This window comes from Elgaria multicarinata, chromosome 2 (genome assembly GCF_023053635.1).
Source record: "Elgaria multicarinata webbii isolate HBS135686 ecotype San Diego chromosome 2, rElgMul1.1.pri, whole genome shotgun sequence".
In the NCBI taxonomy this organism is placed as follows: Eukaryota; Metazoa; Chordata; class Lepidosauria; order Squamata; family Anguidae; genus Elgaria; species Elgaria multicarinata.
The window spans coordinates 109,711,632-109,842,444 of NC_086172.1; the positions used below are offsets into that span (position 1 = coordinate 109,711,632).

The following is a 130,813-nucleotide window of genomic DNA, read 5'->3' on the forward strand; positions in this document are numbered from 1 at the left end:
GGGGCCTAGTAGCCCTTCTTCACTTATCCAGTGGGTCTTGTGGTTTTTCAAGACCTAAAATGATATCCATTGCTCAACCCCCAGCTAGACATTGCTGTGCTCTCTCTCTCTCTCTCCCTTTCTGTCTCAGAGAGCCTGAGACCTCCAAGCCTAGCTCCAGCACTGGACCTACAAGAGCCCCACATCTCATGGAGCCGACGCTCCAATGCCAACAGTGCACCACCCATGAGCTCTTGGAGCGACAGTGGAGTGTGATGCTATAGGCCAGTCACCTGTCCCTTTATGGCTTCCATTTGTAGGGAAGGGTGGCATCTGGGACTGTGGCATAAAAATCTTCAATTTAGTTTCAGATCCTGTTCGAGCAAGTTGCTCACTTTTCTAGGTGCTGCAACTTCTGGTCTACATTGCACTGAGCCCTACGGGTTCCTGCTCTGACGACAAGTATTCCCTCTTGCCTAATATGAGGCATTAGGCAAAACAAGGGGTAATAATGGGCTCCAAGATTCCTGTAGAAGATGAATGAAAAATGGAATTAAGCCCACTGCTAAAGGACTGTCAACCAGCACAACGGGAAGAGTTGGCAACAATAGCTCACATAATGACTCTGTTCAAACGACTCGCTAAACCACAGTGGTTAAGAATTTTAAGCTAAACATTATGGTTTAGCGTGTCATGTGAACCATTCCTAACCATGGTGAGTATATAACCATGGTTTAAACATGCTCACTAACCATTTGCTGCAAAAGGGTTAGCATCCTAAGCATGGCTTAGTGTGCTGTCTGAACAGGGCCATTCAGTCCTGTAGTACTGGCTATTAAAAAAGAGAAGGGTGTCTGGTTAGCATGCTGCCACCTGTTTATACACAAATAGTAGTCTGGGAGGAACCAGGGAGAAGCTTGTACTTCCATGGGCAACTGCTTGTGCTGTAGAGAAATACTATGGTTAGGGACTATCTGTCTATAGTTCAGTATTTTGGAAGCATTTAGCTGCCTGTTTATCACCTATAGCAGAATAAATACTTCTAAACAAAGTGTACACCTCAGATTGTTTTGTGGGTTACAATCCAGCTTCTGTACTAACAAGAATTAGTACAAGAGAATCTTTTTCAATCCATTTATTATTTTTATTAGCATATAGCATCACATCAAAATATAGCATATAATGCTAGTATAGGCTATTCAGCTGATAGGTACATAGGCCTGGTAAGCTTCTAAGAAGAAATTACCACATTCTAAAATCAGTACCTTTTTAATGTAGAAATTACTTCATATTATCTAGTGTCTCATAAATTAGGGCTAAAAGTCTTAATTATCTCATTGTTTTTAAAAACAATGATCTTTAAAAACTGGATCGTAAATATGAAGTTTATATGTACATCTTTCAGGCTAGGTAAGATCTATTATTATTATTATTATTATTATTATTATTATTATTATTATTATTTCAATTTATATCCTGCCTATCTACAAAAGACCATACTGTAGACAGCAATTTTGAATTATACCTTTGAGAAGATAGCTCCTTGTTCAAAATTTGCCAATTAAATTTGAGTCTATAAATTTTTCTAGACATCTGCATATCAAACTTTTTGATGTGTATACTTTACACAATATGTTTTGCTCATTAATTGATAAGTGAAAACTTTAAGTACACTTTTGACCTGGAATAATGCAATCTCGCACATGTTTATTACTCAAATAACTTTTTGCCCCAAGTGACAGACCTCTGAATCGGCATTTTGGGGTGGGGGGAGTGATATCATCAAGGTCATCTTGACCATTGTTTTTATACCAGTTACCCAGAATTCATTGTGAGCCTGCTTGTGACTTTGTGTTGTCTTTTCTTTAAAATGATTTAATACAATGCTTCTTACTTATTTACATTTTAAAATTCTTAATTATTCATAATTAATATTTAGCATTTGCATTTCACAATAAGACATATTGTTTTAAGAGAGGTGAGTGAGCATCTTTTCAATAGCCTTCCCAGCATGTCCAATAAGGCAAAATCAGCGATTTCCTAAAATCCAGAACAGAGAACTTTCACCCACTTTAAGAACATTGGCTTTAGAATTAATCACTGCCCTGCAATATGCTTTGGAAATGACAAGCGATTCCTTTATTCATCTAAACATCCCTTGCCAATTCATGACCTAGATGAAGCACCATTTAAGATTGGTTGTTCCCCTCTATATCAGATTGCTGTGTTTTAAATCTAAGTTAATAGTACATCTTTTATAGTCCTTGTTTTCAAGCAGCTATCTGTATCACTCAGTCACTAACACTGCGGGTATCTGGCTCCAGAGCCTTAGGAACAATAGTAACATAAGAATCTTATACTGAATCAGACTATTGGTCCATTTAGTTTAGTATTGTCATAACTGGCTAGCAGCAGCTCTCTAAGGTTTCAGGCAGGATTCTTTCCTAGCCCTACCTGGAGAAGCTGGGGATCAGACCTGACACCTTCTACATGCAAAGCATGTGCTCTACCACTGAGCTAAGGCCCCTCCCCATAAGTCTCTGGGAGCTCTGATCAGAGGAGTGTCTATACTTATGGGCTATACCTATGGGGGGAGGATTGCAGACTTACCTGCTGCCACAATCCTCCCCCAGCATCTATACGATCGCACGACTTCCCAAAAGAGAAGAGGGATGTTGTGGCTGCCATTTATTTTTTATTGAAGAAGAGCCAGTCACGCAATTGTGTTCAAGCGCCTGTAAGTTTTTTTAAAAACAACAACAACAACACACCTTTGAACTGTTCCACCCCCCCACCCCCAATAGGTATGGACTGCCCCCATGCAGCTTGCTATGGTCCCAGGACTGCAGGCAAAATCAGGATAACCGAGGTCTTGGTTATCCCGGGAAAATGGAAGGGTCATCCCTGCATGCCCCTGGGATCCCCTGTGCGTCATTTGGACACATGGGAGGAACGATCTAGGGATGACCCCGAGATAAAAGTATGGTGTAGACATGCCCCAAATCACAGGTACTTCCTTTGCCCTTTTAAAGTCCAGATACAAAGACCTCAGTGTTCACACTGACTGAGGCCTTAGCTAGACTTCAGGTTTATCCCGGGGTTGTCCCTGCCTGCTCCTGGGATCCCCTGTGTGTCATTCACATGAGCAGGGATGACTACCACCCTAAATTTTGTACTTGCTATCACAAATGCAGACAGAATCTCACAGAACTGGCTCAGCCCATTGGCACCCAGAAGTTTTCATAGACTCTTGCTGAGTTTCAGCCAATTGATCACCCAGTGAAAGGACAGCTCTAGCATGGGAAATAACCAGAGTAACTAGGAGACCACATAAGCTGTGCTCGTATGTTGTACTATGACTTGTATCTCAACAATTTCCTTTTCCCCCTCCTCCTCCTCCTCCTCCCTCCCAATCCCCTTTCCTTTTGTGTCATGTCTTTTAGATTGTAAGCCTGTGGGCAGGGACTGTCAAGAAATACTTTTGTAAGCCGCCGTGAGAGCCTTTTTTGGCTGAATGGCAGCATAAAAATCCTTACATAAATAAATAAATAAATAAATAACAATGTGAGAAGGACTTCTTCAGATCAGCCATAGCAAATGAAATATGGATGGGCCCTCTGATTCTTCATCTATGCCAAGAATATAGGACCTTTTCAGTCTAAGGGCCAAATTCAATTTTGGAGGCACTATCGAGGGCTGCGTTCCAATAGTGGATGGGGCTCAAAGTAAAAGAGGTGGGACCAAAATATCCCAAATTCCATCAACATAGATCTCAGTTGCAGGCCACAAAATTATAGACTGGCGCTAAGAATATGGGCCATCTCCTTTTCCCCTCCCCTCTCTCTCTCACATACCCCCTCACACACACCTTAATCCAAAGAAAAGCAAAATGCTGACTATCTTTCCAAACCACTGAAGTTCACTCCACATTTTCTATAATTAATCCTGCTGAGAAACTCATTTTGAAGGGAGGATTTCTCCCTCCCTGCTTCTTCTTGTAAGAGACAGGAAAACAGATTAATTCCTTGGCAACAAAATTCTAATTAATTGAAAAAGCGGCCCTATACTTTGCAGCTGAAATTATTTTACTGATGCCATGTAGAAAATCAGGTGGTTCTTCCTCTTTAATTATGGAAGTAAGAATTAGGTTATTATTGACTCCACACAAGTGTTTATCTTGCTCCGTGGCTCACTGATTACTAGACTAAATGATTTGGAAAGAGCAGGAGGAGTTTCTGTAAACACTGCACACAAGCAGTGTGATTATCTCCAAAGTGATAGGCTGCCAATCATCTAATAAAGCAGCCCAGTTTTAATTTGCCATCAGACATCTTTCCTTAGCTTTGTTCCTCTGCAGCCTCAATAACGTAGAAAGAAAGGGATAAAAACACCCTTTCAAACGTATCTGATCTTCCTGGAAAACATTTCCAGCCCAAATCCTGTGTTTATAGAAATCAGTGCCAACATGGACTTGTTATCTAAAAACGGTAGGCCCTCATTCCTTAGCACCTGTGTCTCGTTTAAATTTACATATCCAGAAATCATAACTGCACCTTCATTCTCAACTCTGTTTACTTTCTAATATTAATTCTTGGATTGTAACACTTTGGCCCATTCTGTTGAAAGATGTGTGTGCTCCCTCCCATTAAAATCATCCTGACCCTCTGTGGCTTGAGTTTCCCTTTATTTTTATTTATTTTTTTTTGGTTAATATTTTTATTTTCTACATTAATTAAACATACAGCATTACAATAATAAAGAAAAGAAACATCAAACAACTGCTACATACATATTGAATAAACGTTGAGTACATATATGTTGAATAGATATTGCCTATAATTTATATACTACAACATAATCGTTCTTAACATAAAAGTGCACCCCCCACCTCGGGATCTATTCCTGATTCCAAAATCTTATCGTTTCTTCTGCTGGCGGTTTCCCACTTCCCTTAGTAAACACAAATATTAGGAACTGTTTCCAGATTCCTTCAAACTCATTTATTTTAGTTATGCCTTTTCTCCACTTAATATAAGTCAGTTTATCATTAATAGCTATATCCCATACTTCTTTATACCATTCTTCAATAAAATATTCCCCTTGAATCTTCCAGTTCCTAGCTACCATCAATCGTGCTGCAGTCAGCAAACTCGATATCAGCTCTTTAATTTCTTTTCCACATTTTAAATCTTCAAATAGTGATAGTAATGCAATCTTTGGTGTTTGTTCTATTTTCATTCCCACTATTTCTTCGATTTCTAAAAACACCATCTTCCAAAGTCTTTGTACATATTTGCATTCCCACCACATATGTGAATACGTTCCTTTTTCCCCACAACCTCTCCAACAATTTGCAGAATGCTGATCATTTATCTTATTCAATCTTATCGGGGTTAGGTACCACCTAACAGAATTATGTTTATTATACCTTAATGTGAAAGTCTGAAATTAGGTGAACAAGTTAACTTTAACATGTGAATACTGACAACGCCTGATGAATGTTGCGAATACCTGGAAATATGTATATATTTCCCATTGGACAGGGGGGAGATTTAAGAGATATACTGCTGACAGTTACAATCAGGGGACTGTCAACATTCACCAAGGTATCTCTAAATTTTTCAGACTTTCACAAAATTACTCTAGAACTCTCACTACTCACTTCTGAATGCTGACATATTACCAACTCTTAAGATCAAACTAGATTTGACACGAGAGGTGTGTGAGTAGAGCTCCCAACTTTTCTTTCTTTCTGAACCAGCAGCCACAGGGTGGGATGGGACATTTGGATTGGAATGACAGGTTTAGCCCTTTGCCCCTGCACTGTGGTCTCAATCTAGATCTTTCCCCTCATCCCAGATGCAGAACTTAAGCTAGTAAGTTTTTTCTCTGTGTCTAAAAGCAGTCTTAGGGTGGGGAAGGGATTTGGATTTGAGCCATCCTGCTGAAACTCCTGGGTTATATCAAAATCTAGCTTGGTGATTTCATTGGAATCCAATGGAACCAGTTTTTCTGTTTTAATACATGCACAACAAAACAAAAATTGCATGGGAAGGGGGGAGACCTTAAAATCTCTTCCCCTGAAATGCCACAGTCCTGATCCAAATTGGAGGTAAAGAGATCTAACACACATAGTTCCATAATGTGTGCTAGAGAGAACATCTAGTTTGGCCTTATGGCATGTGGTACCATAGCCAGGTCTGATCTCCTCGGGAACTTTCCCTGCTCTTCTAAGGGCTTTGCTAGACCTGCCGGGATAAGCCAGCAGGGAGGCGGGGCGACGGTGCGCTAACTTTAAAGCGCGCTGCCCAGCCTCCTAGACGGCCGACGCGTAGGGACGATGCAAGCCCTGCAGCGTCAGCCATTTTTTTATTTTTATTTTGGTTAAAGGGGCCACATGCAGCCCGAAGCCGAAGGCAAGGTAAGGGTGTTTTTTACAAAAAATTAAGGCCCCCTGCCCGCCCCATCTCCCCCTCCCAATGCCTGATGACCCCCTCCCCCCTCGCTCACCCATCCTCCCCCCGTGCCCGATGCGTGGCCTCCCCTCACCCCTGTGCCACCCCGTGTGCCCGGCTGCCTTTCCCTCGCCCCCTGTGCTGTGCCCAGCTGCCTTTCCCTCGCCCTCTGTGCCAGCCCCGTATGCCTGGCTGCTTTTCCCTTGCCCCCTGTGCCGTGCCCGGCAGCCTTTCCCTTGCCCCCTGTGCCAGCCCTCCACCCTCCTCCGTCGTCACCCTGTGCCAGCCCCCGTCATCTCCCATGCCACCCTCCTCCGTCATCACCCTGTGCCAGCCCCCGTCGTCTCCCCCAGGATCCTCCCTCCTGGCCCGATGGGCACAGCACTCAGCGCTGTGGCCAGTCCGCTGCTTTTTGCGGCTACTTGCGAGTAAGTGAGTAGCTGCAAAAAGCCACGGGAGTCTCTAGACGTTCCGCAGCTCCGGCCTCAGGCCGGAGCTGCGGAAAAGGCGCACCATAAGCCTTAGAGGAGGCTTCAGTGCGGCCTGTAGCCGGATTCCCCTGTGCGTCATGTGGAAGCACAGCAGGGAAAACGGCTCTCAAGGTGCGCTAAGGCCTCGTCTAGGAACGCCCTAAGAGAACTGTGATGGGTGCCTCCACCCCAGGTTCCTGGTCTGGTAGATTCAGGGGCTCTGAAACCTCTGCAGGTGGCAGCTGCTGGCGGTCAAAGTCCAATGAGTTGCTAAAGGTGTGTCATGGGTCACAGCAGAAAGGGCTACATGGAAAATGCATATTTTATGTAAGTTTGGAACATAAAGGCTGTGCAATTTCCCTCTTCACCATTTGCTCACATTAGCAGGCAAGAGATAAAAGGAGCTACCAGATCCACTTGGGTTTTCATTCTTTATTTTATTTATTACGTTTTATATTGCCCAATAACCAAAGCTCTATGGGGATTCACAAAAATTAAACAAGACAAAAACTATTCCTGGTTTGCTTCCCTCAAGTTCAAGATAGTAATTTGAATAGACCTAGGCATCTGACAGTCATGACAACTAAGCACATTAGTGGGATGTGCTCTCAAATTTCCCATGGGACAGTGAGAAGCTCAGTGATTAACATACTGTTTGAAGTCATTTCATGCTCCTAGAAGATCTGTTGGGCAGGTTTGTAAAACAAACCAGTTATTTATAGGGATCAGACCAAGGCAAATTTATGAATGCTAGAAGAAGCTGCTACATTCCAGATCTGGATTTGAGGGATAAATGTTATATCTGGCTATATCTTGAAAAAGATTGAGCCAGAACATGGAGTGCAAATGTATTTAAGCCAGATTTTGAGAGACTTTTATCCATACCCAAGGCCATAAAGTTTAACACTTGCATCTGGCATTCAGTTGTTTCTCCAACATGGCCTTCGGCTCTAAACCTGTGAAGTATTTTTTAACTTCCACAGGGATTGACAGCAGGGTTGATTTTGGAAAGAACAATATTGCTATGCAGACAGAACTAAGACTATTTCTCCCCAAAGATTACAGATTGGCTTAAGCAACAGCAATACATCGAGCAACATGCACTGCTTCAACTGAAACATGATCCTCAGCTTGGGAAGTCCTTTCTCTCCCTGCTTATTTAGTTATGCTTCAGGGTGGAACTACAAATTGCAACAGCTACTGCCAAATATGGCGGGTCTGTGTCAGGTTCTCCCCACCTTCCTAGTAATGGGTAAAACAAGTTATTCTCTGTGCCTTGCTGAGCAGCACCAGCAAATGAAGTGGAGATAAGGGAAGGAGGGAAGGCTAAGCCAGGGTGCTTAAGAGAGGAGAAGGACAGGAAACAAAGCTAGGCATGGTTGGGCACCTGCTGAGGGTTCTCATCCCAGCTGGGGTCCACTGACAAGGGCTCCCTGGACTTGCCCCTTTTCTCTTCCATTGCAACCCGCTTGTTCACCTGCTTGTCGCTCTGGCCCAGAAAACGGTAGCAGTAAGGAGGAGTAGATGTCACTATCTACTTTCTCACTGGTTCTCTGCCTATCAAGCAAGCAAGTGGTATCAGTGATGAGAAAGAGGATGGGGAGCAATAGCAGCTGGTGAGGAGAATTAGTAGTAGTAGTAGTATCCTGTCTTTTGCCCAATGCTGGGCCTCAAAACGGCTTTACAAAATTAAAACATATACAGTTAAAACCTATAAATAGAAATAAACAAAAGTTAAATATATATATAATTAAATACACCTCAATATTAAAACATTTAAAATACATAACAATTTAAATACAGAATGACAGTAAGAAGGTTGACTCACTCAGGGAGAGGGCCTATTGAGGTAATTTGCTCAAGGACCCTAAGAAACCTGGAACCAGCACTGTTGACAGTGGTCAAGATTTCACCCCTTTCCTTTAGATCCGGCAATATATGACGGTGATGTGTTTCCTCTCTATCCCCGCGCAGCCCCATATTGTAATGAAAAGCTGCTTTTTACTTGAAAGGACACCGTGAGCTGTTCTCAGAACAAATGGCCCTTGAAAAGGTGCCAGCATGATTGTTAGCACTATCTATTATACCTCATATTGTGAGCATAGTATGCTGAGTGTCTCCCCACCTCCTGTCATTTTAATGGACAACTCTCTATTGTAGCTAAACAAATGTCAGTGCCTTTAGGGGGAACTGTAGCAATCTTTTCAGAATGCCATACACCTGACTGACAGGCCGGGTTTGGGGAAAAAGCCAGATGATGTAAATCCATATTTAAAAGCTAGACATGCCCATAATTTTCAGTAAATGCAATTTCTTTTTTTACTCTGCAAAGATTATTTTAAAAAGAGAATAAAATGGATTTTTTGATGACACTGAAATAGATATCACAGACATTTGTTCTCCTGCCCCCACTTTTTTATTATATTGCAGCATGGCAATATCCTCAAGAAATCCATTGTTTCTAGGCAAAATTACTGTAGTTGCAAACATACAGCAATTCATCTTGAAGGGCTAATGCGTAATCATTGAGAGTAGCAGGCTGTTTCTCATTAAACAGTCATTCTATGTGGAGCAATCCTTGGAGTGTATCTGGAAATTGTAACTGGTGACAGCGTGGCTGCTGCACTGGCTGGGTTCACACATCACACTAACCCATGGTGGATGGCAAGCTATGCTGGGTAGGTGGATATGCAAATAACCTACTGTGCTCCCATGAAACAGTCAGGCAAACAAGCTACACAGAGTAGTTTATTTCAGTCCCCCTCACCCCTCCTCCTCCTGTAGTCCTCCTGCCAAGCTGGGCAGATATCTCAGCTTCTTTTGTGGCAGGAATAGAGATCATTTGAGAGGAGCAGAACAGCATCATTTTGGGCCATTCCTGCCAAGCAGCTCTGTAGGCAATCTCCGTTAACCCATGCTGCATGACAGACATCATTCTAACCCAACATAGGTAAAATAATCCATACTGTGGAACATGGGTTCTAAGTAGGGGTGTGCACGGACCCCCCCCGCTCCGCCCCGCGGGCCGATCCGAAAATTTCGGATCGGCCCACTCCGCGCCGCTCCGCCCATACTCCGCTCCTCTTCGCCGTGGAGCTCCCGCTCCGAATTGGAGCTCCGTAGTGGAGGGGAGTGGTGCCAGGTAAGGCCGGGAGAGGAGGGGGGCTACCGGGCCCTGCTGCCGTCCCCGCCCGTGCAGCGATGGCGGCAGAGCCCGGTAAGGGACCAAGGGGGAGGGGGGCCTTACCTGCCTCTGTCCGCGGTCCGTCAGCTTCTTCAATTGAGCCCGCGGTTCAAACAGGAAGTCTGGGCCACAGGTAAGGGAGAGGAGGGCGGGAGGGTTACCGGGCCCTGCCGGCGGCAGAGCCCGGTAAGGGACCAAGGGGAGGGGGGCCTTACCTGCCTCCATCCGCGGTCCATCGGCTTCTTCAATTGAGCCCGCGGTTCAGCCAGGAAGTCTGGGCTGCAAGTGCGGCCTAGACTTCCTGGTTGAACCGCGGGCTCAATTGAAGAAGCCGAGGGACCGCGGATGGAGGCAGGTAAGGGAGAGGAGGGGGGGTTTACCGGGCCCTGCCGCTGTCGCCGCATGGGCAACAGCGACAGCGGCAGGGCCCGGTAAACCCCATTTACCTTTCCGGCAGAGCTCCGGATCGAGGCGAAGGATCCGCCTTCACCTCGATCCTCTTCACCACGCTCCGCCGGCCCCCCAATCCTCTTCGCCTCCACCTTAAGGGGAGGCGAAGCACCCCGCTCCGCTTCTAATTCGCAGGTCCAATTAGAAGCGGAGCACATCCCTAGTTCTAAGGGTGGCTTATATGGGAGAAATAACACACCATGGATAGGGGGACATCCCAGAGACAACACGCTAACCCATCACAGACTGTTGCAGAAAATATTGGGCTTTTCCACATGGGCCTTTTATCCTACGGTGATTGGTTATTTATGGAAGTTTGCTGGTCTTTTATGACATCATCAACCTCCAGTGCCTCTCCTGTGCTTTCTGACCATTTCCGCAGCTTAATTTGAAATGGAAATAATTAGCTAATAAAAAGAAGTGATTTGAATAATTTTGAATTTGTCTATGTAAAGAGGAAGTGGTGCTATAACAATAACACCAACTAGTGGCTATATAATAAAACATAAAGGGCTGATCTTAATCAGGCAAAGGATTCATAAGCAGAAGCCCCAGTAAAACAGATAAAAAGCCTCTGTGTGGAGAAGCCCTCCGTGAGGACATTGGGACTGCTGGCGACAGTATTGTATTCTGCAAATGAATACAATAAGTACAGTTAAAAATGTAGTGGGAAATATGCATCCAAATTTACTTGGGGGTGGGGGGGAATTCTTGAGCAAACATAACTGTAAACTGTAAATGTAAATTGATGCCAGGATTTAACAGTGGCCTGACTTACTAAAGAAATATTGCTGTAAATCTAGTTTTCTAATATTAGAAAGATGAATGGTTTTAGCTGACTAATTCCACTGAAATGTAAGAATACTTCAAAGCAAAGGTGCTATAGGATTTACTGTAGAGAGAAACAAATATCCTACCTACAATTGTAATCCCCCTAGACATTGTCTGAGGGGCCATAAGGTTGTAGAGAGGCCTCCATTCCAGTAGGTCTTCTATTCGGTGGGGAAGGGAGAAGTCTGGAGAGGCCAGGATACGAGCTAACCTGAGCCTCTTCCAGCCTCCTTCCTTCCCCCATCTGAAGCTATGGGGAGATGACGATTGCCTTTGCTGCTGCTCCCAATCTGCTGACTTCAGCCCGGTTGGATATATGGAAGCCTCTGAGTTCAGAGGCCTCTGTCTCATGAGGGCGCAGCCCATGGCATTGCACCCTAAATTGCTGCAGTTATGTGATGCTTGTGACTCTACTGAGAACTATTTCATTGTACAGAGCAGGGCTGGCATCAAGGGTGACCATGGCTGGACACCTGCCAACAGCCCACACTTCAGAGGACCACTGACAGTAGCCCTCTGGAGTTGCTCCTTTTCGTCGTTGCAATCTGCTTGATCGCTTGCCTCTCATTCCGGCCCAGATAATGGTGGTGGTGAAAAGAAGGCGCAGTGGATGCCAGTGTTTGCTTGCTCACTGGCTCCCACAAAGAGCAACAGCAGCTGGGGACAATGATAGTGATAAGGTAGACATACTGCGGGAGGGACCCATTGAGGTTGTCTTGCCCAAAGGCCCGCAAAAACTTGTAGCTAGCTTTGTTACAGAGAATGCTCAATCATGCCTGAAGAAGCTATCATGTATATTTCATGATGCATGTGTATAATGCTATGTTGTATAAATGTGCTGGAAAGTCACAACCAATAGGGGAATATATTCTGCAGATGGACCTCTCTTACTGAAAGCAATCTTACTATTTTAGAGATCCCCTAAAATCTTCTATGTGACAGCAGTTCAGGTATCTAGAGAGGCTATTATGCTCTGCCTCAGGCTTCTCCAGGCTAAACATACTTTGTTCTTCCAGCTTTTCTTAGGACCATATTACTTATTAACATTGACACCACATTCTAATAGCAGATAGACTACAAGGCATAATTTCAAACTGGATCCATGCTTGCTGTTTTATTGGTTGAAGTAAAACTAGACTACACTGTGTTACTGGCAAAATAAATGGCTATCAATTGAAACTGGCAATAGGTGGCAGCATTGGCATATGGGTAACAGGGAGAAGAAGGAATGTATAACAATGTTCCGCAAACTGGCTCCCTCCAGATGTGTTGGATTACAACCCCCATCACTCCCAACCAGGATTGGCCATAATTACCTGGGAATTATGGGAGTTGCAGTCCAACAAATCAGGTGCTGTTTTACTCTGTACAGCACCATGTACATAGATGGTGCTATATAAATAAATAAATAAATTAAATAATAATAATAATAATAATAATAATAATAATAATAATGTGGGGTGGGGTGGAGCTGGGGGCACCAGGAAGGCTATTTTAAAAGAATGTGTGTGAAACAAATGAATTGTCAAACATTAAGGAAAAAAGAACTCAAGAAAGAGGAAAAAGAGCAGATTCAAAAGATGAAAGGGTGGTTCAAGATAAAAGGAAAATCTGGTCAAAATGTATAAAGCCTGATATGCTAAGAACAAAGAAAAAGAAAAAGAATGTCTGCTTTCAAAAATAAGAAGTGGTAAGAGAGAACGAAAACAGAAGAAAAGAAGCAGATAGTATTTTAACTATTGTAATTGTACACTAAGAAATGCTTTCTAGAAGAATATTGTCTGGAATCAGAAACATTTCCTAGGCTACATAATTCTGCAGCATAATTCATCAAAAACCAGATGAGTTACACAAAGGATAATATGGTCATTCGTATGGTAACAAGTGACATTCTTTACTATAAACCAAGAGGGAGGAATCCAACCTGCAAATCAGCCCTTAATATTCTTAATAAATGTATTCAGTGTTCAGAAATAAGAAAAAAATCTCTGTTCATGTTCATTTTAGTTCTTAGCCCCTTGTTTTGTTAATCCTTTTATAGGAATGGAGGTATTGTAATCATGCTTCTTAATGCCAGAAGTGAATTATTAGACTAAGGTAGCTTGTATTAGAAGTGGTTATTGAAATATGGATGAATGTGTTACAGATGTTCAGAAGACATTGCAGGTACTTAGGGCTTTATTGGTCTGTGTGATAGCTTGCACAAAAGCCTCCAGATTAGATTCCACTGAAAGACTCCTAGCATAAGTTGTACTTTGGGTTTCTCCATATAACAGCTTTGAAGAAGACAAATGTGGAAATCCATTTTGTAACAACTTTTTCCTTGCCTGTCCCCATATCTTTATGTTGCTTTAGAATTGGCACTGTCTGCTGGACTCCTTCTGAGGAAAGGCAGGATATAAATCAAATAAATAAATAAAATATGTGACTGTTTTCTACCAGATCATCCTATATATTTGTAAATAAATATTACGAAAACAGCACAAGCCTCCAATATCCTTTCTTCATAAAGAAGTTAATCCTGAAAGTAGTGTGCAGCACAGAACAACTCAAAGGCAATGAAGTAATTCTGCACTGTAAGAAAAGGTATTCTGTAGTCTTCAGATACATAAAAGATGAAATTTTCTGGCACCTTGATGACAAAGAGGTTACTATAACTCCAGCTATCATAAATAAATAAATAAATAAATAAATAAATAAATAAATAAATAGGCCGGCAGGCACCAACTTTGTATTCCTTTCGGCGCCTCCTGAAAACATCATTATTCCAGGAAGCCTTTCTTTAATGACCAGCCATGGTTCACTGTACATTTTGCTTCTATTAAAATCTATGTGTTTTATTCTGCTTTTATTTTATTTTATCTTGTACACCGCTCCAAAATTTTCAATGGGGAGCAGTATATAAATATTGTAAGTAAATAAATAAATAAATAAATATCATCATCTGATACCAGCAGACACACCAGTTCTGCCACTTTAATTACTCCTCTCTGGTCAAATAATGTGGGAATATAAATGGTATACTGACTACAATAGTGAAATGGTTGGCAGTACCGGTTTTCTTGCTTTCTTGTTTGTGTCTCCTCCTTAGCATTCTCTTGGCATCTTTCCAGCTGTACGCATTCACTTTTAATTAGCATCCCCGCCCCCACACAAACAAAGCCAGAATCCTATTATTAACCACTGGAGGTGTTAATTTGTTTAGGAATCTGGATTGCCAGGATCTATCAATCGCCTTCCTCTCCACCTCCATCCTTCTTGCATAAGTAAAGCTCTGAGCAAAATTGATTTGACTGTGTTCCCCGTCCCCCCTCCCCCGCTTACAGGATCATGTAACAATTAAAAGCAAATAATTGAAATTAAAGGAAAATTGAAATCCGCCCTTTCGACAATACGACTTCTGATTTAATTTTATCCATGCTCATGAATAAAACATGAAATTCTTTCCCAAACCTTGGCTGAATGAAATAGGTTGTCCTGTGCATCAGACAGCACCACCTGCTGGCTACTAATCTCTCCAGTGTTTGCTTTTGGTGTTTTCTACCTTGGAGACTTTCAATGGCATTAATCACTGTTTACTTACCATTACTGAAGTACCTTGAAGCATGTCAGAATTTGTTTTCCCAGGAGAACAAGATAAAATAAGACTCTATAAAATGCAAACTTTATAATCCGAGTTAAGATGAAAAACACAGTAAGTGGTGATAAGGGTGGTATATGCTGAAGTGGAGTGAGATGCACAGAGATAAATGAAGATTACAGCAAGAAATCCTGCAGTTATTAAGCTCAACCTATAGCTGGAAAATGCACACCTTCCAATAATTGAAGTGATAAAGTAGGTGAATAGTGATGCACAGTCCTTAGACCCTTTTATAGATTGTTATCTGTGAATAATTTCATAGGATTGACAAATAATCTGTAGCAGCATCAAAGGTTTTACGTGGCTTGGAAGCCAATGGTATGGCATTTGTTCAAGAAGAACTTCATTGCTCATTAATCTTCTTTTCAGCCTGATCTTCAAATAAGCTAACATGGGAAAGTCTTACAATGCTGCATGGCGTTGCTCTATTTGTCTTTGAGGAGTTTGCAAGAGAGGTAGTTAAAGCTAGGAAGATCCTACTGTAGTCCTTTGAGATTCCACAAAAAAATGGCAATGAGAATTGTTTAAGGAAACAAACAACCACTTGTTCTTACAGAGGAACTTCCCATCACAAAAGTATTCTATCGTTCCTATTTTTGGTAGAAAATATAGCATGTCTATCATTCTAGTGAAAAAAGTCTACATGGTAGAACAAAGAGCAAGAGTCTGAAACAGCGCATATTTAAAATTGCAGCACATATTTAAGGACTATGTCTGGTCTCCTTTGATTATGGGTAGATAATCAAAGGAGGCCCAGGATTCCAACCACCCCAAAATGGTACCATTCACGCACAAGAGAGAGGGCATCAGGAGACTTGGGGGAACCCTAAAGTTTAGAGAAGTACAAAAAATAATTAGGAGAAAAAGACTCTGAAAGACCCTAACTCCCCAAAACAGCCCAGTAAAGACTAGCATGTCAGTGGGCATGGAATGCTGACCATTGGGCAAGAAATGAAAACCTAAGGGATGGGATGGGAATGGAATGGAGCATCTTTGAAGAGGACCTGGCTGGCTAGATGGAACTTAAACAGGTCCATTCCACACTGCACACTTGTAAGTCCTTATTATTTAACTTGACTACAGGCAAAGAACTCTTTACACATTTCAAGTGTGAAAGAGCAAGAGGTTTGTGCAGAGCCCCTCCCTAATTATGCATCTCAGTCTTTGTCACACAGGCAAAGGGTTCTCCTATTTAACTCATTGTGTTTGGTTCCATTTGCTTTGCTTTGGCTTGTGCATGGGAATCAGAAGGTGAAATGCTTAGGAATTCTGCTGCTGCCTTTTTTTTTGCTCTTAATCAAAGAACAAGAAGGTCAAACAAACAACCTATTGCCTTTGTCTCTTGTGAGACAATGAGTCTGGTGGTGAGACCAATCTTTCTGGTGCTTTAACTCTTGCTCATTTCAAAATATGCATGTTAAACTTGATGCAGTGTATAGGGTTACTACCTCCAGTAGCAGAAGAGAACATAAGCAGGAGGGTCCCTGGCTGATGGCTGGTTGGCCACTGTGTGAACAGAGTGCTGGATTAGATGGACCCTTGGTCTGATCCAGCATCAGGGCTCTTCTTATGCTCTTATGTTGTGTTTTTATGCATGTTAAATGATGTGTTCAACTAATCAGTACCTGAAAAATAAATAAAATAAAGCAGGCTGCAAAAACCAAGAAAGAAAAGGGAGTCAAATTTTCAGAGAGAGAAAATACATGACCTAAAATACATCCTGGGCTAAGCACGTAGGTACAATCCAAGTTTCTTTATTACCAAATAATATAGGTGTGTTGGTTTGCATCAAACCAGCTGTCTCTGACATATCTCAGAAGATTGTAAACTGACATGTGGTAAATCATCCCCAAAGCCACACCTATCCTGCCTTCTCTTTCCATAATGCTACAGTGCTGTCTTTGCAGTGCTGTTCCCTGCATAATGGTGTTCACCCAAGCTACTGCTTTGGCATGAATTCCTATGTCAACTCACAACACAGGCACAACTTAATGGGATGCATGCCAGCTCAGCTTGTGCATTATTGTGCAATATCCTGTCTGTTACTTATGCTGGCCCAACAGATAGGATCAGTTTTTAAATTAAATTTCTCCTTCCTCTCCAAAGTAGGTGTGTGTGTGTATATATATATGCACAAATGCTGCTGTAGAGTCCAGTTTATATTTGTTTCTTGGTCAATTGCTACTGCTATTAAGATTCCTATATAAGATCAGACAGTGTGAAATATTCCCTGAAACCAAGAATGCGGAGGTGGCACTTAGCTTTTAAAAAAAAATAGTTTTAGCAAGGACGGACGTGAGGACTGCTTCTTCACTGGCCCTGCAGTCAGGAACAAACTGAGCAGAGGAGCAAAATGTCTTCTACTGGCAAGTTGCTATAATTGCAGGTACCGCCAAAGCAGAACATGACCACAATCACCAGTGGCAAAGGACACTGCCTGAGATTACTCCGGAGAGTCTCCTGCATACTTACCACAACTACCTTTAAAAAATCCAAGGTACGGTTGATGGAGGAAATTTCTGCGCTGTCTGAGTTCTGCCACCTTTTCCCATTGAGAAAGTGGCTGTCCAAGCACTATTGGACCACTTTGTAAACCTAAGATCTGTAAGCAGTTGCACAACTGGTTGTGCAAGTAGAATTTTAGCTGAATTTCCCTCTTCACACAGTTCAGAATTTGGTTTCCACTGACACAATGTCATTTAACCATTTAAATCTGTTTTGACCAATCAAATGTCAAACCCTATATGTAATTCAGATATCTGATTACTTTTAATGGTATAATGACTTTAACATTGTCGCTTCCCAGTAAATAAACAATTTACTTGCAAGTATATATATTTTGAATACAGTGGGATATCTGAGTAAATATGCACAAGAGCAGATGATAAACCACATAGATTAGGGGTGCAGAACCTCTTTTGGCCAAATCCCATTTTAGAGAAATTTTCTCAGGCTACTTTCCTGAGAAATGTAGGCAGAAGGGACAGAGCCAAAAAATACCAAAATTAAAATAAAATAAATGCCACCATTAACTAAGCTAAGGAGAAGGATTTCAGCTTTTTAGAATGGTGGGGGGATGTATAACAATCAGGAAATCACCAAATGATCAGTAGTTGGGAGAAAGGGGGCTTGGCCATCTGCGGAACCCTGGAGGCCTGGATTGGGACCCCCAGAGGGCCAGGTTGGCACCCCTCCAGAGGAACAGATTTGGCCCCCAGGGGTGAGGGGCTGCACCCTTTACATAGATAGACACAATCTAACCTCAAGTAGACTATTTTATGTTTATACTAAAAAAATCACCTTTACTATTTTTTAGCAAGTTTGAAGTATTACAGAAAGTCTGGTTTCCTAATAGTACATAATCTGTCTCCACAAAAGACAAACCTAAGTTATCTTCATAAAGAGCTTACAAACATGAATTATCTCTTAAGTAAATAGTTATTACCTGACTTCAGCAATAAAAGCACCCATTTGCTGAAATATTAAAAACATTCCTATGGACAATAAGCCCCTTCAAGGAAAAGAAAAAAACATCAGTCTGAGCAGAGTCCACCTTAAAATATTGTTCAGCTTATTCAAGATCAACAGATTTTCTGGTGAAACTTTCCAATAACTTTTTTGTGTGCCTGTGGTTATGCAAGCCAACCTGTTTTAAGAAAATTCCACAGCACAGTGTCCTTAGAACTACACTCAGAGAAATCAAGGCTGTGGTCCTAGGCTTGGAAGCAAGGTCCATTGAAATAATACAGAAGTGTGTTTATAGGATTTGGTTGCCCAGTTGTGATTTCCAAGTCAATTAATTTGCAGCCCCCAAACCAGCTACATACGGAAAATTCCACCATGCTATTTGAAACTAATGGACTCCATGCATCTGACCTAGAGTAAGCTTCATTGAACACAGTGGAACTTAATTCTGAATAAACATGCATAGGATTGCTCTGCTAGGCTGCAGGACTTTGCACATTTATTACAGAGGTAAGTCCCATTGAATTCAATGGCTCCTACTTTTTGGGAAACATGTTTAGAACTGGTAGACTGTCTGGTTGTGATTTTCTACTGTTTCAGACAGGAGTCTTGAACAGTGCTCTCTGACAATGCCACCAATTAAGCCTGGAACCTTCTGCATGCACAGCATGTGCTTTAGTATTGATGTACAGTCCCAATTACTTATTTAAAGGATTTCCTCCCTGTTCTTCATCTGAAAACTCTCCCAGTGTGGCTTCCATAAGACCAATAAGAATAAGATGTAAATGTAAAAGACACAGCACAAAAAGAAAAGTGGATAAGGAGGGAAGAGGAAAACAAGCAAATTCAGGCACGAATTTAAATGCTTGCCAATGGGGAAAAATATCCTGCACATGAAAAACACCATGTCATGAACAAGACAATGGTGAACTGTTTCCCCTGACATGTTTTCCTTTTCACAAGGAAGAGCATATTCCAATATACTTTAAAACTGTGCAGCACTTTTCAGGAAACACAACTAAAATTGATGTCACGGTGGGGAATACACAAGAATCAATGCAGTGTATTCTCTCAAATGTTGCAGAAGTTGTGGGCAAGTGTATTTGTACTATCATATCTGGTGTGGTGAGAATCGCAAGATTTTGGACACCGAAGCCTTTAAAATTATGGGAATATATTGAAATCTGCAATATGACAGGTTTGTATCCAATACTGGCCCGTGCTTCAGCAGGAGACACCTCCCCTCTGCAGTCCCCACTTGCCCCCTCCCCCGATCTACTCTGGAAGGTTGCAGGACCCTTAGGAGCCGATTGGGGGTGGGGAACATGTAAAGAGATAAAGGCGAAGGCCTACTGGTGAGTGGAAAAATTTCTCATATGCTGTTGGTTCTTTTGCATATCTTGGTAACCTGGAACCAGATAGTCCACTATATTTCCATAAGGTTTTGTTGTGCAATTGTTTCCAGAAGGGCAAGTAAATGCGCAAGCAAATAACAATTAAAAAAATCAGTTTCACCCATAGCCTGAGTAAATAGAATTAGGGAATTTATGACTATACCCAAACTTTCACTTCTGAGTTTTGTGAGAAGAGAAATCATGAGGGTTGAGATAACTTCTCATTGTCTGGTTCCCCTTCTGAATATTGGGGGTGGACGGGATGAAGCCTTCCCAATACAAATGCATCTCTTTGTATTAAATATCAGAGAATGTTTTTATTTATATATGTGGATGTATATATTCTGTATGCAATTGATGTTTTGCATTTTTTCCAATAAACATGTTTTGAAAAAATGAAAGTGACTCATCACACTGCAATGTTTTAAAATTGCAGGATTGGGGTTCAAGGAGAACTGTTTGCAGATGGACAGCTGCCCTATTACCTCCCCCCACTTTTTTTTTTTTTACATCCCTTCCTCCAGAGGTCAGGACATAGTGGGGGTTAATTCACTCTATCCTCAAAACAAACCTGAGGTAGGTTTAGAGTATGATTAGCTCAAGGTTAGGAATTTGGAACCAAGTGTCCCTCATCTCAATCAGACATTCTGTCCTCCAACTAGCATGTAAGCCGAGCTATAAAAAAGTTAAAGGTTGGTTTGTATACATTACTCAGCAATTTCATGCAACTAGTGTTGCTATCTTTTGTTTCATTCCATTTGAAAAACTTTTCTTTTTGAAAGTTGCATGACAGTACAACTCTGTGAATCCAATGTATGAGATTTAGATAAATGATAAGAAAAAAACTGAATTTGATTGATATATAAATGGTAATTAAGAAATTAGTGGGTATTTTTGGCATGAAGAGGGGCTAAAAGATGTACCTTAACCTCACCCTTAAATGTTTTTAGTGCAATTGTAGTTGTTTCATGTATACCTTTGTATGTATTATATGTGATGTATGCATAGGTGCTGTTGGAAAAAATAATTAAAAAACTTAAAATAATAATAAAAAAGGAATTGCATGACACAAGTGCAGTTTCCTCACTTTGGAAATAAGAGAAGGAAAAGGAAAGCTTCACCCGTTGAGCTTGTTTGTAATGCAAACCAGCAGTGTCTGGGAAGGAGTAACAACCCTATCAACACTGATGTACTTTAAAAACAAAAACAGAAGATGCTTATTCTGTTTCTCCCCCCACCCCTTGCTTTTTGTACCACTTAGCCTGATGAAGAGCTTCAGAATTGAAAGCTTACGCATCTTTGCCGAATTTCGGTTGGCCCTAATGAAATGTTGTGAAATTTTGGTTTATCCCAACTCAAGGGCATAACGACTTGCTTCTTAATCCCATACGTGAGAGTAGTGGACGCTCTCTGCGCAAACCAGGACTTCGCCCTGGTATAAGATCCAGGGCCTGAGCCCTGCCATAAATGAAGCCCTGAACCTCCCCCAGGGAAACATCAGCACACGACCGGGGAGGACACGTCCCGTGCAGCGCTGAGGGGGCGGCTAGGCAGCCTCCGCTTCCCCCTTCGTCGCGCCCAGCACGCGCGCAAAACTCCTCCGGGCGAACGCTAAACTCCCCTCCCGCCCAGAAGTTTCCCACCCCGCCGAGGAAAAGGGGGCGGGGAGGAGAAAGGCGAGCAATGATTGGCTGAGGCGCGGAAGCCTCTGGGGTCTGATTGGCTCCTTGCCACGCCCTACTCCTCTGCCTGCCAAATTCAAAACGTTGACGCGGACGGAGAGATTCGCGAAGCGAGCGGCTTCTGCTCCGGGAGAGGAAGGAAAAAAGAAGGTAGCGGGGGCGTGATGGCGCGCGGCTCGTCTAAACGGCGACGGCCGCCCCTGAAGGTTCCCCTCAGCCGGGGCGAGCGGGAAAAATCGGAGGGAGGGGAGGGAATCAGCTGGCGGGACGGGTGGCGCCAAACGTTTTAAAACTGGATCCCGGAAAGGCCCCGCCCCCTCCGCTCAGGAGCCTATCAGAGGCGCCGTGTGCCAAGGACGGGGAGGAGCCTAGCCCAACCCAAACGAATCCCGGGGCTGGCACTGGCAGGAGCGGGGAGCTTGGCGGCTTGAGGGATGGGAGCGAGGCTGGTCGCTGGGTAGAAGGAGAAGATGGGTCGCTGGGGCGTGGGCTAGAGGAGGAAAAACGCCTGCCGAAGCGGTCGAGAAACTGGATGGGGGTGTTGGAGAAGGTGAGGCTGAAGGGTTGGATTTTGGAGCAGAATGCATTTGGTGACCAGCGGCGGGGTCCTTTCCTTCTGCGAAAAAGACTGATTTTATTAACTAAAGGTGCAACCCTATGCACTTATTCAACTGGAAGTTGTAGGACCATTTTTCCCCACGCCTTGATTAATTCCCAATAAACTTTCATCATATTTCTGTGATGTTATGAAGTTGTGGTCAAGAACCTGATTTATCAAGGGTAATAATATCCCAGCTGTTGCATCTGATGGAGAAGTCTCCTGCCTGGGTGTGGGTGTTTGTGCACTGATGAGCTTTGTAGTCTCGGCTGAAGCCACCCGAAGAGTTTAACATGAGCACTTGGGGTATCCCCAGGTGAGGCTTTTATGATGCCGTCGCCCTGCTACCTTTGCTCATGGCCCTCCTGTCTTTTATGCAAAATTTGTTAAATAAGAAAAGACAGACTTAACTTCACAGCACCTTCTGATGGTTAGCACTAGAGCCCCACTGTCTGGATGCATCCTCTGTTGTTTTTGTTGCAGCAGACTTAACACAGCTTCTCTTTCCCGTTAACAGAGCACTGAAATGGATCTCAGAGGTAGCGCAGGGCACATTCACCAAGTCTAGTTCATCCTACAACATACTTGCACCCCATAGCATATATACTGGTAGGGTGATATATTTTACACGCATAATCTTCCAGGAAAGATGAAATGATGCCACATCCCTTTTCAAGAGACAAAATTGGGAAAAAGGCTTTTCTTTAAAGTATTGGTGCTTGGTGTTGTATTCCACAGTATCAGAGCCCCATGGGTTAAATAATTGGACCACATTTATTTCACGGCACAAGAACTCCATGGAATATGCACCTTTGCTCTTTAAAAGGAAAAAAAAAGTTTCGCTACCATCTTCATGAAGGCTGCTCAGCTTGATAAACAAGTTGCTTTGTTTGGTATGCCCCAGAGAAGGAATGATCACCTTTGGACTGGATTGCTGGTACATAGGCTGCTGCTCTCAAAACTGTAAGGATGCTTGCGGTTTTTGGTTCAGTTTGCTGCTGCTATCTCAACGTAAAGGTGGCACTAAATTGGGAGGGGGTAAGAAGCAAATGTACCTTGCGAGCAAGAGATAAATGTTTCTACAACTGGTTAAGACAGAAGTTGTATGTTGCCCTTCCCTGCCATTGTCCAATCTTCCTCCTTTTTATTTTCATTTTGTTTAATACTGATGTGGGAGCATCACAATCTCAATTAAGTGGGGGAAAATGAAATAGAGTTAAATGAGTCAATAATGCTTATCTAGATTTATTCTTAATGTTGTCTCCCTTCTGCAGCAGACTGCATTAATATCCTTCATTAAAGGACATATCTCTACAATTCAGTAGTATTTAAGAAAGGGGAAAGCTGAGCCATCAATTTCAGGAGAAAGATAGTATGAGAAATTAGTACTGGGAAATTGTGGGATGAAAACTGAAATAGAATTAAATGAAGACAATAGTGCTCATGTAGACACACTTATCAATAGAGGGCTTCCTTTTGCTGCATTGGGTAAGTATTTCGCAAATTTTGCAGTCCTAAGCACACTTACTAGAGAGTAAGTCCTTGTAAACTCAATGGGATTTACTTCTGAGTAAACATTATTGTAGCTGTCCACCATATGCTTTCATTCCAGGGGTAACAAAGCCTATGTTTCTCAGTCAAATTCATTTCAGCACCTGTATTACAGTTATGTCTAAATTTCTTTTTCATTCTATTCTCAAGGCACATGTGTCAACTAATTTCACTTTGTTTTCTCCTGTCTCAGAGTACTAAACATGCTTCTCAACCAGAATGCTAAATGTGTTGCCCTTTTAATATTTAAGTGAAGTAAATATGAATAACAGAAAAGTGAACAGTGACGAAATGAGTTCTGAAGACAAGGTAACTTATTTGAGACTTTTTGAAGTCCCATTTATTCTATATTGCAAATATAGACTACAGATATCTGCACATAAGATGCAGTTGCCAGTAATGGTTGAAGCCATTTCAGAGTATATGACTGATGACTTCTGGTTATGTTGCATAATAGCCATTGTTATGCTCTAGATTTGCTGTTTTTGTTTTTTGTTTGGTTTAGCCTAGCATTCAGATTTTATGTCACTCTTGACATAAAACAAGTCAATTGAAGAAGAGCTCTCTAGGGATTAAACCATTTTGCCCTCCATGTCTATATAGTGCCATTTGTAGAGATAGTGGAGAAGGAGGCAATAAGTAGAAACAAAGCCCCATCTATCTTGCCACAGCTCTAATCCCACCCATAAAGGGGTACAGTGGTCCATGTAATAAAAAATGACGAGGAAGAAAGGTAAATTCAATTCAGAAATCTACTGTATACAAATGTACTTAATTAGTGGACAGAGCCAAAGAAATTGTGATAGTCTAATAAATATAAATATATACAAATACAATACAGGTTGTAGCCAAATGTATACAATTGGCAGCATTCAGAATACACATTCAGGGTAAAGGCAGATCTAACTTAAGAAGAGAAGTGACAGTGGACTTTTCACACACATTGTGAGTCCAGCTTTTCAATTTGTAAGGTAGATACTTACCAACCTATCAAACACTAGTTCAACTGTCAGTCTTATCTCTTCAGCTGGGCTTCCTTTTTTTAATGTATTGCATACATGTTTATCCCTTTTTTTTAAGTGGAACAGGGTAGGGGTGAGTTGGTGACCTTGCAGCTCACTTCTGCAAATTTGTCTAATTGTCTAAACTGGATACAGTCCGTTGCTTCCAAATGTGCCCAGCCACTCTGCAAATGTTGTCTCAATCTTCACATAAACACACAAGCACATACATAGTCAATAGGCAGTATCTAACAATGTCCATCTACAAGCAGAGCGCACTGGCGCTTCCATTCCATGAGCAACCACCCCTGCTGATTCTGTTGCGCAAGCTGTGCCTACCGCTTATGCAATGGAAATTTAGTGCTTCCGGGGACAAGGCCCAAAATGAGCAGAAAAACTCTTTTCTGGAATGGGGCAAGTTGGCAGAGCTTCCTTTATGTGAGCAGTCACCATTGGATACTGTTCATAGTACATAAATATACTGATCTTATCTATTGTGGGTTCTAAAAAGCTTTACATCCCAATAGTAGTTCCCACAGGAGGTCAGTTGTTTCCTCCTTTAGACTGTTTGCCTATAAATTTGTACTTGGGAGTAAGTCCAATTGTACACAATGGGGCCTATGTCTGAGTAGACATGTGTAGAATTCCTGTAAAACTGTGTGGCTTTTCCCTGGTGGTTTTGTAATGTGGTGTGCTGACAGTTGGGAGCTAATTCTTTACTTGTAAGAAGTTCACATGGATTGATGATCTATAGTGTATTTTTTATAAACTATAATTTGGTAAACACTTTTTTGCAATCCAAGAAAGTTATTTATATAATCATATTTCCTTTCATTCTGTTTGCTTATTGGGTACCGTCCATGTGCTTCTTTGCCAGTCATACTGAGAAACGTCTTGTTAGCCGTATATGATTAATAATCCCACAGCTGGTCGTGACCATAATGTAGGGATAGCCATTTTGGCTGAGGAAGGGTATGACACTTATAGATACTTGTCTCCATCATGTAATGTGTCACGCTCCAACAATAAGAGAGACTTGGCATTAAGCTCTGGGGCACTGGTATTACAACCATCCAAACTATACCATAATATGGTCTCTTTGAACCCTGGTGCACAGGGATATACTGTATTTCATCGATTTTAAGACACACTTTTTTCCCCCATATAAACATCTCTAAAAACGGGGTGCTTCTTAGAATCACAGGTCCGTTTATTATTTCTTAGAATCAAAGCTTTTTTTCTGTTGGTGGTACTGAAATTCGTGTGCGTCTTAGAATCGAAGAAATACAGTAGTGCAGACTCAACTGGCTCAACTCTAGACTGACATGCAAAACCCAAACATTATACCCAGAAATAAGTTCTGTTAAAAGGTCCTTAGAGGGTAATCCTTTGATACATAAGAGTGAATCCTGAGATAGACTGTTAGCTAAAGAAAGTAGGGCTCAAATGAGGAAGGATAGCAATTTGACCATGAATCCTGTGGTTTTTGAAGTGGGGATATCATTGATCCCATTCAGGGAAGTTACTTCTTTGAATGCCCCTAAAGTTAAGTCAAGTAACACTTGGAAACTGCTGCTTTCTGAGAATTGACAAAGTGTTAATAGAAGCATAGTTAATACAGAATATCATTTGCCACAGTTAGTCATATATGTTTCTTACACTCTGGCATTGCATTCTGGCATGACTAAGAACTAGAATCCAAGGTAGGATTATGTAGATTAAGGGTGGGATAGATGAAAGTAGGTTCAGTGCTTAATCATTGGGTTGTGGGCTATGTGGAGCAAAGCAAGCAAACTGCAATTTGGTGCGCACTTGACATGTGCAAAACCTGCTCCCTTTTTTATGATACCTGTAAAATTTGATTTCACTCGCATCCTATACATGATTAGTCTGAAAAAAGTCCAGCAGCTTCTACCTGTAGTTGTAGGACTTACTTACATAGAACATATTTGTGTTCTGATGATAAGACATAGTGCATTTCCATGTCTATTACACAGCTAAAAACGGCAACCCTGCATTAAGTCATTTGAACTGCTTTTGTTGAAGCCTATGTATAATTGCTAATAAGTTGTATTTTCATAAATATGCATTTCATATGTATTCATTGCTATGGATATATACAAATGTATGTGTGTGTATTTTAAAAACTCAAAATAATAAAAAGAAGGGGCAAATAACCTGTGCTAAGTCCCCTCCATCCCCATAAGAATGCTTTTAGGATGTTTTTAAGGATGTTTTAACAATGTGTACTATGTTTTTAATCAGTATTTATACTTCTCTTTCGTGGTCTCTGTGCATCACACATATGGGCTCTGCGCCTGCGCTGAGCTAACAATCGGAACTTCTAAAGCTGAGAACGTTAAATTGGGCGGGAACCCCTCCCCCACCGTCATGCGCATGTACCGTAGGTTCCCGCCCATCTCCTCAGTTTTTCTTCAACCGCCTTGCTGGCAACACGCTCCGGACTTCGCTCCTGCATTAGACCTCTTGTAGTCTTCGAGAACATTCGTTTTTTCCTTCCTATCTAGTTCTTTCTTCTCCTTTTTCTTTGTTCTTCCTATAAATATATATATATATATATATATATATATATATATATAGTAGTCATAGTATACAGTTCTTCTATCCTTTCTGAATACCCGCGGCTTATGGCACTAAAGGCCCCTTTCAGAAAGTGTGTGAAGTGTCACAGCAAACTTCCTCCTGCTGATGGTCACTCACTCTGCCTTGTTTGCTTGGGCGAGTCTCACATAACAGAGTCTTGTGCCCACTGCATGAGTTTTTCTAAACAAACTCGCAAAAACCGCTCTGACCGTCTCAAGGCAATACTCTGGAAAAACGCCTTATTAGTGGTTGATAAACCAAAGACCATGACCACCAAAAGTGCTACCACTTCAACCATGCAGCAAACCGAAACCACTGAACCGCGTGCAACTATGCACGACAAACCTCATAAAAAACTCAAGGATAAACACCTCATGGAGAAGACTCGGGCAAAAAAGAGGAAGCCTGAGCTACCCAGGCATGATTCAAAAAAGGCGAAAAGATCGGGGGTCGCTCATACATCCGCAACGCCTATTTTTTCTCCGCAACGCCCGTCGACTCCAAACTTGCCGCTCCACATTAACGAACCCTCGACACCATCCACATCGAGGCCCCGGCAGGATACCATGCAGAGCTCTCGACACGGAAACACCTCACGACGAGAGGCTGGATCCACATCGACTCATAGTCATCACTCGGTCTCTGCACATGGTACCATCCCGTCAACATCGAGACACAACTGCCCGAACACAGCTTCCCTCTCGGAAGGTTAAATTCAAGATTCCTCATCACCACGGCCTATTATAGTAATAGACCTCCCACAGCAACCGTCTCCTAGACGCTTAATCTATAGCCCGAACCCTTCTTCGGTATTGAACAGATCCAAACATGGTTCCTTTAATTCCAGCCCCAGATCCCCCATTAGGGAGAGAAGCTGGAACCGATCCTCGGCATGGTCTCTGCCGTCTAATCAACAACAAGGCCTCCAGGGCTCTTACCATGAAACCGAATATGCTAGAGACAACAACTCACGCTTCTCTACGCCTCGCCGACCTCCGTCCGCCACTCTGTCAATTCCACCAGAGCAACCACTGCCAGTACCACGCCACGGTATCTCGCTAGTAAACTACCGCCTTACAACAATGGCACAAGCCTGCAGCCATAGCTTCTATTGCACCATCCTTCGAAGATCGCCCCTTACCACTTCCACCAGTAACTCACACCCGAAACGTCGGCGATCGTACCTCCTCCTATTCAAGATCCGATGACGATTACATGTCCGATGCAACATCGGTATCATCTATACAACCATCCATTCCATCTCCTACTGATGTCGTTGAAACACCAGAAGGTTCCTCGCCATCACAAGATACTTTTCATTTCACTGACCAAATCTTAAGGATGGCACAATCATTAGGAATTCAGACACACCAACCTACTGAAAGGATCAAGGACCCGGTGTTCGACGCCATCTATACCGAGACTACGGCACCAGTGGCGATCCCTTTTTTGCCCACTCTACTGCAAACAGCTAAGGTATCATGGAAGACACCTGCAACCATGGCACCCACATCGAGGAAATTGGAATCCTTATATCGTATACAAGACAAGTCTGACGTGGGGTTTCTGTTTACACACCCAAAACCAAATTCTATTATAGTTGAGTCCTCTCAGGGAAAATCCCAGAGAACACATGCATCACCTGCTGACAAAGAAGGAAGACGCCTGGACCTTATGGGTCGTAGAATCTATTCCTCCGCAGCCTTGGGTTTCAAAGTAGCGAATTATCAAGCCACCATGGCTCGCTATCAGCTTTTTCTTTAGGAGAAAATTGGTTCTTTGTGCGACTATCTTCCAGAAGAAAAAAGGGAACTCGCCCACGTATTCCAAGACGAAGCTACTCGTCTTTCAAAGTTGCAAATTAGTACCACTCGACACCAAGTGGACTGTGATGCCAAGGCCATGGTAGCAGCAATAGCCCTCCGTCGACACGCCTGGCTTAGGTCTGCATCAATCATACCTGAGGCTAGGTCTCGTATCGAAGACCTACCCTTCGATGGACAGGGACTATTTAACTCAGACACAGACGACACGATGGACTCCATACAAAAAGCGAAAGCGACAGCAAAAAAGATGGGCATGATCCAATATCAACCCTCCAATTTCAGAACTAAACGTTGGAATAGACCCTTCGCTCAGAACAGACAATACTTAGACAAATATCAGCGTCCACAGCCGCAACAACGCCAAAAAAGAAAAACATCGTACCCACAGTACAAACAGTCCTGCGGAAAACCAGACACCGCCTCCAAGTGGAGACATTGACTACAACCTACTCACCCACCATTACGACTCCTCATATGACTTCAATCATCGCCTTCGACCATTCCTTGCCAGTTGGGAAAACATAACGTCAGACACTCGGGTTCTCAAGATCATTCGACAAGGTTACCAAATAGAATTCGAAGCACTCCCTCGCGTTGGTACCGTAAGAAGGCCATCACCCTCCCTACCCCTCGCAATGTTAAAGGTTTGGGGGCAGTCGTGAAAAGGAGGAGAATAGAACAAATGTTTAATAAAGAAGGATCTGATATCATAATGGTTCAAGAAACACACCTGTCGACGCCAATAACGGCACATTCCACTAGAGGAATATCTACATCGACAGCTTTTGCTAGGGGAATTCCCATCCCAGAAATCTGTCGAACAGCGACATGGTCGAAACCAACCACGTTTGTCACTCATTATAAACTCGATACCAGAGCTAGGAGTGACTCCAGTTTCGGGAGAGCCGTCTTATTGGCCATCTTGCAGTGACGACACCGACACCGACCCACCTCCGGTAAGTCAGCTTGCTACTCGCCCATATGTGTGATGCACAGAGACCACGAAAGAGAAAGACAGGTTGCTTACCTGTAACCGTAGTTCTCTGAGTGGTCATCTGTGCATTCACACAACCCCCCCCCCCCGTCCCCTCTTCGGTGTCGATGTTTACTTCAGCATCGATAGAGATACTATCTCCTAGGATCTGAGACCAGCAATTCGGTTTCAGTACCTGAGGAGATGGGCAGGAACCTACGGTACATGCGCATGACGGTGGGGGAGGGGTTCCCGCCCAATTTAATGTTCTCAGCTTTAGAAGTTCCGATTGTTAGCTCAGCGCAGGCGCAGAGCCCATATGTGTGAATGCACAGATGACCACTCAGAGAACTACGGTTACAGGTAAGCAACCTGTCTTTACTGTTGTTCACCGCCTTGATCAAAATGGAGAGGTGGGTGAGAAATAAAATGATGATGATGATGATGATGATGATGATGATGCATAGAACATTTTTTCTCATTATAAGACATTGTGCATTCCCCTGTTTCTGTTGTAGCCTAAATATATGTATCTTTTGGCAACAGTTACTGTGTTGCCTTAAACATTTATTATAATTGATTGTTGATTAATTACAGCTTGCTTCAGCATTGTTTCTATGCCTGTGATGTTGAGTCACACTGTTTCTTTCTTTGGCCCAGGAAAATCAGTCTTTCGAAGCACATGAAAGCACAGTGAAAACGCCTCTGAAACAGACAGCTACCTCCAATCAGCTCTTGGCAGAGATCCAGCCTGCTGCTTTTGGCCATCTAACAACACCACCAAAGCCTAATGATATTTCTCCTGGAGACCCATGGACGCCGACAGCTAACCTTAAAATGCTGATCAGCGCAGCAAGTCCTGAGATTAGGAATCGAGAACAGGAGAAAAGATTGTCAGACAGCAGAAGTGAAAACCTTGAGGCAAAACATTTTGTTATTGTTTGTGTTATCAGTGTTCTTGGGATATATACTTGAGTTTTAAATAGACACTTAAAAAGTACCTAGGTACTTCTTGGCTTATTCTGATCTCCTGTGTTAGACCTGAAATCTGGAATGCTGGTTATTTTTAGGGTTTATAGCCATATGCACAGAAGATCCTGCATGGTATCTCTATTATTTTGAAGCTTCCCACTGTCACAAAAATGGGCACCTGGCATTATTCATTAATCACAGATGGTGGTACTAAAGCTGCCAAATCTTAATATTTTCGTATCGAGCTAATTTGTGTTTTCTGTCTTTTTGCAGGATCGTTTATCAGGAGATGAATATGAGAAATCCCAACCAAGCCGTAAAGAGAAAAGCCTAGGATTGCTTTGTCACAAATTTTTAGCTTGCTATCCTAGTTACCCTAATACTTCTAAAAACAATGACATTTGCCTTGATGAAGTGGCTGAAGAACTTAGTAAGTTTGGGGCTTGGCTCTGGTGTTTTTTTGCTGGAGAAGAAAGAACTTAGTTCACCCTGCTAAAAATGATTAGCAATGCATTAACAGAGCTTATTACACCAACAGCTCTTGTTCTAGCCAAAACAGTGATGGCCAGGGTCCAAAACTGATGAGCCTACTTATAAGAGATGGACAATTTGTGGCCCTCCAGATGTTTTGACCTACAACTCATACCAGCCCTAGCCAGCATAGTCAGTGGTGAGGGGATATGGGAAACTAAAACATCTGGTGAGCCATAAGTTGCCTACCCCTAATTTATATGATGCCTTTGGATATCCAAAATGGTTTGTGTGCATTCACTCAGTAATCCTTATAAAAACAATCTTAGAATGTCAGTCAGTATTAGTGTCCCCTCATTGCAGGTGGGGAGCCGTGGCTGGTGTGAGATTGCAGAAATTTGGTAATGCTCTAGTCCTTTACCTTCTATGGGCATCATGGCAGCAGCATGCTAAATAGGCATTCCGACCTCCCAGTTGTGTGCTACATTAGCACTATCAGAGGTGTTCACATATTGCACAAGCAGCCCCTGTCACACCTGCATAGCCCCCAGTATTGTCATTGTTAGCATCTGAACACAGAATTTTGATTCTGTAATACAGGGCTGGTGAACCTTTGGCCCTTGAAATATAATTGGACTTGCAACTACTATCAGGTCTAACACGGCTAGTGGTCAGCACAGCATCTGGAGGGCCACAGGTTCCTCATCCTGCTGTAAGAGTTGGTGCCTGCATACAGGCCAGTCTCATCACAAGTAACTAATGCCATATCAGCAGTTATAAGGAATTTGGAGCAGTAGCATGGTTGCTGATGACGTGGTGAGGTAACCCATGTGATAAGAGCCTCTGAAGGTTACAGTGAGTTCTCATAGAATAGTAGAGTTGGAAGGGGCCTATAAGGCCATCAAATCCACCCCCCTGCTCAATGCAGCAATCCTATATGCAGCATCCCCCTTATTCTGACAATGGGGCTCCAGGATAGATCAAGGGAATGACCAACAGGGTATTTGGTTTTTTTAGTTAGTTGAAGGATTAGGTGGGTCTTAAATGCTGCCTAAGGGTTAGAGGATCTCAAATGTCAGTCTTGGGCATTGGGATGTAGTGGCTTATGTGAAGTTGCAGAAATCGGTTTACATTAAAGGTATCCATTCACCAATTGTGATTTGTGAAACCCTACCCAGGCTGTCAAATCATAACTGGAGAGTAATCTAATTGTCCTTAGTCCCTTAGAGCTCTTAGGAAGGAAGGAACTTTTCTGTTTATTTTTTCCTCTAGTCTTTCTTTTTCACACCCATGCCAAAAGGATCAAAGAGACATGAGCCTGGAATGCTCGCATGCATCTACATAGTTATTACATGGATTGGCTTCTCCCCATAAACTAGATATCTAGATTGACAATCTTTTCTCACAAATAACAAGATTGAGCTCCGTGTGTGTATATATGTATATGCATATACATCAAGTTTTCAAAATATTTTCTGATCGTTTTCCTTCTACAGATGTTGAGCGGAGGCGTATCTATGACATAATGAATGTTCTAGAGAGCCTCCACATGGTGAGCCGACTTGCCAAAAACAGGTATTCGTGGCACGGGCGTCATAATCTTAAAAAAACGCTACAGGTTTTGAAAAAAGTGGCCGAGGAAAGCAAATACACAGAGCAACTTGAATTGATTAAAAAAAGAGAATTTGAACAAGAGCCTGAGGAGGATGGCAAGAAGATTAGGTTAATGGCGAAGGATGCTGGGCCAGACATTCAAACCGACATATGCTTTGTGGAACTTCCAGGGATGGAGTTTCGAGCAGGTACGGCTTTGTTCTGTTTTTAGGATTAGCATGCCGTTATCTGCCCCTCTTCCATAGTTTGAATTTATTTTGTTGCAAATGTTTTTAAGTGGGGGCTACAAAGTCTAATTGATTAATTATATCGGCCTTCCCCGACTTGATGTCTTCCAGATGTTTTGGTCCCATCAACCCCAGCCAGCATGGCCAATAGTTAGGAATGCTGGGAGTTGTCATCCAAAATACCTGGACAGCATCAAGTTGAGGAAGTCTGAATTAGATTAATTTTTTTTTAAAAAAGAAATAAGACATGCATCACTTTTAATATAAGTATTTATAAAAACTGGAGATAGCAAGTACTATCTTAGAAGACATTTCCCCTTCTCCTTCCAGCAGGGGCAAATCCCTTTTCTAAGATCATTCCTAGTATGATACACATGACCTTAAGTAGAAACGAAGTATGATTTTACATTTACTCATATGCAAGTGTAATCAATTAAGGGATTACTAAATTAAAATTCAAACTATTAATTAATGAAGGGTGCAGTCCTATGCATGTTGAGACAGAAAAAAGTCCTACAACTCCTACCTGGACTTAGAGGAGTTGTAAGACTTTTTTCTGTCTAAACACACATAGGATTGCGCCCTAAGGTTTCTTCAGTCAATGCCAGTCCTACTTAAGATGCATAGAAGTTAATGGTTGCAGATCAACCAAGCGCTGCTTTTGCACAATATCAGTTCGGGCCTTATTGAATTGAATGGAGGTTACCCAACAGCAGTATTTGCTGGCCTGCATGCTAGGTGACTTAGGAACAGTGCTTTAATTTCACAGTTGCTGTAGCTCGGACTAGCTTCTACCTTTGGCCATTATTATCTCTTTCTTTTCTTTGCATAGCTTCAGTAAACAGTCGTAAGGACAAGTCTTTAAGAGTGATGAGTCAGAAATTTGTGATGCTGTTTCTTGTATCAAGCCCCCAAGTTGTGAGCCTTGAGGTTGCTGCTAAAATTTTGATTGGGGAAGATCATGTTGAGTACTTGGATAAAAGCAAATTTAAAAGTAAGTGACTGTGTATGTGTTTAAATGAGACTGCTAGCTTTGTGGCTTTATTACTTTCTCTGTAACATATTAATACAAGAGTATAAAATATGGAAAAAAAATCAAGATAGCTTATTGCTCTTTCAGCTATTCTTGGCTCAAATGTCTTCCCAGATGGGCTAAGTTCTCATTATGAGAACAAGTTGCAATATGCCTCCACATGCCCCCTCCCACAACTGCAAGGATCAGTTTGGGAGCTTTTGCTTCAATTTTTGATAAACTGTAGGTTGTTCTTTCTTTCAGGGTGTTCACGTTGGGTAATCTTAACTATGGTTTGTTGAAATAAGCCAGTTTCATATCCCATGGGTTAATCAGAAACAAAACAAAAGCATCTGATCTTTTCCAGCATAGCCCCAAGAAAGAGAGAAGTAGTGAAGCACACAAGCCCATCACGACAAACCACAGCTTAATGTGACATCTGAATCCAGTCAATGGCCGGGTTCGCATGAACATAGGGGTAAAAGAAGCCATTGTGGCTTCTAACCCTTCCTGTGCTGTGTGTTCTCCAGTTGTTTACATAATTACCCATGCTGCAGTGCCTCCATGTGGTGGGGATGGCTTGTTACCAACCTGACAAACCTACTGCTACTGCATGTCATGGGTTTTCGGGTGGATACAAAGTCATGCCTGCCCCACCGCATGCTGTGTTTGGATGACACGCCAACTTGCCGCACTACGGCACGGATAATTATATAAATAACCAGTGCGCATGCATAGAGGCAGAAAGAGAAGCCACAATAGCTTCTTTTGTCCCCATGATCGTGCAAACCCAGTCAATTGCTGTAAATGCCTGGTGCTGATGTCACAGACCATGAATAAGTCACGTGCTCACTCGGCCCTTTCCCTCATCCTCTTGCACGTCCAACTTCTGCAAAGAGATCCTGGGTTTCTTAAATCTGTTTTCCATGATGTTCAAACTGGAAAGTGGGTTAAAAAACCAGATGAATTGACAGGAGCTAGGCAAGCAAGGGTAGAAGTGAGCATGCAGGTGCGTGCCTTGTTCTTGGCCCAATAAACCATAGTTTCATAGACTTGGATGGTGACACCCAGATCATGTCTGTATGTGATGTTGGCCTTTCTAAAGATTCATAATAGGCTTGCCATTCTTTGGAATGGCAAGCCTACTATGAATAGAGATTGTTTGGCCTCTATTCTCAATCATTGTGACGGAGATGGCTGCGGGCAGAGAGGGAAGAGATGATTCCTTTTTATTTAATCAATGAAGTTATGGACTATGAGAAACCTTTTCTCAGCAGAGAAGATGGCACCTTAATTGAAATGTTGACAGTGGCCATTATAATGTTGTCATGTCCTTATTGTGGCCCAGTTTTCTGCATTCACCTGTTCCCCTCTCTCTACTCTTCCCCACCATGCTCTCTTCCCAAGTAGAAACAATGATGCCAAGGTATCGCCTCTCCCTCTGTGGCTGACAACTAGAGCAGAGCTTTCCAAACTTTTCATGTTGTTGACACACTTTTGAGATATGCATCATTTCTCGACACAGTAATTCAGTTTTACTAGAAAACCAGAGGTTAAGAGATACGGACACATACTGTACATAAATTGTAATAACGAAATGTATGGGGACACAACATATCTCATGAAAACCTTTCATTTATATTTTTAAAAATATATGATTTGTAAGATAATAACATATATTTCAAGATTGTTGTCATTTATGAGTAACAATATATAAATATGTGCAAGAATTTAAAAAAATTGATTAACACCAATAACTACTTACCATTTTAATGAAACGTATGAGATTGATGGGATGAACACAGCTTTTGAATATTTGGTAGAATATTAGATAAAGACACTCGCATTTCATCATCAAGCATTTTTAAGCTTCGATGTTTCAGTGTCTTTAAGTTTGTCATCGTTGAAAAGGATACTTCACAAATGTATGTAGTAGAAAACTGCAGAAGAATTTTTAACGCTTTTTTACCTGTTTGGATGCATTTTTGAGACGCGAATCCAAAAGCTGTCTAAGTCACCCTCTTCATACATCATTAACAGACTTCATTACATTCGCGTGACACACCTACACACTGCAGCCGACACACTAACGTGTCGCGACACACAGTTTGGAAAGCTCTGGACTAGAGTATTGACCAGAGCTTTATAGTGGAGGAAAAGAACTGCAAAGCTATTGCTTCCCTTTAGGTGTCCTGGACTCTATACTGGGCACTGGGCAGTTATTGGAGATGAATCCCTCAGGAAGCTTAGCCCTACCGCATTCTTTCTGACTCTGGGGAATAGCAATCCCAGCTTGCCACATTCAAATATCAAGTGCATCTTGTGCTCGTTACAGCTCCCATCTAATAAAGCAAGGAGTTCTATGTTCTACAGTTGGCATGACCTTAGGAAGGAATCCAAATGACGGCAACCTGAATTGAGAATGACCTTCCAAAGGGGCATTCTTGGGATGCATGTTCTACAGGCTTCAAAGGACTAGTTGTCATGAATCTCAGAAAAGAAATGAGATCCCAGTTGCTGAAAACTGAAGTGAGAACAGTTTTGGGATGTGTTTCTCCCCCCACCCCCCATCACAATTTCAGTCTCAGTTCTCTATACAGACACTACCACCCCCAAACTCCTCCATGACCTGAAAAACAAGCCAAAAAAATACTTTTGAAAATATTGAGCTCTCTGAGGGACCCAAAACTGAAATACGCACAGGAGCCCATTCATGTGCTCCTTTTTTCATGGGCCCCTGAAACATAAATGATCCTGCTGCTTTTATCTTATGCGTTTTAAGCGTCATTTGGAAGACAGGAGGGAGAGACTGATCTAGGCTGTCTGACCTTTAAAGAACTGTACCGCTGTTCAATAATGACCTAGTCTTTTAACATTTCAGCTAAAATTCGGCGGCTGTATGATATTGCTAATGTTCTCAGTAGCCTTGAGCTGATCAAGAAGGTTCATGTTACAGAAGAGAAGGGCCGCAAGCCAGCATTTAAATGGACAGGACCAGCTGTTTTTTCAGATATTCAGGGTAGGTGGACTACTGCTCTTGCACTCTAGATTCGAATTAGTTTTAATGGTAAAGTTTTCTTGCCCACTTCTCTTGCTCCCTGCCCCTAAAATCAAAAGAAACCATTTATATTTACGTGATAATTTACTAATTATTTATTTAAAGGCTTTTCCGTGGTACCCCATAACTGAAGCTTTTGGGTCTGCATGCATAAAAATAGTTAAATTGCAAAGTGAGTAATAAAGATACGATTTCAATTTAAAGCGCATCGTGGTGCAAATTAAGTAGTAAAATTAAGCATGGATAGATCCGCAAACTTTAAAAAGCCAAAACCTCAAAATCCATTAAAAAGACACAAAAGACTAGGAGAAAGAAAGAAGTCTTCAACACCCAGGGTGGGAAAAAATACAAAGTAGTTGCCAGGTGAACTTGTCTGAGAAGGTTGTCCCACAGCTATCATAGAGAAGACACTTTCTCTCTTACCAACCTGCCTGATCTTGCTTGGTGATGGCACTCACAGAAGGGCCTCCAATAATGACCTCAAATTCCAGGTAGGCTTATATTGGAGAAGGCGATCGTTCAGGTAACCTGTCCAAGACATTTGGGGCTTTAAAAGTTGAAAACAGCGCATTGAATTGGGCCTGGAAATGGACTGGAAGCCACCTGAACTGACAAAGCACTGGCATAATACATTCAAAGCAACCAGTCCCAGTTAACAAACTTGCAGCCCTATTTTGGACTAACTGAAGTTTCTGGAGCATTTTCAAGGGCACCCCACATACAGTGCAATCGACTTATGTAAGCAGAAGGTTACCCCAGCAAGGATAAACTGTAGCCAGGTTATCTTTGTCCTGATAGGGTTGCAGGTTTATCAGCTGAAGCTAATAAAAGGCCTTCTGAGCCAATGAGGCTGCTTGCACCTCCAGTGACAATGCTGGATTGATGACTATCCCCAAACTCTAAACCTGATCCTTTGGGGTGGGGTGCAACCTCTTCCAGAACAGGTTAAATACCATTCAGTTTGACAGATTAATTGCCACGGACAGTACCTCTTTCTTGTCAGGATTGAGACTCAGTTTATTAGTCTTCATCCAGTACTGCATCCAAACACTGATTCAGATGAATTCAGGACACCCACATCCTCTCCTGGATTTGATGAAAGGCAGCTGAGTGTCATCTGCAGATTGATGGCATCTGAGTCCAAATATCCAGATGACCTTTCCCAATGGTTTCATGTAGATATTAAGCAGCGTGGAAGATAAGATGGAACCCCCACGGTACTGCAAAATATTGTTTCCAAGGGTTGAGCCTAAATCTCCCAGCACCACTTTCTGGATTTGACCATCTAAATAGAAGCAGAACCATTGTGAAGCCGTGCCTTCATCCTCCAAATCAGAAGGCCAATCCAGACAAATACCATAGTCAGTTGCATCAAACATGTCTGATACGTCTAAGAGAATTAACAGGGCTGCACTCCCAGGGTCCCATTCTTTCGACTTAAACTGCCCAGAGAGCTTTGGCTATGGGGCAGTATATAAATGTAAATAATAATTATAACAACAACAGTAATATTAATACAAACCAGGTCGGCCACCTAATCTATGATTCTATCATGAATTATAGGGATTCTGTTTTGGAGTGACTTGGCTTTTTATAACAGCATCAACAGCACTGTGGCCAGACTGATAAGGTAACCCAGAACCTTCTGGGTGGAGGTCAAGCCAGGAGAGGGAACAGATGGGAGATGACTAATTGTTCTAATCCCCAACTGGCTTCTCAGTCTCCCAATGACATAACTCACCCTGCCCATAATCACTTTTAAATATCTCTTTGTTTATAGAAAGGATTAATAACCTAGTTAAAGTTTTACTTAAGTTACAATGTTGTGCATGGTTGATTTTTAGGTACACAGTCCGCTCTTACGCCTGCCATGATTAGTACATCTCATCCTCTGGAAGGGAAACCTTCCAAAGAGAATTGTTCCAAGAACCTCTTCCCTACTAGAAGCAAGCAAGGCTTCACACGGCATCCATCCTTAATCAAACTGGCAAAGAGTATACAAAATGATCAGAGAAAGATTCGTTCTGCTCCAAGCAGTCCCATCAAGAAGAATACAAGTATGTAGTTAAGATGTAAACGCTGTTTGACGACTTTCTGGAGACCCTATTGAAATATTGAGCAGTAGTGTTTGTGTTTCATCTTTTAGCTCAGGAAAGAAAAGCATATGGATTTGGCTACAATCTCCAAGTTCCTTGCTTCCAAACAGTCTTACTATGTTTGGCTTACTTTTTGTGTTACTCCAATTTACACAAAGTCCCCGGGGGCACTGGAAAGGCCACAATGTTGGTTATGTGCTTACACGGCCTTAGTTTCGAATCTTTCTGCTTTCTTATGTCCAAAAGACATTCAAATGAAGTACAGCAGGCCTCTCCAGTTGAGGATATTGTGTGGCAAGAAAAAACCATGAGCCCTTGAAGATCAGTGCCAGATGCCTGAAGTGGGATCAATAGTCTTAATATGACAGATTCATGTGGTCTTGTCTCTTTGTGGCAATGGCTATGTCGATGACCCAGGCCATGAGACTAGGCCATAGGCTGTACCATATGACTGCTACCAGTTGTGGACTCAGGAAGACGGTTCCGCTGGCCATGAGTTACTCAAGCTTAAACTATAAAAACAGTATGGTTTCAGTAAAATCCCTTTATGTTTATCTTTACTCCAAAAGGTCACATTCCATCAAGCTTTCCAAACAAGATGGCTCAACTTGCAGCAATCTGCAAACAGCAATTAGATGAGCAGACCAGGTATGTTTGTGCAATGGTGCCTAATTGATGTATATTAAGTTACCTCTTGAAATTGGGAACTCACGCATACCTGTTCGTGCCAGTAGTTAAGATCAGTTTATCAGTTAATATCGTCTTACTTAATAAGGCCACCCATGCACAATGGGAGTTGCATAACACCTTTTGTTTGCTGTACTTTCTTTTCCAAATAAGCACACTCAATTCCACCGTGTTCTGTTTTCCTTGAGCAGAGAAATTTTGGGTGGAAGCATTTTAATACTGATTTTTTTCCCCCATAGGGGATTCAAAAAGATAAACATGAGACTGGACCATCCTCCTATGCCTTGCACTCTGGCTTCGCCTCCTGAATCTTGTTTGAAAACCAAACCATTCTTGTTGCCTTCTCAGACTGAGATCCCACCTCTGATACCCAACTCAGTATCTCCAGCAATACTACCTCCAATCCATTCCAATGTGCCGTATGCAGTGTATTTGCATCCTTCCCAAACGCAGGTTGTGACTGCATACAATCCAGGTTTCCCAGTACAGCCTGTTCCCTGTGCTAACACAGTGAGAATGAAGTTTCTGGTGGAGGCTAGTTCACGTGTAGTCCCGGGTCAACGGCTTACTGAAGATAATGGCAGTAGTTTAGAAGACGGTGATAAAGGTGCTGATGCTAAAGACTGGAAAATCTGGCTGCCTAAGGAGCAGGAAAAAACAAAAGATGTCTTGATGCCTGATAAATGTTTTAAGAGATGTAAAACATTACTGGAGGATAGTCCAACTAAAAAATGTAAAAGTGATGAGGCGGACCTTCAAGATGTGCTTCTGGTAAGCTGTGCTAACATATAAACTCCTTCCAAATAATTAATTTAGCTCTCCTTCCAGAGAGCTAAAGTGCATGGGATCTCACTAGACCAATAATTGTTAAATTGTGCACTATGGGAAATAAAATAATTCAGCAGTGAGCTGGGTTTGGGAGCCCCCAATAGTAAAAAAAACTAAGTAAAATTAAAAGAAGCCACTACCAAAGGTAAGCTTCCCACATGAATCTGGTGGTCAACTTGCCCCCTTAGCAAAATAGCCACTTGGTGGGGTGGGGTGACGTGAGACTCGATTCATTCCCCTACCCCCTGCAGGACAATCACCAATGATTTGGGTAGTTTTCATCTTGGTCCTCCTGCGAGTATTCCCATGGATTTTATATAGGTTTCTAAGTTAGCCATTTGTGTTGTTACATTTATTTTTCAGGGAGAATCTGTTAAGATTAAAAAAGCCCAGTCTTCCATAGGTTTCCATCTAGACCAGGAAGACTTAGCTTAATTGTGACAGTACAGCAAAGAAAATTGGGGGGAAATGACAAACGCTTGGAATGTCAATATAAGCAGCAGAAGCAGGAAGGTCGTTCAAAACACGATAGAATCCCCACAACACAGGGGAAGCCTGAAGCACTTGCAGCCCATAAGTACAAGGTATACGTTCCATGGTTGGATCTCCCAATTTCCTTTTATTTGTTTAAAGGCAACTCCTGGGGTCCTGGATCAGGATAGGGGTAATCTTATCTCTCTCCCCAAAAGCTGTGAAGGGAAGGAAAAAGACAGGTACAATATAGCTACCTGCCCTTTCTCCCCATCTTCCACCGTGATAGCAGCTTGGAAAATCTGGGAAATGGCAAAGGGGGAAGGTCTATCCCCTCCCCCAGTGACACAGCACTTTTCCCCAGGTCCCCAGTGGCTGCTTTTAAACATTAAATAAGACATTGGAAGATTCAATCATGTATCTGCCAGGTTGCATTTAGCTTAGCCCTTCGTTGTATGGGGAGAGTGAAAAATGAAACTCGATCCATATTTGTCAGATGTATTTATTATTCCTGTGGAAATTAATAGCATGTTCTTCCTGTTTTTTAGACTTGGCTTCCTTCAGGTTACCTTATACCTCTTCCTCAGTGTACCAAGCTTGTCAGTGAGACCACTCTCTTGAGCAAGGGGAAAGCTGAGGGATCTGTAGGAGAACATAAATCCTCCAGTTCCCCCACTGCCGGTGCGTATTCCTTGGCTATGTCACTGGGAATATTCCAGAATTAGTTAATATTAGTTAATTAGTCAATTAATATTGACATCTCCTGTCAGCTCTTAGTGATGCAGGACTTTAGATTGGAAAGTGAGGTGCACTCACTATAAACATGAGGACTTGCCAGTCCTTAAGGTGGCATTAACATGTGGGGCCCTTAGCTCTTGCTAACTGTGCTCCTGCCCAATTTTTGCATTGGAGGTTTGTTCAGCATGGCTGTAGCATCAATGATCCAAGGAAGACGGAGTTAATCAGTTCTTGCAGAGCTGCCTGTAAGCAAATCTTCAAATACAAACCAGTTTGCTTGCAGAGAAATCAGGTTGATCAATCCTAGTCAATATCCACTCTCTTGAAACCAGCTACTCATTGATGCTTAATTGCCTAAAGCCCATCATAACCAAACCTTTGATTTTTGGCTGGATTGCATGAGAGTCTTTCTTTCCATGCATACCAGGTATTGGAGGCAGCCCCATGATATAGAACTATTGTAATTATTAATATTTCTTTCTCTTCCTTATTCTAGGTGGTATTCCAGTGACATCTGACTTAACAGCAGTCAACTTCCCTGCTTTTCATATAGCACCTCTGAACCTAATGCTACCACCATCTTCTGTAGCTGCCATACCTGTGGTGAATAGCACTACCATTGCTTCAGCCCAGACTAGTCCTATCCAAGCTCCAAGCTCTTCTGTTCTGAACTTTACACTACAAAACTTAGGACTGATACCAGCCAGTATACAAATGCCTGCAAATCAAGTACTTGGATCTGCCCTGATTTTCCATGGAGCAGAGCAGGCTAGTTCCGTCCCCAAAAGTGTAGGCTTGAAACAAGGGGAAGCACTTCAGAATGTCCTGCCAAAGTACAGCTGTGATTTAAATGGAAAGCCGGTTCTGGCAATTCCTTTGCAGCAGGTAAGAGAGGTTTTTAAAGAAGAGTGATGTGTTAATACATATAATTGCATGTGTTCTTTGGTGCTGCTATATAGAATTGGCAGCCACACATGATTTTATTCCTCCATTATATTATTTCAGATTGCAGATACAAAACTAACTAGTTTATACTAGAACCTTGAGATGCTAGTACTGTTTCTTTTTTCCCTGTTAAGGAGCATTCAAGTGGGTACAATCCAGCAGACATTTCATCATGCAAGGTTGCTAATAATGTGTTTTGCCTCTTAGAATGTGCAGTCCTTGCCTCAATAGATTTTTTCTGATAAAAGCTGTACCAGATACGTGAAACTACTAGGATAGGGAGAGGCAGCAAGAAGTTGATAGGATATATTGAAGACTTATTTTACTGTAATGGCAATTTGCTTGTTATTGTGTAGAAACCTAGACAGGCTGGATACATCCCATGTGCCTTGCATTGTTTATATCTATATTAAGCAGTAGCATAAAAAATTATACTGTGGTTTGAACTGTGGATACATAATTTCTATGACATCAAAATTGACAGCAGATCCTTCAGGGATCCTCGGGGGGAAAAAGAAAGAGCCGAGAGCTCACATTCAATGAACAAAGGAAGTGGGTTGTAAGTAGCAGTAAAACAATTCAGTATAATATATTTGCATCTTCGTACACCAGCTGTTTGCTGTAGTTTAGTTTTAAAAGGATTAACACACTTTCATTGAAGTGGCTGTTGCCCTGCTAAAAGGGCAGCATCTGTGACTATATGAAAGAGCTTAAGAATTACAAAAGTGATTCCTTACAGCATTGCCAAATCTGATGTATTATTAGCTGAATAACTAGGCATCCTTGAGAAGGTTTGTAAGATGTGTCTATTTGGTCTTGTTTGGTTAGGATTAAGTTGGCCGAAGAATGGGAATTTTAATGGTGTTGTAAATCGGACTGAACTTTATTTTGTGTAATAATTTCTAATTGTTACCGAGCCAAGGTTCAGAATATATCAAGCTGCAAACTTTTAGACAAGAGTAAACTTGAAGAGATAGCATTGGTTTATTTTTCCTTAAAGCCTACAAAAACAGTTGAAAAGAAGACTCCTGTGTTATCTTAAAGACTAATACATTTTGTCATGAGCTTTGGTAAGGCAAGCACCTATTTCATCATTTGAAAGAAAGGTTGAGAGACAGAGATTTGCCGCTAGACTAAAGGCATTAATAGGTTATGTTGAAGGGGAACTATAACAAATACACCCCATGCTGTGGTGATCATCAGTATGACAACCACATGGTCCTATTCAGGTGCTTCATTCTTCCCCTCTCTTTCATTTTTCATGTTTGTTCTTCGTTTAGCTTCGGTGTGGAAAGCCCTACAAGTTATTCCAAAACAGTACTAACTTTATTTTAAGATTTCTAGCCTGCCATTTAGAGTAAAGCCTCCTCAAGGCAACTTACATAAAAAACATAATTACAATAAAGTGCAATCACAGGTAAAACAATTCAAAAAGTAGAAACAGCTAAAAAGAGCCATTTAAAATCAGCAAAGTTTTTTTTTATTTATTACTTTGCCTTTCTACCCAAAATATGGCACTCAAGGTGGCTTTAGAAGCTTGAAATTCAGTATCTTAATAAATTTAAAAAATTAAAAAGCGAAGAATTGGTACATTTCATTGCCCATTTTAAAGCCAGCACTGAAGTGGCCAAACACATGTCCTTTGAGGAAGGAGTTCCACAGATATGTGGCCAATGTTGAAAAGGTCCTGTCTCTGGTGTCCTCCAATCGTACAGATCTTAAAGGTGAGCCTGTGAGCAGAGCCTCTGAGGCCAGTCTCAGCCTGGGCAAGTTCATTTGGTGCAAGTGGTCCTTCAGATAACCTGTGCCCTGACCTTTAGGGGAGGGAATCCCAGCAGCAGAAAATCTGATGTGACGAAATGGAAGGTCCCTCCATGGCACAGTGGTGGGGAGGAGAACTTCAAGGGATGTTTAGGTGAGTCGGTGTATTACAGAAGAACACCCCACCACCCCAGGGCTGCATTTGGTTTGTGAGGTGCTCACGTGTGGTTTAATGTTGAATGATCGATGCCAGCACTTAAACTGGGCATGGAAATGGACTGGTAACCAGTGCAGCTGGTTCAGATTGCCTGATGCATTCCGAACTAACTGAAGTTTCCAGATTGGCTTTAATGCAGCTCCATGTAGAATACATTAAAGTAGTCTAATCTGGATGCCACTAGTGCATGAGTAACTGAAGTCTTGTCCACCCTTTCCAGATAGTGCCAAAGCTGGCAAAAGGCAGTCCTAGCCATCAATGCAACCTGTACTTCCACATATAGCGCCAAGTCCAGAAGAACCCTCAAGCTGTGAACTTAGTCCCTCAAGGCGAGTGTAAGCCCATCCAAGACAGGTTGTAACTTTCCATGTGGACTGGTTGATTTCTCTACCCACAAGAGTTCCACAGCCTCCCTGAGATTAGTAGGTGGGAAAGAGAGGTAGAGTTGTGTGTCATCCACATATAGATCAACATACTTTAATAGTAATAATGCAACTAGATGCACCTTTGGTTTGTTAATATTGCATTTAAGCATTTTTAGTTTGAACACTTGCAAAATAACTTTGGTTCTTCTTCGTGGTCTCCGTGCATCACACATATGGGCTCTGCACATGCGCCGAGCCTCAGATCTGGAAACTTCCATAGCTGAGAGATTTTGGCAGGGCCCCCTCCCCCACCATCCTACTGTGCATGCACAGTGGGTTCCCGCCGCTTCTCAGTTCTCTTTCGACCGTGCTACTAGTAGCCTCATTAGGAACTTCCCACTGTTGTGAACTAAGATCTTTTCACTGAGAGTCTCTCTTCTCCATTCTCCTCCTTTCAATCTTTTCAACCTTTCCACTCCCTCTGCTTATTTTGCCTCAGCAAGGCACAAGTTGTCGAAAGCTGTGTGCACTGCCAGGGCCAAACAAACCCGCCACCACTGATTGGACCGTCCCAAAGTGGTCCTCTGGAAGAAAGTGCTGGAAGCTGTTGATGCCCCCAAAACACGGGCCACAGGGAGAAGGCGGATAAACATCTACCAATGCCTCCACCGCAGTGTCCTGGGCCGGCGGTCCAACTTATGGGTCAAACATATCCCGCTGCTTCAGCAAAACCTTCATCTGCTCATCTGACTTGAAAAGCCCACAAAACAGGCTAAGGAGCATAACGCCCTAGCTGAAAAACACAAAAAGAAGAGGAGGAACCCGTCTACCTCCGAGCATGGCCCCTTTCCGGCTTTGCCACCATCCCTGCCAAATTTGCCTTTGACGCAGCCCACGTCGACGACTCCTTCGGGGCAAACAAAACCGCCTTTGATGACAAAGTCGGCACTGACACACCCATCCTCATTGCCAAGGTTGACACCAAGACTGGCAATCTATAGATCTGAGGGTGAGATAAGAGACTCCTCATCCAAAGAGGCCCTTTATCCTATGCAACCATCTACTTGTCTCTCTCCTCATCTCTCCCACCAATCGCAGCGATTGCCAGACTTGGTCCACTCAGTAGTCTCTGCTAGAGAAAGGGATCAAGATAGGGGTCACCATGCTAGGTCCCGTTCCCCTCTCTGAGATTGGGACACCGCTTCTAACTGGTCACTCCCACCCCATTAGCAATACCGGTATTGGCCTCATGGCAGCATCTGTACATGTTGTCAAATGGGCCCGACTTCACATGAGAACAAAATTGGTTCCTCTGCTCCGTAGACACCATGAATGTGTGCAGAGTCCTGCTCTCACTACTGCGGACCATCACTCAGTTCCTACTCTGGTGGGCAAACCAAGTCAATCTCACCAAAGGGCTACCATTCTTCCAGCCAGAGTCCTCTTGGATTATAACCACGGATGCCTCCATCTCGGGATGGGGAAGCACACCTGGCTACCTCAACAGCACAAGGGTGATGGTCTATCACCGAATCCCATCGTCACATAAATTATCTGGAGCTCCTAGCCGTCAAAAAAACCCCTCCAATCCTTAGAACCTGAACTTCAAGGCCATCATACCCTGATCCTAACAGGCGATACATAGGTACTATGGCACATAAACAAACAAGGTGGAACCCACTCTACTGATCGCGTCTCTCTCACCCTACAGATCTTCAACTGGGCAATCAGGCAACACATCACACTTTCAGCAGCCCACATCATGGGCAAAGACAATCACCTGGCCAACATGCCAAGTCATTTCCTACCCAACACACACGAATGGCAGATCTCCCATAAAATACATCTTAGTCTATGGGGGATGCCAACCATTGATCTCTTTGCATCACCAGACTGCAATTCTACCCAGGTTTTGTTCTAGGTCCGGCCGCAGCAAGAACTCCATAGGAGATGCCTTTCTCCAACCATGGATGGGAGAACTAGTATACCTCTTTCACCCGTTCCCTCTCCTTTCCAAAGTGATCTCCAAGATCAGGACAAAACAAGCAGATTGCATCCTCATCGCTGCGTGGTGGCCCCGCCAACCATGGTTTGCAGTGCTACTCAGGTTAGCCCACAAGACCTTTCTCCCTCTCTGAAGGGACCTACTATCCAGGGATGCAGGTCAAACACTGCACCCAGACTTCCAGACACTGCAACTGACAGCATGGAGAATTCACAAAGCACCACTCTATCTGCAATGTCAGAAGATATACATCTCATCCTGACAGCTGCACATCGACCATCGATACAAAAGTCTTACACCTCTAAATGGCAGATCTTTGTCTCATTTTCAAAGGACAATAGTTTTGACCCTATCAACAGTTCGGTTTCCAACGTCTTGTGGTTCCTCCACCACCTTTTCAAAAAAGGCCTTAAATTCTCCTCAATAAGGGTCTATTTAGCAGCAATCCCTGCCCACCATACTCCAGTTAAAGGTTTCTCTCTTTTCATGCACCCGTTGGTGAGAGTTTATGCAAGGTCTTAAGAACCTCATTCCTCCTATTCGGAACTTCACTCCATAATGGAGTCTCTCGGTGATGTTGACCACCTTAATGACCAAACCATTTGAACCTTTGGCCACCATCGATATTAGGCTCCTGACTTTGAAAGTAGCCTTCTTAGTGACAATCATGACAGCAAGACCTCGGAAATTTACACCCTCCACATCAATCCTCCATTCCTCATCTTCCATAACAATAAAGTGGTACTCCACACCAACCCTTCGTTCCTACATAAGGTCATTTCAGACTTTCACATCAATCAGGATATTGTTTTACCAGCTTTCTTTCAGGATCCTGCAATGCCCCTCAAGCGATCCCTCCATACTTTGGACACCAGGAGAGCACTCTTATTCTATAAGTCTTGAACTCAAAATTTCAGTCAATCACCTTTATTTGCTATGGCAGAGAGAGAAAAGGCCTCCCTGTTTCCTCGCAGCGCCTTGCCTCTTGGATAGTGGATACAATTAAATTAGCTTACACACTCGCAAGATTGAGCTTCCTGCCTCAATTCGGGCTCATTTGACACGGAGCATCTCTACCTTGGCTGCCTTCGGTAAAGGCATCCAGCTCCAAAACCTCTGTCATGCTGCTACATGGGCGAAGACAACAACTTTCATCTCATACTACAAACTTGACCTTCGATCCCGAGTGGACTGTGCCTTTGGGAGAGCAGTCCTGTCATCTATACTTCAATGAGATACGCACCTACCCTCTTCCGGTAAGTCAGCTTGTTAATTGCCCATATGTGTGATGCACAGAGACCACAAAGAAGGAAGACAGGTTGCTTACCTGTAACTGTAGTTCTTCGAGAGGTCATCTGTGCATTCACACAACCATCCCGCTGACCCCACTTTAGTGCTAACTATGTTACATGCTGAAGTATGACTATACTGTCCCTCGGCCTCGAGGCTATCATGGTGTCAAGGAATTGAGGGAGCGGCGGGAACCCGCTGTGTGTATGCAATAGGACAGTGGGGGAGGGGTTCCTGCCAAAATTTCTCAGCTATGGAAGTTTTCTGATCTGAGGCTCGGCGCATGCACAGAGCCCATATGTGTGAATGCACAGATGACCACTCGAAAAACTACAGTTACAAGTATGTAACTTGTCTTTTTCCCTTCCATCCAGACCACTGTTCCAATGGCACCCAGAGATTCTGAGAAAGGCAATGAAAACATCTTTCAAATGTCATCTGAGTCGGCCATGGTTCCTGGCTTTTGTTCATCTTCTTGTGAATCGGATGGAATTTCCCAAGGAACATTGGGTATTGCACTAGGAGAGTTTGATGTGTCGCCAAAAGATAAAATTTGATATGGAAGAAAATACTGTTGAACTCTCCTTCAAACAGATATAATTGCATATCTTTATTTCTGGTATTAGAAATGTGTATTCTGGAAATGATCTTTGATCATGGGGATAGCGTCTTTATGCTGGAATACTATTTTAACTTATTCTTCTACTCGATTATCACTAGCTCTTAAAAAAGCAAGAACATGCATCAACATCTGTTTTTAAAAAACGAAGCAATTGAGAACAACTCCATTAAATATCTAACTTTATAGTTGTGTGGAATACAAAATCTCTTGTTTGTTATTTGTATAAAAGTATACTAAATACATAAACAGCACATTGCAAGTAGCAAGCATGTAACATAGTGTATTTAAAAAAAACTAAGGACTCAAGTTATTTTAGTTTAAATAACATTTAAGTTCTTTGTTTTGATGTTGTAAAGTTAAAATGTAATCACGTCTATGTAAATTTAAAGTTTATTTAATGAGAATTAATCAATTTCTTCGAATTAAATTTTGAGTCTTAACTTTTCTAATTTTCATACTTGCATTTATTCTCGGCATTGAAACAAAGCACTGGCAGGTGTATATGAAGAAACAGCACATACAAGAAAATGCCATGTTCTATTAGAAAAAGATACGAATCAGAACAAAATGCCACATAGTGCGTTTTCAGGACACGTGGAGGGAGTCTCTAGACGGGAATTAGGACCAGAAATTATTATTATTAGAATGTAAGCCTATGCGGCAGGGTCTTGCTATTTACTGTTTTACTCTGTACAGCACCATGTACATTGATGGTGCTATATAAATAAATAATAACAATAATAATAAAAAAAAGCCTCTCTGCTAAGGTTCCAAGTCATCTGCCCATGCGAGATGACTTCTGGATGACATTTGCATGGAATTAAATGGAAGAACTCATAGGTGTGCCAATAGCCACCTGAGAACTGGCTTCAATAACATTCACTTGTTGAATGTCAGAACAGAAAAATGTGGTTAGAGTTGTATAGGCTACTGGCTAATCAGTTCAGATTCTTGCCCAAATATATTCTGAACCAATTTCTTCAACATATTATTGGAAAACCTCACCAGGTCTCTAAGATTTCTTGTTAGGATGAGTGAGTCTGGTTTCAACCTAAAAGTGATCTCAACCCTACCCAGATTTATGCTCACTTCTAATAACATTCAGTATCTGAAATTAGTCATTTACCCTTTGTGCTTTTCAGCACTCTACAACAATTATATTGTGAAGCTTTTTTGTCCACAGTCCCCAAATGTTCTGTTTCTGTATTTCCTGAAAGTTCTTGCATTTTTGTCTTGCCTTCTAAGTCTACCCACCTCTTAACTCCTGCAGTATCTCTCTAGAACATTTTTAATGGAATGATTTGATAGAACAGACTGTGGTTTGGTATAGCAAAAATACAGTACTTACTGTTTGCTGTTATAGTGCTATGGGGTCAAGTCCTCCTGGCTATGATCCTGAAACAATAACTTCCCTGGAAGCTATAATTTTGACTTTTTCTTTTTTAATTTCTTGGAGGTTGTCTGGTTCCTATTCACTTTGCAGACATCTCTGTAATTTCTATTTGTATCATTTAAATTTACCTTCAGGGAATCTGCATTTCAGTCTTCCAGTGTTTTTCTCCTGCCGCCTTAAACATGACCTGATTACCTGATTCACTTGCCTGCTTTGTGAAGCTCTTTTTGATCTCAGAGTCTGACTTCTTGTTTTTGATGTGATGCTTTTAAGCATTTGAATGACATTTGTAGTCTCTGCACATTTAGAATGTCGAAATAACTGCACTTCCAGTGATTTTTTTAAAAAAAAGATGTACAGTAGCTGCTGTGGTTCACTTGAGGTAGAGAGAGGTAGGCAGTATTTTGGAGCCAGGAGCACCTATGCACGCTTAGGCTTGGCAGCAAAGGCAGAATGCAGGATCAAGCACCCTCCTTATTAAGCAAACCTCAGTAATCAAAATGGGCAGGGAATCCCAAGTCAAAGAAATGGGTCAAAGATACAATCTAGGAAAGCAAATTACCTAAGCCAAGAATATAGTCCCGGGAGTGTGCAGGGGAGTAGGACAGGAAAAGCTAGATGGAGGGAGTCAAGCAGGCAAGATAGGTAGGCCAGTCCATGGTCATGCAAAGGGTTGACATCCCTAATCCCTTAAATACACCATTGCACCATTTAAGCCTACCAGAATTGCATTTGTGCAGAATTTAAAAAAAAAAAAAAACATGAGAAAATAAGAATTAGGGTAGGGGAAGGAACCCATATCCATCTCAAAGTCCCTCCCAGCCACAACACCCAATAAACTGCAAGGGGAAGGAGAACGGAGGAGACAGAGCTGTATGTTAGTGGTGAAAGGATGCTAGCGCTGAAATAGCCCAACAACGCACATACGTGAAAGTGATCAGTGCTTGACATGCTGTTGAAACAGAGGCAGATAATGCAGAGACAACCCAGGGGAAAAAACATGATGTGATGAAGCTCAATGGCTCACATTTCATCCCCATTGAGCATGCTCAGTTCTCAGAGCTGTGCAGATACAGATAATAAAAATGTTCAAAAATGGGAGAAGGAATGAGGCATCCAGAGGAGGACATGGGGTGACCCCACACCTCTCGTCGCATCCTCTGGCTGCCTCATTCCCTCTCTTCCCCCTCCCATTTTTTATTATCTGTAGCTGCATAGCTGCAGAGATACAGAAAATAAAATTAAAAAGGTGAGGCGGAATAGTCCCTTTCCTCTCCCTGCCCTGTTTTTCTTTTTGTAGACAGTGGGGAAAGTTTTCACTTCTGTTCCTTCCTGCGCAGATGCCAGGAAGGAACGCAAGTGTGGGAGGCAAGCGGCTTCATCAAAACGGGGGCCAGGGCTCCCCCAGGTCTACTGATACATCCTTCTTGTGCATACATGGTGTCATTTTGGCTACATAAAACGATAGCACTCAGAGAATTGAATGAGAACATATGAAGATAACACATATGCATAGATAAGTCTTGAAATGCATTTAACAAGAAGTCACTGGCAATATATTATACTTTACAGAATTTATATACTACTCTATATCTAACAAGATTCCCCAGCAAGAAAGAATATGTGTTCCAAAGTTTGGCGTCCTTTAAATGTCTCATTCTAGCATCCATTAAAACTTGTTTCCGAGTTGGACAGGTCAGGCCTTTGTCTAAGCTGAGGACTTGACACAGCAGAGAGAGCGAGGAGCACCAATTTCAAGGTCCAAGGCTGAGTTACTGACTGAGCTGCTGCTGTTTTTTGTTTGCTGTTTTCCAGAATTGTGGTTTTCAGCTCGTTTTCTTTGGGTGACACTCTTTGTATGAGGTCTCATTCCGATGAATGGTAGTTTAGCCTAGCTGCTGGCCCCTGCGTTATCATCTCTTACATAGCTGAGCAATGTGTCCACAGCTATCTTTAATTTTATTTTTAAAGATTCAATCATACTTTACGTCTAACTCGGCTCATGCCCCATGATATATTGATTTATTTAATTTCTTCATATCTAGGCAACTGTGTTTGGAAAGAGCATATGAGTGTAATCTGAGGGTCCTGCATTGTTCTGTAACTTGCTCATAACTGGTGCTCAATCCAAAGCTTTGTCACAAGTTATTTTAAGCCACCTGATAGCAGTAACATTGCTCACGTACTCTCTCCCATGCCCCAACACACACACACACACACAGAGTTCCTTCTCCCTTCACCCCTTTTCTAGCCAACTACTTGACAGTATTTAAGGGCTGTTAGGGCCTGGCTTGGGCTCTTCAAAAGATACAGTGGACAAGAGGATACATACAACTTATTCTGGTAGGTATTGATGAGAAAGTTTCAAGAGGCTCTTTCTGCTTACATTAATGAGGTATACAGTGTGTGTGTGTGTGTGTGTTTTCACAAACAAAACATGTATTTCTATAATTCGTTGAATTTATGATTCAAGGTAACAGATCATAAAGGGCATTCTGTATTTTAAATTCCCGGGAGCATAGTATTTTTCAAGAAGATTGTTGATTGATTGATTGATAGTTAACAATATTTTGTTAGCTGGGTACTTCCTAACGTATGGTTTTTCTCTGTGTCTTTTTTCCATTTACCTACAAACCTCTTTAGCTATTTTAATGTGACTCAGTGTATAAGTATGATGGAAATTATATTGGGAAGTGATAGTTTGTAACTTGACTTCCATAAAGTCTGAACAATATTTTTTTAAAAAACAACAATCATCCTAGGAAATGTGTCATGTGCTATATAATATTTACCCTTGATGCTAAATAAAATGCTTGCTGCTCTTGATACTGACATTACTACTATCTAATAGTTGGAAACAAGAATAATTTGCAACACATAGATTTTTAATGTTCATCATTAGATGGTGTTAATTTTGAATTGGGAATAAAACCCTTGTTTCCGTCGTAAAATATAGACCAGTTTGTTGGTGCATAAAACATTTAATTATTTTCCTAGGTTGGTTTTAAATGTAACAATCCATGCAGCATAACTCACTTGTGTCATGAGAAACAGCAGTTCAACAAAAACGGTGTTTCTGTTTTTCTTATTTGCCCTGTAGCCAACTAATTTGAGTGAAAATATATTTTTGTGTGTTCTTATTGATAAAAATGGATAAATGTAGTAATAGAAGTCTAGTTGAGGAGTGCTGGTTGTGGGGTGGTGGTTGGGAGTTCTAGGACTTTTTTTCTGTCTAAACATGCATAGAATTGTCCATATTTACTTCAAAGTTGGAACCGTAGAGCTGTATGGTCAACACTTGTGTTGAGAGAGAAAAGACCAGAAAGGGCTACCATTTTCACAGTTTAGTCATATCACAGAGTCATGTTGTCTTCATGGAGCAGGACTAATCTAATGCTTGTTTATTTGAAAGTAAATACCAATGTAGCTCAGAAGTAGAGCAGTAACTTTGTATACAGAAGGGCCCAGATTCAATTTCTGGCTTTTCCCAGTACGGTTAAGAAAGAATCTTGAGAGACATGGCTGCCAACCAGTGTCAACAACACTGGACTAGATGGAACAATTGTCTACCTTAGTATAAAGCAGCTTTCTATGTTTCTATGTGTTCAACTGAATGTATGTCCTAGTAAGTCTGTTTAGGATTTCTCTTTGAGATTCTTTTAATTTGAGTAAATGTGTATTGCATTATCCATAGATAGAAAATTGGAGGACTTGTGATTCAGTGGTAGAGAACATACTTTGCATGTAGAAAGTCCCAGGTTCAAACTTTGGCTTCTTCAGCTGATGGAGAAGTCTTCACCTTTAGTTCTTGGCAGCTGCCAATATTTGCTTATGGATTGGATTCATAGGTAATACTGTGCTAGATGGATAAACAGTCTGAGTGGATAGTTGTGAGCTCACCCTGTTCCCATTTTTTTAATGATATAAAGTGTTAGTGTCGTCAGTCTGAGTAGTGGGGCATTCTGTTTCATCTGTAGGCATGTCATACCTTTCAGCTGTGGTGTAGAAAGCCTGAAGCACTTACTTGGAAGTAACCATTAGAATAGTTCAACCTCAAGGTTACAGAAACTTGAGTAACAATTATTAGGTCTGAAATGGACAGAAAGGATCATGGCTTTGTTATAAGATGGGTTTAATTATTAGTTTTTGTGGCTCCTTTTTTGCTTAAAAATGTACAGGGCTGTTGGCCTTTTTACCAACCCTGAAACAGGCAGAAATCCAACAGGTAAAACATACCTCACCACTGCTTTTCTGCAGGAGGTGAATATTTATTTATTGATTACTTAATTATACTGCCCAACAGCCTAAGCTCTCTGGGCAGTTTACAACTTTAACCTGGGCATTCTCTCTTGCACACACTTGTCTCCCTTTCCCTCTGCGTTTATTCTCCATATTTCATATGTTTCTTAACACACACCCCACTCCCTTTCTCTGCCCTGAGTGGGCCTGAAAAGTTAAATACAGATAACTATTTATTTGCCAGACAGTGTAAATGTAATTGCTTTGTAAGCCAGTTGTCTGTATCACCCTGATAAATAATGAGATGGTTTTTTAAAAAATACCATATTTCCACATATGATCAGAATTCTGAGGAAGCAGGGAGTGGTCAAATATATCTCAGTACAATATAGACAAAGTGTTCACCAAGTGTTTCTATGCATGATAAGTAATGTTTGGGAAATGATTGCTTGTATTCTCCCAAGCTTGGGGTGAATCCAGTTTTTGATTCCATCCATATTACAGAAGTCTCATGGGCTCTCATTGAGCGTTGTGGAGATTGATCATGTATTGGCCCTAGGTGAGTTCATTTTTCTGCGAGAAATAGGAGGTCCTTGATAAAATATTGATCAACACTCTGACGAAATTCCAGCATCTGTACAATGTTTGCCCAACATCCAATAAAAGACATATTAGATTGCTCACAGCCGATAGTTGCACCATAACATTCATGGTGAGGAAGGAGAGAGCAAGAAAAAACAGGCTGGTGGGAAGGAAATGTGCCCCAGACATGCGTTTTTCTTCTTGGACTTCCATCTCTTCAAAGAAATTGCTGGCTGCAGCTCCCACCCCCCCTTTTGCCTTCATATAGCCCACTGGCCTTTCATTCAGTGGGAATGGAAAGCATGGGGAAACTGTAGCAAAGTTACTAAAAATAGCATCAGAAGTGAGTCTTTCTTCCAGACCTTTACCAGGAAGAGGCTTGTGAGAATCTGTAATAGTAAGAAGTGTGTTGACTAATTTTGATAATCATATACAAGTAGGTGTTTGGTTTTTTTTTTAAAAAAAACTTTACTTCTACACAATAGAAGTTTTGTTTTATGTGAAATAGGAAATTTTGTTGTTTACTGTGGGAACAAATATTTGGTTTGGCATTTGACACTCCACTTCTGTTTTGTACTCAGTTTCTTTACAAGTTCCTTGTCTCTGAGCCTTAACATTTTGCCTTTTGTGAAATGAGTGTTGGAGCAGAAGAACCTGGATTCAAAAAAAGTACTTTTGTGTTTTGGATCTCGGATCATATCGATGCCTTGTACTTAGTTTTTTGGGGCAAGTTACTTTTCTTTGTTGTGTTTACCTATTTGCCTTCTGGAAAATGGGTGGTTTTCAACCAGCTGTGCCCACCATGGCAGCCGTTTTGTGAGAGTGCCAATATTCTAAATGTGCCCACTGACCAAAATGATCTTACAATCATGTGTAAGCCCCCAATCATAGTAGAGTTGGAAGGGGCCTATAAGGCCATTGAATCCAACCCCCTGTTTATTGCAGGAATCTACCTTAAAGCATACCTAACAGATGGCTATCCATCCAGCTACCTCTTGAATGCCTCTACTGTGAGAGAGCTCACAACCTCCCTAGGTAACTGGTTCCATTGTCGTACAGCTCTAACAGTCAGGAAGTTTTTTCTGATGTCCAGCCAGAATGTGGCTTCCTGTAACTTGAGCCCATTATTCCATGTCCTGCACTCTGGGAAGATCAAGAAGAGATCCTGGCTCTCTTCTGTGTGACAGCCTTTCAAGTATTTGAAGAGTGCTATCATGTCTCCCCTCAGTCTTCTCTTCTCCAGGCTAAACATACCCAGTTCTTTCATTGTCTCCTCATAGGGCTTTATTTCCAGACCACTGATCATCCTTGTTGCCCTCCTCTGAACACGCTCCAGCTTGTCTGCATCCTTCTTGAAGTGGTGCCCAGAACTGGACGCAAACTCAAGATGAGGCCTAACTAGTGCCGAATAGAGGGGAACCAGTACCTGACGTGATTTGGAAGCTATACCTCTATTAATGCAGCCCAAAATAGTATTTGCTTTTTTTTTGCAGCTGCATGACACTGTTGGCTCATATTCAGCTTGTATTCTACAACAATCCCAAGATCCTTCTTGTTCACAGTATTGCTGAGCCAAGTATCCCCCGTCTTGTAACTGTGCATTTGGTTTCTTTTTCCTAGGTGTAGAACTTGGCATTTATCCCTATTAAATTTCATTCTGTTGTTTTTAGCTCAGCGCTCCAGCCTATCAAGATCACTTTGAAGTTTGTTTCTGTCTTCCAGGGTTTTAGCTATCCCACCCAATTTTGTGTCATCTGAAAAGTTGATAAGCGTTCCCTGCACCTCCTCAAAATCATAAATACAAATGCTGAAGAGGACTGGGCCAAGGACTGAGCCCTGCAGTACCTTGCTCGTTACCTCCCCCCAGTTTGAGAAGGTACCATTGACAAGCACACTTTGAGTTCAATTCTGTAACAAACTGTGAATCCACCTAATTGTTCCGTCTAGCCCAATTTTAGCTAGTTTGTTGATCAGAATGTCATGGGCACTTTGTCAAAAGCTTTGCTGAAGTCAAGATATATTATGACCACAGCATTCCCACAGTCCACAAGGGAGGTTACCTGATCAAAAAAAATGTGTAATCTACCCCAATCTTTTAGAAATGTCTGCAGTTACCACAGCTTGTATTGGTGTAGCTACAGAGGCCTCTAAGACTGAGCTAAAATAAGAGTTTGGCGGCAAGGAGTTCTGTGCATGCTGAAGGCCTCAGGTATAAATAATCCTCACATCTCCAGTGGCAGGGAGTAGGTCTAACTGGAAACACTCTCTGAGGTCTGAGGCAAAGTATGATTTATAGTATATTTATTTGTACAGTGTCATTAGTGTACCTGGTGCTTTATAGAGCACCCTGCCCCAAGGAGCTGACAATTTAAAGTTCAACTGAGGGGAAGTAACAGAGGAAGAAGAGAGGTGAGTGGAAACGGCTAAACAGGAAAGCAATGTGCAGTGGTTTCTGTGACATGTGCTTATGCTTACTGGGGTAAAAGGGCGGTTCTCTGACTCAGGAGTAACTTCAAAACTATCAAGTCTAGTTCTGTGAAAACCAGTAAGTGGCCAATGAGGCAAGTCTATCATCTTACGGTTTAAACTCAGAAACAACCAAAGCAGCTCCTTTTATTATCCAAAAACACAAAACTTTCCCATTTCTTCTCTTTGACAGCTAGATTTTTTTATTATTATTATTTTTAATGAAGGAAGGACTGGATGAATCTTACCATATCTGACATCCATTGACTCAGTGTGAACGCCCCCTCCCCACACACTTATAATAAGAAAGTGATTGGCCTGCCAAGAAGGATAATGAAGGGCAGAGACAGGACTTCAGAACAATTTGAGTAGTGATAATGTGATATGCTAATGTCAAGTTAGCATTTGATCATCTTAGAACATATGACTCAGAGTCATCAAAGAAAGCTAGATGAGCCAAACAGGTCCAACCCTGATTCTGTGGTACATCTCAAATATGGGCCAGTGAGGAGGACACTGTTCTCAGACTTGCCATTGGGCTGGGTACTATATCTGGTTTTTGCCAACTGGCAAGCAGCTTTGATCATAATCTCCATCCTATTTTTTTTTGCTCTCTGAACTTTCTCACAGTACCAGAACAATTTGAGCAGCGATAATATGAAATGCTAATGTCAAGATAGCATTTGATTGTCTTAGAACATATCAAAGAAAGCCAGATGAGCCAAGCAGATCTCGCCGTGATTCTGTGGTACATCTTAAATATGGGCTAATGAAGAGGATGCTGTTCTCAGACTTGCCGTTGGGCTGCTTTAGATGGGTTCTTTTCTCTTTCTTTTTTGGCAAGATTTAGAGCGTCATCACATTTGCTTACCATCGCTTCTCCACCAGCGTGTTTGTCCCTCATTACTTCCTCTTTTGAAAGAGGAAGTAAACAACGTGCACGTGGTCCATTCAGTGGGCCATTTTGATCCCTCTGCTCAAAGGGTTGTTATGATGATAAAATTAAGAGGCAGAATAACAGAAGAAGGAGGAGGAGGAGGAGGAAGATTTATGTATTAATTACAATCAAATACTGTTTGCCATATTTTTTTAAAAATATATCGAAGCAGCTAAGATACAGACACATTCATAATTCAATTTATACAGCAATGATTTGCTGATGTGAACACAAGCCCTTGAATGCCACGGATAAAGCTATCCCTCCTCCTCATCGCAAAGCTCAGTACTTTTCAGTTTCCACATTTATCTGCGAATCAGTCATGAAAGGATGAGTCCTCGCAATGTGCTATCAGATGCTATCCATGTATGTGCGAATCAGTCCTACGTTTTGTGTATGCGAAGGAATTCTGCAGTTTGACTTCATAAGCAACTGTATCATCTCAGAGACACGCTGCCCGCGGGGAAGAATTTCTTTTTAACTTCCGTCGCTGAGCAACAGCACATAGCAAGCTGTGATAAAATAGCATCTGCTCTGGGGAAACAGGCGAGAAGACTGAGCTAAAGAAAGAAAGGAGCTAAGCATGAAATATGAAGCAGAGAGAATAAACCAAATGCTGCCTGCTGGAGTGAGTGAGTGTGTGTGTGTGTATGAATGAATGAATGAAGGGGGAGTACTCCCATGCCATGACAATGGTACACTTGCACAAGCAGTTTACCACAGATGTTGCAACTGGAAATGCTTCTGGACGGGTTTTATTGTTCAATTGGCTCTGCTACGTCCCTGTACCCAAAACTATTTCCTAGAGCCTCAGATCTATGCCCCAGAGCCCTGAATATCCATTGGTGCCAATGGAAGATTTTTTGGTTATCTTACTTGCCATGAAGGGGGTGATTTTCAAGGAGGGTTCCAGCTGGGGAAGTAAGGGTTACCTTTGCCCTCTGCTGTAACCCTTGATGCTGTAACATCACCAACCCAATCTTTCCCTGCATAGTAATGAACCTTAGCACGGTGGGATGGGTGGGTGGATTGTTCCATTGATTTGGGATGATCTGTGGCAGGGTGCAAATGAATTGAGGTATTTATTTTGAGATGATTTGGATGGGAAATTAATTGGCTGGCTTTACCTCCTGTGAAATTTAAGTAAATCCTAGTAGTTATTTCTGTATTTGCATACATAGATATAAATCAACATATGCAAATATTATGGGCTTTGCCCCCATATCTTTTCAGTGTCTATATGTCCGGCCCTGCCTCATTCACAGAATTTTAGGGAGGGTCCGGGCATCATAGTCTTCCATTTGTAATTTTCCTGTGTTTCCCCAATGCTGCTTCTGTCTTCTTTTTTTAACAAAAGAAATGCATTAAGGAGAGAAAGATGGAATAATAGCTGCACAGTGACTTTTAATTGATAGTGATAGACATCCATCTGGAAGCATCCTGGAAGTACTGCTAGGTAAACCTTTGTTCTGGTCAGGTGTGCATGACCAGGGGCACTTCCAGACAGAAGGCTCCTAGCACTACCAATCCAAACACATTGTGCAGCTAATAAACATTTCTTTCAAAAGAACATGGGAGAGCTACAAGATGAAGGAGGCAATGTCTCCCCCACCCCCCTAAAATTCCATGAAGGAGGCAGGGTGATGGCATGCTAAAAGCCTCATCTGGGAGCACCCACAGTACAAATGTTTCTGGAATACAGCGCAGCCTCTTCCTCCTCAGAAATAGTACTTTCTTTTCAAAGGCAGAATCTTTCTTAGCCTCTTAATGTGAGAGAGCTAGTTTGAGAACTTAAGGAAATTATTGTACCGTAGGGTGACCATATTTTGGAAACCAAAAAGGAGGACAACTTGGTGGGCCCCCAAGGGGGCATGCCCACCAACATGTCTGGCCCCAGGATGGGGGTATCCAGTATCAAGGGGTGTGTGTGACCTGAACATAGGCTTAAGGCAGGATCTACACTACTGCTTTAAAATGTTTTATAACGGTAGTGACAACTGTTGGGGTGTAGGACACACTCCATATACACTTGTGTAGGACTATCACAAGTTTCTCTACTCTAACATTAGGGTGGGTGTTGGACACAACGTCGCCCATTCACACTTCTCACTTAATTACATTAGCTTCTCAAGGCTTGTGCGTTGGCACCAGTTCACACATCCAGACTTTGAACTCCTGTCTACTTCCTGCACAAACACACAACTCTGAGACCCTCTTTCTAATGACCTGAGTTGCATGCCAGCACCATGGGGCTAAGTTATAACAGGTGTCTGGGTTGTCTGTGCAGCCTGTGTTGCTTCTAAGTCATTGCACCCAACCCAAAACCTCCAGCCTCAAACTCCTCTGCCTGTACCAACACTGGACTCTGAGATGCTCTTAAAAGGCTCTGTGTGGCATGCCAGCCTCTCAGGGCTCAGCTACAGCCGTCTCTGAGTTGTGTCTTCAGTCTAAGTCTGTCTCTAAGAGATATGCCAGCCAGCTAAAGCCACAAATCTATCTATTTTCCTCTAACGAGCACTTCAAATTGCATGTCAGCAGTGCAGACAAAGCCTAGCTCACAAGTGAACAAATTGAAGTGGAAGGGAAGGGGTAGCGAAGCAAAGCAACGACATGCCAGGTTCAACATCTGCAGCAACAGGGCATCTGCAAAGATGAGAGCCTCTCTCTTGACTGGCACCTCACTGTTGGTCATGAGAGTTTTTCTCTGAGGATGACCCTTCATCGCCCATGATGTGGAACTCTGAGAAAAAACCCTCTGGCCCACTCTGTTTTGCCCTGTGGGTTGCTTTGAGTGACCTCTCCTTTCCCACATTTTGATCTGTGCACGCCTCAGCTCTGTTGAGCTCCAAGTGCCCGAATGCCCACCAAATCGGTGATAGGAAAGGTACCTTGCCCGCCCAGCACTTTTTAGCTAAAAACTGGAGATCCCCTTGATGCCAGGGGCTGAAACTTCTCAAGGTGCAAAACCCCAAAGAGGAGGTTTGACTAACTGAGCTTGTAGGATATGGCTTCAGCGGTTTTTAAAAATAATAATTTTAAAATCTCAAACTTAAAAAAATTGCTTAAAATCAACCAATGAACAGATTTGCTTCACACTTGTCATAGCTAAAGCCCTCCTTAAGAGATATCATTGAGAGATATCATTGAGCGATGTTTCATCTCTTTATCTTTTAAAAATAATTTTAAAACCTCCATTTCATTTCATTATTGCATTTTTATACCGCCCAATAGCCAGAGCTCTCTGGGAGGTTTACAAAAATTAAAACTACAACAATATTTAACAATATAAAACTATAACAACATCACAATAATACTCAAAAAATATACTAAATACAAGTGTACAGCAAAACAAACCAGATAAGTTTTTTTTTTTAAAAAAAATGCTTCATTGGAGCAGCATTGCTCTCCCAGAAGAAGCACCTCCCAACCTTCAGCTCCAGCATTGCTTTTAAAGTCTCCGGTTGTGGGGTGGGGGAGCAGTTTGAATAGCTCACCCTTGATGTTACAGCATTTCTCCCCCAGAAGCAGCACCTCAAACTTTTTTAAAAAATCTAAAAATCAACGGATGAATGGATCTGATCCAAATTTGGCATGGCTAAAGCCCTACCTAAGAGCTATCATGGTGCCAAGTTTCACCTCTTTATCTTTAAAAATGGGGTGCTGAAAGTGTTTTTGTTAACTCCCATTAAAGTAGAGCTGGCCTTTGGGTGGGGAGGATGGGAAAATCCGGATTTTTCTTCAAATTTCATAATCCCACCCCCTTCCCGGATTTGTTACCAGAAATCCTAACAAATCCAGTTTTTTCCTGTCATATGGTACAGTACCATTAATGTCAACATTTTACTATGTGTGAGGATTTTTTTATAAAGGTTGAGCTGAAAGTTTTCCATGGAGAATGTCCAGCTTCAAATTGGTGTGTGTATATAAGCCTCTCCCTACACCAAAAAAATGGAGGGGCAATTTTGAGAGATGCTAACATTGCAGACTGGGCTGGCCCTATCATTAGGCGGAGTGAGATGGCTACCACAGGCAGCTGATTTGGGATGTCATGAAAGGGCAGCACATGTTAGTTATTTTATTTATTGTTATATTTTTATTGCCAGCATCGGGGAGAGGTTTTTCTGGAATTTTCTGTCATGGGTAACATAATAACATGACAGGATAGGAGTACTATGTACTGTGACAATGTGTGTATGTGAGGGGGGCATGCATTTGATGCTCTACCTCAGGCAACAAAACTTCTTGGGCTGGCCCTGGGAAAAAAGTCTCAGGAGGAGTATTTACCAGCAGTTGCAGCAGACTCTCCTCAACTTCCTCCCCCCCCCCCACACCAACTTTTGTTGCCACTGCCACAGTGCTCATGGAGCACCTTGGTGATCACTTTACCCTAGGGGCCATCATTTCTCCCACCCCCACACTCCATAATGATACCATGGCTGCTTCCGGATGGGACTTTTATTGTGCAATAGGCCTGCCTCATTCACAGAATTCTACAAACGACACTGTCTTTAAATAGTCCATTAAGGAGTTAAAGATGGAATTGGTGCACAATGCCTTTTGAAAGATAGCGCTAGGAGACCTCCATCTGGAAGCACCCTTTCTGATGCACTGCCTTTCCAGAGGCATTATTGCGGGGTTGGAGGAATGGCATGTACACATGCAAGGAACAGAAAGTTCAGCCACAACCACTGCAAAATGCTGAGCACAGCCTCCACAACACTTTCTGCAACTTTAACCATCCCTCAGAAAATTTCCAAAATGCTTTCCCCCACCCTCCAATCTGACACCTGCAAGCAGATCAACACATCTGGGAGTCAATTTTCACTCAGTCCTTTTTCTTCCACAACAGTGTTGTGCTAGTGAGAAAAGCTGCAGTTGGTGGAATTTCCACCACCCCATCCAAATCTTAAAAGGTACCTCCATGCAAGTCTTAAAGAAGCCCTGGGGTTTCCATATGATGCCGTGTTGGAAGGGGATCAGCTCAAAAGCCCACAGCATTACTGCTGCGAGGCTAAATCAATAAAACTAGACAGGGCAGAAGGGAGCGCGGGCTATCCAGCTGGAAAAGTCTGCCCCCTGCCCTGCATTCCAGCACTTACCCACCAACACCAACAGACTCAACCTCTCTCTGAACTCCCTCTCTGCCATCTTCAGTAGCCAATTGGAACTTTTTCACTACACCCACTGGATAACCCGGAGCAAAGGTAAAAGCCATGGTAAATCAGCACTTTGAAAATGCGCAGTTTCAGGGGGAAATCCTGATGTTGCTGCGGGTTGGCGGCTGCATCTTTTAAATGACAGAGCACCACCGCGCAGCCACTGTGGGGTAATAGAGTGCATAGACACTCCCTTCCTGTCAGAGACTGGTACTGGCCATCCTTAAAAATGAGAAAGAACACTGATCTGTCATCTCTTTCATATTACCTGTTGCCAGAGACCACACTGTTCAAAACTCTCTACAGCAGACAGACAAAGAGCCTGAGACCTCCAGGCCAAACAAGGTGCTCTCTCCATATCTATGCCACCCACCCCATTTCGGAACTCCATTACATCGATTATTACATACTGGGTGGCCAACAAAACATCACATTAACCAAGACGTATTAGCCAAGTGACTAATTCCTGCTGCTTCTTGCTTATTTGTTTTGGGATTTAAAGGTGGTGTCTCAACGAAAAGCTTCAAGGATGCCAAACTGGGGAGGTGGAGCCAAATGCGGTGCCTGTGACAAGACGGTTTACCACGCTGAGGAAATCCAGTGTAATGGCAGGAGTTTTCATAAGACATGTTTCCATTGCAGTAAGTGAGTCTATGCTATTTTGTGTCACCAAATAGTTTTGCTACAGTTCTTATTGTGACATACATGCAGCAATAGCACATCTCATTCCTTATTTCTCCCAAAAAGCAAAGATCAGTTAAACAACAATTAATACATTCAAAAACCAGGTTCAAGATGATTGATACAAAAGAGGGCAGGACTCCAGCAGCTTTAACTGTTGTGATGAAGAGGGAATTTCACCAGGTGCTACATGCATGCAAATGACACCTGCTGAAATCCCCTTTTCTATGCAACTGTTAAAGACACAGGAGCCCTGTCCTCCTTTGCATATGGTCACCCTACGTAAAATTGCAGAACAAGCACATGCTCAGCCCATGAGTTTGTTTTCAGAGCTGAAGCTTGTACACAACCCCACCACACGCAAGTTTTCTTGATTTCGGCAGCCTAATTCAGGAGAGAAATAGGCTCTTTATCAGTATTGTTAAACCATCAGGGGGTTATAAATCTACTGGGAATCTCCAAGAGATCTACCAGCAGATTCCTATCTACCTTCTGCCCATCACTGCTATATAGGATAATCATTAACTGGGTTCACACAACATGCTAACCATGGAGGGTTGTTGTTGAACCATGGGATGTTTGTTTAACCATGGTTTAGCATGCTGTCTGAACCCAGAACATTTTCTGCAGGGTGGTTTGTTAACCATGTAGTATGGCTTATTCTTCTTGGAAAAGCCTCCTTGAGGACCCATGGTTTGTTGTTGGGTTGTTCAGGATGGTTAACAAGCCACCCTGCAGTAAACGTCCTGGTCCACTTTCACTTATGGTACTAACCTATCAGTAACTATAACTCTCCTTCATTTCAGCAGGATCTATGCATAACAAAATATAGGTTTTCACTTGTTGTTGCAATAAGGCACTGATTAATTAACAGTAACACAAATTATGGCAAATGTGATAAAACAAGTTGAAGGATCAGCAAATAAAATAAAATCATTTAACACAAAGATTATGCTAGGAGCTGTGCAGAACCCGGATGTTGCAAATGAAATAAACATGAAATTCAAATAAATTTAAGGGGAACAGGACTCGGTTTGATAAAGGAATAGCTTAGCAAGATACAAGGGCTGAGAAAGATTGACAGGTAGGAGACAGCAGCTTGTTTCCTTACTGATCTTCTTTGATTGGTGGGATAGTTTCTCTAATGCTTATCTGTTTTCCTGTAATTTAAATTGACATCTATTGTAGATAGAACAAGGAGTGGTGGTTTTAAAGTACAGGAGAGTTGGTTTATGGTTAAACATTAGGAAGGACTTCCTGCCTCTAAGTCCCTGATCATTAATTATTTTCCTTGCTGGCCTACTTTGAATGGCAGGCTGCCAGAGAAGGGTGATGGGCTACCCACATGTTAAGTGGGGTGTTGCAATTTAATTTGTTTCTATGCTCCTTTTGCCTCTAAACTGGCAATTGGGGAGCCAGGTAGCAGTGAGGGCTAGATGTAATCCAGTTAGACATTGGCAATGGAGTAAGCTGCCTCTGAAGGTGAAAGCATCTCTCTTCCTGAAAGCATAAAATAGAAGAAGCCAAAAGGGGTCTCCAGCCAAGGTTAAACTGCATGTGGTACCTTCCAACTAGTATTAAAATAATAGTAACCCAATAAACCAGTATTAAAATAGTATTAAACCACTGTTGTATTCATATCACTATCATTAGAAAAGATTCCAATGGGCTGAAGAAACTATATATATGCTCTAGGATATATAAAGTTCTATTAAATTCAAGTGAAAAGAAGAAGAAATGTTTTAAAACTTGTTTACATTAAATCCATATTTTTTTTCAAATGCTGCAGCCATTTTTAAAGTCTTGCCTGATGGAGAATATTCATTTGGAAAGCTGTGAATGTGGACAATGCACCAGTCACGTAGTTCATCTCACCCCATCAAACAATATTTCTTTGAATCTCCTCCCCTTCACTATTCTGTCCATCCTGGTAGTACTTAAGCAACATTGAACAGTTGACATTGTATTAAGATCAATGTCAAAGACAATTTTATTGCTGCCAGATTTAGAATGCAATCCTATGTACAATTCAACAGTTTTATTGCTGTCAAATTTAGGCTGCAATGCTATACACATTTTCTGGGACTAAGGCCCATTGAACTCATAAGAACGAAGTGCCATGCTGGATCAGACCGAGGGTCCATCTAGTCCAGCATTCTGTTCACACAGTGGCCAACCAGCTGTCGGCCAGGGACCAACAAAGCAGGACACGGTGCAACAGCACCCTCCCACCCATGTTCCCCAATGTTAGCTTTTAGAAATTCTGTGTGATTGCTTTTAGAAATTGTTAGTTGCATTTTTATGATTCTATTGTATGATTTTATGGTTATGGTGTGCAATGCTCTGGGTACATTTAGCAGAAGACTGGAAACAAATAGTTCTTAATAATAGTTATTATGGTATAATACGAATAGAAAAATAAATATCCCCCCCCCCTTCCGAAGCTATCTTATTATCGGCCCTGTGATGGACTTGATAAGCCACACATGTGGTTTGCTCTTTGGTGACTGTACTTCCCTGCCGGCTTTTACTTAAAATACATCTGTGGTGGATGTGAAGCATGATCATGATTTGTAAGCCCCAATTTACTTTGTGATGGCTGAGCGGCCTCTGCCAGCGAGTTGACAGATCTCCAGAAAGATTTCAACAGTAGCACTTCAAGGGCTTTTGCTCCATCTGTTGCGGCAAACAGATACTCTGTCCCAAGGGGGCCAAAAATAGAAGCATTGCCACTGGAGTTCCCGTCATCCCTTAACACCCATGGTAAACACAATGTTCATTTCCTCACAGATGAGAATGCAGAATGGAGAAGTATCAGCGTCACAAATTTACAGGAGCTTCTTGCTTTAATGGTCTTAATTTTAGGAAAAGCAGTTATGTTTATTTTCCCTCCTCCTATTTCAATAATCTACTATACTTCTTCCAATTTGAGGGCAATCCAAAACCCACTGGTGGCAAATGAAATAGTTGCAATGCCATTTGTTAATTTTATATCAGGCATCTCCCAGAATATTTTTAAAAGGCCTTTTCCACAGCTGTAGTGAAGTAAGAATGACAACCATTTACAGTCTGGTGGTAGGTTTACTTCGGGGAGGGGTGCTGAATCTCCTTCAGCCCAACGGCAGAATTCAAGTTCAGAGAAGCTCTCAGGGCTGCTGCATACCAGTGGCAGGTGAGGTCAAAGGGAATGGGGGAGGGGCAGGTCCAAAAATACCAGCATACTTAAAGCTCTTAAGTAAGCCTTAGTGAACGCATTTCAATCTTTTGGAATGGCCAGGTATGGGGGGTGGGCTGCAAAACCTGGAAAACCACGAAATGAAGGGGTTGAGGCTTTCTGTGAGAATGTGGAGAGCTGCATTGGGGCACCAGGCAAACCAGACTTGGTCCACGGGTTTGAAGTTCAACACCCTTAACTGAGGGTGTCTCCATACAGACAGCTCCTGATAGTGCTACCAACTAGAAGGCAACATACAGCTATTTCTTCATTCCCTCCTTAATGGATTTTCTGTGGTTAAATAATAAAAAAAAAGGCAGAAGACGCATTGTACTTTTTTTACTGCCATGAAAGGAAAACAGAGTTGTGGGAGTTTGGGTAGACACAGGTGTGGGTGGGGGGGTAGGTGTTGTTGCTGCTCCACTTCTTGGGCTGGCCCTATCTGGAAGCACCATTAGTTCTACTAATTACACAGAGGTAACTGAACCATTAGAAAATAATTATTTCCCAAAGTTTTGGCCCAGATGTATCCCATATACACATTTCAGAGAGACATGCAAGGCTTAATTTGGATCAGTCCCCAAAAATATGTATAATTTCATATAGATTACTCTCAGTAATCCCTACAACTCTATAAGGGCAGCCAGTAGTATTAGTCCCATTGCAGAGAGGGGAAGGGCGGAAAGTGGTTTGCCAGAAATGACTGTGGCTGGGGAGATTCGCGACACGCTAATCAACGGGTGTGTGTATGTGTGTGTGTAATAGGACCAAAATGGAAATCAACCGTTGATTAGCGTGTCGTCAGAACGCAGCCACAGTCTTCACTACAATGAAATAGCTGTCCTTGAGCCTCAGTGGTAGGTTTGGAAATTCCAGGAGCAGTGCGCTCCCAGGTTTATTTTCCTTTGGTGGAACAGATCCCTGAAGACTTCAGGTGTTTCTGAGTTTATTTACCACTTATCCTAGGAGGAGGTGCTTAATACTCCAAGAAAGTTGGAGTAGTAATTCTCTCTCTCTCTCTCTCTCTCTCTCTCTCCCTCTTTTCTTTAGTAAACATACCTAGCTAGCCATCTCACTCTGGCTGGAGAGGGGTGTGTGTGTGTGTGTGTGTGTGTGTGTGTGTGTGTGTGTGTGTGAGAGAGAGAGAGAGAGAGAGAGAGATGAGTAATTTTCTTCAATCATTTCTTGATCTTTCTGGGCCATTTACCTGTAATTTCCCTAACAAAAGATGCAGCTGGCATACTTAGCCCCCAGACTACTAAGAAGCTTTTAGCACTCCTTTTGGCCATGTCCCGTCTCCCTCCAAAAACAACAGCAGGAACCATCACCACCACCATAAATTCAGGGAAATTGCAGTGATAACAAACATTTTAAAATATGCCTTTCCCCCCCTTTCCAGTGGCTTGCCGAAAAGCTCTGGACAGTACGACAGTAGCAGCTCATGAATCAGAAATCTACTGCAAAACCTGTTACGGGAGAAAATATGGCCCCAAAGGGATTGGTTTTGGACAAGGCGCCGGCTGCCTCAGCACAGACACTGGGGAGCATCTCGGCTTGGACCTACAACAGCAGTGAGTGAAATTCTCAGTTGTTCGATAATAATTGTCGGTCTCTGTTGCATCAAGTCACTTCATTCAGTTTCCATAACAACATGTGGGGAAGTAGTAGCAGTATCTTTTCTTCAATAGATCTAATATCAAGCCCCTCCTTGTTCTAATGGTGCTCAGTCCCAGCAGAACATTACTTTCAAATTATTTCCTATTCCAGTGGGTAATTATGTTACAGAAAGAGCCCTTGCTTTACATGTCACTGTAGACTCCAATCTTCGTAGCAATTGAAACTCATTAAGCATGGCACAATCAAAGGGAGATGTTCTTGGTACAATGGTGGAATCGTTGTATTGCATTGAACCGAGATGTTATTAAAGCCGGGATAGTCACAATGCAGCCTGCTCTAAGAGGGTTCCCTCCTCCCCTTTGTCTGGGCCATAGAGAAAAATTGCACTTAGTTGTTAAAGTTAAGGGCTACTTTTTTGTTTGCAAAGCTCTATATTCATATTATTATAAAGACAGAATAGAAGGTCACAGCTGCAAGAAAGTAAGAAGAAAAATTGGTGGTATCGTTAAGTTCTGTTAATTCCAGAGATGTTTGCATCACTTGTAGAATCACAAAATAAATGTCTCAAAGTTGTGGTCTTAAGGCTGCTGTCTGAATGCTCTTACCTGAGTCTCTGTCCCTCTGAACTCAGTGGAGCTTACTTCTGAAGACGCATGCCCTCTGGCATTCACACGTGCTGGCAAACTGACACGAGACACTCACATAACTGGGACTTCTTTTATTTAGGAAAATCTCACGGTAACAGTCTTAATGGTTACACTCGAAAAACACACTTAAAGTGGAATGATGGTCAGAAGGCTTTAGGGTCTATGCTTCACCCTGGGCCTGCTGGCCGAAGAATCTTTTGCTTGTAAACATTGCTACTTTTGAACCTTGCTGTTAAAGCCATGCCTTTCTTTGTACCAATAGATTGTTTTGTTTTTAAGATGACTTTTTTGTTGAGTTCTGTACCAAACTGTTTGCCCTAAATCTGTCTTTTTCACTTTCTAGCCATATGCTGAATGTTTGTAATGTGCAACTTTTGAAATTGAACCTTTGACCAATTGTATAGTTTTGTTGTTTGGTATTCTCCTATCTCCATTTTAGACCCACAGATAGTTCACAACCCCCTGACAATGTTTTTGCATGCTCCCTCGTTAACCACCCCCTTTTGCCAGCTACCTCCGAGCTACCAAGCTGTCTGGATCAGGAGGCGTTTTAGATGGGGGATGATGTCAGGTATACATTGTATAAGGTATATTTATTACAAATAGTTTGAGAATGTCAATGTCTCTGCAAGCTTATCTCTGTCACATACATAGGGTTGCATTGTAAGTAAATCTTATGTGGAAATCAAAAGGCCTTACTCCCAAGTATCTTATGAAACTGCCCAGAGAGCTTTGGTTAGGGGTAGTACATAAACGTTGTTGTTATTGTTATTATACTGGATCCAGATTTAGTTATATTTAGAGTAGACCCTAAATCTGGATCCAACTCAATGGTTTTTTGGAGGGGATACAAGTAGCCCAAATGAACACATGGAACTCCCAAATGGGCAAGGGCTGCCTGAGCCATTTCAACACAGAAAGCAGGTGTGTGCAGGCACTTTCCTTTTGCATCAATGAGCTCTTTCCACTGAGTAAATGGGCACTCTGGACCCATGGGAGCTCCACCTGTAGTGCTGCGTATTATGTTACTCAGAGGTGCTTCCAAATGGATGGCTCCTGCTATTACTGATCAAAAGTTATGTTACAGCTATCTCATCTTTCCCTCCTTAATGAATTTTATGTGGCAAGAAAATAAGACCAAAGCAGCAGTGGGGAAACGGTTGGAGGGTTTACAAATGAAAGAGAATGTCGTCTGGGCCTCTTGTAGTATTCTGTGGATGAGGCAGGCTGATTGCATAATCAATGCATCGTCTGGAAGCACCTTAAGAAGAAATACCATTTGTGGTCCTTGGTCATGTACACTATCTCAGGACCTCGGATTCTGAGACCCATGATTCCAGAGCTTGGATAAGAGTTTCCCAAATTGTGGTCCCTACTGTCTGTTGCTGGAACATAGATCAGGGGGCTTGAGCTGCAGTCAGGGTTCTGTTTATGATCTGAAGTGCAGATAATGATGGTGGACTCTGTTGTGATGACCAGGCAAGGACAGAAGAGCAAGTCTTTTATACCCAGTGCTTGACTTTGCCTGCTGATCATAGTGGCAATGTTGCTTTCCTCTCCTTGTTTCACCATCTAATTATAACTGTGGATTGCTATTTTATTTGGTATTCTTGTTTCCTGAAGATTTATATTGTAAGCCACCTCAAGAACCCTTTTTTTTGTCTAGTGAAGTGAGAATACCAATGCCAAAATGAATGATCTGCTGAGCTTGAAGAGGGCTTTGATATCCGCATCCACACAATCTGTGGGTAGATTATGAGACTCTGTTCCCCAGGTCTTGGCTGATGACATCCCAGGGTCTATAACCCTCAGACAGAATCTACATACAGCTTTAAAACAGTTTATAACAGTATTGACAACTGTTGGTACCCAGAAGGAAACACTCCATACAAAGTTTTCAAACCAATTTCAAAGTGGTATACCTTGCTTGGTGTAGATCTGGCCCCAGTCTTTGAAGATGTAACATTTTATAAGGGCATAAATTGAATTTACTATCTCTGGGGTGTTGTTTGTTTTGCTGGCTCAGTGGTGGGTTGCCGGGGTGGTTTTGCAGGTAATAACTTTGTTATTTGTATACAAATGTTCACATGCTCATTTGTCACTGAATTCCACTTAGCTTTAATTATTCCTACCAACAAATATCAGTCTGAAGGGAGAAGAGTGCTGTAGCTCATGTAACAAAATGGCAGCACCTATGCAGAAAAGAGGCCCTGGAGAATCCCAAGTTTTTCGGAAGTATAAGATATCTTTAGGGGAGAAAATTGTAAGGTGTGTGGGATGGGGGAGGGAAACCCAGAAACATCCCAATGAGGACTGAGAGCGCTCAGTAGCCAGGACACCAGCCTGAGGCAGAATGGCAAATCTCCCCCTCCCCCTGAATACTGTCTAAGGCTCAATTTATTTTGGTATCTGAGGCAAAAATCCCCCACACAACTCTCTTTGGGAGTAAAAAATACAAGAATATTAAATTAAATAGCTAATGATTTGCTGCTCTTTCATGTTACCGAAAATCAACTGCCCGAAGTGGCCACCTCACTTTGCCTCATGGTAGGGCTAGCCCTGGCTGGCTGCTGAGGGAAAAAATGGAAAACCGGGTGAGGATCAGAGATGGAATGCATTAGCTGGAATCCTGACAGGCAGTACTCCATGCTGCAGAATTTTGTTGCAGGTCCCACTTGTACAGATATAGGCATAGAGGAGGCATTTATCTATAATCATGCACTTCAGAAACATGCATGCCAGGAAATTCTGCTTTCTGGGTCACATGTCTAACGATTGAGGAATGCAAAGGTCATATCAGGAGACATTCTAAGCCATCACAGGAAAGCTCTAGGACACTATCTGAAAAGGAGGGTTACAGAAAAAAGAAAAGTGATTCCAGGTACAGTTTACTCCTTGCCCTGTTGCCTGGCCTGGACTCGGGCTAGACTTTTTGAAGGTACTGTGAACTACTGCAAAATCTTTACAAAGAATGGAGGAAGGACAATTAATGAAGCTACTGCTGACTTTTCCCACTGACATATCTCAAAGTTACAGTGGCTTTCAAGAAGCAAGGGGGAAAGGAGTAGCATTAACCACTTTTTCTTTTATAGCTTTCAGTGGCCACAGTCCTGCATGGGTCTATATACACAGACCCTGTTGTATGCTGAGATTTCCACTGACTTTGCTTCAGGATGCTGTCTTTAAGGCCCCTCAGTCCCTCCCGACTGTATCTTTATACTACATGCCCTAAACTGGCTTTGACAACATTTGTCTGTTAAAGCTTTGTGACAGCTATTTTGGGAACTGCCTTTGGGTGAGCTTATTAGAATTCTCTGTAAGGGTTTAAGGACACATGCCTAGGATCATTTAAAGCCGATTAGTTTCTTAAGGCATTGATTTGCGCCCATTTTTTCACGCTCATAATCTGGATTGTTGAAATGGGTAGATGTCCTTCCTCTTGTACTGTGAGTTTATGCAAGCAAAGTGAGGATTCTTCTAATAGCTGTTAGTGGCAATCACTATGTAACCAGGGGGGTAGCAGTTGCTTTGGATTCACTGTTCTTTAGTACAAAGATGTGGTCTTCTCTTTTTCTTTTTGACAAACCAGCCTGAGGATGAGTTCAATGGAACTCAGAAATCCGCATTGTGAACTTTGTCCCCAATAAAGTTATCATTTTAAGTTTCCTATAGGTTGTGCAGGTGGTGTTAGAGGTACTTATCCCAGACATGCTGGGCTAAATCCAACACCATGCAAGCAGACTTGTGCCTGCACACCACTTAAATCTGCTCTGGAGGGTCCCCTAATCCTCCAGAGCAGTTTTGGGATGGGGCTTTAGAGGGAAGTGGGAATTTAGTTCGCCAAGGGTGACTGTTCTGCTGGTGGAGAGACACTGTTGGGATTATAACATTCAGAACTTCTTGGCCGTTCACCCAAAAGGGCCAGGACACCAACTGTTGAGCAGTTATACCACAAGCAAAACACTGAAGCCTGCCCCTCTTTCTGTAGAAAGCATTTGCATTCTTCCAACAAAAGTGAGGTTGATTTCATTTGGGATGCCATGGCACACACACATGTATTGTGTATGTAATACTTGCTGCATTTAGTTGATCTCTGGAATCATGAGGTTAATATGTGCCAAACATTCTTGCCATCAGCTCACCAAAGCCGGCTCGTCCTTCTACCCCTACCAACCCTTCAAAGTTTGCCAAAAAATTTGGTGACGTGGAAAAATGCCCTCGTTGTGGGAAATCGGTATATGCTGCAGAGAAGATAATGGGAGGAGGAAAGGTAAGGCAGTGGCTAACCAAGTAAAGTGCTCTTTCAGCCTTCTCCAACTATTGGCCATGATGGCTGGGGATGATGGGAGTTATAGTTCAACATGTCTGGAGGGCACTGGGTTAGGGAAGGATGTCCTATTGCATTATAATAGAAGGGGGCTGCTAAATCTAAGGTTTTAATCATACATCTTGTTTCTCAAAGGAAATGGTAGTTAGTTTCTTCATTTTCTTAAATCATGGACAGACTGAGCCAAGATTAAGGCTCAATCCCATACACACATGCCTGGAAGTAGGTCTCTTTGAACTTAGTGGGACTTATATCTCAATAGTTGTTCAAGATTCTGCTATAAAAACACATTTCAATCCCATTTATTTCACATGTTCAACTTTCCTATTGAGATAAAAAGCCATTACTTTGGCCAGATCCCCCCCTTAGTATTTCCAGTTCTGACCTGCATAGATCAACATTTAGGAATTGTTGATTTTACTATCTCCAAAATCCTGTAATGGTGCCTGTTCTACATTTCATATAAGATGTTAAAATGAACTATCCTATGCATAGACAGAACATCCTAAAACTCCGATGGTTTGCTGGGACTTATAGGCCTTCTTTTTGTCTAAACATGCATAGATTTGTGCCCTAGTTTCCACTGATTGTTCTGTTATCTGCAGGTTAATTCAACCAGGCATAAATCTGGGAGACCAAATGTAAATTTGAGCTGGATGTGATTTCCTTGACACCTCTTTGCTTTCTGTTTCAGCCTTGGCACAAGACATGTTTCCGATGTGCTCTCTGTGGAAAGAGCCTAGAATCTACAAATGTTACAGACAAGGATGGAGAGATTTACTGTAAAGGCAAGTGTAGTAGAGTACCTAAAATATAATTCTGGCAAAGTTTATTAAGATGCAACTCATGAAAACTTGTGGTGGATTTAAGAATTTAAATAAATGGAGTGAGAAATCCAGTGGAACTTGTTTTAATGGTAGCAGTGAGTGGTATATGCAGTTGCTACTACTCAACTTCTATGAGTAGTAGCAACAAAGTAGTGCACATCTGAGCCTTAATTCCCCTGGGTTCCTACTAGTAACTACTGGGAACGCTATCAGTCATTTGCGGGTAAATGCTAGTTGTCTGAATCCACATGTTTAAATGCACAATCCTATGCTCATTTTCGCAGGATTTTATTATTATCCTTCAAGGGGTAAAGTAAACATGATATGGAAATAGCAGCCACATATCCAGCTCCGCTCTCAATGATTCTATCATATGGTGGGGAGCCTCCAGACTGCCAGCTGTCTGAGCTTCCCATGCCTCCCACCAGGCCTCACCAATAAATGAGCTGGTGGTCCAAGAAGAGACCAATCCCTTGTTGTATCACCAGCTTGCTTGGATTCCTCTTGCAGTCCTGTTCTCAATGCCCAAAGGGGAAACACAGTGAGAGAGAGGGGAGGAAAGAGAAAAATGGAGATAGAATGAGAGAAGAGTGGGGAGAGAAGGTGGAAAAAGAAGGGAAGTTAGAGAATATTGCTTTGAACAAGGCCGATCCTATTGTTAGACAGGGTGAGGCAACTTACTCCGACTTTTTCGCTGGAGCAAAGCGAATACAACTTATCTGCTGTCTTCAGACTTCAGTCCAGTGTCATGGCAGAGGCATTCCTGGGTGGATGGCACCCCCTGATTGGTCGCTGTCTTGTCAGGGGACGGGCCCGGTGAGGTGAATGGCTGCCGGAAAGCCCACACTCTCCCTCTGCATCGGGATTAGCTGCTGCCAACCCACAGCAGAGAAAGTGCAGGGTGGCACCGTCAAGACAGCCCCAGGGAAACAACAGAGGAATGGAGGCAGGTGACAAACAAGGAAATATATGCAGTTTTTTCAAGTGCACATATACTTAGACTTAATTATAATTGGATATTTAGTTGTTCAAAAGACTTCCTGGAAAATATATGTTTTGAGGAGGGTAACAACAACAGCTAAACTATAACATTTCTTCCTTTTGCAGTTTGCTATGCAAAGAATTTTGGTCCTAAAGGAATTGGATTTGGTGGCCTCACTCAAGTTGAAAAGATGGAGTAAGATATTTCCCACTTAGGCATCGAAATAGTAACACATGGCTAACGATAAGATATTAATAACACTTTTCATCTCACTGAATAAATAAATTACTTTCTTACACAAATGTTGTAGTACATTTTGGTGCATATTTTGACAGGTAGTGTAGGAAAACATTTCTGAACAACAGAAAACAACCTTTTATCTGAAAATTTGAACTGTTTCCGAATAATTTCAGAATTGCTACCAATTTTAGAGAATAGTAGCTCTGTTTACTCTATCACAAAGATAAATGCATTTATAAGACATAGCCCAAAGTTTATTTTTACACTGTTAATGAAACATAGCCTGATTCCTATTTTACATTCTGTACAACTTTAACAAAATGGTATTTTGAAGATAGATTGCTGATATGTCATGCAATAAAAGTATTTGACCATAATTTGTAAAACTAGTAATAATCATTTAAAACATTGGACTGGATCCAGACTTAGTCATACATAGAGTAGACCCATTGAAATCAATGGAATGTAAGTTAATTATGACTAACGTCTCATTGATTTTAGTGGGTCTAGTCTAAGTCCACTTAGAAGTATTATCTTCACTTTTGTCGATTTTTCTTTGACTCTCTCCTTCCCTATTCTCTCTGCTTGGAAAAGTTGGTAGAGGAAATTATGCCACCTCCCAACATGTGCTTCAAAGGTACCACTGAACACAGAGTAACTTGCAAATTTGCAGTCTGATTTTAAAAATTAAATTGTCTTCTAAGTGTGGGTGTTGAGGAAATCATTATATTAATCTCTTGGATTACAACTGAAACGCAAATTCATCCAAGTTTTAAAGGACTATTAACATGACTCCACAATCCTGACTCTGAACTCTAACCCTTCCTGTTGAAATTATCTCTAAAATGATTACTAAATATACATCATTTCTAATTTTTAAGTTTTACAAACATCTTTTCATATAGAAAGAGTTCTAACAGGTAAGACTTGGCAGGAATAAGAGGACTTAAATGAAATCAAAATACATTCATAATGCAGTTTCTTTCTAAAGCTACAATAAATTGTTGATGCTATTTTTCTGCTATATTACTTATCTTGAGAGAATGATAATCTTTTGTAAACTACCCAGAGAGCTTCAGCTATGGGACAGTATAGAAATGTGATAAATAAATAATTCAGTAATAAATAAGTAGTTTACTGCTATGTGAAGTCCAACTACAAGAATTTTACTGTATTTTTATATTTTGCTCTTTCTCCAAGCAGCTCAGGACAGCAATAGGGTTTATCTTCACTCAATTTTACCCTCATACAAGCCAGGGAAGGACAGGCTAAAAGATAGTGATGGGCCCAAGGTCACTGTGACAATACATGTCTGTACATACGGAGTTTGTTTGAAACTGTGTATTCTTGTTATAGATCTATGGTTTGGTAAGTATCTCCAGGGAGCTGATTGGCTAAGAGAGTGAGAAGGTAGGATGAAATGTGTGTATGCTATATAAAACAGGTGCTGTGCCTGTGGGAGGCAGACAAGGATGCAATAAAATGAGATGAGGGAGGAATTTTTTGAGATTGGGTTTAGATCAGAGTTAGGATTTTAGGTTTGAGAACAAAGAGAGAGGTCTGTGGTGATTGTGCAAGGATTGATTGAGAGACTGATTTTGGAGTATTGTGGATGAAAGAACATATATTGAAAAAGCCATTTAAGAGTTAATTAAATCAACAACTTATTATTCTAATTAATTAAGCTTTCTTTGAATATAAAATCCTATACCTCCTGTTCTTGGCTAAGTAAGAATAGTACAAGGTCATAAAATAAGGTCTCTGTGTCCTCTCAGACAGAGCACTGAGTAAAGTGTTGTGCTTTAGCCTTAAAGGTTTTAGTGGCAGCGTAATTCAGTGTCACGCCATGGTCACTCAGTGAGCTTCATGGCAGAGTGTGGATTTGAACCTAGGTATCCCCATTCTAATCTGACATTTAAACACTACACAATGTTGACTCTCAATTTTCCCCTAAAAAACATGGCTGTTCCCCACTTTAGGACCAGGGACGTGTTTAGGAATTGAACCCAAGACCTCTCTCACCCAAAGCAAGAATCTACTCCAGGCTTTCCAAATATGGTGCCCTCCAGATGTGTCGAAGTTCAACTCCCATCAGCTCCAGCCATCATGACCATTGGTCAGAAACGCTGAAAGGTGTGCCCTCCAGATGTCTGTCAGCATTCCTCATCCTTGAACAAGCTGGCTGCAGCTAGGGAGGTCATGGGCTCTCCTAGACTACAAGCCTTCAAGAGGCAGCTGGACAGCCGTCAGGGATGCTTTAAGGTGGATTACTGCATTGAGCAGGGGGTTGGACTCGATGGCCTTATAGGCCCCTTCCAACTCTACTATTCTATGATTATATGAATATTGAACTCCAAAACATCTGGAGGGCACTATGTTGGGGAAGGCTGAACTAGTCCCAGAAGCGTGAATGACTTTTTCACCCAAACATCTAATTTAAGCGATATTTGTGTACAGTTTATTAACTTTGACCTGCTTTACTTCAATGTCATCTTTGTTCTGTTTTGCTCTGGCATAAATCTCAGGATGCACTGGACTTTTGCTGTATGTCAACACCTCTGTGAAATGTGACCTGCATCTGTTTACAGCTGCATACAGAGAAAGTTGTTAATCTCATCAACGTTAAAAAAGGCCTAGGAGTTTATACAATTCTATGCTTACAGTCTAAAATGAGTCTTGAAAATGTCATTAGCATTTCACTAAGTCATATTCAGTCTTCCAACACTTGTTTATAAATGCATTAACCCAATTGAGATAAATATTTCAGCCATTAGTGAATGTATTTAGGCCCTTAGATAAAGTTATTTCATAAAATATGATTTCCCTTGAATATTTGAAAATCCAGCAATGTACTTGTAAATAAAAAAAGTTCTAATTTAATCATTATGAGCATGAATATATTAAATCTAAACAGCTTTTGTACACAGATTTACACACAGATATAAGTTACTAAAAATTACAAAGCAGGTTTGATATACTAAAATATTTTAGATTTCAAAACATCTTTTATTTCCCTTAATCATAATGTGCAAATTTCAATGGACGGACACATATGAAAAAATGCACAGGATTTCCATATTGCTTTATAAAAAAGACATCTTTCATAGCAATTTGAAAAATGACATTTCACAGTTGTATTTCCTTCCAAGTGAACCAATTTGAAAATGTCATATGAACCACGGTTGTCATTACATTAACCAGTTTGCTGCAGTTTATGCATGTAAACTTTACTTTCTTTCCAAAATAGCAGTAAGACAAACATAGCAAAGGAAATTACAAAATAATTTGTAATATACTGTACAATTTACTAAATATCATATTTTTTAAAGCTTCCAGTAAATCCCAAGGATTTGGTGTCGTTTTTCTTCACACAGGATGAACATTTCGATCCTTCACTGACTGAAATATTAGGGTATACTGCTTAGTCCAGTCAGTTCTGTTGGGCTTGAACAACCCAAAGCATCTACACTGAAAGAAGTCTGCTAGGTTCTGGAGGAATCCATGGCTAGGAAGGAGAAGAAAGCCACATAGTTAGTTATTAGCATAATACGGGAATGGAAACATTTATGATAGTCCCAGAGCAATGCTTTGGGACTATGTTGGTGCCTCGTCATGGAGCTATATCCACATAGACCCTATATGGAGGAATTAGTTCTTGTATACAGCACTTCCACAGGAATGCTGCCCAGAAGCTGCCCCAACATACTTTCAAGTTCTCACAGGGGCATAGGAAATATGGTACCTATACTCTAAAAACAACAGCTTAGCAGCAAACATTTAGTTGTATGCAAGGAACTCAGAATGCACAAACAGCATTCAAACTAAATCAAGAGTCCACCATCTAGAAAAAGCACTGATAGCTTGCTCACTATTTTGCAACATTTTAGTTGGTCCTAATAAAGCTATTGCACTACTGTAGGACTTTGGATGCCATCTATAGAAATAGAGATTTTGCAAGAGCATCCACTATATTCAGGACAGGAATGAAAGCTTGAGATCTCCTTCTGTCCCTAAGAACTGATGAAGGGATCCCGCTCAAGACGCAGATGATATTTGTGCACATCTTTTAGCTTCCCTGGGCATGTGAGTGTGTATCTCTCTCAGGGTCATTGCAGACACTACTGCAAATTAACATCGATCTTAAGCACCAATGTACCAAGGTTAGATAGATGTCCCTCTCATATCTTGGGAGTGAAGCTGAATTTAATTGGCATTCTCTTAGACATTCAGAACAAGTACCTGTCATTTCAGGCACTGTGCAGAAGCTTCACTGTGATAAAGATTTAACATTCTGATACATAACTCCCCAGAAGTGTTCTGAAACATTTGTGAATGGGCAGCTAAGGTACACCCTGTACTAAATGGCATTTTATGGAGATATGCTTTATATTAAACATGTAGGTTTATAATTACATTTAAATACCAAGATAAATTTGTTTGCACAGGTAATATGCAGCTATTCAAACAACCTGTGAAGGTAAAATTAATTGCATTCCATACTGTAAATCATTGAAATCGAAAGGCAGCTATTTCCCCCACTACTGCCACCATGTTCCCAAATCTTTGCTAGGCAGAAGGCACTAGAGCAAGGCTGCAGCATAAAAACCTGGCAGTGTTCTACTGGAGCTAAAATTACATGGTTTCCCTTCTTTAGCAATACATAATATACCGTGAAGGAAGTATGTGGAATGCTCCAGCTATCTTTCTATCATTGGCCCCATTCAGAAGACACCTTAAACCAGCGGTTCTCAACATGTGGGTCGGGACCCCTTTGGGGGTCGAATGACCCTTTCACAAGGGTCACCTAAGACCATCGGAAAACACATATTTCTGATGGTCTTCGGAAACTGTATTGACTGAACTATGTCATGTATCATCTTTTGTATTATTAAAGCTATTGTTATGTATTATTTTCATTAGCAAACCATCCCATGACAATGGATCATGTAGAGAAGAACGAAAATAATTTTATGGTTGGGGGTCACCACAACATGAGGAACTGTATTAAAGGGTCACAGCATTAGGAAGGTTGAGAACCACTGCCTTAAACCATGGCAGTTAAGCCAGAAAGCCAGGCTGTGTTCAGAAGACACCTTAAACCACGGCTTTAACCATGCTGAATAAAGCAAAAAGCCTTATTCACTGTGGTTAAAGCCATGGTTTAAGGTGTCTTCTGAATGGGGCCATTGATTTTTTTAAAAAAACACTCTGTTACAGGTAGCCCCATATACACACATATATAGATACACCTTAAGTTGAGCCTGCAGCCAGAATCCTAACTCTTCTAAAATTTATATATGACATATAACCTCCAGGGGGGGAAATGAATTAATGTAGTTGTTGTTATGGAAACAGATTTTGGAACAGTCCTTGGAATTGATCACTTTTGTTTTAAAAATAACTATTACAAAAACTACCACAAGCACTATCATACACAGAGGTGATCATAGTCATAGTAAGAGTTACTTCATGATTTTTAAAAGGAATGCATCTCTCCCAAAGTTACTTACTTATATGGAGTTTTACTGAGTGAAACAGGATGCTTTGAACGCTTACTCTGCTTCCAGAGGGTAATCCTCTCATGTGAGGTCAATCCGAGAAATGCAATCTTGAAAGAAAAGAGCAAGCAAGGGAAATGCCAATAGAAAACCAATTCAATAAGATTACTGAAAGAAATGATGTACTATTTGAAGTGTCAGAGGTACCCAAAACACAATCAATCTTTTCTTGCATTTAACTAAACCATATGAAATAAACCTAAAAGTGAAAAATAGGAGAGAGGCAATATACTAATAATTAATCTTGAGCACAAGGTCCCTAACTATTGACAGAGGTATAAATATCCATCTATTAGATGTGTGTGCTTGAAACAGTCTCTATGTAATGCTACTAATCCTTTAGTGACAATGCACTGCCACATTACTGGGCACAATACACCAAGTCAAGAACTGCATCAACCCTTAATTTAATTTTGTACTGCTGCAATCTTATGTATGTTTTGACAGAACGAAGTCCTACAATTCCCAGCATGGCTGGTTGGGGCATGCTGTGAGCTGTAGGACTTTTTTCCTGTCTAAACATGCGTGGGATTATGTCCTAAGCAGAATTCTTATTTCAAAAATAGAAACAAAGAAACTGGCACAAATGGTCTGGGAAGTATTTTATTAACCCAAGCTCCATTTATCATCTTGGGGTGATAATATGTCCCCAAAACAAAGCCATTTCTCCCAGATACTTTTTGCTATGTAGAGAACAAAAACTAAATAGCGAGTGGCTGAAATTTGGGTACACCATTTAACTATTATGCAGCTGACAATATCTTAGGATAACTATGGAGAGCCGCTGCCAGTCAGTGTTGACAATAACCTGGCTTCATGGACTCAGGAGCTGACTCGGTATAAGACAGCTTCCTAGTTTCTAACTACGTTTGAGGTCTACTTGTGTAGAAATTCTGCTATAAAAGTGCACCTAAGGCAGAATTCTGCCACCAGTCATTGGGACAAGGTTCATGAAGTATTTACTGTACTGTTGTATGTATAGTCTGTCTGTACCATAGCAACAAGACTATGAAATCTAGACACCTGAAACTTGGCATGCATACTAATAAGACCCTAGAGGTGTGTATTTGGGGGCTTATTTGGTTGTTAAAATGCATTAGTTGATTTAAATGTGCTGTGTGTTTGAAGTCAGCAGGACCATCTTCTGTTACTATGTGGCAGCACATAGCTTCTCAATCAATACAGTTTGAAGCCAAGGGGCTGCCCCCTTACTTCTGCTTTGGGGCAACCCCTTCTAAACGGAATGGAGTGGAGAGACTCCTCTGTCAGAGGCTATGGGGGTACACCATGGCAGGAGCTGTGCTTAGGGGTGCCAGCAGGCATGGCTGTACTGAGACAGGGTGAGCACAGTGTATTCATCCCTGACACCTGCATACATTTGCTTGAAGGCTTTGTAATGTCAAACTAAGGGCTATTCAAAGCTGTGCAAAACTGGGTGTATTTGCTGATAATTTAACACAAGATGCATCAAACCTTACTGGCCCTGTTCAGAGGACACCTTAAACCATGGTGAATAAGGCAAAAAGCCTTATACACTAATTAAAGCCATGGTTTAAGGAGTCTTCTGAACAGGGCCAATGCTGCATGGACAGCCTCATGCTTGACGTCAGCTGCTGAGAACTAATCCATTATAAATGTATCTTCAACTTTTGTCCATTAAGACTCATGCAAGTGCTGCTAAACCACTTTTCAGTGTTTGCTTCTTGGCTAAAACAAGCCCACAAGTGGCTATTCACGGAGGCAAGCTACTTTCCCCTATTTGTAAAAGCAAAACCAAAAAAGAAGAAGAAAAAGAAGGCTTAGTGCTCCCAGCCAGCTAATTTCAGAGGTCACAGGGGGCTTAACAGAGAAGAATGATGCACAGCTGAGCTACAGGACAGTTTTCTGTTCCGCACTAATCTCTCCACTGGGCAGGATAAATTATTCATACCATATTTTTAGACACTGACACCAGGACTATTTTTCTCTCATGTTCCTTCATCAGAACACAACTTTCTCAACAACAAATATTTGCTACATATAAGAGTTAACTGAGAGTCCAGCCTTAAAGGGGCAGGTTATTTATGGCCCTGCAACTAAAGCAATGTCCTAAATCTGGAAGAGGTCCTATTAAGAGCAAGCACCTTGCTGTAAGCACGTTATGGCAAGGACTCATGCAGTATTTACTGCTGCTGTACTAGCATTAGAGCTGGAGCCAGTCTTATCAGATATCAGTTTGGCCCTTATAGTGGTGCTGAAAACCTACTCAGCTGCTGTGCCTCCATAATGACTTAGAGGACTGGACCATAATTCCCTGATTTCCAAAGTTAAGAGATGCGTGTGGATCCTTATGGAGCCAAAACAGCAACATCTACACACAAGCGGGAAGCGTCAGCAGACTCCAGGGAAACCCAAGGTTTGCACAAGCACAAATCAACCTTAGAAGAAAACCCAAAAGGGTGGTGGGGGGAGAACCCAGAAGATAGCCCAAAGAGCCCAAAATACACTTAGTGGTCACGGAATGCAAACTGACTGCTGTGGGGAAGGGGGATAGAAAACCAGGTGGGAGGGGAAATGGAATGGAATATCTTGGAGTAGTCCATGGCTGAGTGACTGGAACAGTGGACAAGAGAACTACACACTGCAACAAAAGGTTCCACTTGTAAAATTCCAAATAGTAAATGTCATTTCCATAATCTACTGATCTGCAGAAATATTCTTGACTGATATAATTTGGTCTGAATTGTTAGATTTACATAAAACCAAGGTTTAATTCTGGAATGGTAACTACACCACACAGTGCAATGCTTTTAAGGAATGCAAATTAAATAAAATCAAATAATACCTGATAAAGTTGAAGGATTAGCAACAATGTTGCCCATGAAGTGTGAAAAGCTATTAGTGTGAAAATGTACAACACCCATGGAGAACAAGACACAATCTGTGTGAAGGCAGTCCATATTCCATCATGCTGATATGTTGTTGCGCAATGTTCTGACCAATCTAAGAAAAGGAATATTTATTTTAAATAAAGGGTTTCTCAAAAAAAGAGATTATAGTAAACTGCCCAGAAGACCAACAGTGTAAGCCTACTGCAAGAGTTGTCCACATATATATCTACCAACAGGGCTAGGTTAATCTAAAGATAAATATGGCCTGCAGCTCCCACAGAGGTATTGTACTATATGCACAAGCTTGCCCTAATAAACAGTGATGGCCATTTGCTTCACTGTCTCTATAATGTAATGCTGTGTGCCAGAAGCTGTACAATTTGCAATCAGAACTGTACACATGGTTATTTTCCCTGATCCCTCTCATATCCAAGAATAGGACTCCAGTTTTCCAACATTTTAGGTGATACAGTATCACCTTCTGAATAACATGCTACACATTCAGTGCTAAAAAACCAAATAGTGAATTAAGAGTTAAGAATACATACACAGAATTGTTCCATATATCGCCCAAATATTCACCATTGTCAGGAAAAGGAGAAACAGGACAAAATAACAATGGTTGCCAACACCTAGATCAGAAAGGTTTGTAAGGATTTGTTTATATCACAGTCACAAGACAATACCTCCCTTCCCAAGACCCTGCCCCAAATTCATGGAAGGCTTTTTACAAAAACAACAACACAATCTCATGCTATCTTTTCTAATAAGCTGAGTAGCATTTGGCCATTTTAGAACTCACTGAAATCACAGGAGTTAGCAAAACAGAAATGTGCAGCATAATCCTATGTAGGCTTACTCCAAAGAAATGTGCAATGCAATCCTATGCATGTTTACTCCTTATGTGTTCATTGAAGCTTACTCTAATGAATGGGTATACAATTGCAGCAAGATACTTCAATTAGAATTCATATTGAAAACAAGAATTAACTTGAAACCCAGGATATTAAGTAGTTCGAAGTCAAGATACTTTAACAATATCCAAACTGTGTAAACTCTATCTGAAAATATTATACTCTTAAGTTCTAGAATGTAGAGCTGATCTGGTTGCAGTTTTCTGTGGAGCTTGTCAACACTCAACTACTAGAGATTCTTTACACAATCTACTAAAGGCTCTCCTTTCAAGTCATTAGAAACATTCCTGGCACCAAGAAATGACTTCTAGTTCTGCTAAAATAAACTCACCTATGCACCGTCCAATCCAAATGCAATGTTGGTCATATCTAGCTATACATGAGTTGCAAGTTTGGCAGTGCATGGATCTCAATGGTTTTTTCACCTAGTAAAGAATGTAGGAAAAATTAACTCATGTCACATACAATATATTCACAAATGTCCTGCTTAATTCGAAATACTACACTACTATATTAAAAAAACTGAGCTTCACACTATATACTTATTTACAAGCAATACAAAATCCACCAGTATGAGCTATAATCCCACCTTTGGTCATGGTTTGGACCTAAAGAATCCCAAGCACAGATGCAAAGTATTCCATGTGTGAGTGTGGGGCGGGAAGGAGGTAGCTTTCCATGCATGCCACATAGGGCACTGTTCTGAAGGGTCTCCCAATATTTCAGTGGTGGTGGGGAAGTTGGGGAATATTACTGCCAGAGGAGAGAAGCTGAAAAGCCTTATGTAAGAGAATAAGCAACCATGTGTCTCTCTCTGGATACAAGCCTACATAATGTTTTTGTGGTAATACAGAACATACTGCTCCCTAGCATCTGACTCTCTTTCTCCCTGTTTTATTTAATTACAGTTAGTTAGAAGGTTCTTTTTAAATTTATTATTCTACTAATGATCTGTTGACCATAAATAATGATTGATGATGAATTTATTATTGGCAATAAAGAAACTTTGCTTTCATTGTTAGGTTCTAATCTACTTTATTTATTTAACGTATTTATAAACTGTTTTCCACAGCTCAAAGCAATGAGCAAGCAAGCAAACATACAGTATCAGCAGTAAGACATTTTGCTGCCTTAAACAGAGTTCAAATAGTGTACAAAGCCCTAAACGACTTGGAACCTGAATATTTGCAAGAGCGCCTTCTGCCTTACCAACCTGCCAGGTCACTGAGGTCATCAGAGGACATGCTTCTGGTGGTTTCACATGGTCCCATGGCCAAAATGGAGTCCACCCGGAGAAGAATCTTAAGTGTGGTGGCCCCTTTTCTTTGGAATGCCCTGCCACTGGAGGTCAGGCAGGCACCAACACTGCGTTCCTTCTGGCGCCTGCCTGACCACACGACGGAGAGCCCTGAGTGTGTATGTGTGTGTGATTCCAGTATTCAGGAAATTGTGTATGCAATAAAAATAAATGCAATAAAAAATAAAACCAGTACAAAATAAGAAAGCCTAACTTACAAGACAGGATGTGCAAAAGGTTCTGAAATCCAAGGAGCCAGATTCGCCAAGGTTAAGGATATTCTGAAAGATAGATACTTTACAATCATTTTTGAGTCTCAGAATTCAGAGGTGTCATGGGGGGATGACTGTAAATCTTTAGCTTCGTCATTATGAGATTCTATTTTTTTTCTTGCTATCACACACCCTCATTATTTTTACCAGGTTTCTATCACTGGTAAACATTCAATGATGCTTTAAATGAGGAGGGAATCATTATATTAAAACACGTTTTGTTCAAATTTACTGTTCTTGATTAGGTTGCTGATACTATTAACTATTACTGCAGATATATTTTTTAGCTACGAAATACCTTTTTATTCTCTTCTTCGGTAGTCTTAATGTATCCAGGATCAGTTCGGACAGTTTTGTATAAATAATAGAGAAGACCAGCCATACCAAGAAAGAAGGGAAGCTGAGAGACCGTGTTAGAAAAATGTGATCTTCAGTTAAGGAATATGTTTTTGTAATTCATATATTGCGGCAAACAAACATCCCTCCACAAAGCTATGTTTCAAAGTTAAATGACAATAAAACCACTGCAAGCTAAGAAGCAATGAACTATTTCTAATATCTGCCGGTAAGGATTTCCAAAGATTATCTGGCCATACCATTACACATATCTGTAATGTTGTTGAAGACAATATCGAAGAAAACCCTCTTAAAGATACAAAGCTGCTCCCACAAGTATATACTGTTCCTCAACTTAATTAGCATAGGTTTCCCTTTATGTATTCTGTTAACACTATTGAAATTGATTTATTGCTTGATGAACAGATATATGACATAGCTGGAGAACTGATTGTTCAGTTAATTTGGGAATTGCTCATTGAACCATTTAGTTTCATTTGGTGAATTGACTGCTTTAGTGTTTGACGAATTGACCTCTGAACTGCTTGGTTTAAATTAATTTATATTTATGACTTTAGATATTTTCCATTGACAAAAAAAAGCAATCTAGATGAATTTTGAGGTATGTTTGCTTATCTCTTTAAAAAAAAATCTTTACAGAGATACAGGAGCATCAAGAAAAATTACAATTCTTCCTGGGGAGGAAAGGTCCTAAAGAGGAAATAAGATCCAGGAACAAAGAGCGGAAAAGGAAATTAGAAATGTAATATTGTTCTAAGCAAGATAAAAAAGAATGTGTAAATGGAGGAGAGGCTCCTAATGAGAGGGGGGAGAGAATTCAAATTCGAAGTCAATAAAACAAAATAATTGTTTTAGGAGGATTGAGGAAGTTCCTAGTACTGCTGATATTACAAGCTTCTAAAAATAAGTTACAACTACCAAACGTCATATTAGCATACTAACACAACTTATGACACTCCATAAAGTACATATTCTGATTAAATGAGTGAAGAAAAATAAGTTATTGGATTTTACAATTTTGTACCAAACATTTGAATGCAACTGATATATTCTGTACCCATTACTAGAATCTTGGTCAATACAATGAACAGATATTGTGGGCTAAGTTATAATTATGAGAAGCTCAGTTCTGTTGCTTAGGTTAATGTTTTGCACAAGTTATTTCAGGCACTAAACTAATTTCCCCAAGCTAGAGCCCAGCAGAAATGTTGGACTACCTCTCCCATCAACTCTGGCCACTGCCCATGCTGGCTGAGGCTGACATAGTCCAAAACATCTGGAGGTCATAGATCTGGGGAATGCTTGATTGGTGTCTAAAATACAAGGCTACAACTAATTTAATGTTTTGTTTTGTTTTTAAAAAATGAAGCTTCAAAGTCATAATGCAGCAGAATTACTAAATATCTTTCTTTGGAGCCAAGCAAATATATGCATGTACCCATGCATGTAGCTGGAATATGTCCAAGTAGTTCACAGGAATTAATCCAGATAATTGTATTAATGAGATCTCAATAGAAATCATACAAAAAGAAAATGCCACTTCAGAGATTAACTAATTAACACTGAAATACTATTTACTACTAGAATAGATTAGAGCTGGCTTAAAACATTAATTATTTTTACTTACAAGTCCCTCTTCTATTATCTTTTTTTGTTTTGGTAAGAATCTGATTTTATTAAGCCCTGTGTGTAGAAACAAGGCAAGACAGAAGACAGGAAACATAATATTTGTACACCAAATGCTGTTCACCCAATATAGCTATGTAAATTAGCAATTCTGTGCCATATATATAAGCCATGAATTGCCCTACTAGGAAAAGTGGCCAAGTGAAATTCTCAACTTGAAAAGAAGGTAGGTTTAACTATGCTGGAAACCAGGGGTGGGCAGAAGGAAGTCCTTCACAGAGCGCATAGTTAAACCATGGAATTCACTACCACAAGATGTAGTGATGGCCACCAATTTGGATGGCTTTAAAAGGGGGTTAGATAAATTCCCGGAAGAGAAGGCTATCAATGGATACAAGTTCTGACAGCTATGTGCTACTTCCAGTAGCAAAGGCAGTACACCTGTGTACACCAGTTGCTGGGGAATACGGGCAGGAGGGTGCTGTTGCACTAGTGTTCTCTTTCTGGGTTCCAGGTCAACAGCTGGTCGGCCACTCTATAGACAGAAAGCTGGACTAGATGGACACTTGGTGTGATCCAGCATGGCTCTTATGTTTTTATGTATATCTCCCGATGTTTTGGACTTCAGCTCCCAGAAGCCTGCCAACATGGGCAATGGTTAGGAATGGTGGGAGTTGAAGTTTAAAACATTTGGAGATTTAGTTTCTGCCTACCCCTGCTGAAAGCTATTTTTCATAGAATCATAGAACAGTAGAGTTGGAAGGGGCCTAAAAGGCCATCAAGTCCAACCCCCTGCTCAATGCAGGAATCCACCCTACAGCATACTTGACAGATGGTTGTCCAGCTGCCTCTTGAATGCCTCTAGTGTGGGAGAGCCCACAACCTCCCTAGGTAACTGGTTCCATTGTCGTATTGCTCTAACAGTCAGGAAATTTTTCCTGATGTCCAGCCAGAATCTGACTTCCTGTAATTTGAGCCTGTAACAAAACATTTCTGTTTTGTTTTTGCACTTACATATTCAGGTGTTTGTACCATATTTTCACTCATTTTTGATGATGCTTTGCTGGTGTTCACCCCAACTCAGAATGAATTCTCCATAGGTCTACCCTGCCACTAGCAGAAAACAATACTGCTGTGAAGGAGAAGAGGGGTGCATCCTGAGTCTAGGATATATGGACAGTGCTACAGTTAAAAGGGGGGGATACTGAATTTAGTTTAAGTATTTCATTTAGCCTCCCTTGATTGCCTAACAGTCAGTGCTGATAGAGGCCAACAGCCCCGATAACTAGGGTTATACTCTGCGAGTAGGTACACAAACTCAGGCTGTGTTACAGAATTTGGGGGCAATCTGTTTAAATTACCATTAGTTTCTATCTCAGCAAATATTCACTTATCATACAAACTTAATTTCTTTTGGTAAGTAACTCAATCTCTTGACAGCATGTTATAAAGGGATGTCCTGATGCTAGCAAGCTTCCCTTGCAAGAGTCAAAGGTAAGATTTTTATATACCGTTTTTTGTGGAAATTGGGCATCAATATCTGCAAAAACAAGGCCCAAGTTTATTCTGCATTATTTGCTAAACACAAAGGATATCAGGCAGGAAACAGATAAAGCAGGTCCATGATATCCATAAGATAGAACTAAGCATAAATGCTACTGGAAAATATTGTAATTTGCTGAATCCAACAAACAACCTAAAAACGAAAATTAAAAAATATTTTAAAGCAGTATCTGACACACGAATGTTCAAAACAGTATTTCATAATATTTAGTAGTTTAACTTTTCAGGTCAATTTTTTTTTTAATATTTCTTGGCTGCCTTTCAGGGTATAGGCCCTCCCAAGGCAGCTTGCGGCAATAAAATACATAAAAACAGCTAACATGATTGTTTGTTTTTATGTTTCTTTATCAACATGAGTTACTGAGTTATGTGATGACACTTTAGAACAAACCAGATTAATACTCATTTGTTTTAACTCATTGGTCAGAGGAAACCACAGATCTCTAAGTATATATATATATATATATATATATATATATAGGATGACCATATGAAAAGGAGGACAGGGCTCCTGTATCTTTAACAGTTGCATAGAGAAGGGAATTTCAGCAGGTGTTATTTGTATATATGGAGAACCTGGTGAAATTCCTTCTTCATCACAACAGTTAAAGACGCAGGTGCCCTGCTCTCTTTTAAATCTGGTCACTCTAGTATAGCTCCTGCACTTTAACTGTTGCGATGAAGAGGGAATTTCAACAGGTTCTCCATATATACAAATGACAGCTGCTGAAATTCCTTTTTCTATGCAACTGTTAAAGACACAGGAGCCCTGTCCCTCTTTTCATATGGTCACCCTATATATAACGTGGTTATAAATATAATAGGGGCTTGCTTTAAAATGAGAGCAGAAGTTTTCACTCTCCTCCTCTTGCAACAAAGGAGAGATAGAGAGAGATCACATGTTCAAGACTTGTGTAGACTCATTCACATAGCGGGAAACCATGGTTTCATGTTATGTTTCAAATGAGCCTTTCTAAGTCCCAGAAATCAACAGAACTTAAAGTGCAGTTGAGGTCAATGGGAACTTAAATAATTATAAGGGGCTGCTACGCACATTACTATTTTCATACATGAAAGGCACTTGTATGAAACCAGCATGTGGATTGTCATCCCCTACATCCATGTAACTTATTTCATGAATACTTCCTGTGCACACTCTGAAAAACCGAAGCCAATTGCCCCTTCCCATTGCATGTATCCAAACTGAACTACATGACATAGAGGTTTCATGCATTTTCCAATAAGGAAGTGGTTTCTATGTAGGAAAATCATGTGTGAACCAGATCTCTTTCTTTCTTTGGATTGTTCCCAGTGACATCACACCTCCCAAATCTCAAGTGCCAGAAAGATATTTTGATAAGGAGACATAAATCTTGCACAAGGAGGAGGAAGTGCAGTGCACAAGCCCAAGGCTTACAGCAGTTTACTTGCAATCCCCTAATTCAGGGGATTGCAAACGTTTTGGGCCCATGGACAAATTTGGCTTTTTGAAAGCATGCCCTGGGAGCCAACACAAAGTTACTGGTATAGGGGGTTGGGTAGGCAATCACAAAAATGTTAGGAGTGCCCTCTTATCTGTTGTTTGCGTGTGTGCAGGAATGTGCACCCTATGTGTGTGTGCGCGCTACCCACACTGGCATCCCTCTCTCTCTCTGCCTCCTCTATTTTTTCTCTCCCTCTGGCTTCTCTTTCTTGCTTTCCTTCCTCCCTTTTTTCCTTCCGTCTGTCCATCTTGCTCCTTTCTCTCTTTCTCTGACTACTCATTCTCTCTCAAGATTTTCTTCCTTTCTTTCCTTCTTTCCAGTTTTCTTTCTTTCCTTTCTGTCCTTCCTTCCTTTCCACCCTTGCATTCCTTCTTTCCTTTCTGTCCTTTCTTTTCCTCCTTTCTCCCTTTCCTTTCTTCCTTTCTTGCTTTTGTTTTTGTCCTTCCTTCCTTTCATTTCTGTCTTTCCTTCCCTTCCCCCCTTCCTGCCCATTCTTCCTTTGCTATCTTTTCTTTCTTTCTTGGGGTCTTTCCTTCCTTCCTTTGCCATTTTCCCTTTCTTTCCTTGCTTTCTTTTCTTCCTTCTCTTCCCTTTCTCTTGCACCCTTTCTTCCTTCCTTCCTCTCTCTCTAGTTCCTCTTTCTTTCTCCCTCACCCTCCATCTCTTTCGCACCTTCTCTTTCTCTCCCTAGCTCCTCTATCATCCTTTCTCCCTTTAGGTGTTTAACTGAACAGGGCCATAATTTTTTAATCAAGCATTTTCACTTAGAACCTAAAAATATTTCCTTGTTGAAGGTCCAAGAACAACTACTATAGAAAAGCCTTCCCCAACCTAGTGCCCTCCAGATGTGTTTGCCTATAACTCCATCATCCCCAACTAGCATGGTCATATTATAAAACAAATTCACTGTAATGTAAAAATAATCACAAGAAAGTTAGATGCACCTACCTTGCAAATAGGGACAGAACAACAAATATGAAGATTAGCAAGCCTCCTTTCAATAGCCAAGAATCAGATTCTAGGTCTGCTACATATCCTACTGCCCATATCAACATCAACGATGAGACAAGCAACAGCAAGAACTATAATAAAATGAAAGAGAATAGGCATCATTGCAAATGAGGGTTCAAAATGAGAAAATGGGCAAATAAGCCAGAAGAGGCTGCTGCTTTAGAAAAGAAGCAGCAGCAGGTCTCACATATTAACACAGCAATGCCCAAGGTATCCTTGCCTACCAGCTTGAAAGCAGAGCCAATCTAGCACCAGGGAACTTCTCTTCTCAGGAGTGTTCCTTCACATTGGCTTTGCCTTTCTTGCTTGATGGGGGGTAATATCCCAGACATAACTACCGCCCTCCTTACACAGCCAGATAATAGGTAAGTTAACAAAAAAAAATCATGCAGGATACAATAGCTTAAGTGATGCATTTCTTTCTTTCTTTCTTTCTTTCTTTCTTTCTTTCTTTCTTTCTTTCTTGTAATAAACTATAATTAGGGACTATAGGCAAACATTTGGCTGATTTGTTTAAGTAAGAATGTGAAATTCTGTCATCTTCCTCAGTTGAATTTGACCTTTTACTCCTTCATTGTTGCCAAGTTTCAGCTTCAAAGAGGGGTCCTGTAGCTCTCAGAGTTATGTAGAAAAGAGGACTTTATCAGATGTATCTATTTATTTGAAACATTTTAACCCTCCTCTTCAGCTGAAAAAGCTCCCAGAGTGACTCAAAGCTCCATCACACCAGGGCTATAGCCTGCTGTCACGGTGCGCTGCATACAAAGGACTCAGATGACATCGTCTATGTCCTTCCACCACACTTTGCGAGGTTTTCAAGTGCGGGGAACAAACGATTTTTCCAGCAATATGCTCAACCCTCTATGTGTATTTTTAGCCCATTGTACTCAATCCAACGCTCTGAGGGCGGGCGGCATTGCTGATGAAAGAGGGGGGATGCCAGGGCGAGGTGTCCCTGCGAACAACCAATGGATTGTAAGGGGAGGTACAAATGAGATCTGCGGGGTGGCGGGAAACAGCGATTCTGAGGAGAGGTGTGAAGATGAATTAAACGTAAGGCTTTCAAACGCTAAGTAAACAGAGGGGGATAATACAAGGGCAAACGTTCAGGCGTGATGGAGCTCTTACGTACAATTAAAAAAAAGGCAGTCCCTCCCACCAACTTACAAGGAAAAAGGGATGAGGAGGAGAGAGAGGAAGAGGAAAAGAAGCAAACTGAGGCCTAATCCACACCAAGCAGGATATAGCAGTATGAAAGCTGTGTATGGTATGTGTCAATGGGCCCCAATAGTTGTCAGTGCACTTCAATACTGCTATAAAGCAGTAGTGTGGCTCCTGCCTTTTATATACCACATCCATACCGCTTTCATAGTGCAATAACCTGCTTGGTGTGGATTAGGCCACAGACACCAATTCTTAAGGTTCAGAAGTAGTTCTTACAATGACTAGGTAAAATGGCAAACATTCAGAGAGAGGAAGACACCAAAGAAGCTAATTTTTCAATAGAGCTGATAGAATGTGTCTGCTTCCCATCTACATCTGATGGAATTGCTGCTGCCAGGTGCATGTGAGATTTCTCCCCCATCTGCATTTTCTCCTTGCTTTCTTCAACTCTGTGCTTCCACCATCCATTCCTTGATGCTGAAGCTGCCAACATATTCCATTAAGTGCATGGCTAATTCCAGCCATGGAATTAGCCATGTGAATCTATGTGAATCTTCTACCATCCCTACTGAAATACCGTTTGTTGCTTTTAAGTGCATTGCTGCAAGCCAAGATTTGTTTCAAAGTTGATACCTCATTTTTTTCCAGAATCTTCAGAAACCTTGAATTTCTTCTCTCTCTCATCCTTTCTTCTTCAGAAAGTAAGTGAATAATTATGCGATTTTTAGTTTGATGAGCAAGATCAAATGGTCTCTCTCCCTTTAAAAAAAAATTCATCGAGTACATTAAAAACCAAGAAATATGAGGAAAATCTAAAAACAGTTACGTGGCTGCTTCATTTTAAAACCCAACTAACTAACTACTCTAGAGATGTACTTAGGGTGAGATAATTCTAATGTGACTTGATATAGCGCAACGTAACAAGTTGATAAGATCATAAAATACTTAAAAATTGGGGGTGGGAAGAAGATTAGGAGATATATTATCTTTATGCAAATGAATCCAATTATGACAAATTGGTAGACTATTATATCATCAGCTTTATAATTGCACCCTCTATGTAGCATGCAGTCATATCTCCAAGTAAAGTTTAAATTAGGTAGCATTACAATCCCTAGGGATGTACCAGAAGGCCCAAAGAGCTGAATATTTTAACTATTCTGCAATATTACAATACAACAGGAGCAATAAAAGCACATAATTAATGCCTTATCTTATGTTATTTAAATACACACATCCTTAAAGCTGTAAGAAATTATACTATGTTAAATTAATTAATGTCACAATCCCACATTCATTCAGCTGTCGCTATTTTAAAAAAATCAGAAACTCACAAAAGAACATCATAAAAAGGCATCTTTTCAGGGACCAAGTGTTCTAATAATCGGGGCCTGTTCTAATAATCAGCTGTCACTCACTCTTCCCAACTAACAGATAATCCCTATTCATTTTTTGAAAAAATCTTCACGCTGAGCTCCCTTAAGCATTAGCCTGTCTAAACCCTCCTCCATTCTTTTTTCAAACTGGGAAAGCCATCCAGATGAGTGCAGTGTTTTGTTCTACAAATGTTTCTTAAAGCAAATAATATTAGTAATAATTAGCTGATGGTAGCCAAAGAGAGGTGCCTAAAGGTTTGGGCATACTAAATGGAATTCTTAACTTTTTTTGTCTGAGGTGACAGACAACCATACTGTATAACAAGCTGCTCTTGAAAGCACATTTTCCATGCAGCATTGAAACTGTGGCTGCTGTTCAAGTAACAAGCTCTCTTGAGCACACAGAACTAGTCACAGTTCGTTGGATACCAGCTAACATTTATTCAGTATTTTAAACACTATAAAATGCTTGGATACATTATTCCAGCAATCTTTACAACTTTGCAAGGTACGGTTTTTATTACACTCATATTGCAGATGACTGCTGAGGCCAAGAGATAATGGCTTACCTAAAGCCGTTTTATAAGTTTATGGTGAACCACAGGCTTACTGATAAACTCTCCTAGGTTGCAATCCTATATATGTTTAGAAGAAAAAAGTCCTATAACTCATAGTATTCGGAATGCTGGGAGTTGTGTTTTTTTGGTCTAAACATGCATATAATTGTGCCCTTAGGAACTACACAACATCATCCCTCAAATGGTTCCAATTCCTACATATGCTTAGAAATTCCTGGCTTTCATTTTTATAATGGTACTAAAATGTTTACATAGATAAGGCTTGCAGGCAGACACATCAAACTTCTGAACACCACACAGAGAGCAATATCGTCTATGATTTACGAAAAATGGAGAAGCAGCACCTAACAGCTTTGCTTTCAAACAGAAGTCAAGATGCTTTTGCTTTAACAGGAAAGAGGATTTAGCCCTAAAGCTACACTTTGAAAACTGACTTACAATTTTAATAACCAGGAGAATCTTTAAGGATGAAAACCAAATCATACCTTGACATTTTTGATGTCCAGGCTGGACCCAGCTTCAAGTAATACATCTACAGCACTAACATTTCCTGCTATAATGGCCCAATGCAACGCAGTGTTCTTCTCTATGTTGTCTACAGCTTTGATAGAAGGATTAAACTTTAATAGAAAACGAGTAGGTTCCAGCCTTGAAGAAAATAAAGATATACAGCAAGCTAGTAAGAAGAAGGCATTTCACTATAACTCTTTCATTGAATAGCTTCTTGTATCAATAGTAATCCTGTCATGCTGATAGCTAGGTATACATTCTAGAGGGGTAGTCATGGTAGTCTGTTACAGCAAACACCAAACGTGTCTCTTGGTCCCTTTAAGATTATCAGATTTACCTGTTCATCTTTAAAGTGCCACAGGACTCTTTTTTGCATCACCTCAGAATAAGGAGATTTAAAAATTTGAAGTCAAATAATCATGGCCAAACTATACAGGATATTGGAAATCTGTGATTGCATTTACGAACACTTGTATTTTTAATTAAGCAGAGCTACACTGGAGTGGGAAGGATGATCTTTTGTGGGTAGAAGCCCTAAAAGCCACAGCTAGAAGGAAATACTTCCTACCTGCCTTTGTATTTAGGAACATAGGAAGCTGCCTTATACCAGGTCAGGCTATTTGTTCATTTAGGGGTAGGCAACCTGATGTCCTCCAGATGTGTTTGACTTCAACATTCATCAATCCTAACCAAGATGGCAAATGGTCAGGAATTATGGTTTGTCATGTGAAACATCTGATGGGCAGCTGGTTGCCTTCTCCTACAGCAGGCCCAGATCTTTCACATTGCCTGCCACCCAATTCTTCCAACTGGAGATTCCAAGGAATGAATCTGAGACCTTGGGTGGTTCCAGATGAAGCTTTTATTGTGTGATCACCCTGCTGCATTCACAGACTTTACAGGGTTCAGGGGGATCTAGACAATGTCATTTTTCATTTGTAACCTTGCCATTTTTTCCCACTGCTTCTTCTGCATTTTTTCGTTCCACAAAAAATCCATTAAGAAGGTAAAGACCAAACTGCATAATGGCTTTTGACTGCTAGGGCAAGAAACCCTCTGCATGGGAGGACCCCTTGTGCATACGCTTTTATCAATGAGCTAAAGTGCAGCCACAACTATTACTTTGCTGGTATAAAATTTAACTCTATGGCTATAGGAGGAACCAATAACCTCTCATCCAGGAAAGAAAAATAAGTGTGTATTGGAATCCTTCACTGAACTGGAGCAGCCCCCACATACGAGAGAGAGCTGTATGTCTGAGCACACTGAGGTGTCTAGATGAGGAAGAATTATAATCCAGTGAGATTGCATTGGTCACAGTAGAAAAGCATCTACATGTTGCAGGTCTTCAGGGAAGATTCAATGTATACAGTCATCTTAAAAACCAGGGTGATCAATTAAAATAGCTTCCAGTGAAATCAACAGACCTGATTAATTGAATAAGGTAGCACAATTTAACAAAATTATGTACTAAGAGGGGTCACACACAATTATAAAAAAGATAAGCAGAAACAATATCTTCATGTGATTATACTTCCAATAATCTGTAGAAATTCTATATTTTAATCAAAAATATGTTCTTCTCAATAATGCTATATAAAAGTTAACTATGAAACCATGACTATTTAAACTAAACAGAAGTTTCAGGAATAGGTTTTATCATACAAATACTATAGCTAGTATCTGGGGGGAGAAACACAGGGTAATATCCAATTTAAGGGAGAAACATTTGTTTAAGAAAGAAAATAATTTTGCTTGAAGTGTTAAAATTCTCATTTAAAAAAAATCTCCAAGTGATTCTTACAGGTAGATGAGACAAGATTTCTTACGTCAGAATTTAAACACATTCTTCTGTTTAAAGAAGAATTTGCACATAGTTGGATGAGCCTCACAGAAAGCAAAAGTATGGAAGGAAAAAATAATGACAACCATTTTGAATTATCCTGTTATCCAAAAGGTCTCATGCAATACCGAATTAGGTGTTGAACATAATTATACCAATTTCATGAAAAATATACTTCTTCGATAAAGCTCTGCTTTCACCAATTAGCTGTGAACAATTATTTTGGTAACAAATAGTTATTTCTTCCTGAAATATTTGTTGAGTGATTTTAGTTATTTTTAAATAACATAGGCTTAAGGCTACAATCATATTACATACTTATGAGGGAACAAATCTCACTGAAATCATCAAGGCTTACTTCTAAGGAAACATTGTATTGCACTGTATGTTAACGATAATCATTACTCACCCGATGACTTTGTGGGCTGACAGCATGAGAGGTGTTTGTCCATTCCGATCAGTTGTATCTACACTCTAAATATGAAAAATATATATGAACATTTCAGGAAATGAATGTATTAGCCAAATCTGCAGCTGGATAATAAATAATATTAAATATTCAGAATGTTCATTAGGTGGAAGCAAAACTCAAACGAGCAGTTCAGTAAATATCAAGAATTAGTATTAGTAGGGACACTTTTAAGGGTCCTCCCCCAACCCCACCAAGCGCTCATCTATACGACCACGGAATTGCTCCTCATTATTTTTTAACCTGATATTTCTCTAATTCACATCTGCTCAAAGAGTATCATACTGCAGCAGCCACTACAAATTATCCCTTGAATTTAATGCAGCGAAAATGCAGTCATACGAGCTCTTGCGGAGCAAAGCTGCTCCTGGTGGGCGGGAACCTTTTTTTTTTTTTTAAAGTATCCTTCTTAATGCGCACCTCTGCACAAGGGTACGAAGGAATGCACGGCTGGATCCCCGAACATTTAATTTAAACTTCAGATACCCAGATTTATTTATATTAAAGAAGAAAGGAAGGTACAATAAAATTGTGACGTCAAAGTTCCGCCCGTGATGTTGGGGAAGGTCGTCACACTGCAGCATTTACAGCGGCAGAATTTTTGTATTTTTAAAAAATAAATACAGTTGTTAATGTGCACCTCCATACAATCGCAGGCGAGCAGACTGGTCTACCTCCAGGATCTTTTCTTACCCCCTTTTATTTCTATTGAATATTGCTTCAAGAAAAGGGGGTATGGGAAGTCATACGGCGGGTGGACTGGTCTACCTCCATGTTCACATACGGAGATTGGATCAATGATTGCATTACTTGGATCAGTACATTCATTTATATCAAAGAAATAAGGAAGAGAAAATTGTGACGTCAAAGTTCCGCCCATGGTTTTGGGGAAGGCAGGAAATCGGCAAGCCAATCACTTTGTCCTGCCCTGAAAGCCCTGCCCACACTTCAAAATCCGATTTTACTCCCCCAACAACACATTACTATTATGTGGTTTAAACTCGAAGGTATAGCAAAAGTCGAGGTAAATTGCGTCTCCAAATACGCGCATTTTTTGGCTTAAAGACTGGCGCTGCAGCGAATGGACGGCTGTGTCGTGTTTCCGAGAACGCGAAAATGCGCAGTTAAGGTGGTGTAAAGATGCCGTATAGACAAGCCCCAAGCTGCCAATTCTTAGAATCAAAACTCCCAAGACAGAACAGATCAGGCTGCAATATTATCAGTGGTGAAAATGGGAAGGAATTGATAGGCATAGAACTTTAGCAAAGCATGCAATCCATTTTTTTTTAAAAAAGCATTCTTTTTGAACTGAGGAAGGGACAGTTAATATGATGTTAGGATCAAGCTACGATATTTTTTAATGGATCAAGTTAGGAGACTGATAACTCCTCTAATTATCCATTTGAATTGGAATACCAAAATAGTTTTCAGTTGGATTTCTACAGGGAACTAAAAAAATTAAATAGGCCAATTCAAAACTTGTTGGGACAGTAAATAAATGAAGGGTTAACCCCAATGTTGCAAGGCCAGAAGTCAGCTCCTGCAACAGGACTTCCCCTTGCTCTTCTCCCCTCTGCAGCTCCCCCACATGCCATATACCCCACAATCTGCTCTGGAGAGTCTCCAACTGTCTGGATCAGATTTAGGGTGAATAAAGGAGTGTTTGGGGGCAGGGGAAACCTGTTCTGCCAGCAGTTTCTGTTGCATACAACCCAAAATGCCGATATAGGACATAGTGGCTGCTTGTACCTGTGCAATTATGAAAAATGGGGTTCATTACAACACAAGACATTGGAACCAAGTATGACTGCTTTGTCATAAGGCTAATAGCATCCTCACAAAGTATGTTACCATAAGAAAATTAATTTACTCTACCAAAAACATACCTGACCCTTCGATATAAGGTAAGCTATGACGGGCATGTGTTGAAAAAGCACAGCTAAATGCAGGCTGCTGTATCCTTCGCCATCAATAAGAGTTGGGTCTGCTCCAAATTTTAACAACAAAATGACCATAGATAAATGCCCTTGTCTGGAAAGAGACAGAACTTTCTGTTTAGAATTTTACTTACGTAGAAAAGTTCAAGTTCTATTACTAATGGGAAAGAAAAACACTGATAAAAAGCAACTCTGTCTAGAGCTTTATTTATTTATTCATACATACAAACTACTTTTATACAGTTTAAATATCCTAAAAACTTTAACAGTTCACAACACACACACACAGTGTGTGTGTGTGTGTGTGTGTGTGTGTGACAGTATAAAAACAATATGCAAAAAGTGAAACAACAAGGAAAACAATAAATTCATATAAACATTAGAACAAAACAATCATAAAATGGAGGAGTGTCATAATCTTCTACAAGTCAGGGAAAGCCTGTGTAAACAAATATGTCTTCAAGAGGCATTTAAAGCTCAAAACACTTTCTGCCTTTTGAACAACATGTGGGAAGGTGTTCCACAGAGTGGGTGTCACAACCAATAAGTCCCACTTAAATGCTGTTATTAGCAACACTCTATTGGTTATGGAATTATTAATAAGGCTTCCACGAAAGATCTCAGGGGTCGATTGGATGTAAGGTGGTCAGCTAAGTATCCTGGTCCTGAATTGTTTAGGCTTTGTGTAGTAACAACAACAACAACAACATGTAGTAAACTCATTTTCACACAATCAGAACTAAGTTCACCTTCATGTATCACACCATTGCATGATAACCTGTACATACTCAAACAGTCAAAAGCAGGATTGCTAAATTCCATACCTAATAGCCCAATGAAGTGGAGTTGAATTTAAATCCCCTCCTAGCTGATCCACCACTGCACCTTTGGAAATAAAGAGCCTGTGTAAAAATAAAACCAAGTAATTTTATAAATAAGTGATGGGTGAACACTGAGAGAAAAACCCTGCTGCTCTAATGCCTCTATCACAGAGATAAGTATATTGATTCCACTGAACACTTTTCTGAAAATGGATCTTTCACTGGGCCTTTGCCCACTGTACAATATTATTTATAAACGATGCATGGTCCCTTTCTTGCTTGGCTGGCCTTCAATGAAGAAGGTCAATGCTAGGTTTCACAGCCTAGTCTGCCCTCTCCTTCTGGGGAAGCTGTGTAGGAATAAAGATCAAGATCAGGTTGCATCTTCAATAGGAGGATAAAGAGAAGAAAACTGCTCTTTGCTCTTATCCAGAAATACCTGGCAACTGGGCATGTAATCTTCATACTGAGAAAGTGTACATATATTATTCTATACTGTTTCTGTTCCTAGGATACCAGGAGATTCATAACATTGGATTCTGCTAGCCTTCCCCTTGAGATGGCATTTAGAGGCAAAGCTAAACCTGAAGGGGAAGGAGAATCACTAATGACAAAAGCTTCCATATAAGCTAAATTGCCCTTTGATTATGGAAGGTTCTGCTAGTTGTGGAAGTTTTGCCTATTTAAGTGCCTTTCACTCATGCCAAGCACTCTCTGGATTCTGCCCATCCTCTAGTAACTGAGTGGGGGCCCTGTGGCCATACAGATGCTGCGGAGCAACAATTCCTATCATCACTGACCAATGGACATGCTGGTTGGGGCTGATGAGATTTGAAATCCAACATCTTCTAGAGCACCACATATTCCTCAGCCCCCTCTAAAACAACAATGACTAGACATTGCACAGGAAATTTACACATAGTTACTGGAAATTAACATTTTCTATATTATTTGTAACAAATATATGTGATCTTAAGTCTTGGAAAGATATCACTAACAAATGTGAATAATAATAAAATGAAGCTTCTCTGGTATAACCTATGGACTAGTGTGCTTCTGAAATAAACAACATATTCAATTAGATTCCCTTACTACAGTTTTTTAAAAAATACGATCATCAATAAAAGACAACAAATACTATACCTATTTCATTTCTTTCCACTCACAAGTTCTGACAAATGCACATACTGACAAAACTTACTTTACAAGATCCAGCCGATTATTGATTGCTGCCCAGTGAAGAAGAGTTACATTTTCTTTGTCTGGCTGCCTTACATCATATCCCGCTTCCAGTAACTCCCGACAACGCTCCAACAGGCCATATCTGATAAGAAAAAGCTTAATTTCAATGGTATTGAGGAAAATTTGGAACATGGCCTAACTTTATTTTAAGTAGTTAAGTCTATATCAGACAGAACTATTTCCTAACTCTTCAAGAACTGACAATAAAAAAAGAACTAGGGAATTTAAGAGCTAAAATTAAATTGGTGATGACTGGGAAATTATCTTAACTGTAATACTACATATTACGTTACTATGCAACAAAAAGATTGCTGCATCACTGGGAGTTAGCAATTCAAACCAACTCAAGAAATCATCATTGCAAGAAAAAAGAAAATTAGGAAAAGAACAGAATGATGCAAGTATGATTAAAAATAAAAATAACAGTGTTGTCTTCCATTCCAAAACTTTCATACCTTTGAAATCAACCTCATTCCGACACGCCATTAGACATCTCTATCCCTTGTATATTTAATGCAGGCTACATTTCTGCATACTCTGATCAGATGCAGCTGGATCTCATTCTGGTCTGGCCCAGCCCTCTTCTATGTTTTGAGAAGAACCAGTTCCTGATTGTAGCCTTCAATGACACTATTAGGCTCAGTTCAGACAACATGTTTCTCAACAGTGGTTTTAGAGCTCCAGTGGAGTATTTACACCATCGTTGAGAAACGTGTTGTCTGGCGGGAAAACACCCCACAGTGGATTTGGGGGTGGGGGGAACACTATGCAGAATATCCACGCTGTGCAGAGGAGAGTTTCTACATAACCGTTGTGATGCGTGTCGTGTGGCGGGCTCCGTGGAGTTTTCCGTTGCGTTGAGTTGACTTTTCCCACTGGGCACAGAGTTCTCTGGCAAGAGTGGCGAAAGGAGCGAGCGCTGCTCTAGAAGAGCTGCCGGGATTGTTTTTTTGCAGCAATGGCTGATGGGATACCATCAGGAGGACTGAGGGAGGAGAAAGGGTGGAGGAACTGTCAATCAAACATCGCAATGGACTGTACTCAACTCCATGGTAGACCACAGTCACACAATGGTGGAGTTAGAACATGTTGGGTGGGGAGTACTTCCTAAAACTCAACTGTTGAGTGGAGTTTTCACACGGCATTGACTAATGTGTTGTCCGAACTGAGCCTATGTGTGAATATAATATCTTCTAAGGAAACACAAGAAATAGAACCTAGAGTGGGAGGGGTTGTTCCCCATGGAAAGCAGATCCTATACATCTATATCAGGGATGGGGAACCTCTTTTAGCGCAAGGGCAAAAAATCAATTTCAGAGAACCTCTCTGGGGCTACATTCCAGTGGTGGATGGCATCTAAGGCAAAGTGGGTGGGCCAAAGATACCCAAAACAATGCACATATTTCAGCTTCAAGCTCTTACTCCAAGTAACCAAGCTTTAGGAGAGGCATTTCAACCTTTAGGAGGGCCGGATTTGGCTCCTGGTCCTAGAAGTTGCCCATTTCTACATTGTAGATAAATGGTTTGGATAACTTAAGAAAAAAAATCTTACATATTTAAATACAACATTACTGTCCAGTCTCTCTCACTGATAAGACATACTTCAGGTGAAATTCAATGTATTTTTATATATGTAATTTTATATACCTAATTTATAGTCATTAATGAAGTTATTCAAGAGACTTACTGGGTTGCTTTGACAATATCAAAATTGCTGTAGTCCTCCACAAAAGGAAGCACATCTTGCTCTTTCATTAGATCTTTATCTTCGTACAAGTTAGGCCAGTTATGGTCATGATGGCGAAGAGGACCATGGCTGTGGTTTTTACACTGTTAACAATTAACATAATTCATAATAAATATTTTAACCCAGAAACATTAAATACTTACAAGTACAGAGAATATTGCTTTCTTTCAATTTGGGACACGTATTTTCATAATAAAAATTGGCTCACTGAATATACCTTACCATAGCCACTTACCAGTATTTGATTGCATCTACTTGGAGTTCATCTCCATCTGAACTTAAGCTTTCTCCTAGTTGTTTCATTGCTCTCAGCTCTGGAGTTTACCATGGAGCTGTATGAGATCTACTCAAGAGAAGGCACTCAGGGGCAATCGTGTCAACAGTTGCTACAGATAAGCAACTGAAAAACATTAATTATAACTTTGAAGCTGACAGGCTTGCCTAATATTGCATTTACAATTGGCATCCACTCATGGTTACTAATGAATTTATGAAATGAATTTATTTCCCATAAAAATAAAGCACTGGAAATTTATCCATGGAAAGTTTTCTGCCCCACATCACTGGTCCTGAGTAAAATCCCTCTTCTGAAGCTGGCACTTGAGGGACTGGGAACAATACCATGTATCAACTTACTTGGAAGTAAGCTTCATTGAAATCAATGGAACTTACCTCTGAAAAGAAATGTATAGAAGTGTTCTGTAAAAGAATTGCTCATGTGAAGATGTCTGGGGGTGTGAGAGATGAGCCATAAACAATGGTTGGAAGCTGGAGGCTGAACTTGGTAATTTCATCTTGTTTGATGCATTTTCTCCAAAATTAGTCAGACAATAATAGCCGACTAATTAATAAATTAATTTATTAATAATTAATAAATTAATAAAGCTGACTAATAAATTAATTCTCATCATGTGGCTAACTCTTGATTAGAGAGTAAGTATAATTAGCAAGCTGCTGCCATGGAAGACTCTCAACCCAAATGCTTTCAAGGATGCTTAGGGCAGGGATGTGGCAGCAACCAGTAAAAGGGCTTAGTCAATTATATTATTAACTATATCAGATAAGCCTTGCAACTAAGCATGGGAACCAATTTCTTGCCACTGCTGCTTGCCTTTGAAAAGTTTCCAATCCATGACACAACAGGGCAACTCATTTATCTCCACGCTACACTATTGCGGAGACCTATGTTCACAGACTAATTCCTTGCTGCTCATGCCAGCAGACACTCCCTCCCCCCCCCCCCCATTAAAGCATCTTTCGGAAGCTCTAAAGCAGCTTTCCCCAACCTGATGGCCTCCAGATGTTTTGGACTATAACGCCCAGCATTCCTGACAATTGGTCATGCTGGCTGGGGCTGATGGGAGTTGAAGTCCAAAACACCTGGAGAGCACCAGGATGAGGAAGACAGCTAGAGAGGGAACTGGCTTTTTTTTCTTTTTAAAGGCAGACAAACAATATTTTTTAAGCTATTGGCTACTGGCGCTTCTTATAGCAGTGAATTCCATAAATTTAACCAGGCGTTGTGTAAAACATTACTTCTCTTTATTCATTCTGAACCTATCACTAGGTTCAGAATTCTGAACCCTCACATCATTCATAATATTACAGTCTCTAGATTTTAGCCTTTGCTTATGAGGAAGGCAATCAAAATCTTTAATCCTTTGTTGTTCTTTATTTGGTTCAGGGACAATGAGGCAGCAGTCCATAAATTAATTTTGTGTGTATGTTATGTATGAAAAGTACAACTTGTGATTAACACTTTAATTCACCACACCAATACATCTATTAAAGTGTAGCAACGTGCAGCAAAGTGAACTTTTTAAAAAAGCAATAGACTTTTTACAGGTAAAATTAATCTTAGAAAGACAAAGACACTTGCCTAGAGCCTACTTCCCTGGGGCTGGAAATATTGCCCACTAAAGGCACAATCATATACTTGTTTAGACAGAAATAAGTTCTACAACTCCCAGCATTCCTCAGCCACATGACTGACTAGGGAATGGCGGGAGTTGTGGTGATTTTTCTGCCTAAACAGGTATGGGATTTTGTCCATAGGCTACCAATCCTATACATACTTACTCAGGAGTAAGTCCCAATGAACATTGTGGACTTATTTCTGAGTAAACAGGCACTGGACTGTGCTGCAACTGTGGATGCAATAGATGAGGAAAGAAAATTACATAAATGTTCATTCTTTACTTCATGTTTTCCCAGAATTTAGTCCTGTTGGAATGGCCTTAGGCAGGGGGGAAAAGTAAAATTCCAAGGATGAGTCCAGGTTCAGTTTAACCCCTAAATATTGTTCCTGGTAAACAGGTTCAATGTGGGAAGACAGTCCACTGGTGTATCTTGGGTCAATTTCTAGTGGATCAATTACCGTATTTCTTCAATTCTAAGATGCACTTTTTTCCCCATATAAACATCTCTAAAAACGGGGTGCGTCTTAGAATCGCGGGTACGATTATTATTCTTAGAATCAAAGCTTTTTTCTGTTGGTGGTACTGAAATACGGTAGCACCTGTAGGTTGCACGGATACTGGCAAAAAACGCTGGGCTAGATGAATCTCAGTGGCCCTACTCAGAAGAAATTCTCATGTGTTGGGTCAATGCTTGAGCAGGGTCACACCAACTACCTCTGCCTCCTGTTTGATCCACTCCTAATGGCCTCTTGTGCAGCTTGAATGTTTGCAGAGAAAAACCCTTCGCTTGTTCAGCTGTACATGAAAAAGCATCCACACAGTCTGGAGCTCCAATTGAGCAGGGTTCCAGATTCCATGGTTGTATGTTTGTGCAGATTTTTGCATTCTATGCAGACATCAAAGGTAATGCATGACATCCGGTGTGTGGCTAGTCAGCCCAACCCCACCCCTGCATTGATTCAATGCTTGAACATTTCCTCTGAACAGGGCTAGTGACCTAGCAAAGCATTTTTTTTTCTGCACAAGCTAAAATGCATGCTGAAGCTCATTTAACACATATCAGTTATATCTCTACCATTAAGAGATTCTGAGTATGATCAATGTGCATTTTTGGTAACTTTAACCTATTTGTGGTCCAAGGGGATTTTAGTTTAGTTTTTTAGCCTACTTAAAAAGGACAAAAATAGGCTACCCACATGTGAACAAGAGTGTGTGAGGAATAGGTGGCCCTCGCTTGAAATATCTGCAGTTTCAGATATTTGTTATTTGTTTACTTATTTAATACGTTTTTATATTGCCAATAGCAGGGGCTCTCTGGGCAGTTCACAATTAAAACCATAAAATACATCTTTCTGTGTCATGGATCAGATATACTGCCTGCTGCCTCAGCACAGCATGGCATCTGGACTCATGTCTTTCCTTGAGCTTTGCTGAATTCAGCTTACTCTTTAGTTGGAGGGTGGGAAGGAGCTGTACCCCCACACAACACTTCCTTTTAAAAAAAAAACAAAAACTTTTTCTCTTAGTTATTTTTGAGAAGGCCCTCCTTAGAGCAAGGTGAGGCCACCTGGTGCCATCCAGATGTTTTAGACTACGATTGAGCCCCAGCAGCGTGGTTAATGGTCAGGGGCTATGGGAGCTGTAGTCCAAAACATCTGGGGGGGACACACACACTCTCCTATTCCTGCTTTACGAGGGACACGCGAGAAGGACGCGATCACCTGCGCAGCCTCTCTTCTTCCCCCGACCCCGGTCTTCTTGCCACGCCTCTAGGCCTCTCCCCCGTCCCTCGCTTAGCAGCCTCCCCCGGGCTCTCGCCTTCAGTCCTGGAGACCTCCTTTCCGCCAACCCTCTCTCACTCACCTCACGGCCGGCGCCCTCCATGTCAGCCAACCAGCCAGTCAGTCAAGGAGCCCCGCTCGCCTGACAGACTCCAGTTTCCTGGCCCCACTTCCTGGTTACCGCCGCCGACACACGCCTCGCCACCCGGAGCGCCTCCAAGGCGAAACAGGCGGAGCCGGGGACTTGCCTGCTTGCCTGACCCGGCCCCTGGCGGCACGGAGGCAGCCTGCAAGCAGGGGAAGCGCCAAAGCCAAACCGGCGGAATTCTTCCTCTGCTATTAGTCTCAGAGTTATATTGTTATATCATCTTTCAGTGGAGGCTGGTGGCTCCGAGTTCGGTGGGGCTATAGACCCACTCTGGGTTTCAGTCAGAACCAGCCAGACCTCTGAAGGAACTATCTAAGGTGCTGCATCTATGTTGAGGATAGGGTTTGGCATATTGGACCGCTGATTTACAGTCCTGGCTGGTTCCGACTGAAACCCAGAATGGATTTATAACCCCACTGAAGTTGGAGCCACCAGCCTCCACTGACACGTCAAAGCTGCCGCCCCCCGCCCTCTAAAGTGACTCGATATACACACATGGGCATCCACTCATTGGGGCAACTAACCTGCCCCTGTCCAGGGGATTCCAGTGATAACTTTTAGGATGCTTTTAGGATATTTTTTAATAGTGTGTACTATGTTTTAAATAAGTATTTTATGTATTTTATGCTTGCTGTTGTTCCTCGCCTCGATCCAATCAGAGAGGCAGGTAAGAAATAAATTATGATGATGATTTATCCGCCTTACTCTACAGGCAGGGAAGGTGGGGTGTGTTTGGTTGGTGCGAGGAAAGAAGAACGGAGGCTGCAGGGGCCTGTTCTCTGCAGTCTCTCCCCTCACCTGTTGAACGTCAGCTGACCAGGTGCTCCGCCTTACTCTACAGGTACAACTCCAGCCGCGCCAAGTGCGCATTTGGCGCCGCACTTTGCATCGCACAGAGGAGCCATCGTACTGTGTGTACCTGTTTGAAGATTACCAATCAGCCAACCAGCAGCAATTTGTAAAAAACATTTTAATTACTTTTTAATATGTGCCTGGGGAGCTCTGGGGGATATGCCGCATAACTGTGGTCACAGGTAGGGGGAGGTATGGTGCTAGGGGAGGAACAGGCCAGATGAGGAGAAGAGGGGATAGATTCCTTACAGCTATTCCCTCTTCTGGTTCCTCCTCCAACTGGATAGTTCGTGGTGGCCTTATCAGCTTGCTTCCGGGTCCGGTGCTGCTGCTGCTGAATGCCAGGTCAGTCCAAAGCAAAATCTCCCTCATCCGTGATCTGATTGTGGATGAGGGGGCTGACCTGGTATGTATCACAGAGACCTGGGTGGGTGAACTGGAGGGGGGGGGTTACTCTCACCTAGCTCTGCCCTCCTGGGTACTCAGTGCAGCACCAGCACAAACTCGAGGGCTGGGGAAGGGGGGTTGCCGTGGTCTATAGAAATACAATCTCCCTCTCTAGGCTTCCTGTTCATTCGAGTGCTGATCTTGAGTGTTTGTACTGTGTGTTGGGTACTCAAGACAGATTAGGGATTCTGCTGGTGTACCATCCACCCCGATGCCCAACAGTCTCCCTGCCTGAGCTGATGGAGGTTGTCTCGGACCTGGTGTTGAGGAACCCCAGGATGGTGGTTCTGGGGGATCTCAACTTCCATGCTGGGGCTGCTGTATCCGGAGCGGCTCAGGACTTCATGGCTGCCATGACAACTATGGGGCTGTCTCAACATGTCACTGGCCCTATGCATGTAAAAGGACACACGCTTGATCTGGTTTTCTCAACTGGACAGGAGGATGGTGATCTGGAAGTGGGAGAACTAACATCTACCCCCTTGTCATGGTCAGATCACTTCCTATTGAGGTTTAGACTCTCGTCGGCCTTTCCCCTCTGCAAGAGTGGGGGGCCTATTAAAATGGTCCGCCCCCGGAAGCTAATAGACTCTGATGGATTCCTTTTTTAAAAAAAATATTTTTTTTATTTTCTACAATACTTAAACATACACCATTACAATTAAAGAAACAACATACTACATAAATGTTGAATAACATCAACATCATATCTATCTAACATAATCAAACTTAACATATAAGTGCACCCCCCACCTCGGGATCTCATTCCTAATTCCAAAATCTCATACTTTCTTCTGCTGGTGGTTTCCCACTTCCCTTAGAAAACACAAATATTAGGAACTGTTTCCAAATTCCTTCAAAATCATTTGTTTTAGCTATACCTCTTCTCCATTTAATATTACAAGTCACTTTATCATTAATAGCTATATCCCATACTTCTTTATACCATTCTTCAATACAATAATCCCCTTGAATCTTCCAGTTCCTAGCTACAATCAATCTTGCTGCAGTCAGCAAATTTGTTATCAATTCCTTAATTTCTTTTTTACATTTTAAATCATCAAATAGTGACAGTAATGCAACTTTTGGTGTTCGTTCTATCTTCATTCCCACAATTTCTTCAATCTCCAAAAACACCATCTTCCACAATTTTTGTACATGTTTGCATTCCCACCACATATGTAAAAACATTCCTTTCCCCCCACATCCTCTCCAACAATTTGCTGAGTGCTGATTATTTATCTTATTTAATCTAACCGGGGTTAGGTACCACCTCCATATAATTTTAAAGTAATTCTCTTTTATTCTTACTGACATAATTCTCAACGCTCTTTGTTTCCATAGTCCCTCCCAGCTCTGTTGTCCTATTTGTACATTCAAATCTGTCTCCCAAACCATTTTACCTGAACTATCCATCGACTCTTTCTCCAACAATATTCTATATATTTCACTTATTAACCCTTTTGACGCTGTTCTTTTTCCCTTATAATTTTCTTTTTTAACTATTAATTCCTCAAACTTCGTCAATTCTCTACAATCTCCATTTTCTCTTACCCACTTTTTGGTCCACTGTTCTAATTGCCAATAATTTAACCAAGTTAATTTTTTATCTTTTAAAACCTCTTCCAAATCCTCTCTTGTATTCATTTCTCTTAACCATTCCCTTAATTTCATTTTATTTTTTTCTATTAAAACTTTACTTAATCTACTCTTTAATTCCTCCGGGAAATTCTTTAGCATTATTACCGGTGATAAAGGTGAGTTGCTCGAAAGCAACTCCCCTTTATATTTACTCCAAATTGCCCAGTGAAACCTCAAGAGCGGATTACCTATACTTTCAACCCATTTTTTTTTCTCCTTCCCTAAAAAATACATTTTCCAACTTCATCTCTATGTTACTTGTAGTTTTATCCTCCATCCAGTCTAAATCTCCTACTCCTATAATTGCTTCCACAATATGTCTTAATCTATTAGCTACGTAATATAGGTTAATATTTGGGAGACCCAATCCTCCCTTTTTTTGACTTAAATACCATTTATTCTTATTTACCCTCGCTTTCTTATCCCCGTTACAATAATTGTTTATGATATTTTGCCAACTCTTTATCTCTAATTCTGAAATTTTTATTGGTAACATCCTGAACATAAAATTAATCTTTGCTTAAATCTTCATTTTTATTAATGCTATTCTTCCAAACCAGGATAAATTTAATCTTTTATATTTTTCCAATTTTACTAAAATCTCTTTTTTTAAACCATTTAAATTCTCCTTCTCTAAACTCTCTAAATTTTGTGTAATTTTAATTCCCAAATATCTAATCTGTTCCTTCACTCACATTTCTCTTCCTTTTTAGTATAATTAAATAACATCATCTCTGATTTGGACCAATTTATTCTTAACCCAGTAATTTCCTCAAATTCTCTCAATTGCTGTTTAATTCTTTCCATCTTTCTTATTGGATTTTTAATAGTTAGCAAAGTATCATCCGCAAACATATTCAATTTTATTTTTTTAATACCACCTATTCCTTCTATCTCCTCATCATCTCTTACTGCATTCGCCAATAATTCCATAACCATTACAAACAGGACCGGCGAGAGTGGACATCCTTGTCTTGTCCCTCTGGCTAGTCGTATCTTATCCGTGACTCCGTTGTTCACTACCACTACGGCTGTATTTTGAGAGTACAACTGTTCTATTATAGCTTTAAATTTATTTCCAAATCCCATTTTATTTAAAACCATCTTTAGTGCCTGCCAGCTCACAAAATCGAAAGCCTTAAAAATATCCAATGCCAAAATCTTAGACTTTTTTATCACCTGTATTACATTTAAAACCCTTCCCACTAAATTATGCATTTGTCTACCTGCTACAAATCCACATTGGTCTTACCCTATATATTCAGCTATAAATTTATTTAACCGTTTTGCTAAGATAGTTGAGAAAATTTTAGCATCTTGATTTATTAATGAAATAGGTCTATATGAATCAGGGACAGTCAGGTCTTTATCTGGTTTGGGAATTAAAATTATCAATGAATGTTCCCATGATTCTGGTGTCTTCTCTCCTTCCAATATGGCGTTGTACAACTTCAATAATTTCGGTACTAAAAACGTTTTAAAGACTTTATAATATTCCGGTCCTAAGCCATCTACCCCAGGTGATTTACCCACTTTCAAATTCTCAATTACCTCTTCAACTTCTCTTTGAGTTATTACCTTCTCCATTAACTATGTTCTATTTTTATTCCCTTCTTTATGTACTTTTCTATATAAGCTTCCAACTTCTTTTTTTGGATATCCTTTCCCTTATATAATTCTTGATAAAATCCTTGAAAGAGTTTTATTTTACCCTTCATTATATGACAATAATTCCCTTGTTTATCTTTCAATATTCCTATCCCATTCCTAGCTTTTTCCTTTTGTGTGAGTCTGGCAAGCAATCTAGAGTTTTTATTACTATTTTCAAAATACTCCCTTTTCATATAAATTAGATTTTTCTGAACTTGCTCTAAATTTATATTCTCTAATTATTTTTTCTTTGCTTGTATTTCTATTAATTTATGTTTATTTTTACACTGCCAATAATCTTTCTCCAACTTCCTAATCTCTACCTCCAACTTTTCCTGCGCTGCAAGCTGTTGCCTCCTTAAATTACACGTTTCTCTAATACAAATCCCTCTTGCAACCGCCTTCATGGTATCCCAAACAACTGCCCTTACCATTCCACCCTTTTCATTAATTTCCCAAGTCTATGACAGTTCCCTCTGCATTTTTTCTACCACTTTATTATATTTCAATATTTTTGTATTCATTTTCCACCTATACGCTTCTTTATAGTTCTTCCTAACTGTAAACTCTAAACTTAGCAATGCGTGATCTGTTACCTTTATTACCCCCGTTTCCATTTTACAAACCTTAGTTGCAAACTCTTTTGAAACAAATATATAATCTATCCTAGAGTATGTATGATGAACTGGAGAGTAATAAGAAAATCCAGGGTTCGCCCCACTAAGTAAACGCCAACAATCCACATAATCTTTTTCTTTTACCAATTTATTCAATATAGTAATATTATTTCTCTTTTCAGCATTAGTGGGGTTTGACCTGTCCAATCTATTATCCATAACCATATTAAAATCCCCAGCTAAGATAACATACCCCTCCTTAAACTCTTCTATTTCTTTAAATAATTCTGTATAAAACTCTCTATGTCTCTCATTAGGGGCATAAACATTGACTAATGTATATGCTTTACCTTCAATTTGACCCTTTATTATAAGATATCTACCATTATCATCCTTTTTTGTAGTTTCTAATTTAAATCCACTTTTTTTTGAAATCAAAATAGCCACTCCATTTTTTTTAAGTCCCCAATGACTTTTCATAATAAACTGACCACTTTATGCGTATTTCGTTTACCCCATCGAACCCCTGGTGTGTTTCTTGCAGCATAATAATATCAGATCCTTCTCTATTAAACATTTGTTCAATTCTCCTCCTTTTCATGACTGCCCCCAGACCTTTTACATTGAGCGTTGATACTTTTATTTTCTTATCCATATTCAACCTTTTGGTACTCCTTCCGATCCCATGTGTTCTGCAACTCAAATTCACATACATAAAAACACAAAAACCATAAAAACCCCTTCAAATTCCTCCCTCCCACCCAATCAAAACACCCCCCCACCCCACCCCCCACCTCTTTCCCCACCCCCAGATCCCTGTAAGTCTATCACTCCAGCCATTATCTACCCTTAGGGGAGGGGGGAGAGGCAGTGCTCCGCCTGACCGGCAAGACCTCTATGTTTTAACAAAATTTATATACTGTTATCTCATAATCAATTTATCAAGTTTATTACATCCCAGACGCCCCCGCTTCACTTCCATTCCCACCTGCTTCATTCAAACTTGCACCATTATACAAACCCAAACTCTTCAGCAACTCCTTGCCCTGATCCAAGGAGGTTACTCTGTGTTGCCTCCCACTATGTGTAAATCTTAAAAAAACAGGGTAACCCCAGGCATACTTTATTGTATTCTTTGTTAATATTTCAGTTATTGGCTTGACACTGCGTCTCCATTTGAGTGTTTGCTGACAAAGATCGTTGTAAATTTGCACTGATTTGCCTTTATCAGAACCATAGACCTCAATTTCTTCATAACTTGCTCTTTTTTGTAATAGCTGCCAAATTTCACCAGGATGTCTTTAATTGCTCCTCTGTAATTTGGTCCTCCCACTCTATGAATCCTGTCCACCTCACAGTCCTTTATTTCCCGATCAGGCATCATGTCGTTAAACCACTGCAAAATTACTTTTCTCAAATCCTCTCCTGATATTTCAACAAGATTCTTAATTCGTAGTGTGGATCGTCGATTCTGGTCTTCTAATTGGATCAGCCTTATCTCTTGGTCCTGAAACTGTACATTACAACTTTTTTCAAAAACATCTTGTTGTTTCTCCAATAGGTTTACTCCTGCTTCTAAAATCTTTATACTCCTGTCATTCTGAGCAATCTTGTCAGCTAGCACATCCATTCGCTTGTCTGCCTTTTCAGCATGTTCATCCATCTTTTTAATGAGAATTGCATTGTTTTCTAATATGAAGCTCTTAATTTCAGCCATAGTAGCTGGCGCCTTGCCAGCTTTCCCCGCCATCTTGTCGCTCTCCCTCTCCCTCTCACTCCCACTCTCGCTGCTATTTACCTCTTCTTCCGAGGACAGCTTTTCAAGGCGGGGGAGATTATGATTAGAGGGGCGTTTACGACGTTGCCAAATAACTTTTTCAGCTTTTGTTTTTGTTTTTCTAATGTTTGGCATAAGGCATAAATCAATTGCTTAATGTCCCGAATAACAATCAAAACAGTCTCTCATTCCATGCCCGTAAACAGCTTTTCTCTCTCAGTACTTTCCGATGGTTAAATTTATTGCCAATTGCTCGCTCTACCCAGATAAGGAGTGATATATCACAATAATTCAATTCAGCAGTCGCTGAAAGAGATCCTACAATAACAAAGTCTTTGGTTTCGATTTTAGACTCTTCACTCCGAACTGACTGATTTACAAGCCCAGAAACCGGGCTGATTTCCCCACTCCTTATACCAGTTATACTTTCAAAAAAGTCATCATCAGCATCAGTTAAAGGTCATAAGCATTTTCAGTTAATGTTCATTAGAGATTCATGCCTTTTAAAATGGATAATTGGATTCTCGGCTGTCCTGTCCGGGAGCCTCACAAGAAATCTTACCAGTTCATGGTCGTGAAACTCCACCCCCCGACTCTGATGGATTCCAGAGAGCTCTGGGGGATTTTCCTGCTGATATGGCTGGTGCTCCTGTCGAAGCCCAGGTCGCTCTGTGGAATGCAGAGATGACTTGGGCGGTTGACATGATCGCACCCAAGCATCCTCTCCCTCTGAGCACAGCCCAGTCAGCTCCTTGGTATACACCTGAGCTGAGGGCAATGAAGCAAGAGGGGAGATGGCTAGAACGCAAGTGGAGGAAAACTCGTACTGGGTCTGATCGAACACGGGTTAGAGCTCACTATCGAGCCTACTCTGTGGTGGTGAGAGTGGCAAAGAGACAGTTCTTTTCCACCAGCATTGCATCTTCTCATTGTCGTCTGGCGGAGCTTTTCCGAGTGGTTCGTGGCCTGTTACACTCTGGGCCAGGGCGTGAGATAGTTGAACCCTCGGTAGCACGCTGTGACAAGTTTGCATGGCACTTTGAAGATTCGTCACAGAGACGCACAGATTTGTTATGAATTGGACACCACACTTAATGCAGCTCCACTAGTAGAGGCGTTCAGAGCGCCGTCCGGTTCAGTTTTATTGGATGAGTTTCAGTTATTGGGGCCCGAGGATGTGGACAAGGTGCTTGGCCAAATCCGGTCGACCACCTGTGTGCTTGACCCTTGACCCTCATGGCTCATTACATCAAATAAGGAGGGGATCGCCGGCTGGGTCCAGGAGGTTGTAAATGCCTCCTTGAGAGAGGGAGTGGTGCTGGCCTCTTTAAAAGAGGCGGTAACTAGACCACTCCTGAAGAAGCCTATTCTGGACCCGGAGGACATTAACAACTACAGGCCGGTGGCTAGTATCCCTTTCCTGGGCAAGGTGCTTGAGCGGGTGGTTGCAGGACAACTCCAGGCACTCTTGAATGAAACGGATTATCTAGATCCATTTCAATCAGATTTCAGGCCTGATCTTGGAACGGAAACTGCCTTGGTTGCCCTGTGGGATGACCTCTGCCGGGAGAGAGACAGGGGGAGTGCGACCCTGTTGGTTCTCCTAGACCTCTGAGCAGCCTTCGATACCATCGACCATGGATAGGTTGTCTGAGCTGGGAGTTGGAGGTACTGCATTGCAGTGGTTGATGGCCGATTCCAGAAGGTGGTGCTGGGAGATTATTGCTCTGTGCCGTGGCTTCTAAGCCATGGAGTTCCACAGGGCTCTATCTTATCCCCTACGCTGTTAACATATACATGAAGCCACTGGGGGAGGTTATCCGGAGATGTGGACTGAGGTGTCATCAATATGCGGATGATACCCAGCTCTACCTTTCCTTTTCATCAAACCCAGGTGAGGCAGTGACTGTTCTGAACCAGTGCCTGGGCACGGTAATGGACTGGATGAGGGCTAACAAACTGAGACTCAATCCAGACAAGACGGAGGTACTGTTAGCGGGTGGTTCATCTGTCCGGTGAGGTGATGTTTGCCCTATCCTGGATGGGGTTGGACTCTCCCTAAAGGATCGGGTCCGTAGTTTGGGGGTGCTCTTGGATCTAGAACTGTCACTTGAGGCACAGGTGAACTCAGTGGCTAAGAGCACCTTTTATCAGTTTAGGTTGATATACCAACTACGCCCTTATCTGGACAGAGATAGCCTAGCTACAGTTATCCATGCTCTGATAACCTCTTGTTTGGATTACTGCAATGCGTTATACGTGGGGCTGCCTTTGAAAATGGTCTGGAAGCTTCAGCTGGTACAAAACAGGGCAGCCCATTTACTAACAGGGACTGGCTGGCGAGATCACATTACGCCAGTCCTTTTCCAACTTCGTTGGCTGCCAGTCCAGGTCCGGGCCTAATTCAAAGTGCTGGTATTGACATTTAAAGCCCTAAACGGTTTGAGGCCAGGTTATTTGAAGGAACGCCTCCTCCCATATGTACCTGCCTGGACCTTAAGATCATCTACAGGGGCCCTTCTCCGTGAGCCCCTGCCAAAGGAAGTGAGGCAGGTGGCTACTAGGAGGAGGGCTTTCTCCACTGTGGCACCCCGGTTGTGGAATGAGCTCCCCAGAGAGGTCCGCCTGGCGCCTACACTGTGCTCCTTTCGTCGCCAGCTGAAGACCTTTTTATTCTCTCAGTATTTTAACACTTAATTTTAACTTAAATTTAAATTTTACTGTGCTAACTCTGTATTTTAATCTTATATCAATTTCGCTGCGTGGTTTTATCCTGGTTCTGCTTTTTATACTGTATTTTGTATTTGTGCTTTTAACTTGTTGGTTGTTTTATTATGGTTTTAATTTTTGTGAGCCGCCTAGAGAGCTTCGGCTATTGGGCAGTATAAAAATGTAATAAATAAATAAATAAATAAAATGACGATGTCATTCTGAGAGCAGCAGCAGAGGCTGCTCATGCTGCGACAGTCCATCTCTTTACTTTCACTTTCCAGCCACGCAGGCAAAGCTCAAACACTTGAAATCTCAAGTATACGAGAGTTCGATAATTAAAAATGGGAGCAGGGGGTGCCCTTGTGTTTAACTGGTGCTGTGGAAGCACCCCCCTCATAAGGCAAAGCGGTAGTAGCAGGCAACAGCACAATTAGGATCCTCTACACCAAAGTAGCTCCATTCTGAGAGTAGCAATAGCACCTCATGCCACACACGCCTGCCCCGTCTATTTCCACTCTCCAGTTCTCTGCAACATGGGGTGTTGGGGGGAAAGGCCCGGCCAAGGCAGGTCAGCCAGTAAATTAAACCCAGGGTAGGGATTCCATTGAGCTCAGTTGAGAGTGGCTGCATTGCAAATAGTAGGCTGTGGATCTGAAAGGGGTGGTAAGGCCAGCTTTCTGACAGGCCCAGCCAGGCAGCACTGAGGACTGTTAGGCCTTCCGTTTGATAGCCTGCAGGAGCACTCGTCTGGTAAAGCATCCCTCACCTTCCTGTTCTGTTCTATCTGGCATGGGTCCCTGGCTGAGTTCACTTTAAAATGAGCCAATAAGTTGTTTTCCAGCCCACAGGTCAGGTGGGGAGAGCATACAGGAATGTCATCCATCTGGGAAAGAGGGTGGTTGCTTCAAAGGATTATCCCTGCCAGTCACAAGGGAAGATGCACTCCTTAAGTACACTGGCTTTTTGTGTCTTAATCTCACTCCCACCAGGTAAACATGCATAGGATTGGGTAGAAGAAAGTAAAAGTCAGATCCATGAAATAAAAAATGGATCCTCATGATTCTTACGATTTTTAATGGGGAAACCTCCGAAACTTCCCATCAAATCTGGCAAAGCTGCACAGCAGTTTCTTGTAATTCGCTCGCATAGCATGCCCTGCTACAACACACCTATGCACTTTCCTTGTGTGTGCTCTTTCTGGCTGAGCATTACATTTTGTGATATATAGAAACCTACCCTTAGTAATAAAAGGTGCTGGGAATTGAACAGCACTAATACAGAAAAGTGCCAAATTCAAGAAACATAAACTCCAATAAAAATTTATTTGGAATGAGGGATGGATAAAAGAATCGCCTAAGAACAAGAGAGGAACCACCACCACTCCAAACGCACTAACACAGTACAGCTGTCTTAAGAATATATTGTGTATTTTATGGCATTGCTATCCTTATCATAAGGTTGAGAACTTCATATGACTTGTTCTAGAAGGATTTCCTTCAACATGGTGAGCAATCTTCACTAAACTGGTGTCTTCCAGATGTTTTGGGCTGCAACGCTCCATTGTCAGAGGAATAACTGCAATGACACAGTCTATTTGTGACCTCTGCTATGGTTGTCAAAATTGGATTTTCTGGGGCTGAGCTGGAGAGACAATGGGTTGTTGGAGGAATCAGTTGAAGACTGGAACTGTTAGGGTGATACTGTTCTATTATGGCCTCAGTCTGTAAACTAATAAAACCACTCTGATTCTACAGAAATGTTCAAATGCAATTCAAAGGCAACACTAAAGAGAATGGAGAAACATTTCTCTGAAGAATCCTTTTGACCCAATGCAGGGCTCCCTCTCCAGCAAAGGAGATGGGAGCAGCGCAAGAGATCTGTCTAGGAAATGGGGTGGGAACAGAAATGGGTGGGTGGCTGGGTGGGTGGTTGTGGTTCAAATTCCTTTCCCTTGTTAGTTTAATTCTGGCAGGGAGGGGGGCAATCCTCATTTTAGAGCCCTTCAGTTGGGGCCCAAAAATGGTATCAGAAAGGCCTGGGACATTGCTTGGATTTAGGTTCTATACACACCCAAAAAACTGGGCTGTTATTTGCCCTAATTGTGTGGTGAGTTATATATTATTTATCCTAACTCTAATTTTGTGGGGACAGACTGGAGTTATCAGTGGTGAAAGCAATGAACCTACATTGGCATTATTCTTAATTATTACTGCCCGTATTTCTGAGCTGAGCCTGACATCAAATTCTGGGTCTGAGCTGAATATAACTCCTCCTTTAAACTAACTAAACTCTGCCCCTCAACCAACTCATCCTTTTCCCAGCCCACTGACTGGGGTGCAGAAGAGATTTCTTAGAGAAGTATAGATATCCTGAACTTCCTCTACTTTCCAAGTTTCAGTCGTAGTCTCATTGTTGTGCCAATGACTTTAATAAGGTTTACAAGACTCAAAATTGCTGCTGCCCCTTGTGTACCGTTGATGAGAATATGATAGGAAGCTAGTTCAAAATGTGGATTTCAAGTGTTTGATAGTTCTAAAACGCCTGAGTAGAGAGACATAAAGGCCCATTTGGGCTATTGATTCATGGTTGCCTTTATTGCAGCCGAAGTGACGGATGTGAAAACTATACAACAGGCCCATTCAATTATCATTTACTGAAAACTTAAAGAAGAGGCCATAGCTCAAGGATAGAGCACCTACTTAGCTAGAAAAAGTCCAGAACTAGGATGCCAGGGACTAAACCTGGGACTTCTGCATGCAAAATAGTTTACCATTGAACCATGTTTGTTCTCATTCCTATGAAGTTTAGTCCTATCTTGAGCTTTCTAAAAGCCATCCTCACATGTGCAATATGAGGCTCAGGGTTGTCTAAAGATGCCAAAGGCCTCTCTATGGAAGCTCCCAGGAAACAGTCAAGATTTTCCCTGTCGGAGTTGTCATAGCATGCCCAAGGCATTCTGCTGCTGACCTGGAAACCAGCATTCTTTCTTACACAAAAGAATTCCAAAGAGACACTCAACTACAAAATTGCTGAATTAGAGTTTATCAGAATATATATTAGTTTATGATTTTATTTCCTCTCACACTACAGGAGATTTGTTTGTATCCAATGTTAGCACTTAAAGTAGATCCATTGAAATTAATAGGAATACAGCATGTTAGACTTAATGTTGGATACCTTTAATTGTCCTTATCACAAATTATGACCTCCATGTGCTCAATTATTAAACCCTTGCCCTCCTGAAATGTGTGCCTCAGATTAAGCAATCAATTTTCCGATAAACTGTGCAGTTTTTGAAAGTTCTGGTGGTGACTTCTCTAAGTTGTTTGCAATTAGCCACCATTTAATAATACATTACTCAGGCCTTAGCTAGACCTAAGGATTATCCCAGGCAAATGGAGGAGTCATCCCTGCCTGTTCCCGGGATCCCGTGTGTCATTTGGATGCACAGGGATGATCCCGGGACAATCCTGGGATATAGGCCTGGTCTACAGTGGTCTTTCCATGGCCTCAATCTCATTCATGTAATTTTTCTGTCTCACAATTACACAAATTATATTAGCGGAGTCAGATGGCAATAATAAACCATCCATTCATAAAATGTAAGAATTGGATTATCCGCTTAATAGAAGCAGGTTGGGGGGCGGAGCTGGCCGCCTGAGCAATGGCGGGTTTCTTCTGAGGCTCTAAGCGGCGTTTGCCGGAAAAAGCAATTATCTCTCTTCTAATGGGCATAAATCTTTGAGCAAACGACAGAAAATGATTATAAAAGTCACAGGAGCTGGAAAAGTGGCGAGATTTGAAGAAGGGAGGTGAGATGATTGATGTTTAATACAATGTCTATCTACCTTTATCATCACACTATCGAAACCGAAAGTAAAGAGCAAACACTGACGCAGTTTAAAAAGAAGGAATTTATGCTTGCTGGACATTGATTTGTGTTATAACCTTTCATTCTTATCTCACATGGGAACGATTGAAATGCTGGCTTGTAAGGTGGAAGTTGTTGATTGGATTTATTGGCGTGGTGAGAAGGGGGGGAGAGAAGGTGGAAGAAGCTGCATTCGGCATTCGGTGAGGGAGATGTGGGAAGCTGAGAGGCTGGGAATGATTAAACTGATCCCCTCTAGTGAATGCTGTTGTGAACTGGATATTCCCCCCCCTCATGAAGAAGGAAAAAGTGTTTGATATATAACAGAGAAGCCAGCATAAGTTGCTAAGGAAGTGAGTTACACTCTAAGATTTATGCCCTACCCAGAAGAGTCCCATGCCTAACGTTAAAAGAAAGATCAAAAGTTGGGCAAAGCTTAATATACAAAAAAAGAAAAAGAAAAAAAAAAGAAAAGAGAAAAAAAAATAAGAAACCTTCAAATCATAAAAAAAGGAACTTTCAAATCATAATTTGGCATACCTCTCCCTCCTGGAAAGGACAGCCCCTGGAGTTGAGCAAGAGGAGGAAGATAAAGACCCAGTCCCTTTGGATACAATACCAAATAAAGAAGAAAACATGGCAGAAGGGGGGAACGAAAGTGGTAGTAACCCTCCCTCTTTAATGGAAATCAAGGCGATTATAGCAGAAAATAACATTATTATTTTTTAAAAAATGGAGCAGCACATGAGTGAATTCAGAAAACAAATGCGTACTATTGCGGATAAAGCGATGGAAAATTCGGATAAGATCAAAAAGATAGAGGCTAAAGCGGATCTGGACCAGAAGAAACAAGAGGCTTTCGAAAAATCAATTAATATACAATTTAAAGAATGGGAATTGCGTTTGATTGCCGTGGAAGATCAATCTCGTAGATCTTCGCTTCGAATAAAGCAGCTGAAGGAGACGCAAGGAGAAGATCTTAGAGAAATTATCGTGAACTGGTTCAAGGAGCTGATGCCTGACATACCAACAGATGGATCGGATCTGGACCGAGTCCACCGCGTGGGGGGGCAAAACTACAAAGGGACTAGAGACATATTGGTGAAATTTGGTAACTATTACAAAAAAGAGCAAATTATGAAAGAATTGAGATCTAAGGTTCAGATACAGTGTAAAGGCAAACCAGTGTAAATTTACAATGATCTTTCTCAACGCACATTAAATTGGAGACGTAGTCTTAAACCAATAACGGAAACATTAATGAAGAATAAAATTCCTTATGCATGGGGTTACCCGGTTTTTTTAAGATTTACATATGGGAGGAGGGAACACAGAGTAACCTCATTGGATCAAGGTAAAGATTTGCTGAAGAGGCTGGGTCTGGATGGGGAAGCAGATGGGGCTGGAGTGGGTGGGGGAGGGAATGAGGCTGGGACATCTGGAGAGTAAGAGAATTGTTAATTATGTTTGGAGATAATTGCAAATAAAAAAATGCTAATATAGAAACCTGCCGGCCAGGCACAGCACTGCCTCCCCCCTCCCCCTTTAAAGTAGATGGCTGGAGTACTAGACTCACAGGGATATGGGGGGGGATTAGAGTGGGGGGGTGGGGAGGGGGGGAAGGTAGGGGAGGAGGGATCGGGGTAGGAGGGTGGGGGTTTTATGTATGGAGTTTGTGTTTTTATGTAAGCAAGTTTGAATTGCTGAGCACAAGGGATCGGAAGAGATTTCAAAAGGGTGATTATGGATAAAAAGATAAAGGTATCAACACTCAATGTTAAAGGTTTAGGGGCAGTCGTGAAAAGGAAGAGAATAGAACAAATGCTAAATAAAGAGGGATCAGATATTATAATGATCCAAGAGACACACCAAGGCTCCGAGAATTCGAATATGATAAAATTAAAGTGGTTAGCCTATTATGAAAAGTCATTAGGGACATCAAAAAAAAATGGAGTGGCCACTTTGATTTAAAAAAAAAGTGGGTTTATATTAGAAGAGGTAAAAAAGGATGATAAGGGTAGATATCTTATGTTAAAAGGTAAAATTGAGGGAAAGGTTTATACTTTGATTAATGTTTATGCCCCAAATGAGAGGCATAGAGAGTTTTTTATAAAGTTGTTTAAAGAAATAGAAGAATTTAAGGAGGGGTATGCTATATTAGCTGGGGATTTTAATATGGTTATGGATAATAAAAGGGACAGGTCAAATCCCACTAATGCTGAAAAGAGGAACAATATGACTATATTGAATAAATTAGTAAAAGAAAATGATTATTTAGATTCGTGGCGCTTACTTAACGGGAATAGGCCTGGATTTTCATACTTTTCCCCAGTTCATCATACATACTCCAGGATAGATTATATATTTGTTTCAAAAGACTTTGCAACGAGGATTTGTAAAATGGAAATGGGGGTAATAAAAGTAACCGATCATGCCTTGTTAAGTTTAGAATTTACAGTTAAGAAAGATTATAAAGAGGCATATAGATGGAAGTTGAACACAAAGATATTGAAATACAATAAAATAGTAGATAAAATTCGGAAGGAACTGTCGGAGTCATGGGAAATTAATGAAAGAGGAGGAACAGCTGGGTCAGTCATTTGGGACACCATGAAGGCTGTAGCAAGAGGAATCTGTATTAGAGAAACATGTAGTTTAAAAAGACAACAACGTGCAGAACAGGAAAAGTTAGAGATAGAAATTAAAAATTTGGAGGAAAGATATTGGCGAAGTAAAGATAAATATAAATTAGTGGAAATACAAGCTAAGAAGAAACAATTAGAAAACTTAAATATAGAAGAGATTCAAAAGAACTTAATGTATATGAAAAGGGAATATTTTGAAAACAGTGATAAGAACTCGAGGTTGCTTGCCAAGCTCACACAAAAAGAAAAAGGGAGGAATGGGATAGAAACGTTGAAAGATAGCCGAGGGAATTATTGTCATGCAATGAAAGCTAAAATAAAAATTTTTCAGGAATTTTATCAGGAATTGTACAAGGGTAAAGAAATTCAACAAGAAAAGGTGGAGGAGTATATTGGAAGGTTTATAAAGAAGGAAATAAAATCAGAATATAAGGAGTTAATGGAGTCAGTAATAACTCAAAGAGAAGTTGAAGAAGTTATTGATAAGTTAAAAGTGGGTAAATCACCAGGAGCAGATGGTTTGGGTCCAGAATATTATAAGGTCTTCAAAGATTGTTTAGTTCCAAAATTAATGGAACTTTATAATAGGATATTATCAGGAGGGAAGATACCTGAATCATGGGAACATTCAGTGATAATTCTGATCCCAAAACCAGATAAAGATTTGACTAATCCTGATTCTTATAGACCTATTTCTTTAATAAATCAGGATGCTAAAATTTTTACATCTATTATGGCCAAACGATTAAATAAATTTTTGGCAGAATATATAGGGGCAGATCAATGTGGGTTTGTGGTAGGAAGACATATGCATAATTTAGTGGGTAGAGTTTTAAATGTAATAAAAAAAGCAAATATTAAGGCAGGTATTATGGCATTAGATATTCTTAAAGCTTTTGATTGTGTGAGCTGGCAGGCACTAAAGAGTATTATAGATAAATTGGGATTTGGAAATAAATTTAAAAATGTAATAGAACAGCTATATTCCCAAAATACGGCAGTAGTGGTGGTAAATGACGGACTTACTGAAAAGATACGACTAGCCAGAGGAACAAGACAAGGATGTCCGCTCTCGCCGGTCCTTTTTGTAATGGTTATGGAAGTTTTGGCGAAGGCACTAAGGGAGGATAAAGAATTAGAAGGAATTGGAGAGGAAAGGGAGATAAAGCTAAACATGTTTGCGGATGATACTTTATTGACCATTAAGAATCCATTAAGAAAATTAGAAAGAATTAAATATCAGTTGAGGGAATTTGAGGAAATTACAGGGTTAAAAATAAATTGGTCTAAATCAGAGATGATGTTGTTTAACTATACTAAGAAGGAAGAAAAGGATTGGGAATTTAAGGGAATGGAATTTAAAGTTAAGAATGAGATTAAATATTTGGGAATTAAAATTACAAAAAATCTAGAGAATTTAGAAAGGGAAAATTTAACGAGGTTAAAGAAGGAGGTACTAGAGAAATTGGAGAAATATAAAAGATTAAATTTATCTTGGTTTGGGAGAATAGCTTTGATAAAAATGAAGATATTAGCTAAAATTAATTTTGTATTTAGGATGCTACCTATAAAAATATCAGAAACCGAGATAAAAAGTTGGCAAAATATTATTAATAAATATTGTAATGGAGAAAAGAGAGCAAGAGTGAATAAAAATAATTGGTACCTAAGCCAAAAAAAGGGGGGAATGGGTCTCCCAAACATAAAATTATACTACGTAGCAAATAGATTAAGACATGTTGTAGAAGCAATTATGGGAGTAGGAGATTTATATTGGATGGAAGAAAAAATCATAAGTAAGGTAGAGATGAATTTGGAGAATGTTTTTTTTAAAGATGGAGGAAGAAAATGGGTTGGAAGTATAGATAATCCACTCCTGAGGACTCAATGGGAAATTTGGAGCAAATTTAAAGGGAAGCTGCTTCCGAGCAACTCTCCCTTAGCACCGATAATAATGTTAAAGAATTTCCCAGAGGATCTAAAGGGTAGATTATGTAAAATATTAAAAGAGAAAAATAAAATAAAATTAAAGGATTGGGTAAGAGATATTAAAACAAGAGAAGATATGGAAAATTTGTTAAAGGAGAAGAAGCTATCTTGGCTAGAATATGGTCAATTAGAACAATGGAATAAAAAGTGGATTAAAGATAATAGAATGTGCAGAAAGATGACGAGGTTTGAAGAATTAGTAGTAAGTAAGGAGAAAGGAAAAGGAGGTAGTATAGTTTCAAAAGGATTAATGAGTGAAATATATAAAATATTGTTAGAGAAGGAGTTTAGAGAGAATACAGAGAAAATGATTTGGGAATCAGATTTGAAGATACAAATAGGGCGACAGAGCTGGGAGGGACTATGGAAACAAAGAGTGTTGAGAAGTTTATCAGTAAGAATAAAGGAGAATTATTTTAAAATTTTATGGAGGTGGTACCTAACCCCGGTTAGATTGAACAAGATAAGTGATCAACATTCAGCAAATTGTTGGAGAGGATGTGGGGAAAAAGGAACGTATTTACATATGTGGTGGCAATGCAAATATGTACAAAGATTATGGAAGATGGTGTTCTCAGAAATTGAAGAAATAGTGGGAATGAAAATAGAACAAACACCAAAAATAGCATTGCTGTCACTATTTGAAGATATAAAGTGTGGAAAAGGAACTATAGAGCTGATATCGAGTTTGTTGGTTGCAGCACGATTGATGATAGCTAGGAACTGGAAGATCCAAGGGGAATATTCTATTGAGGAATGGTATAAAGTAGTATGGGACATAGCCATTAATGATAAACTGACATGCAATATTAAGTGGAGAAAAGGCGTAACTAAAATAAATGAGTTCGAAGGAATTTGGAAACAGTTCCTAGTGTTCGTGTTTACTAAGGGAAGTGGGAAACCACCATCAGAAGAAATGATTAGATTTTGGACTCAAGAATGATCCCGAGGTGGGGGGTGCACTTTTATGTTAAGAATGAAAACGTTGTAGTGGGATAAGGCATATGTAATAGTTTTTGATATTTGTACTCAACAATTATTCAATATGTATGAAGCAGATATTTGATGTATTTTTTTTTCTTATTGTGTTTGTTTCAATTATATTTTGGAAATGTTCATTTATGTTTAAAAAAAAAAAAAAAAAAAAAGAAGCAGGTTGACTTGCTGCAATTTCTAAGAGTTGCATAAAGTGGAAAGAATGGTGTTCTTTCCCTGAAGTGAAAAGGAATCTTTGCCTGCTTTCTCCAATTTCGAAGAGTTGCTGTAAGTGGAGAGACCTTGTCTCCTTTTCATGAAATGGACTGAAATTCTGTCAATAACCATCATTGTGCTGTGTGGTTTCATGTCATAAAAATAGTTTTTGCATGTAATAGGCAATCCACATCAAGGCTACTACATATAAATTATGGTTTTTGGATAGGAATGTCGCAGGCTGTCTCTTGTACTTCATACTCTCTCTACCCTACTATTCACATTGTCCCCATGTAAAGTATGTGAGCACATGCACACACATACTCACAAACTGAGGATAACACTGCATGCATTTGACAAATTTGGTTGTAGTTCTGAGAGCTGATACCCCAATAAATCTTCATCTTCAAGGTACCAACAAATTTTTGCTATGGTTACCAATAAGTTTGCTGGCGGCTCCAGAACTTTGAAGAGCCTCCTCTTCTCACTTAATTTTTCCAAATGACTTTGGCAGGAGTGCTGAACTTATTGCCCCTCTTCTTGTAGAGTGTCTTTCACTGCTTTTGCTGCAGTATATACCTGCATGAAATTCTCCCCATCCCCAAGCCCAATCTTAGCGCAGAGCTACCTGGGAGGGTGGGAGAAAGACAGCACAACAGAGCTGGGGGTAGGAAGCCTTCTGCAGAGAGCTCTGCATAGGCAGAATACCACACTAGAGGCATTCAAGAGGCAGCTTGACAAGCATCTGTCGGGGATGCTTTAGGGTGGATTCCTGCATTGAGCAGGGGGTTGGACTCGATGGCCTTGTAGGCCCCTTCCAACTCTGCTATTCTATGATTCTATGAAGTCAGGGAGAAAACTCCACGATGCAAAGAGCTTCTGTTAAGCCAGAAAAGGCTCTTTTACTCCTGGAAGGGGCCTTCTGCTCACAGAAGGGCACCTCTCTTCTGGATTCAACCACATACATTGTAATGTCCTTCATAAGTCAGTCAGTTACCTTGAATGTGCTTGTGATGGTGAGCTGCCCATCCATGACCCACTTAGAATCGCACATGGCTTTCCAGATCCACAAAACAGGAAGCCTTTTGAAGGATCAGGCCTGCCAGCGTTCACTAAAGCCGTCGCCTTGTCGTTTCAATTGACCATTTTCTTAGCCCATCTTCTGGACCCAAAGGTGTTAGAGTGCCCTCCTGACTCCATGCTGCCCATTTGATTGACTAGACTTGTTTACCTGGGATATTCAGGCCCCTGTCTGGATATTTCAGACATCTTCTCCCAGGCATTTAGCAATATGTAATGAGCATCAGTCTGTTTTTTTGTTTCAGCGTTTCTAAAGTTGCTACAGTAGTTTTAATTGTATGCACATTTTGCATGTTTCTGTGGTTTTTAATTTTTGTATATTGTTTTAAAATGTTTTATCTTATGTGAACTGCCCAGAAAACTTCAGCTATGGGGCGGTATATAAATACCATAACAAAGAACTAAGAGTCTTGTATCCTTGTGTCATACTGATCACCTTTGTCCACCTATGGTTGCTGTGTGTGCTGCAACTATCCAGGTGACCCCTGTGTTCTATTTTACCTCTAGCAAGCTTTTAACCCGCTTATTTTCAAGTATCCATGCTGCTTTCCCCTTTTGTATATTATATTCCTTTAATAAACTTCTTTCCCCAACATGAGCCTGAAGTCAGAGTAGGAGTTTCTGACACCCCGAAAGAGGCTTCTCTTTGCACCTGCCTGACTACTCAGATTCACGTACTTATGCCTAAGAAGAAAGCAAGTTGTGTTGCAGTTTTATCTGGCTGCTGCGTCTTCCAAGCAGATAATTATCTTACCACTCTGGAATTTCTTTTCTGGCCGGAAGAGGGGAGGCAGTGGCAGAAATCTACAGGAGAGAAACATGCACAACTGGCCTGCCTTGCAAAGAATTGTGGGCTAGTAATCATTGCAATGTTTAGGACTGTGGTCCAAGAATTCCAGCATTAACTGATGCGATTTAAGAAGCACAAGGAAATTACTTTTTATTGCGTTTATAACAGTTGTTGTAGAGAAGATAGAATCTTATTTATTACATTTCTATGCTGCCCAATAGCCAAAGCTATAATTCCACTTTCCAAGACCTATATACTGGGGTGGGTGAACCAT

General features: G+C 41.0%; 3 protein-coding genes across 6 annotated transcripts; 2 read left to right on the plus strand and 1 right to left on the minus strand.

The window, feature by feature from the left end:
* The first annotated feature begins 23,050 nt into the window (after positions 1-23,050).
* On the plus strand, positions 23,051-49,417 carry E2F8 (E2F transcription factor 8). The gene is given in 15 exon segments (XM_063118424.1): positions 23,051-23,111; positions 23,893-24,008; positions 30,764-31,024; positions 31,349-31,505; positions 33,043-33,348; positions 34,220-34,381; positions 37,281-37,418; positions 39,302-39,514; positions 40,123-40,201; positions 40,480-41,011; positions 41,432-41,489; positions 41,492-41,652; positions 42,088-42,220; positions 42,774-43,162; positions 49,235-49,417. Coding segments are annotated over 14 exon segments (2,820 nt in total). The 5' UTR covers positions 23,051-23,111; positions 23,893-23,960.
* A 3,711-nt stretch (positions 49,418-53,128) lies between these two features.
* Positions 53,129-76,852, plus strand: CSRP3 (cysteine and glycine rich protein 3). The gene is made up of 6 exons (XM_063117368.1): positions 53,129-53,218; positions 64,758-64,896; positions 69,550-69,721; positions 74,552-74,684; positions 75,436-75,529; positions 76,676-76,852. The coding sequence occupies exons 2-6, from the start codon at positions 64,785-64,787 to the stop codon at positions 76,747-76,749; spliced, it is 585 nt and encodes a 194-aa protein (XP_062973438.1). The 5' UTR covers positions 53,129-53,218; positions 64,758-64,784; the 3' UTR covers positions 76,750-76,852.
* Positions 76,471-109,325, minus strand: ZDHHC13 (zinc finger DHHC-type palmitoyltransferase 13). Of its 4 annotated transcripts, XM_063117364.1 has the most exons (18): positions 109,212-109,325; positions 105,370-105,512; positions 103,642-103,764; positions 102,444-102,521; positions 101,569-101,713; positions 99,623-99,687; positions 97,346-97,508; positions 95,540-95,665; positions 93,680-93,813; positions 91,278-91,380; positions 88,000-88,122; positions 87,648-87,710; positions 86,464-86,557; positions 85,767-85,850; positions 85,173-85,330; positions 82,301-82,398; positions 80,123-80,295; positions 76,471-76,487 (listed from the first exon to the last, which is right to left on the minus strand). In XM_063117364.1, exons 1-17 carry the CDS (start codon positions 109,230-109,232, stop codon positions 80,157-80,159), a joined length of 1,860 nt encoding a protein of 619 aa, XP_062973434.1. In that variant the 5' UTR covers positions 109,233-109,325; the 3' UTR covers positions 76,471-76,487; positions 80,123-80,156. The 4 variants fall into 4 exon arrangements, with proteins under 4 accessions (XP_062973434.1, XP_062973433.1, XP_062973435.1 ...); XM_063117363.1 differs by lacking the exon at positions 76,471-76,487 and having other exon boundaries at positions 79,674-80,295; XM_063117365.1 differs by lacking the exons at positions 76,471-76,487; positions 102,444-102,521 and having other exon boundaries at positions 79,674-80,295.
* Positions 109,326-130,813: the final 21,488 nt, after the last annotated feature.

Coding starts and splice junctions, on each gene's coding strand:
- CSRP3 (XM_063117368.1), top strand. CDS start 64,785: ATGCCAAACTGGGGAGGTGGAGCCAAATGCGGTGCCTGTGACAAGACG. Junction 74,685..75,435: donor AGATAATGGGAGGAGGAAAG/GTAAGGCAGTGG, acceptor TTTCTGTTTCAG/CCTTGGCACAAGACATGTTT. Junction 75,530..76,675: donor TGGAGAGATTTACTGTAAAG/GCAAGTGTAGTA, acceptor TTCCTTTTGCAG/TTTGCTATGCAAAGAATTTT.
- ZDHHC13 (XM_063117364.1), bottom strand. CDS start 109,232: ATGGAGGGCGCCGGCCGTGAG. Junction 97,509..99,622: donor TCAGCCCACAAAGTCATCGG/GTGAGTAATGAT, acceptor ATTTTCTTCAAG/GCTGGAACCTACTCGTTTTC. Junction 85,331..85,766: donor GATATATGGAACAATTCTGT/GTATGTATTCTT, acceptor TCCTTTTCTTAG/ATTGGTCAGAACATTGCGCA.